The sequence below is a fragment of the Rhopalosiphum maidis genome, chromosome 2 (genome assembly GCF_003676215.2).
Source record: "Rhopalosiphum maidis isolate BTI-1 chromosome 2, ASM367621v3, whole genome shotgun sequence".
Lineage (NCBI taxonomy): Eukaryota > Metazoa > Arthropoda > Insecta > Hemiptera > Aphididae > Rhopalosiphum > Rhopalosiphum maidis.
The window spans coordinates 3,720,441-3,831,408 of record NC_040878.1 but is presented as its reverse complement, the minus strand read 5'-3'; the positions used below and the strand labels follow the sequence as shown (position 1 = coordinate 3,831,408).

Sequence of the window (110,968 nt, the reverse complement as noted above, 5' to 3'; positions counted from 1 at the left end):
TCGCAAAAACACTTCTTTGAAATATTGTGATTGCCCTGCCCTAAATAGTAAATAAAGCGATGTCCTCATAGTCGTATAATATTCCGGTAGGACTCTGCCCTTCAACGTTCCTCTGTTACGAGAAGCCTTTTTTTCTGGAAATTTAATTTTTTTCAATGTTATCCGCTTTAAACAGACCGAAATAAAAGTACATAAGTATATCTATGAACACATTTAATATTTTACGAAATTATATTGAATAAATGCATATTGTTATAAAGTACATCCGTTTTCAGCCGATTTTTATAATAGTAGGTCGTCGATATTATAACGGTATGTGATATATATTATATTTCATACTCCTTAAAAATAGTTTAAGGTAAGTGTCGAATACGAACGGCATACATATTAAAGAGCCAAAGTAAATAAAACAAACCGTGAGAGTGTTAGTTTATTTTCTTATTACTCTGTACATTTTTTTTAATTCGTATTTTCGTCCACGTCCACATAAAACTAGCTAAAGCGGTTAACATACTATTTTCATACACCATTTGTCACAATCGATCAAATTATTGCCGGTAATAATAGCGTCTAATGACCTTTATCTGTTCACTGCAACACACTCAGCACACGCTAAGAGTGCCACCACCACATTACGATGGACACTGCACTGCACTGCACTGCAGTGACGAAAACCGAAACGAAATACTGTTATGGAAGGCCATCGGAATACTGTCAATATTAGATATCATAAGTAGATAAATATAGACAATATAATTTATACCGTAACTATGTGACAGCCGACAGGAACAATAGACGTGGACGAGAATAATATAATCTGTGTACAGTTAGGCACGGATGTTCGCCAAAAGTTTTTTGACTGAGAACGATATGTTAACGTTTCGAGACGGTACTTATAACGTCGTAGAGTGAGTACAACAAAAATATTATTATTTTCACGTCAAAAATATACATCAAGTTGATATTGATGACAAAAAACTAGAAGATAAATTGCTATGTTAATGTTCAACATGAAATTGTTCTAAAACGATTCCTTAACGCTATAATTTAAGTAGGTATTTTAATACTATTATAAGTATTATTTTATTGACAAAACTCTAAAAATTAAATTAATGCTCCAGTTATTCGTTGATTATCAATTTTGATTATTAACATTATGATAACATTTTTAAAATTTGTCTGATATTAAAAAATGTAATACAGTATAGTTAATGAAAAATATGATTATTTAAGCCTAAATACAAAAAAATCTAAACACAATACACTTATGAGGAACTTTTTTACTATATTTTTAAGCTTTTTAACCTAGAAACAAACAGTTTATTAACATAGGTAATTCGAATGAAAACTTCAAGAAGTAGATCTTTTAAATGTCTATTAATAATAGCTTAAAAAGTGCAAAAATATTTCTAAAATCATATTATTATTAATAGAAATTCTAATCAAATATTTGGTAAAAATTTCAAATTTGTAATTTCATTCCCTTCTGAATTACAAAAAACAAATTTTAAAGTTAACTCAAAATCTAAAGAATAATTAATTTTGTATTTTATTTTCATGAGTGTTTGAATTCTAGTGGTTTTATACTTTCATATACTTGCATTTGACACGGTTAAAGAATAAACAAAAATTGTTTTCGGTTAAATATTAGATCATTTTTAACATAAATATTTAGTTAAATATAAAACAGTTAGAAGGCTACGTAATGACTATTTTACATTTATCTAATAGTATCAATAATATGTTATTCGGAATTCTTCAAATAAATTATACAACTTTTCTGGAAATGACTAATGAGTTTATACAAATAAAGATATATGTATAAATATTTAAACAAATTCGAAAAATATTCGAAATAATAAATCAGTCTGAATAACACATTTTCAAAGAGACATAGTCATGTTTAACTTATATCTACAACTACAATAATACTATATAAAAAATAAAGTCAATACATGTAAACAATATCTGGTGGATCTACCTCCAGATACACAATAACAATAACAATATTATGTATTATATTGTATACTCGCTTATTTATTCTAAGCTTTTAAATTTAAATAGTCTTTGATCGATCGCATCGAATATGAATTTTTTCTCCACCATCATATTACGTATTCTCAATAATAAGTATGAGTATGAGTATTGAGTACCTAACTCAATAAATAATGGTCACAGTTTATTAAATAAATAAAACTTTACCTTATTAGTTATTCAGTGAGTATAATAATTAATAATATATTTACTTTATTATAATTTTATCACAAGTCCACCATTATTGATTACGAAATAATATGTTGCACCAAAAAAAAATGGTTTAAAATCGATCGTAAATAATTTATTATTTCACATCATATTATGTTTACAAAAAATATTACGATTAAAGATGAGATTGTAATATAACCATAGGAGTGAATCTATAGATATTTATTTATAACTAACTATACGTGGTCTTTAACTTAATGACCACTTATTTATTGTAATGATTGTGTATTATATTATGTGCAATTATTTTAAAACTTGAACAAATGCGTAATTAAGTGATATTATAGGTGCATATTATAAGCGGTACAGCCAAATATAATTGGTTGACTTATTATATAAATTGTGATAATTACAAAAACAATATAAAAATAAACCATTTGGAAAACCGTTTTCCCATCATGCATGTTTATGCTAGGGATTTTAAATATGTCCGCTATAGACTCGCAAGACAAAATAATTTTTTATTACAAAAGGGAATACCTGGAAATACAATTCAGTCCTTAACTTTGAAAATTGTATATCTCGGGAAGGGATTGAACGCAAACGACGGAATTAAAAGCACAAATCTGCACAAACGAATGACAAAGTTTGGATTTAAAGGTCTGTTGTGGGTGGGCTAAGCACGTCTATTAATTATTTATCAAGACAGTTCTATTATTATAACTGTTTGCCTATCAGCTGCTGCACAACAATAGGCAGCTATGCCTTAAGCGAGGATATTATAATTAAAGAAATGGATTACTGAGGGTTAAAGTGAACTGAATAATTAAATGGATATAACATAGATGTTAATTTTTGGTAACAGTGCCCCCAATTTAATATGATATAATATATTTTAAATCATAGGTAAATATTGAGAATAAATAATAAATAATAGATATAACAATATTTATGTAATATATAATATATAAATATGTGACTATGATAAATTGATGGCTTGGCTGGTGCAATACATTGTACGTGGACATGTGGTATAGGAACCAACTCAGGACCAAGTATAAAATAGCAATAGAATAAATAATAAATGTGAAAAATATCAATTGATTGCCTGTTTGGCTAAATAATGTTATATGCGATAGGAAGTAAGTATAAATATACAAATAACGAAATATAAAGAATAAATAATAAATAATACATCTCGTCAGAGATTGGTGTCCGTTGGTAGCTTTGAACCGGAACGCTACCATTTCGGGATGTCCACACTTGTACAATAAAAAATACAGTGACATAAAATAAAATGTGCGACAATTCCGAAGAGGTGCGACCAACTAGCCACCAGCTCAGACAAACAGAACAACTCACAAAGACAAAGTGACATGTAACATAAATATGAATCACGTGGTTTTGGAAAATGCAAAAATATCAACAAAAAAACAACCCGCCGTTCCTTTTAATTGCGGTTTGATAGCCCAACACCAAACCGTTGCACCAAGATCGATACGGTATTTTCTATATACCTGACACGGTCTTCAGCCCTTGTTCCGGAGAACTCGGATAATAAGGACCTTGTCGTACGTTTTAATACAGATCTTTCCTGTGGGCGTGCAACGTATAACCAACTTTAAAAATATTAGCCTTTCTGCTAACACAGTTAATCGTAGAATAGACGATACTAGTAATAGTTTTGAATTGTCAGGTTATGTATCCGATACGTCTCAGTTACTTTTATTTATTCGTGGAGTTAATAAAAATTTCAAAATTTCAAATGAACTACTGTCTGTACATAGCATGCGTGGAACCATGACAGGAATAGACATATTTAAAGTAATCGATAAATCATTTTTAGAGTGTAATTTGAAGTGGGAAAATTTGAAATGTATCACTACTGATGGTGGAAAAAATATGTGATACAAAAAAAGGTTTAATTGGACAGATATTTGCGAGTTGTGAAAAAAAAGGTTTTAAACCAATGACTTTGCATTGTATTATTCATCAGCAGGCATTATAGTTTTAGTAAAAAAAAAAAAAAAGAACGATCGATTGTATTTTGTTCATTTGATTTGTACCTCAACATTCATTGCTTATACCAAAAACTTTAAGAAGTTACAAATGTGTTAAGTTGAGGTGCTAGAGACATTGGACCATGGATATATCTTTTGTATATTGCAAGGAATTTAGAAATGAGATATATCATATGTATTCGCCAACGAATAATGTTACTATAAATACCGATAATAATTGTGTGTAATGTAATAGACATATTACTATTCAAAACTTCAAAACAGAAAATCACATCATTACACTAAATTACTACATTTTTTTCGATCCGTTCAGTAAATGTATTACTAAATTGCCTACCCGAAGCGCCGTTTTAAATATTTGTCTTTTCGGCTTATACTGTTTTTACAATGTATATTATAAGTTTTTATTCATAATCATTATACTTAAATGATTAAGGTAAATAATTTATGATTGATACGGCTATGGTCGTTAATTTTCATTAGTGTTATTAGTTATTACATATATTAAAAATCATAAAAATCAATGGAAATCAGAGACAAATCAATACTAAAAACAAAATTTTAAAATAAGATATGATGAGTGTAAATAAGATTCAAAACTATATTGTGTAGAATTAAATATCGTGTATAAATCACGCATATATTCCTACGAATAACAATACCAAGAAATTAAATACACATATAAGTAATACCATATAATCAGGATAAAAATTACTCCCCGTGTAAGTTAAACTATTGACTTGCCTGTAGATAGACGGGCTAAATATTACACTATTCACCAATTACAATGACTGTTTAATATTAAAACAATAGTATTTCATTCGACAACTATAACATAATTTGTGTAGATAGCACATTGCTAAAATGTAAAATGTGAACATACATTTACACTTTTAAATATTTATTCAGGTACAAACTTAAAACTATTACATTACTACAAAGAAATAATATTAGGTTAACAAAATGTAAGTTCTACTTAAATATTTTTGCTGAGTTATTAAATATAATATAATAAAGCATTTCTATTCAAAGTCAGTTACGAATATTATGATTCAAGATTATGAACACGTTAATCAATAGTAACTATACATTTTATATTACAATAATATTTAACTAACAAAATGATTCGCAATGAAAATATTACGAATTATGACTGATAAAATATGAGTTCAAACTCATGAAAATATAAAGTAAATTCAATAAACTAACTACTCTAAAGTTATATGATGTATTTTTAAATTATTATTATCTTACGTGAAAATGTCAGTATGGACGTATGATGATTTACAACTTATAGTTCGATTCGATGCAAACCATAAGGGAACTGTCATTTTAATTATTAACACAAATATGTAGGCAACAAATATTACATTTACGTAAATGTATTTCTACGTACATAGTCTGAAATTATAACAACTATGACTAGAGAAACGTTTTCATACAAATTTTTTATGTTATATAAAATAAAATTTCAATTATGCTTTGAACAATTATGATGAGTTATATATAATATAAAAGTATCAATCACGTACTTATCGTAACTTAAAAAAAAAAAAAATTCATACTTATATTTTAAATGACTCAAGTATAATTGAAAAGTCTAAATTAATTATAATATATTTTTATAATTATGAAAAATCAATTCACGTCTAAAATTATTTCCACTGCTGTAGCATTTCAACAATTTAAACATCAACTACCAACGCATCGAATCAAATATATGTATATAATACATATTATCTATGTATTATTAATATTTCAATATTAAACTTGATTGCATAATATAATATAGTCACACTGTCCCCGCGTATCACATTCGTAATAATGTTTTCAGCTGTTTGAACACACACTTCTCAAGAAACACAGTTCTTATAAATCAGTATCTGGAACATTTGAAAAAATTCATAAATATGTATTTATTAAAATGTATGTAACGTGTATGCTATAATTTTTATTTGTACAAAATAAATATCAGATGTTTTTTTGCTCAAAACATATCAAATTTATAATACATATTATTATAAAATAAAACCAAATGAAATATTTTATTACAAATTTACTTAAAAAATTAAAAATATTTTGATTTATTTAGTATTATAATTGCATACAATATTATTTTATAATTATTTTTAAAATATACAAAAATAAATGGGATAAAATAAGAACAAATGTTTACTGATAATATGAATTATATTAGGACGTTCAATAGATTATCTGATGTGTGAAAACATTCATAACTATTTACTAAAATATTTGAATTGAAAAACGCAAATTTAGTAAAATAAATTTTTATAATATATTACTCACCACCATCATCAGTCTCAGAAGTCGGTACCGGATCATTCCACCACTGTATGGATGCCGAGGCCAATACCAAATATATCGAGTTTGCTACGATTACTACACCACCACTAATCCAAAACACATTACGCCATTCCAATAGGGTATTCTATAAATAAAATTTGTTAACAACAGTAAAAAATAATGAACAACAAAAAAATCTTCATCGTATATTACATTTGGTATTAAATATCCAATGAGGGGAGGAGAAACGATTCCAGCAACAGCTCCAACTCCGTTCACCATGGCCATTGCAGGACCAGCATAATTTGGACTCAAATCCATCACGTTAACTTTCATGCTCGAATAAAAGAAGCCCATAGTGGCCATACCGACGGTAAATAGAACGACTACTTTTATCTTATCGCAACCGGCATATGACGCTGCTAATGTGCCCAACATAGGTCCAATACAAGCTAAAAAATTCCAAATTGTTTAAGGTCGATTATAAATCGATTAAAGGATATTGAGAACTATTTAGATGGATTTTATCAAAGAAATAAAGTATAAATTTGAAAATTACAAATATTTCACACACTTAACAACTGTTCATCAGTCGACAAAAGTACCACGTGTAGAATTTCAAGGTATTTTTAAGTTTACCTATGAATTCATATGTTCATCATAATAACATAAATAAATATATAAAATTACTTAAATTACGAACATACCTCACTTCATCATCTACACTGAAAGTAAAAAATTAATTATTTAACATTTCTAATACAAGTTCAACTTAAACGAAGTGTGTAAAAATTATTGACTTGTATTATGTTACGTGTGAAGTCGTGTTTTATGTAAAATTAATAAATAAAAAATTAACTGAAGTATTAAAATACAATACCTACATTTACCTAAAACAATTTAGTAGTTTCAACTATATCCAGTTTGTAAAGTTCAGATTGAATTTTTTATTTTTTAAATCTCCATTTATAAAACACGATTTTCTTGTACTAAATATAATTTTAAATAGGTTATAACTAATATATGTATTCAATATGTAACATTCTATAAATTTAAACACAATTAAAAACGCATCTGTAATAAATAAAAGTATCATGATACCTATGGTCGAAAATAATCTTCTTTGTTGTAATATTCCCAATTTTCCGTTAGATATCAAATAGTCACTTAACCATCCTGTTAATATGGCAAAAACCCACATTAAGACATGCGGCATTGAACTCCATACACCGGTCTAAACAAATTAAATATATTTACATTGTTTGATCGCTGTTTTCAGAAAATATACTAAAAAAAATGTATTGTAAAATATATAGAATAATAATATCAAGTTTATTCGTAAGAAAAGTATTTAAGTATCTATAGAACCAACTATAGAATTTACAGTAATTTAAAAACTATAAGTTTTATTCTATCTTTGCAGTTGTATAAAATAAAAATACTATAAATTTAAAATTATTATAAAAGTTTAATTTAATTATTGTATATTTATTTTAAATGCTCACTTCTGCAATAGAAAATTTCATGACACTCTTCATATACTTCGGCAAATCAGCATTTATCATGAATAGAGCCCAGTCGTGTGCGATTTGACCTATCATTAAGCCCCACATGGGACCTGATGACAACATTGACAACCAAGGTGTAGATTTTAATTTATTCTGAAAAGAAGTAAATGTAAGTTTGGGACCCGTACATTCGAATACAGTTGTAATAATATTAACATTATGTGTACGAAAAATGAACGTTTACCTTATTTTTATTTACTCCTTTTAGATGACGTTCTAAATATGTAAGTTCGTAGTCGGTTATTGAAGGATGTTCGCTCGGTGAACTGTATACCAAGAAATTCCAAAAAACATACCAAATCAGCGCTACAACGCCACAAACATAAAACACCAGTGGCCAATTGTCATCGGTTACCTTAAGTAAATACCCAGCGGAACTTTGAGCTACAATCGTTCCAATCATATTTCCTGATAACAATAGTTAAACTTTTAACTTCTGATCGTTCAATAATATATAATATATTATATTCAATTAATATTTACCTGCGAATACAAACGATCCTATACGTGATCGTTCATTGATAGGCACCCACTGAGCCAACAAAGCATTCATTGCTGGAATAGTAGGGCCCTGTTAAAAACACAATCATGTATCATATATTCATATCTACAAAGCCTCATAAAGAATTATCACGTTTTATTGTTCATGATGTTAATATAAAATAAATAAATTTATTAAATATTAATCCAAATATTAATTACAAACATGAAATAATTACATAAAATCGGCGAAGTTGAGTTATTTATTTTTAAACGTACATATATTACGCTAGATAGAACTGTCCTTTTAAAGGGAACTATGAAAAATGCAATGAGTTCCAATTGCAAAGTATATGTCTATATAGATAGAAAAAACGACTGGTCACGAAAAATTAGAGTTCGGATAGCAAAGTTGGAGAGAATGTCTTTCGCATCAACATCGAAAAGATAAAAACCAGACTGTACACGACAACAGTAAGGGATACATTGACCTATGGATACAAAACATAATGTCTACGAGCACAATAAAACGAAGACATAGCACGTTTGAAAATAAAATTTGGTGGATGATCCGTGGGCCAAAGCTATAGATGTAAATACTAGTAAGTAAAATAAAAATGTCAACAAGAAACTGTTGGAGAAAACTGGTATACTCCCAGTTTAGTGTTAAGAACTACATTAGAAGTCAAAGGATCTAATGAGCCGAGCATATTATATTCCGTGAAAGTGCTAATAACATAATAAATACTGCTTTTATCCTGGAAACCGGCAGGAAAGAGGCCAAGCTAATTTTAGATGGATAAATACATAAATATAATTTTTCATAAAAAAAAAAAAAAAACGCCTATCGTATGAAATCATATATTATTGTTATTAACTTATAAATCAATACCCCATATCAAAAAACACCGAAAAAAATATGTTCCTAGAATAAATAACTTAAAATTAGTACAAGTATTTTGAAGATTTTATTGTGTATAAAAATTTATATTTGAAATAAATAGTGAATACTTAATCATGGAATATTTTAAGTTTTTAGATTAATTATTTTTTGAACTATGACGAAATTCGTTAGAAAAGAAATAATTATTATACGTTTAACTATCCGTCTACCCAATATGATCAATAAATTGTAATTATGTAATCTCGATATATTTTATTTTTGGTAAGAAAAATGTATGAGAAATTCATAATATATTTATAAATATTTTTTTTAAGTATAATGAATTAGACAAAAATAATATTAATATAAACCGAAAACTACAATGTTCTATACTATTTTAATTTCATATAAACAAATAAAATTTAATTTAAACAGTGATACGATTTCCGGTGTTTAATTCTTGTACCATAAATTAATTTATATAATGTATGATATACGACAATATTCGAATGATAATAAATAACGCCATATGTATAATGTAATTAATTGATAAAAAATTATACTCTAGAAAACAAAATAGTTATTTTTTGAAAATCACATATAGCAAAAATAATTTATGTATTACAAACACAATAATATATAGGTGCCATTTACTGCACAGATTTATAATTATTTATTTAAAGTTTAAGAATCTTGTCGAGTTGCAACATACAAAAATATACTTAATTTTCAATACCAAGTTACCTAGCTCATATACTTATACACATTTTGACCTGATTATTGTTAGAAGTTTAAAACATTGTTATAAATTTTTGAAAAAAAATACACTTTAATTTTAGGAAACAATTTATTCAAGGTTTCCCAAGTGAGTAATTGAAAAAACTGATTACTAAAACGGTTTAGAAAACAACAAATTCAAATATTTACTGAAATATTCATGGCTTAAAAATCATGTTTCGAAATTTAAATAAATTGTTGTATTTGAATAAAAAAATTAAAAAAACTAAATTTGCTCTTATAAAATATTAATTATAAGAAACCATTACGTATAAAAATCACATAGGTAAAAGCATATTTTATAATTCGCGATGTAATTAACCAATCCAAAATAATAAACTCATTAAAACAATAATTTTTTTTGACTTATCGCGTAGGTAACGAAACCATGACCTCTTAACTATAAAAACAATTATTTAATGAATCGCACCTATTAAGTATTTATCTCATACTACATATTATTGTACTGTTTCATAAACTCAATTCACTGTTTCCGGATAAAATACATAATAATAATTATTATTGTTGCTGTTTTGAATCTTTATAAGGATGTGTACAAGTACAAGTTAGTTGTTTTTAAATTAAAAACAAATGAAATCCAAATTCGTGATGACATTTTATATTTTAGTAAGAAGAAGACTACCATTCTATCCATCAATAATTTTAAATGTTTTATTTTACTATTTAGGTTGAATTTCGAATTTATCTATATTTTAGTCAAAAATACTTCTACAGTTTTGTATTCAAATTAATTTTAAACTGGGATTCATTTTATACTCAAATTCGGTGATTTATATTTTTGAATTTAATTTGAATCATTCAACGTCAAAATACTGGCATTTTGATTTTAAACACCTAAACTGTTTAATAATTTTGTCTCGGTAAAAATGATTTCTAAGTTATTTCTTCAAAAATTATTATAGATACTAGTTAAATGGTTATTTATTAAATAATATTCTGGGAAATTAAACAAATATTTTCTATTTTTTTAACTAAAATTAAAATTTAAAAAAAATTGCATAGTGACTTTTCGTCTAAGTGTAAAATGTTTTAAATATTTATAATTATTTTTTATTAGATCATAATGAGTAATACTAAGCTTAATCGAATGACTTTTCGAAATATATTCGATTGCATGATGATTTGCCGCCGGTCAACGGAATATTCACACGTATCGTATAAAAAAATTATACTATTTTGTATTTATCATCACGGTGAACACCTAGAAACGTGTTTAATAAATTATACCTAGAAGACGTGGATTTTAGATTAGTAGGTGAATTTCCATTTATATATTTTTAGAGTATGATGCAGTTCAATAGGAATAAGTAATGTCGATGATTTGTTTAACAGAGAGCCAGAGAATGCTTACAACTATAAAATTATACGATAAATTAGTAAAATATTAACCAAAGTATTTACAGTGTATAACTTATTATTAAATTATAAAGTGATCTTGATCATTTTTATTTATAATAGGTATAATATAGATTAATTAGGTTCAAAAATGTTTACATAACACACACACACACACACACACACACACACACACACACATATTAGGTGCTATAATTATCAATACTTATCGATTAATATTTTAAAACTAAACAAAAACTAAATCTTAAATAAAATTAAAATACTTAATATTAGCTTATAAATCATAATTATTATTATAAATATTATTATTCATTGCATTGTTTTAATATTACTATCAAGCAAATTAATTTTAGAATTTATTCTATATATGTGTGCAATGTTGCTATTATGACATTTCAAATCGAAGAGGTTATCATCTTTTCTGTATTTACTTAATAATAATGATGATTATACTATACCAATAATAACCCACATTTTTATTTTTATTTATTAAATAGATTACATTTCCCCCCCCCCATGTGCATTTGTATACGATTATTTTATATATTATCACTGCTCGGGACTTGCTCGGGAAAAAAAATTATAACAAACTATTTTGTTTCAAATATATTAATTTAAAAGATTGAAATGTAAGTATATTGTCTAGGAAATAATCTCATTTTATCATAAATTATACAATAATTTATGAATATATATATATATATATATAAATTTATAAAATAATAAAGTATATTTATTTACTAGAAATCATAGTAAATTTCACGCAAAAGAACAGTTTTGTTGTCACATTCGACTGCAGTCTGTCAACTCCGTAACAAAAGTCATAACCGTAACAGTATCAAGTTATAACGTACTCTCAATTATTCTTTCGAACACAAAATCGTAATTAGAACTATTCGTCTTAAATTCTTAATGACACTTACTTCGCCAATACCCTCAAGTACTCTAACACCAATCATGTACCCAGGACCAATCCTGGCGGCAAGTGGTGTCAATAGTGTAAGTACTGCGGTCAGGAAAATACCGACGCCAAACACGTGTTTTCCACCATATTTTTGTGCCAATATACCACCTGGTATCTGTGCAAATACATATCCATAGTAGAAAGCACCAAGTATATGCCCTTGAAGTGTTTCAGACCAATCAAATTCAGCGTTCTGTAAAGGAACATACAAACATAATATTAGAACAAAATACTTTTAAATTATTTAAACAAATCAAAAAAGTAACCAATTTAATCGTATTAGACGGCTTGTATGTAAAATTATATTATATCAATTTACATTTTTTTATTACATTAAGTTTATATTATGTTCTCTATTCACATTTGTCTCAAAGTACATTTAACTGCATAAACTTAACTTACGTACGATTCGTTTTATACGCGAATGTTAATTAGTGTTTGAACCCTTTTTACTGGGTATTTTTTTCATAGATTCTATTAAATAAAAGTCGGCTGAGTAACACTAGTTCATTCGCACGAACATTTAATGGTACCTACAAATTTTTTTCACATAACTTAATATACGTTAATATTGTCGAATAAATGACTTTGAATATAGTATATTCTTTTGATATTAACATTAGACATTTTAATATACTGAATTATTCATACTCATTAGGTGGCTGGTCTTTATTAAATGTCCATTATGTTTTAATTTTGGTATACATTTTTTTATGAGTCCAGTAATATTGGAAGTCGGTATATATTAATTATTTACAATCAGTTGCTTAATACGAAAATGTTCAAATGATTCAAATGTACACATGACACAACATTGACTTTCGCCGAGGTGAGAAAATCGAAGCCAAATATCATATTATAGATTTGTTTCCAGATCAGTTTTTTACATTTTGTTAGCGACTATTGTTTTATTATATTACAATTATAAAACAAATTAACATACTGGGTTCGTCGTATTTGTATTTTTTATCGGTCCTGGACACCCATTAGGGTCTATAGCTGTTTTGTGGATGTCTTCTACCATTTCGGTAATTGCTACACTCAGTACCGATCGCATGGCATATGCATTAGCAATGCCTATGAATCCCATGATGGCTATTATAAATCGCTTTGAACAAGCACCTATTAAATAAAATAGTACGGTTTGATAAAGAATAATTGTTATTGTTATTTATAGTATAATATTTTAATCGAAAACCATTTATATAATATAGTATGTAATTGGTACATTTGTATAAATAATATTTATATAACTAACTGTCTATAATCGATCTCGATTCTGAAGGCCTTCTATTTTTTGAATCCATGGTGGTGATTTTTGTTACTGAAAAATGTATATACATTTAATATAAATCTAAAAAAAAAAGTACAAAAATCGGTCTTACCCACAAACTTGCTAAAAAATATACGGGATCATACAATTGTGCTTTGTCCAGACAAAACAATAAGTAGATATAACCAATCTAAAAAAAAAAATATAAAGTAAAATAAAATTGTTGCTATCGATAGAAATGTCGTAAACCTCAAAGCAAGTAAAAGTATAGTTGAACGACGACTAATGAATTAAATATGCAGTGTGTATATATTATGCAGATAATGATGTACCTACAGCATCAGCGTGGTAATAGCAAACATAGTTAAACAGTATAAAACCCCGTCCCCGGTAACTAGAAATCTATTTGTCGACCTTATCGTTTTAAACAATGACAATCGTAGGTCATACATGACAAAATTTGCATTTAGTATTTGTGACAGTAAAATATAAAAAAAAGTGTTTATAATAATGAACATTACTATTACTATCTGAACATAAGGCTAAATCTAAATTTATTCTAAAATTCACATCATGCATAAATATGATGGTCTTTTCTTTCTCTTTATTTCACATAACATATTTGCATTGTATAATATATTGTAAAAAAATATGAAACTAAAAAAAAGTTTCGTCGATATAAATGCCTGTCAAAAATAATATCGTAATACGGCTAGACCACACGTTTTAAGCGAATGTAATCTAATGATAACTAATTATATTATATTATATATTATAAAATTATAAATTATTAAATTTTTTATAAAATATGTCTAGATATAATTAGATCGCGAAGAGTGAACATTTTATTCCTTTTAAAATGTTTATTTCATCGAAATTCAAATTTTTAATTTCCTATAAATCAAAACTTTCTTTTAGTTATAACTACAATAAAAATACTACTCTAAATGGTAAATTCGTGATTATTAACAGCTATCCATTTCTGTAATCGGGCATTACTTTGTTACTCAATAATTATTTTAGTGTATATTTTAATATGAACAATATATATTATATAAGTACGTTCACAGTTTAACGAATATTTCACAATTTTCTTAAAAAGCTAACTAATACTTACTGATAATTTTATATTTTGCAAATAAATCTGGGAGTTACTTTATTGCACAAAAATATATTTATAGAAGGTAAGTATGTTTATACTAAAATTGTATATACATTGTTTTATATTTTTACTATTCTTAGTTCTTAAAAAAAAAAATATATTGTTTTCACTGTATTACATGAAATAAAAATCTTTATAGATGAGTTGCAGATTTTATATCTATAAAAATAATACGATAATAAATTTATATTCACTCCATGGATAAGATAAAGCACAATATTATATAACTGAAAATTATAAAATTGAATTCAACCTATGGCTCGGTTAAAACAAATAGATTAACCACAGATATATATATATATATATCTGTGAGATTAACAAATTTTTTATGTGTATTTTTGATAAAAATATGAAGTGTTATATTTTAATACTTAATGTCAAACATTTTTACTCAACATTTATTATATTGTATTTTAATTATTTTTTTTTAAATCGAAACTGATAGCTCACAAATTGTTGTAGGTGTAAACGTTAGAAAAACAACTTATATTTGACATAAACTATGCTATATTTTTATATTTTTCAAAATAATTAATCATTATTTTTTTCTTTTTAAATTAGAAATAATACAACATTAAAGAGATTTGCACTGGTATGAATGTACAAGAACGAATGAGACAAATGTTCAAGAATATTTCTCATAAATACAGCCATATAGAATATAACTATGAAATTTATATAAATATCTTTTAGCTGATAACACCTCATAAAAATACTTAAGCAAACATTATTGGTATACAGAAATTTATACGCATAATTATATTTGTATTAAAATGTAAGAATTTTCATAAATAAAAATAATACAAGACATTTTAAAAGCTTAAAATGCTTTCACTGTCGTAAGTCGTAACCACTTAGATAGTAATAGCATTTTCGAAAATCATAAAATTCTACGACGTGTATATAAAAATAAAACTAAATAAGTAAACCATCGATATTTAAAATCTCAATTCAGATAAATTTACCTAGATATTTATACATTAAGTATTATTTACTCGGATTTTTCACTCTAGCTTACCTACAACAATCAGAACCTCCCCGAGTATGACTTATTATCAAGAGCTTAAATAATACTTCTGTTATAATTTATTAAAATTATACTTGGATGATAATGTGTTTAAAGTTTATTATTTACTTGATATTGTAGTGTTTGTTTATTCACATAATAATAACCCTTTTGAATTATTTTGTAAAATGAAGTCATTTCAGGGTGAATTGACAAAAATAAGTCAATATTAGTCACAGTGTCACACCTCACATGGTTCGTTCTTCAATTCACAATTTTAAAATTGTTTACGCACATGATTACACACAACATAGTATTACGGTATCGTAAGAGGTTTAACGATTTACATTGTTTAGAGCTATAAAAGCAAACTTAACTAAAAGATTACTAACTATATTAACAAGTGTAGTATAACAAAATATGTTAAGTCATAATTTACTCATAATGTTATTGATTACAATAATCGCCTATAATTTTGTTTTTTAATCATCGTAGTAGTAAATTGTTTTCATTTCTTTAAAACAGTCATCACTTTTAAAATGTACAACATCACCAATTTTGAATCAAAGCCATTTCGTGTATTATGTTTTGACTAAGAAATCAATGATCCTATTTGCCTAAATAACATAGAATATTTACAATTTTTTCGATTCAATTTTTAATTTTTATACGATTCGTCTATTTATTTCTATGATCCAAATATGTAATTCAAACTTGTACATATTGGGATTATTAATATAATATTTATCCGTCCACGTTCAAAATAACTTGTAATTTAGGCATGTTTATGATCTGATTTAAAAAATAATTTCACACTTAATTATAAATTATTCAATAATTTAATGAATACTATTATTTTAATAATAAAAATATCTGAATATGTTGACCAAATGCTTTTTTTTTTTTAAAATTAATCCATGGCTAATATAAACGTGTTTGTAATTTTTAACTTACTTCGTATTATTTATGATCTAGAAGTTGAAAATTGTATATACTTATTCGTACTGCTATGGCCTATAGCTATAAATAGTGGATTAGCATTCTGTTCGTCTTTCATTCATGATAATTTATTTCTATAATTTTGGGGTAGTGCTACCGGCTAAATATCGCCTTGACACGGTTTACCATTACATGTATACTGATGTGACTGCTTGTATTAGTCAATAACGACTATATTATAGTAGATTAAATGCAATAACTGCTCAATTATCCATTCATAAAGCGACAAATAGGTATAATAGCAGTATGGTATAATATAATATGTTACATTTAAAAGGCGTGAGAAGGCGAAGATCAAAATTAATTTGATACCACTCGTTATAAAAAGAGAAAAGAAAAAAAAATAACAGTGAACCTTATTCATGACATGATCTCTTACGATTATGGTATGACCACAGTTGCCATAATTCATATGTATAATATCTATTGACATTTCTCTTGATCGATATATTCAACAATACCATTAAAGGATTTCATATTTTTTTATGGTAAAAGTATCGTATGTTAAAACTACGAATCACATCAATAGTTATGTAAGTGAAGTGAATTATATATGAAATATAATAGTTATTAAAATATACCTAGTGGCTATTATTATTAAAAATGCAAATTGTACATTCTGTTTTAAATAATATAAGGTTTATATACGAGTACAGTGCACACATTACAATACTAATAAATAATAGTATTATATAAAGTAGTTGCAGCCAGTTCTGCATACATCAAAGTATTACTTTATAATAGTTCTTATTAAACAACATTTAACGGGTATTATAAAATAAATTATGTTTTTCAGGGCGTCATTTGCCCAAGTCAATGATAATAAACATATTTTTGCATCATAATACATAGATAGGTAGTTTAATATAATATTTCATTTAATCGTTATCCTAATTTTTAATTTTCTTTTTTTTTTTTTACATTAAACTTGAATATATATAAATAATAATTATGTAATATATTCAATACTATATATAGGTAATTTAATAGTTTACTTTTGACATATAGAATGAGTATGTAAGACTATTTTTCATCGTCTTGATAAAATTCTTCAAATTAAATTTGCAATAAATATGCACATTGATGAAAAAACAATAAGAAATTCTAACAGAAATTAATGTTGCTATTTAAAAACAAAATATAGGTACATCTATCTATAAATTAATTAAAAAACTAATATTTAAATCATAATTGAATACCAACAGAATAATAATTATAATTATTATTACTTAAGCACAACACTGTATTTATAAGTTTTGTCTGTTACGGTATTAATTAAAATATATAATATATTAATATTTAATATTATATAATAGATTCCTCCTAGTCCTAATAATGTCACTAGTTTATGTTATTTTTTATATAATACGAATAGTCATCGATAACAGCCGGAGATGAGAGATCACGACGATAATCAAGAAAATATTACAATGACAAATTGCTAATTTTAAGTCTTTCGTTATCGTGGCTCGAATATTTTTTTGACTCAAGGACATTAAAGTGATCCTGTCCTCCTTAATAAAAATTCACTTACCGCATCTATTCATAAAAACATAAGATTATATTTTATTAGTTATTACATTGATAGATGTCCAACAAAATAATAATGATTAACCTCAACCTAATTTGAATATTAAAATATTCAATAATGTTTATAAATATGTAGGTAAAATATATTATATATATATATATATATATTTACGTTCAAGATTTTGTTATATTTAGTATAACCGGTAGCTGTAAATAATAAGTTATTTAATTAAAAATACTTTTATACTATAAGATCTATAACACTATAGGTAAGTACTTATTTATTATTGTGTATAATATGAATAAAATAAAAGGAACATTAAAACCTGGTTTTTTAATACTATCTTTTATAAATTATGCAGAATTTACTGCAAGTTAGTTCAATACGTCTGAGACATCTCCTACAATTCTATATTTTGTATTCAAATTTGTTAATAGTCTTATGTATATATAAGTATATATTAATATGCATTTAAATTTGAATTTCGCCAATACATGTCTGTATTCGTCATACACGATTATAGCGAATATCAGAAAGAAAAACTACAAGTTTAAAATATTTTTTAAACCATCGTTGTTTAATTTATAATAACTAGTTTTTGAAATTAAAAACACTATCGTTTATTTAAATTTATATTATACTGAATGAACAATAATGATATAAACGTTGTATTTTTTTTTAATAGGCTTCATTTCCGATGCATAATTAAAAATAATGACATACCCAATAATAATTAATTAGTTCCTAATTTCTTATAGATCTGTAGTATAAATCTATGATAATAGTTGGTTGGTGTATGTATGTGTGAGCAAATTAGTGAATATGTACTATAATGGTATGTGGATAACTTTAAACTCCCAAGTGATAAGTAATCTAAATTTACTTGAGACTAAAATTTGAATTCTTTTAAATTGTATATAGTACTATAGGTACTAACCAAATATTTTACTTACGAAGTTACAAAATGTCAATCAACATATTATTAATGAGAAAATTCAATTGAAAATTACAGAAAATCGCATTTAATATAACTAAATAGAATAATACAAAAATATATTTTTTGAGTAACAAAGATAAATTAATATATTTTAAATACGTTTTCAAGTTATTTATCTTTAGCCCCTTTACTCTTCAGCACACAAAAAATAGCCGATAACCGTCTAAATAAAAAGTTTAAAAATTAAAACTCGTTGGGTTGACGAACTTACCAACAAATACTACGATAAATTTCATTCTAAACTAGATAAGGCTTTATCTAAATCCTCTTAACTTTCTTCTTACTTCGTGCACTCTTCCCAATAACCTTCCCATCACCTCAAACTGAACTAGATTCAAAATTCCTTAAATTAGAATCTTAATTACAAATTCTCTTCTAAAAAATTGTATCTATAACGAATGGTTTTCATCGTCATGTATATTTCATGTTTATTTATTATTGTTGTATAATATATAATGTTATAAATCTAATAATCTGTAGTCATATTTACTTATTGTATTAAAAAATACAGATATTAATTCTAACTAAACAAATACCTATGTATTTATAAATTCATGTTTTTTTAAATATGGTGCTTAATTAAAACATCTTGGTCTTGGGGTACATAAATTAAAAGTAAAATTTAAATTTCTTGATCATTGACGATTTAAAAAAGTTATTAAAAACCGCTACTATAAAAATTAGAATAATATTAACTATTTTTAAAGAACCTACACCTAAAATAATCTTTTTTGGATAAAATAAAAATATATGAATAAACAAAAACAATATATTATTATTTAGTATATTTTAATAGAATAACAAGTTTGTATAAACTTATATTTAATTTCAATAAACTGATATAAAAATATAACTTTTTTTTATCAATACCATTTAATTGAATCTAATTTTTAAACTAATTCATATAACTATCAACTATTAAATATTATCAAAATAAATACAATTATACTATTGATTGGTATAATTATAGAAATATTATCAAAATATTAATATGGTCACATGAATACATGATAATTATCTAACAAACGTTTAAATATTTAATATTTTAATTTGCTCATAAAAAAAGTCACTAATGCAAACAATTTATTACGAACAATTGTATGTTTTTAACTTTAACTATAAATATACCCTTTCATTCTATATTTTATAAAGTACAATATTTTTAAATCCAAAAATATAACATTTTGACATTTAAATTAATTAGGTAATTTTAAATAAAGCTTCATGTCGAGTTAGCATAAAGTATGTTATATTACATGATTATTAATTTATACATTCTATTCACATTAAAAGTTAATTAAATAGGTATTAATTAATAAAATAAAATAATTATAATCTTGGAAAAAATAGTAATTAATTACCCTTTATCATATTTGTATGCATTTCTAATTTTTAAATGATTGATAATAATAAACTTACCCAGCATACAAGCAAAGCGTTCAGTCTGAGCAATGGGCACGTGACGACTGTTTGTAACAAAACCACTAAATAGAACTCTGAACTTGGTTTGCTAGTTACTACACAGACATGATGGCATCGGAATATGTAAAGAAATTGTTTCCACCACTTTTTCGTTGATTACTTTTCGATTAAAAACATATTAATTAAACAACAATAATGATAACAGTTGAATTTTACTGAATAAAGTTGCATGTTATGATTATGTACGTATAATAATATTATATTATTTTATTCGGTTAACATATTTTATATAATAATTATATGTGTGTATTATTACAGTAAAAGTACAAAATATATCAATAAAATATACGATAACGCACCTATTTAAATTAGGTACATATATTTAACACTGGTGTTTCGGATGCATTATAGGAAATTATTCTATGGGAACCTCTATTATACTATTTTTAATCTTTTGGGATATTTTCAAGAATTTAAATGATTGTTTAATATTGTTGTTATCGTTTTTTTTTTTTAGACTTAATATATTATGATTTATTTAAATAGGTAATTTTATACTATCAGATGCACATTTTATGAACGAAATTAAAAGGTTTCAGAATAATAATAAATATAAAATATATTAATACCGTATTCGAATTGCACATAAATAAATTATATTACGATATAAATAAAAATATTGGGACTTTAACTATACCATAAACCATTATCAATGGCATACAGTAGGTATGATGATATAGATACTCGTAGATGGTGTCATAGGGTCATGACCCACCACACTATGTCCTGTTTAATAATAAACATTTTTAATACATTAAGACTAATCAATTATTTAACTAATTATTTTTTACTTTTATTAATATTTATAGTTTGATTATTTGTTTTAAATAATTTAAATTATATTTTAAGGTTCTGTTTATTATAATTAGTTCTCTTGATTCAAATATTTTTTTAAATGTATTTGTTTTTTTTTTTTTTTTTGTAGCTTGTGTATAACTTTTTAAGTCGTATCATTAATTATTATTATAATTATTTATAGTTAATAATAATATCAACGATATTATGCAATTTAAATTACAGTATAGAATATATTACATTTTGTAGTTTTGCACAATATGTAATATAAATGACACACCTACATAAATGATTGTCATATAGGATAGACATTTTTCTTACAAAAAAAAAAAATGAAAATTTTCAGTAACTGCAATTGATTTTGTAAATCTAGTATAAAATACCAATATCGCTTATGATAAAAATTAATGTTTCTTAAAACAAGAGAAATAATATAATTTATGAAATATTTATTGAAATAACAGTTGATACGTAGCAGAGGTCGAAACTTATCCAAGTATTCTATTGTTAAATACAAAATATTATATTTATCAATACTGAGGTAGATATTAGAAGTATAGGTAGGTACGCTATATAGTATATTATATAGATATAATAGAGAAATACCAGTGTAAAGAAGGAAATCAACAGTGGACCGTAAATTCATTATCTATAACAATTAATAGAGAAGTTTTATGAACATGACAAGGACTTGTTTGTAATCTTTGTAGACTTTAAGCAATCTTATGATAGTATTAACCAAGCTCTTTAATTATGAAACACATTGAGGAAATTTTAAATCCCAGAAGACTGATCATAAATTATTGAAATATGTAACGTAAACTATTCGAGTTGAACACCGCCTAATGTAAAGTCTGGTTTTAATGGTATAATAATTAATAGTTTCCACCCACCATAAATTGTCTTATGTATTTCAACTCCATTAAATTTTTAATCAGATTCTTTTTAATTCAAATTCTTGATTTGAAGTTTAAACGAGGTAACAAATAATACAGATAAAATAATAGTCTGGCCTCAGAATAAGTCTCGTTATCAACAAACACAAAATCAAATTCCTTCCTATTAATGACTAGGCATGTTATGAACACATTAAAACTTAGTATAAGCACCTAATAACTATGATCCTTCGAATAAGTGGATAATTTAAAGACCCAGGTGTCAACATTAACATTAAAAAGTAGGTAACTGTTCTGCTGTACAGTAGGTGTCGAGAGTACCTCATCATTGAGTATAGGTCACTATAAATAATGAACTTGTTAAATTTTAATTCAATGATAAATCATTGCATACAAAAAGCGACTATGGGTGGTGACGATCTGTCAGCCAACATTACTAAGTATATTTTATTATATATTTATATTGATATTATAGTAGTTTATATTTTACTAGTAGTTAATAGTAATACTGCGTAAATTTTATTTTAATTTTTTCCAAAATGATTGCATTTATCGTAATGTTAATTATTAAAAATTTATAATATAACAGTAGATACATTATATATGTACTTATATCATATTATATTATTGTTATTTACTCTTGAGTAATTCAAAATTGAGTCAATATTGACTTACCATAGAATAAGTGGAAATAAGTTCGTGATATAAGTATATGTATTTTTAATAAAAAATTTTTATAGGCAGTAGCTTGAAACCATTCAAAGTATTTTTTTTTAATTAATTGTATAGGTAAAGCAAAACGTATAAAAATATACGCTGAAGTTACCTTCGAATAATATTTTTAAATTACAACGAAATTACTAAAACCGTTATTCTTTGTTTGAATATTTAGTATCATCAACATTATAAGTTCAAATTTTTATCTAAACAACTATATACGTTATACCTATTAGGACATTTTTAAGTTTTATGACATTTAAAAACATCAACTAAAAAAATAAATAAAATGACTCTTTAAATCTTTAAATTAAAACTTAACATGTAGATATTGAAATATTTACTTCTATATACTTCTTATTATAACATAATAATTATATTAAAATATATTTAATTTTTATATTAATTAAACTAAATATTATATTAGATTATTTAAAAAATATAGGAATTAAAATTGATCAAATTTATTAATTGAATTAAGAACAACATTATAAAATAAGAATTGCATGTGATGACAAAATAATGACCCATTTTATAATGATAAATTCATAATAATGCAAAACCATTGATTTTATAATCATTATAAAATCAATGTCAAAACTATCAGAATTTATGATTGTTGAATCGGTTTATGCACTAGTTAAACCAGTTCAAAAATTGTAGTCTCCATACATGCAGCTAAAAGATCAAACAATTTAGATGCTAAATTTTAGAAGCTATTGCACTTGCTGAAGAGTTAATAACAAATGATAATAATAATAAATAATTAGTAAGTTCATTAATTTCGGATAATAAAATCATAATATATATATATATGTGTTATAACATAAATACTTCTTTCAGAAAACCTACACACTATTGAAAGTGGAAAAATTGTCATTAAATACAACATTAATAGGAGCAATCGATATTTATTTTATATCTAATGTTTTAAAATATTTTAGTTATTGAGGAAAAAACTAAAAAAATAATCATTGATTTTACTGTGAATTTTGAATGTAATATATTCAAATAAGTATGTATTTTTAATAAGATTTTCTAAATTTTTTTTAATTTATATATATATGTGGCATGTGTTTCAAAAAACATTTAAAATAAATAAATTCTCATTAATTTATCTTTGTTTTATTATCTAATTTCATTTTAATCTCAAATGATAAAAATACTTTTTACAAAGTAGCAATAATTATGTATGTCATTCTTTTACTGAAAAAAATGAATTACATTTATTTTATTTATATTACTATTATGTCAATTAAAATTTTACCGAAGTACCTGAGTATAGAAAGAAAGACCACTACAATTATTTATTTATTTTTAATTCTTATTTTTATTGCTTTACGAAAAGCAATTTTTAAATTTCTTTAAATGAGTATCTACCAATAATATTGTATAACATTATATTTAATATATATATTATTCTGACTGTTGAATGAAAATCATCATTTTTAATATAATCAATTTTTTATTTTTTTAAGATTTTTTATTTTTCTACTAATTCAATAATATTAATTTTGTATTATATAGTAATATCAAAGTAAGGAAAAAAACTTTAACGTGCATAACTTTATTTTTTTTAAATTATTTTTATCAATGTACAATTTTACATGGTATAACCATCATAATAGCAGTTACAAATATAACTTAAACGCCGGTTCACCGGTTGTGAACCTAACTGTGGCACTATTATAGTACAGAGTATGAAATATAACCTTGGCACGGTTTCTGAACTAACCACTGTATAGATAAAACACGGTAAATAAGAGCACCTATGCATGGTATATTATACGACCTGCAGAGAATTTGTACTGCACGGTGTCATCCATGTTAAAATTCGGTATACACTCAAAATGTGTATCTACTGCATTTTGTCTGAACTTGAATTTTTACTTGGTGCATTGTTTAAGGATGTACTTTGATTTAAAACTTGTGTATACAAACTTCGCACTGAATATTGCCAAATTACGTGTGATTTAACTTTCTTAGCATTTTTATGGACATGCAAAATACTCCTTTTACAAACACAAGGTAAAATGCAATCACCTTTGAACTCTTAACAAATTCGGTTTATGTATTCTAAAATGTAGAATCTAAATCAAGTGTCTTCAAAAATGTATATAATTATAATTTGTATACTCCTCGTTAAAATTATGATAAACACATCAGGTCATTCTTTTTACTTGTGTAGAATATACTTATTTATACAAAAAATTTAAATAAATTACTTTATTAGCTAGGCATATCAAAAAAATATATCATGAATTGATGAATTAATATATTTAATGATATAGAACATAAATTATAGACTAACAGACCGTCTCCGCTCAGAATCGTTTTACGTGTATAATTATGATATGTATCATTGAATTCAAATTTAACACACTTGACATATAATATGCACAACAGAGTGGTACTCACTTGTCAAACTATTTTTGTCTTGAGTTTAATAAGTAAATTTAAAAGTACTAGGATGATTTTTACCTCTCTGAAGTATACAAATTATAGATCCAATCTCAAAGTTAAATATAAAATCATTTTTTTAACTTCTAATCGCTACCCACACACAAAAATCTAAAATTAAAAAATATTAAATTTCTTTAAAGTATAAATACATTAAAATGTGTATAAAATATAAATGCTTAAAAATTGCATAAAATATAAAAGAAATTCAAATAATTATGGAATGTTTCAAGTTTTTACAGAAAATATTTTTTTGAATGATAACTAAATAACAAAAATATAATAAAAAATAATGCACATATTGCTAATTATATTAACAAAATGCTTAAAACAGTAAGTTACTGCCAAAACCACAAAAGAGAAACTTTACACTTGCTATTTGTCGCTACTGGTGACTGGTAGGAATGTATGACTGTGTGACATAGGTACACAGGAGTAAAGGAATTGAGGAAAAATTATTAACCTTCGAAAGAAAAGTATTTCAGAAAATAAATAGACCTACGCGAGTTGAAAACGGAGAATATGAGACTATATGCATAAAAGACGATAAAATTCTGAACTTTCTAGTTCAACATTTTACTCAGCCTTACTAGGCTGTATACCTACCTACAACAAATAAAATATTAGAATGTTCCTATTTTGAATTTTCTATAGTCAAAATTATTGGTTTTGAAACTCACAATTGGAAGCCAACAAATAAACAGACAAAAGGAAAAATTCACAAGAGAGTTGAATAAAGTAATAAAAATTAAATTATCTCGTCTCAATGGGAATAGAAACTACAACAAACACTTAGTGTCAAAAGCATATATAATATAATATAATTGGCTTGTCATTTGTCAAGCGAAAATACACTTAATTATCAAAAATCTATTTTACTGTATATAGTGTATTATACGGTTTAGTTAGGTATTTAATTTCTTTATACAATTAAAATATATTCTTTGTATATTTGTTTATTTTCATTCAATAATGATCTATTTAATAATATAATTACCTATATTTAAAGTAGAAATAAAAACTTTCAAAAATATCCATGCTAAAAATATATTTTTTAAATTAAGTTGGAAGAATTCAGGAATTGATTTACTCTATTGTTCACTTCAAATAATTAAAAACAAAAAAAAACCTTGAAATAATTTAAATCTGACTCAGTTGATTTTGGATACGCTTAGGTGATCTGCAATAAATACATCAAATGAATACCGATAACCGAATGGTTTGAATAAATAATGGATTTACTGGATCATTATAATTATTTTTTCTACAGTATAAAATAATGAATATTATATTGACATAGTTACTGAATTATATAAAAACAAGGAAATTAACGAAATTAACGTGCGGTGTACTTCTTTCTGTAAAATAAAATATACCTACCTACCTACTCACCGAATGTGACGGCTAGTTGATGGTTTGATGTCCCAGAAGGCCAGAACTATAAAAATAAAAGCTAAAAATTCAACTACATAGGTACTCATAAAGTCGAAACCCGTAAACCAAAACTTTATTAATAAGGAATATGTTTCATTACTTCAAGAATTGAGATTTTAATAATTTAATTTATAAGTGTAAGGTATCTAATAAAAGTAATTCCCAATGTCCATACTACCAAATATTCTTTTTTCTTAAAAAAAATAATAAACCCACATGTATTGTTAGGTCTTAAAACTGTTGGGACACTCAAGTAAAGTTAAGCTGTGACAAAATTCGGTGTAGTTTGTCTATTTTATATTTATGTTAGTACTTATATTTATTATTTAATATCCAGAGCCGTAGCTAGGGCTGACAAGATTCACGCAGACCAAAGAGCAGCAAATAGAGCTTTTTCAAAAGCAAAATACAAAATATAATATGCTTTTATTAGGTTAGGTTAAATTGTTTATTATTTATAATATTTTATTTAAAATACGCGCAAGTTAGTTATACTGCTTATACTATATACTATATATTAATAATATTAATATAAATCATAAATATAAGCCAAATTCAGGCTATTTAAATTAAATTACCATTCAATAATACAAAAAACATACGTATATATTTAATAAACAACTATTACAAAATGCTTACGATATAAAATATACCATATTATTATAATATTTTACCGACTACTATTTATAACAATCTTAAAAATTAATTTGCATTATTTTTATTATTAAATATATAAATATAATATACGTTAAAGTGAAAAATATAATTCAAAATTCAATTCCCGTCAATATATACATATTTATTGATAGCCGGTAGGTCTATACCTATTCATATTCTCATATTTCAATATTATTATTAAAATTATTATAAGTTCACGAAAGGAAGTTTTAGAAGAAATTCGACTGTGAGTTGTTTATTATTGTTACTGTACAAAATTTAATGAATTTACTTTTATTAATGTAAGTTGTAATCTAGATTTTAATAAAATAATAATATAAAAGAATGAAAATATAGGTACCTATTGTTATTTAAGAAGCCACTATTACCATTTGTTGGTTTTTATTTTTTATCGATTAAATTTGAATTCCAATAATTTAAAAACATTAGTTTGTTGATATATTTAAAAAAACAATAGGTATTTAAAAAAAAATTGAATTAACATAAATAAACATATATAATATCTCGTTTGTAAAAAAGTTATGTGTGGGGGGATATACAATGGCAGAAATATATTAAATTTCCAGGAGCACTTAAAGACCTCGTTACGACTCGACCAATACTTAATATGTATAATCTATACTGAGTACTGACTGACTACACTTAACCAAGTACTTACTTAGTAGTCTTGTAGTTTTTGTACCATATGTAGGTTAATAAGTTTTTTCATCAATGCAGTCACGCTGGAGTAATATCATCAATCAACTTTTATGTAATCCAGTATTAAATAATTTAGTGCTACATGAGACATGGGTATTAAAACTTGTTTGTAGAAGTAATTTTAAATTAACTATTGCGCCACTGACTTATCGTGGGTATTATAATCATTGGTTGTTGGTACGGATAAAATTGATAAGGTCTTATTGATAACACAGAACATAACAATATTATTGATAAGCGTTAATAAGGACATCTGAAAATTTAAATTTTTTAAATTGTAAAACATTTCTAATCGTTACTTATTAACGATTTCATCAATCAATATGAATAATTAAAATGTTTTTTTATGATGTTATTATTAGTTTTAAAAATATTTTGAATTCTAATATATTGTAGTCGTTATGAATTCAGATTTACCGCCATATTGTCAACCTGGACCATCCACATCAAAAGATGAAAACCATTCACGTACAAGTACTGATGAAGAACTCCAGTTCTCTCCTTACCACTTTCAACTGGATTCAGCACAACCGTCCACATCTGCTGCACAGCTTACTTATCCAGTACCTCTATCACCCTGGCCAAACAGTCAAAGTTTTCCTTCATATATACCTATAGCGGTAAACCCTACACAGCCGCCATTTTACCCATCAACCTCTAGCTTAAGACTGCCACCTGCTGAACAAGTACCACCAAATTGTTTAGATTGGACCATCAATCCTATTAAACCTCCACCGCAACAGTTTAAAACTACGTCGGAGCCATTGTTCTCACTTGGATATAATTCAACCATATCAGAAAATTGGATGGAAGGAGATAAAGGTCTACAATATAGTATCAAAAATTTTACATTTTGTACTAAAAGAATTAACAGTTCAAAAGCAACTACTAGCTCCAATCAAGTAAATGAATATGACTCTTTGCTCGTCTCCATCCCTCAGGTATTTAAATACTTTGATTTTTATACAAACAATATCTAACTAAACCTATTATTATTTTATTTTGACAACTCAATTAATTTCATTAGTTTAATATAAATTAAATTTATATTATTATAGGCTCTAGAAGGAGATTATCATTATTATGTATGGCCTGCATCACCTGTACTTGCATGGATTATATGGGAACATAGACTTGAATTGCCTGGTAAAAGAATATTAGAAGTTGGTTCTGGAACTTCTTTACCTGGTATAGTAGCTGCTAAATGTGGGGCTATTGTTACGTTAACTGATGATCCCACTATACCAGGAACTATTAAACATGTTCAGAAGTGTTGCTATATGAATGGCTTATATCCCGAACAAGTAAATGTTTTTTATATTATTTGTATAAATTATTTTTCATAATACTGATTATTTATAGATAAGAGTACTTGGATTGCAATGGGGCTACTTTTTCCGTGAAACTTTAAACATTGGACCATTTGATTTGATTATTGGATCAGATTGTTTTTACGAACCAAACATGTTTGAGGATCTAATTGCAACTATATCATTTTTATTAGAACGTAATCCATTGGCCAAGTTCATGACAACATATCATGAAAGAGATCCAGAATACGGAATTGATGAACTTGCTGCAAAATGGAAACTTAATTGTACACACAAACCACTTGAAGACTTGGGTCAAAACAATGAGCTAGATATTTATGAACTTATGAAAGGAAATGATATACATTTAATAGAAATTACCAAAAAAGTATTAAAAAAAAATGAAACCTGATATTATTTTATGTTATTCATAGTGATTAATTTTATTCCGTCCAGAATTCAAAATATTTAATTAGATAGAAATCAAACTAACAATTATCTTTTAATATTAAGAAATTATAATTTTTAAATTCATGTTACCTATTTAAATGAATATTTTTTTTTTTTTAATATTTTGTACTGATATTGTTAATATTAATTTTAATTGTATAAACAATTTTATATTTGTATATGTAGACTATTTAAAAAATTCTCATCATTTTTTGGTCAGATAAGCTACATAGCCACATAAGCATAATTAGGTCTTCACACTCTCACCATACAACCAACCAAGTTGGGCCAAAAGGTAAAATAATTTATACTACCTACCATGACTATATAATCATGATACAATGCATTTTGTTTAGGATTACTGTATTGTGTAGGATTGATTATGAATTAAATTACTGGTTTTACTAGGAAAAATATTAATAAACTAAAATAAAGTAAATAATAATGTATAAACTAAAGTTTAATTAAAGACAAAAATAACTGAACTCTATAAGTATTGCATGTTAAGTTATGGAGATATTAGTATTCATTAAAATTATTATGAGCAGTTAATTTGGCATGTTCCTGTGCTTGAGTTTGGCCAATCATAATACAACCACATTCAAGGCACTTAAGTGTAAATCGATTTACATCTGTATACTGTCTACTAGACTTTGCTTCATTAGCTAACATCTGAGCAGCATCTAACATGCGATCATCATTTGTTGGGAATAATGTTTGAATCTCTTCAGGCTGCAATTATTACAAACAAATATAATTAAATAAGTTTAAATATTGTAACGTGTTTATATAAATAAAATACTCACATTAGCTGGTGATTCCAAATACAAAGGATCATAATGTATACCATCATAAATAAGGAATACTCGATGAGGATAGTCCTTATCCTCGCCAAATTTACTAATAGAACCACTTTGAGTATCAATCACGGCAATTTCCAAGCCATAGAAGTTTGACAGTATAGATACTTCAATAGCACCACCCCATGAATTTGGATTCCGTATCCATTCACAATAGTCTTCGTTTGGTTTTCCAAGTACTGCTTCACTAAATTCTATTTGATTATCTTTTACTGCATTAGCTATTATTTCGCGCATATAGTTGCCACTACTCAAATCAAGTTTACCTAAAAAAATATTAGTTATTATGTTTAATATTTTAAAAACACTACACCAAACCTAAAATTATCTACAACTTTGTGATTATTTTTCTCTGTGGTAAAATAAAACAAAAATTAATCAAATATGAAGTAATAAAATGACTGTAAAGTGTTAAGTATAAAGAATCTTTAGTATTATTATTATTTTTTATCTTTTATCAATAACAACAGTAACAAGCTTAATTAGGAATTTAGAGTTTTAAGACTATTTCCAGTACTTATCTAAGTAAATATATAATCAAAAAGTATTATTTAATAAGGATACAAAACATTGATGACAACTGACAAATATGAAGCAATTTAATAGGAAAAGGTACCTATTATTTTTATACATTGTCTCAAATAACATTAAACTACATAGGTATTCCCAATAAAATAGAAATATTTAATAAAAAAAATTAAATTAATATTACCTCCCAATACAAATCCCAAACTGGTGAACAAACAAGAATTATCAGCAGGTACAACTTTACGCAAAATCAACGGTACTTCATTTCCAACCTCTTGTTCTGTGATATGCTTTAGAATATTACTCTCTGTTTTTACTTTGAGTTGTTGCATACCAGTACTAGTTGAGTCTACCTCAGCTATGATTGTATCACCTGACTTAAGACCAATATCTTCAATAGTACCTTCTAATTTTTGTATGGACTTAGGTGGAAAGCCAAATAATAGTTTAATACTATCCACTGGTATTTCACTCAGTACAGACACCTGCTCTTTCAAAACAGATATTGAACAATTCAAAGGAATTGTCATGGGAAATGTTCCCGAACGGCATTTCAGCCGTAACACTACTTCCGACATTGGTCAACTACGTTTGTTGTAAGACATAATTTCATAAAAATGTCTAAAAACAATTGTACTTATAAATGTAATATTATAAAAAATCACTGTAAATAATACGTGTTATAATAAAAACTAAAAATATTGAAGAAAATTTTGATCAAAAATATAGTAACAAGAGAACTTTACTATATTATAGTGAATCGGTAGAGAGGGAAATTATAAAATAAAAAACTGGATTGTATGATAGGTATTATTTTCTTTGTCTATAAACCCGATCATGGTCGGAATGATAGTAGGCACTCAACCATATTGTTATCAAATGCGCGGCGATTTATATTTGAAATCTTATAATTTGTAATTTAAGCAGATGAAGACGTGACCCGTGATAATGTGATATATCTTTTACAGTTGTATTTTTTATTTATAAAAATGTTGAAAATTAGTGAAACATCTAACCCATACGCTGCAGAACTTTTAATTAAGTTAAAGCATTACAAAAAAATCAATGTTTTATGATTTTTCAACAAGCGATTGTCATACCTACATTAAATTATGCAATTAAATAAAAAATAAAACAAAAGATTATCATGTATTAAATAATGACTTTAGATCACGATTAAAGATGTATCTTAAACCATGCTTTAGATCTATCTTATCTTGAATCGTAATTAACACGTTCTATGCCAGAATGTTACTCAGTTTCCCTAGCTATCAATTTAAAAACCTGAAATATATATTTAAGATTATATTATTTAACATTCCACAATATGCAATGAGTACACCCTAACATTGGTGCTATTAAGACAAGGTCACGTACCAGTATTACGTCATACTTAAGCTTATATTATATTAGTTTATTTATTCCATTCGGTGATTTTATAACATAAAAAAAGGGTGAGCAAGTGGGTATCGCTCTGCTGTATGGTATAGGTAGAGAAATATCAAAGATGAAAAGTCCATGTTTTGGAAATGATTTTAAGCAAATAAATGTTTCTTGAACAACTCAAAGAAACATTTATCAAATACACACTTAGTGGTAATTTGTGCTAAATATTTCCTTATAGTCCTGACACAACGTAATGGTACCTACCTACCTAACCATAGGCGTGCGCACGGGGGCAGCAGAGGCAGCATATGCTGCCCCTGGACTTTATTTGGGGCTACTGGGGCCGGCAAATATTAAATAATGGGCCTCGGTAAAATTATATTTCCACAAATGATTTTTTTTTTTTGGTCAAGTATAGATATGAATATTTTATGATATAGAATTTATCAGTATAAAACTAATAGACCTGTCTACTATAAAAAGAAATAGCCATGATTTTTAATCGTAAATATTATTATCATATTTTATGGTCAACAAATCTAAAAATAAACTGGGTTTTTAACGTTATCGTAATATCGTACACTAATATGCCATGACGATGCTGGCCCGCCACAACATTAATGATAGACGATATTAAATAGCGATTAGCAATTACGTAATTTGACTATTTGAATTTGAAGAATGGGCCGAATTAATCTCTTGCTGCCCCTGAAACCGGAGTCTGCGCACGCCTATGTACCTAACAATAGTATATTTTTTTTAAATGCATAAACTTGTATGTAATAACATACACAGCTTATCCAATCTTCGATGTAGAAATTTCATTTTCTATCAGAATTATTAGATGATGCAAACATTTCTTAAATTTTTATAATTTAGTTTTTTGCAATTTTGAATTCTGCATTCTTTATTAAAACAGAACAATCTACATTTTCAAATTCTTTTTGATAATTTTAATTTTTGAAGCTGTTTTTTTTATTATTTGTTTAATATTCTTTATATTTTTCCTTAAAAAATTGAACTGTGTTTATTAGGTATTGTTATAACTTATAATATCCATACCTATTCGTTTACATTTTCTTGTATTTGTTTCCCCTTTTTTTTATCTAATATAAAAAAACAAAAATTACATTTTGTTATTTGTGTAGGATTATTTAAAGAATTATCATGAGAACTTCAAGGAAAACTAATTAGTAAGTATTTTAAATCATGAAACTTTTTACCATTATTAATATGTCAGGCTGTATAAGTATTAGGTTCTGTTGGAATAAAAGTACCAGTAAGCATAAATAGAAGCTTTAGAAAATTTAAAAATTATACTTTCTGCTTCATAAAAATCTAGTTATATTTAATATCAGTTTAAGTTTATTGATGTTAATAATTTGGATACTGTTGAATAAAAACAGTTTAACTATGGTCTGCTCATCAATAGTAAGTAATAACTGCCTTGTCAAAGTATGGTGTTAACCTGGACTTGACTTACATGGAGGAAACTATATATCTACATAATTCTAAATACATATACTTTGAAGCATAAGGATTAGGGACACATTTTACAAATTCAATTTTGAATATGTAGGTATATAGGCACTTGAAAAAATAGCTCTCAAATAGTTTTTTTAATACATAAATTTAGCATCTCTAATATTTAATCTTTAATGTTGAAAGTGTGCAAACATTTTGAACACAATGAAATCATAAAATTATGAAAATAATTTTAGTTTAGTAAATTTTTTTTTAGAACCATACAGTTTAAAAGATAATATATTTTAAGTTCTAAGAATAAATTTCACATAATGTCATTAAATATTATCATAGGTAAAACTAGGCATTTTCATTAGAACAGGTTAAGTAAGATTCGAGTAAGATGGGTAAATATTTGAAAGAAAATGCATTGATACCAATGTCTTAATCTAGATTTTTATTTTTTCATTTATTACATGATCATACAATATAGTTTAAAATAAACAAATTAAAGTACCTACTGTTAATCATTGAATAATTTTGAAATTTATTTATTTTTTAACTTAAAAACAATTTTCTTAAGATAACCTCTAATTCTTTCTCATTTCAAACTAAAACCATCATACCTAACTAAGTTTCATTCGCCAGTCTTAGAGATGCGAGAGACAGTTTAAAAGAAATTGGTACTGTTATATAATATTTATTCATTATTTATTATTGTGATCTAGGAGACATGTTGTATTACTGTTTTAAATTGTAATAATATTTCTAATTTTTAGAAAACGTACATTCCTTTAGTTACAATTAACTATGTAGCCAGTGTTTCAGTGTTGGAATATTCTGCATTTCAACAATCAATAAATATAAATCATTTTATTTTGCATATATTGATGATTGATCATCTTTATTTTATAACTAACTTCTTAAGTTCTATCAAACTAGCCAAGTTCCAGATTTTTAAATACAAGAAAAATAATATGTAATAATAGTAATATAAATATTTCTAATCCTACCTTCCTACCAAATTACCAAATTTAATAGACAATACAATTTAAAATTAATAAATTTCCCTATTATTTTTCAATTTTTATTTTTGTTTATTCATTTAAAAAAGCCTGGCAGCCAAAGCCATTAGCTACTACAAAAGTTTCTTTTCAAACTTTAAAGTATTTGATGACGTCTATTTAAATTGCTAGTAGATACTTGGAATAACAAAAAATATTCAATTTTATAAAATCATAATCCTGAATAAAAGTTATTAAATAATATTATTTAAGTGTATATACAAGTTATAATATTCAAAACACATATTTGATGAGTTATTAATTATCTGGTTTTAAACTGCAATTTCCATTAAGTATGTGTTGTTCAGGTTCATTATGGTTGCTTTGTGTAAAATAAGCATTTAAACTTTTTTCAATACGATCCATTATAGCTTTCAAATCATTACGTGTACCTAAAATAAATAAAAAAGTCATTAAATTTCAGTACAATAAAATGAATACAGTTTTTTAAAATTAAGAAATTATTATATTTCTATATAATTGCTATGTATATTTTTATTGATATTTAAATAATAAATAAATAATGGGTAAAGTAAAATTGAAAAATGTTAATATTTAATGTTATAATAGTATCTTAAGGCATTCAATATACCTTGTTTTAAACTTTAAATATCCATATATCTGGATCCAACAAAAAAGGAAATGGTTTTGATTTATATGAATTATTTAGTTATCTAATATTCATAATAGATTGAAAAAGTATATACTGTATAATTTATTTTAACGGTAACAGTATAATACTTACAAATAATACGACTACGTATTAATCTTATTTGATATACATCAATGTCATTCCTAGGAAAGTCTTGGTCATCCACTAAAGGTTCATCCATACCAACTCTATGCTAAAATTTAAAATGTAATAAATATTTGATCCTATTACCTTATATAAAAATCTGTCTTTTTGTCTTTCAATGAACATCAGTTGAAATTTTTATTTTAAACTTAAATTTATTACCAATTAGTGATTTAAAATTTAAATTAACCATTGTTAGTAAGACTTAATTAATTAATAATGACAAAACAAAACAAAAAAAATTCAAGATAAAACTCAATGCTACTAAAAATATATGTTTACTTTAGTTATATACACTCTGTTCAGCGAGAGAATGCGCCGCAAACCAACCAAAATCAGTTGTTCTGCACATTCTCCAATGATACCCAGCTATAGGTGAACCAGTTTTGACAGCATGGTGACGCGAGGGAATGCGCAGAATCGGCATGTTCTCTCGCTGGACAGACTATAGTTAGGTTTTTTAGTATTCAATCCGTAGTTTGGTCTACAATAAATGTTCTCTCCGTGGTTCTTTGTCTTGTGCTTTGTCTTTGAGTTGTTTGTACGAATCAGCTCATGCATCTTTGATTATATAACACGTTCTTGGCCTACCTCTTCCGCGTTTCCCTTCTATCATACCTTCCAGTATCAGGCTATGGAGTTCTTCATTATATCTTAACATATGACTGATCATATGCCATTGCCTTGATTTTAAATTATTTAGCGATATTCTTTTCTCTTTGACTAAATCTAATACTTCTTCATTCGTCTTCAATTCTGTACATTTTATTTTCTCCATTTTACGCCAACACCACATTTCAAAAGCTTCTAGAGTGGTTACATATTTTTTGTTCAACGTCCATAGTTATACTATATGTTATACTAAGATAGATAGGTAGATAATAAAGTGCTATGGACATAATTCTTTTAAATTTTTAATAACATTGTTACAGATCATAAAAACATTGCTATGTAAAATTAATCAATTTAATAGGCTGATCATGTTTAAGATACTAATAATACTTGATATAATATTATTAACTTATTAAATGTTTGGTAATTATTTATGAAACCCGGGCATTGATATTAGTTAAAATATTTTAAAATTTAAATTAGTATGTTTAACTATGAACTTAAATTTATAAATATATTAAATTAATTTAGGTTAAACTAGTAACTAAGACAAAACTCAATTTCTGTTTACCGATTGTAAAACTTCTCCAAAAGTTTTCAATTGTTGTTCAAGTTTTTCCTTTTCATTCATCATATCAAGAATTTCTCTTCTAGTTATATTTTTGGTTTCTATTGCAGAAGGCATGATTAAACGATTATCAATAAATATTACTAAATATTAAAAATTTGTTATTAATTATAATATAAATCTATAAAAAAGATTATAATAAAAATATTATGTATCTGAAAAAATGATTTCAATACTTTATCACAATCAGTAGTCAGTAAAATCGAATTTATTATTTTTATTATTTAAAAGCAAAATAATAAAATATAGTTATTTTGTTTAATAAATAATAACAATTACTATCAACTTTTAAATAAATAAAAAAATCTAAAAAGTCAGTCGCAATCACGAATCTTAATTCGTAGTCACAATCAGAAATTTAGCACATGTTTGGTGATATACTATCAAAAAATCGTCTATGAGCATGGGCCATGGGGTAATCAGTTAAAGCCGTTTGAGGTTATGCCACTAATTCTTTAGATTACTTTGTAAACAACACGACAACGCTACAACACGTTTTTTATTGAATTTTCTAATATTTCTGTTATTTTTTTCCATTTCACGCTAAAATGCCCATGCAAAAGAAAAAGGTATGTACAATTATTTATAATGACGTCAAAATACATTATTATACATGTATATTTTTTAGTTTCAATCCGGCGAGGGAGCCAGATATGTCACAAGGCGAGCAGCTTTAAATAAACTTCAGCTATCGTTGAAAGATTTTCGTACACTATGTATAATCAAAGGAATCTATCCAAGAGAACCGGCTCACCGTCGGCGAGCTCAGAGAGGAAAGAGTGGTATACATATTCTGTATCTAAAAAAAGATATACTGTTTCTGTTGCACGAACCCATGATATGGAAATTACGAGATCTTCAAGTAACTTAGGTCTACAAAATATATATTTTATACATTTTTAATAATATTCATTTGTAGGTGCATTTAAATCGATTACGTCGAGCCAAAGGAATGCATCAAAAAGATATGATAAAACGATATGCTAATACTATCCCACGTGTTGCCATTGATCACGTAGTGAAAGAGCGATATCCAACATTTATTGATGCATTACGTGATATGGACGATGCTTTAACCCTTTGCTGTTTGTTTGCCACTTTTCCAAAGTTAAAAAGCATTCCTCCAAATTTAATTGCATTATGCCGCCGCTTAACTGTTGAGTTTATGCATGTATGCATTGCTGCACGTGCTTTACGCAAGGTATTCATTTCTATCAAAGGGATTTATTTTCAAGTTGAATTAAAAGGCCAAGCTATTACATGGGTTATCCCTCATAATTATCCACACGAAGTAAGATTTGGATATTTTTTCAACTACAATTTATGTAATAATAACAATGAACTTTCTTTTAGCCACAAAAAAAGCAAGAGGTTGATTTTTATACTATGGCCACTTTTGCAGATTTTTACTCAACTGCATTAGGTTTTGTAAACTTCCGTCTTTATCACAGTTTAAACCTGCACTATCCTCCACGACTTGGTTCATACAATGGTGATTATTCAAGTTCCTTTTGTGTTAAATGTTATTAAAATATAATTTTGTTTTAGCTGAAAGACTCGAAGAAGAAATTTTAGAAGAAAATGAAACAAGTGATCGCGTAGCTGCATTAAATTTACCGTTATTAAAAACTGCTGAAGACGTTGAAGACCCCGCTGATGCAGAGTTAGATTTAGATACTTTCGCAATGGTATAATATGGATTAAAATGTGCTTATTATTGAATATTAAATAACTATTAAATTTATTTTAGGATGGTGATGAATCAAAAGCTGAAGAAGCACGTAAAGAATACGAAAAAGTAAGAAAATTAAAAAAACTGTTTGAAGGACTTAAAGTATTCTTGAACAGAGAAGTTCCCAGAGAGCCTTTAGTATTTGCGCTTAGATGTTTTGGAGCTCAAGTGTCTTGGGATGAAACCACATTCCCAGAAGGTGCTACTTTTCCAGAAACTGATGAAACTATTACACATCAAATAGTGGACAGACCTGATATTGAGAAACAATATATTTCAAGGTAATTTGAATTATTTATATTTATGCAATAATTAGTTTTAGTTTAAAATTAGATTTCAAAAAATTATCCTTACCACAACCATCTTGTCCAGTATATATCAAATTATTTCTTTATCTGTTCATAATATTACTGAATGAACTAGGTTTTTTTCAATCCTATAATTCTATAATAAGCAATATCAGCATCATTTTTATTTATTGCTATTCATTTTTAATAGTAATGAGTAACTTTAATTACTTATTTTATAACATTATAATATTTCATTAATTATTTTACAGATATTATATTCAGCCACAGTGGGTGTTTGATTGCATAAATGCACGTGAACTTTTCCCAGTTGATAAATACTTTATTGGTACATCGTTACCTCCTCATTTGTCACCATTTACTGTTGAATATCGTACACAACGTTATGTTCCACCTGAAGAAAAAGCCTTAACTGACCCATCTGTAATAGTTAATAAAGGTAATATATATAATTTTATTTTATTGTTATAAAAAAACAAATACCAATTAATTTTTATTTTCTATAGATCAAGAATTATTGGATGAAATTTCTGATAATGATATCGAAGACATTGAAGATGATAAAAAAGAATCTGAGGATGAAACCATGGAAGCTGATAATGAGGATCTAGATGAATACGATGGTGAAATGACTGAAGAACAATTAGCTGAAATTAAAGTAAATAAATGTTGTATATAATTTTTTTAGAATAATATTAATTTTTTTTCTTTCAATTATTTAGCGTAAAAAAATGAAGGTAGAGTCAGGTACACCAGAAGTAATAAATAAAGGAAAACTTAGACGTGAAATGCATCAAATGAAACTCCTTAAAGAAAAAATGATTCAAAAGAAATATAGAAACCTCTATAAAAGTATGAAATCGGGTAGAATGAAGAGAGAAAAAGAAATTAAGTTACTTAAATACAAAAGACGTATTCATGAGAGGACTAGTGTTGAAAATAAACGTGCAGAAATTAGAGCAAGAAGAGCACAAGCTGCTACATTGATGTAAAATGTATAATTGATTATTATGAATAATTTTATATTTATAAAAAATAAATCTTTTAACAGTTGAAAGGTTGTGTTATTTTATTTTATGCGAATTTATAATTATAAGTATTTTTAGTATTGTTATCCATAAAATATATTAAAGTTAAAATGTATGATATAATTAATATAAAACTTATTAAGTCTTGAATAAATAACAATAAAAATAATTTATTGTTTCTTAAATTGATAAAACATTACAGTATTAAACTGGAAAAAAATAATTAAAAATTAAAATTATAAAATTTTAATTCAATAATGAATAATTAAGTGTTTGTATATTATAACTATAAAATTATGTATGCATAACTATGAAACTTTCAATTTAAAGTAATAATGACTTCCATTAGTTATTTTTTAGATTCTGAGCCTCACAATGAATTTATTACTTTTAAAATGTGTTATTTTTTTGTGCATTTGCTCATTTTAAAGTAAAAATAAAATAAAAAATGCATTGATCTTCAATTTTAAGGGTAGTTTCTAATAGCAAATTGTATCTAATTGGTTTTTTTAAGGTCAACTAAACTAACATTTTTTCACACCATTCTACTACAGTAAGTTAGTCTGTATTGCTTGCATATAAGTTAATAAAAATTAGTATTATTACCATTGATTATAAATACATAGAAAAATAAACAGCTAATACTAACACATAAAATATCAGAAATAAGACTCCCAGCAGAGGCATACCCAAGGAAAGTGGGTTTTCGGGTCTGAAACCCTTCCTTTGATTTACAGAGATGTTTAAGGTACAAACCACTGATTGTATAATACTTTTTAAAATTTTGACCCACTCTGAAAAATTCCTTGATACGCCCCTGTTTTTCTGTAGTATGCTGGACAATTGTCAGATCTAAGGCAAACTGCTATTAAACAACCAATACATATATCTTTTAATTTACATTTTTTTTTCACTTAATAGTAGTGGCACCGATCACCTAATTTATCTAAGACATATGTCATAGTAGATTTTATAGCTGGGAGGGCCCACCAAGCGTTACTAAAAATACATTTGAATATTTGTTTGGCTAAAAAATGGTTTGACACTAAATATATGAGTAGTTTGTTTCGCATTTAATTGTTAGATTGAAAAAAAAATGGGGGCCCAAGCTCCAGTAGGGCCCCTGGATGTTTGATGTCATAGTATTTTTTAAACACTTTGGCGCTACTACTTAATAGTATAATTACTATTAAAAACTTAATCATATTAAATTCATTGCCTGGTATATCTACCCATTTATTTAATTATTGAATCAATTGCCTCAAAAAAGCCTTCTTTAGCATGCCACTGCTAACTCCATAAAGTATCATTTTAAATTGTAAGCAAAAATATAACTAATTATTGACATCAAATAATCACATATTTGCTGTTATCTACCTAGTGATAAACAATAACTACTATACAACAGTGCAAATTCCACAATTTTTTTTTTTATTATATAAATTAAAATTGTATAGGTGCATATTTCAAGATATTTTGCATAAGAGCATATTATTTTGTAATATTAACTTTTAAGATTATATTATAAGATACATACTTCATGGTCTTTTGAAGCCTAAGTATATATTATTATTATTTTTCTGGTGTATACAAATCTATATTTTATTAATTATTTATAAAAAAAATATCATTTATGATAGAATTTAAGAAGTTTATTTTTGATATTTGAGACTATAATTACCTAGAATTTATTAAAAAATTAAGTCATGAAATTTTTAAATCTAGTTTTAATTATAATTAATATTACAATTATTTTCTTCAACTTTAAAATGTACATATTTAAAGTTGTACTTTACTGTTACTTACGAAAAAGTATAAGAATTGTATGCCGAATAAATTTGAAAAACATTAAATAAAATTATTTAAAATTTTACCAGTAGTTTTTAAATGTTAGCACAAGATAATAATTTTCAAAAATATATGATATATTATATTTATATTTCATTCACATATAAACAAACAATTATTAAGAAATTGAAATAACCGTTTCAAAATTAATCAATAATAAATAAAAACTAGCAATAACTTTAATAAATAATAATTCAAAAAAATTATAATAACTAGTATTTATATGGTAATGGAAATAAACGTTTTATCAACTTGGTGGTAGTGGTGTATTTTCATCAGAATAATCATCATCTTCTTCTTCTTCATCATCTTCTAACTCAGGCATGGGAAATCTAAGTATAGCCGCAACACCAGTAATTTGAGATAATTCTAGAGAAATAAAAATATTTTTAATGTGAAAATGATTAAATATAATATCAACTTACGTTCTCCAGTAACATGCATACTTGAAAAAATTTTGACATCACCCCCAGATTCTTTGACACTATCTACTAGTTTAACATAACGCTTACGCTCAGCAATATTTTGACTTCTAAATAATGACATATTTCTATTATTAATAATAGTTGGATAAAATATAGTGCACTGACCTAAATAAACTATCGGTGATAAGTAAAGTTTCAATTCCTAATACTTCATTAGCTTTTTCCACATGATTAATACCATAAAAAGCTCTGGTTGATTCGGATTGTAATGTTTTATAAAAGTTCTCCAACACTTTCAATTCACCTAATGCTTTTGTATCTTCGAGTTTGGCAGCTATTGATGGATTTGATAGAACTTCTGAAAAAATGTATAATATCAGTTGTCATTAAGCAATTTACAAATAAACAAATTTATTTTCAATTTTTAAAAAAAATTAACAGATAAATGTTAAATAATTTAAATATGTATGAATATAAAATACAATAAATTAAATATTATCTATTTGATGATTTTAATAAATACTTATAAGTATACACATATTCAATACCAATTGCCAATTTTTTATAAGCATAACTTAATTTATTATAATTTAATAAAGGTTATATAACGTATCACCTATATATTACATTCTATATATTATTTAATATAGAAATAATAATGAAAAAACAAATTATTAATAAAATAATATAAATATTTTACCTTTTAAAGAATGTTTGAACCCACTTGATGCATGGGCAGTTATAAATTTAGATTTATTTTCCAAAATTGTTTTGTTATCTGTTTTTACAGCTTCTTGCATCACATATTCAAAAAATTGATCTCTTACAAAACCAGGACTTGCAATTATTGTACACTTAACAATATCAAATCTGATATGACGCAATATTGCCTGCATCACTAAGTCGAAAAATCTTAAAATTCCCTACATTTTTTTTTTTTTTGATAATTAATCAAGTGTTCTAGAAGATATCATTATTTAAATACTTTTTCGTGTTGCTTTACATCTCCTTTTCGTTTTCGTGGTATATTTTGATCAATTTTGGCACGTACTATTGTTCGACTACCAGAAATTAAACATACATGTGCTAAACCTTCTTGCATTATGACTGCCGCTACATCTGCTGTCTAAAATAATGTTAAAAATTTACAATTATTTAAATATACTATATAGGAATAATATTATTATATACTAATTAATAAAACCTGTGCTGGATCAGTAGCCATTTCAATTCTTCCTAAATCAATTGAATCCCATTCTTCTTTCATTAAAGTAAATTTTCTGTTTAATTCTAAATCAATGGTATGATAGGCACCCATCTAAAAAATACAATTATACTATTTATGTTTGTAAGAACACACTAAGGAAGTTGCATTGCTGTGTAGTAAGTGTCGAGTGTACTTAATCATTGACTAAGTTGGTATGGTGGGTATGTAAAATTTGAATTCAATGATAAATTATTCTTAAAAAAAACTAACGGGATCTGCCAATCTATATTCCTAACTTATTATTTTTATAGTAAAACGTTATGTTGATAAAAATGTTTTCAAAAATAAAACATATATATTACAGTATTACTATTTTTATATTTATAGTCAAAACTGAAGGTTCTGAAAAGTACTAAACAATTTTGATTCTCTAAAGTACCAACTAGATCCAATTATTTATCAGAAACCTTCCTTAAAAATTAAAGCATATTTACTGCTTTTAAAAGAGACGACACAAAAGAAAAAACAACACACTATACAACCAATACATAAATTGTTATTCACAGACCTAAAATAATCACTTACTTTGACATACTCATTTTCTTCAATATTTCTTCCTTTTAATCGTAATAGGCAAGCTTGAGTGTCAAAATCTACAGTCTCAACACTAATAGTTAATGTTGTTCGTACACGATGACTAGTGGACGATCCAGTAGCTGATTCATTTTGTACTTTTCTGTAAAATTATAAAAAAAAAACATAAGCATATACTTTACATTTGTAATTAACTTAAAAAGTGAAGTATATATATACAATTTACAGTAGTTAATTAAGATAGATTACCATTTAAAAATTAAAATATATTTTATACATCTAATCCTAATGTAAAGATCAAAAAATCATTTTTTCTGGGATTTTAACTTTGCCTAGAATAAATTTGAATCATCAGCAAAAATGATTTTATATATATTATTTCTAATTATATACTTAAATTTAAACTTTATTAAGCATATAAAAATGTAATTTCTATAGATTTAATTATTAAACTATCAAATACACAACTTATTTTAACAATAGGTTTAAAACAATAATGTAATTCAATATAATTTAAAAATTGTATAACAATGTTAAGCTAATAAGCAAAATTAAATAAGCATTTATTGTTGCTAAAGTTTCAGATTGATATAAAAAAAAACTTATTTTAGAACAATTCCAAAAACAAATTAGTAAAATATTTTTAATAACTTATAGTTTTCTATCTATACCTTATAGTTGATGCACGAATTTGATCACCTTGTCTTATAATATTGTATGCCTGCCACATGTCTTCAGCTTCTTCAGGTATAAGTACAATGACTCTAAAATATTTTATAGAGATATTTAAGCCATTGATTTTATGATATATTATATATATATCGTAAATGTATAAATGCAATTAATACAAACCCTTTGCCATCTTTTTCGATGTCTTTATGAACGAGCTTCATTTTGTTATTGCTAAAAGTCGTCAGACATTCCAAGATGATCAATACACTATAATTTCAGTGTCTGTTTACGTTTAAATTTTAAAAAGATTCATATAAATTGTTGGTAGAAACACGATTGGTTTCATCATTGACTTTGAAGATGTTTCAATGAAACTTAGATAACAATTAGTAGTTATGCATTAATGTAAATACATCAATATAAAAAATTTTAAACTAAATTTAATAATATTGATATTTGATACTTAGATAGATATTGCACAGTGAACGTGGACTATGTTCAATGATATCAAGTTATCAAATATCAATATAGCACTATTTGGTATTTTGCATATTATATAGCACAAAAACGAAATGTTTTGAGTAAGTGATTTATGTAGAGAATGTTTTATGACGCGCGGAACTTGATAACAGATAAGAAATAAGAATTAAGAAACAAGTGAACATATATATAAATATAATAATATTTATTTTGAAAATGTTGTTAGAAAAAAAATTATTTAAAATTTAAACATCGCTAAGAATATAATATCATAACATCATATAATTTTCGATCATTTAATCATTTAAATACGATTTTTACGGTATTGTTTGTATTCTATTTACTCTTTAAAATTTAAAAATATTGACTTAGAATCAACAATTGTTTTGGACGCACTGTTTGTTTTTTTACTGGGCGCTTGTTTTTCAGTCTTTTATTTTTACCGCAAATTTGCAAAAGAAAATTACTGTTGTTACTTGTTAATTTGTTTTAACTCTCATTTTTATTTTTCATCAAATCGCAATACACTATTACAGTCACTTAAATAAAATCTAACGTAACTTAGTTTCCATATATTTTTATTAATTGATACCTATTTTTTATCCTAGCAATGTTAATTTCTACTGTTTGATCCCAATAAATTTCACTATGGATGTGCGCTGGCAAATATTTTTTGACAAATTTCCAGAGACAGTAACTAGTGAACAGTTACCTGTTAAATTACCTAGATTTGACTTGGATTTATGTGAATTAGCTGGAGCAGCAGCCGACTGGTGTCATCAGTATTTGAAGGACAGGTAAGATGTCTTATACGTAGAAAAAAACTGATTTAGTGAATAAATAATATGTAGATATGGAAATACTTAATACTTAATAGACAGTTTCTAGTTTGTCTTTATTTTTTATTAACAGATTATGCTTTATGTTGGACACTTGTGTTTCTTATATCCTTGATATGTCAACTTTATAACTATTAATTTATTTTTACAGAAAATGTCCTAGTGATCTCATTGTATTTTTAACTCAAAAAATTATAAACAATCTCAGAGTCCAGTGGGCAGCCGAACCGAAGTTATTTGGATACCGACCTGAAAAGGAGGGTTTGTATTTTTTTCTGAATAAAATAAATCATAACAATTTTCTTTTTATTTAATCTACTACTTATGGGTAATTATTAAATTTGAATGCTAACAAATTTGATCTTAATGATTCTTCACATTGTAAATTACATTTAATTGAGAATCAAAATGTATTCTCTCACATTTTTTCCAATATAGTCAGCCAAAAATTTAATTTGCTTCAATTCCTTAAAATCTCTTAATATTTTTTGTTATTTCCCATCTATCCTTAATACTAATTTCAAACCAGTAATAAAAATTGTAATCTCACTTATATTGCTGACTGATTTTGTTCAGATTTTGTACTGGTTTTCGATAATTTAGTTTTTATTTTATTTTATGTAATTATAATTTCTGAATAAGTACTGAAAGTTAGCAATAAAAAAATAAAAATACTTTCAGTTTTTAATGATAATAATCTTTACAATTTATAATCTATATTTTTTTTTTCTAATAATATAAATATTATAAATATTATTATTAAAAACTTTTTATCATACAAAATCCATTGCACGGTACCCTATCCACCCATTATACATATTTTTTTATATTTACAATTGCATTAGATTATCAAGCATTATGGTTAATGCAGCGAGTTATTGGAGAATTGAATGAAGTTTGTTTAAACCATGCTACTATTATTCCATATCACCAACCTATATCAACTCCAGTTTGGTGGTCATCATTTGTGTTAAAAAATACCAGAAGACAAATGGAAGATTATATATCAGTTGTTCCTTATTTGCATACATTGTTTGATGTTAAGGTATGCGTCATGGTTCAAAATACTAAATTATAAACATTATAATAGTTAATAAGTTATAACATAAATTAGTGCTTAAGTATCATAAAAAAAATACGTGTTTTCAAATAATTAATATTATAAAGGGGTTTATATCAACAAAATGTCTTAAGTTATATTTCTATTATTCATATGTTCAAAAAATTATTCAAGACTAAGTTAATAATGTTAAAATTGTGTGTCAGGATTATGGTGAAGCTTCTTTTTATGCGGTATATGATGGACATAATGGTTTAGATGTTGCTGTTTATAGTTCAATGTATTTACATCAATTTTTAGTACAATCAGTGCACTATCCAACTAATCCAGAACGCGCACTATATGAAGCATTTTTTGCTACAGATAAAGGCTTTACACAAAAAACAGAAAAATATGTAAGTTTAATTTTATTTAGTTTTAGAACACATTTAAAATTGCTATGCATTTTCTTTCAGAATTTAGTAAGTGGCACAACTGCTGTTTGTGCATTACATAGACATCAAGAGAAAAAACTTTATGTAGCATGGGTTGGTGATTCAATTGCTACATTGTGGAAAAATGGAATTCCTTTAAGTTTGGTAAACAAACATGTTCCAGAAAGATGTGTATGTTATTATTTCTTAAAAATTATAATCATATTTTTTTTTTTTTTGTATTTCCTAATACCATTTCTGAAATTTTGGGTAGTATAACAATGCCATTCGATATATCAAAAAATGTATGAAATTTTGAAACTTAATTTTTTTTTAAATTATTTATTCTTTTAATTTCAAAATGTCAACATAAATATTTATTTATTAACTGATGATAGTGTTGTGCTAAAGTAAAAAATATTTTCTGTGAAAAAATAATAAAATTAAACTATTCTACCATGTTCTCAAGAATTTATTGCTTATTTAATAGATTGGTTTTAGTGTTAACTAGTCAAAACAAAATATATAGTATTGATAATATAAGTGATTGAAACAACCACCAGGAACAGTGATTGTACTACAAATAAAAATAGTTCATTATAGTATTTGTATACATAATAAAAAAAATTATTCTATAGAAAGAATTTCTTAATGTGTTTTGCTATCTTAATGCTTTAATTTTGATGTATCGTTAATCCAAAAGCTTACTGAAATCATTTATGTACTTTGTTATTAATTATCCTTTTCTACTCAGTCTCCATGTATCCTTTGAAATCATTCCTAATTTTGAATGTATAATTCCAACAAATAAATTATTTTAGTGCACACCAAGTGTATGACGTGGATTAAATGCTATCGTAATATATTTTTGACATTATCAAACTTTGTAATAATGTAGTATGTAGGTATATTTTATAATTTTTAATGTTTCATTTTATCATTAAACTACAAAAGCTGCTAGTGTATATTTAATAGCTTAATTTATAACCATTTATTAAATAATAATAATAATAAAAATTATATTTTGATGATTGATTCCATTCAGTTCTATTTACACTTTAAATCAAAAATAAATATTTATCAAAACATTTCATTACAACGAAGTAAAAAAATATGAAATCAATAACAAAAAAAAAATAATGTCACTAGGTACATTGTTTATAAAAATGTTTGAATATGCTATATTCTTATTTAAACTACAACATTAATTTGGTAAACATACATATGTTTGGTGTGTACTTTATTATAAAACTAATAATTGTATATTACTATCATAGTCATATTAATATATAAAAAAAACAATTTTTTATTTCTTGTGTTATCGTTTATTTTAGGATGAAGCTCAAAGAATAGAGAATGAAGGTGGAATCATATCAAAATGTCAAGGTATTTGGCGTGTAGATGGTCAGTTGGCAGTATCTAGAGCTATAGGTAAATTACATATTTGTAAATCAATTTAATATAATATATATATAACGATGTTACTGTATTATATAAGTAGGTACAATAAAATACAGTAAAAATCTGTTAATACTAAATTCAAGGCTATTGAAAAACTGACATTCTAAATTAAATTATTACAAAAAAGAATTTTTTAACTATAGTATTGTCATACTAAATCTTATACTGTATATTCTGTAAATTATATTTTATTATTACTAACATTAACAATGACTATTTTGTCCTACAACACCATTTTTAGTGTATCCACCAAGTCCAATTTTTTCAATCAGTAACATTTAACTTCATAACAGGTGTATGATAGGAAATTCTTCCAATCACTATCTTTAAAATAGCATCAATCCTCTACAAATGTTATTGATATTGCTTAATTAATCATTCAAGCCCCCTTTAACACAAAAAATATGTCAGGTTAAGTAATAGTGGTGCAATTACCTTGTAATCTCAGTAACAAAACAATTATTAATTATTTTGAGTAATTATATATAGTTTTAAAAAGTGACACTGATGAGCGATTTTTTTTGTATTGTTTTCTTTAGTCAAACTATAACAATAATTAATGTCTTTGCCAATTTAAAAAAATTATATAATATATACTCTTACAATAGGTGCAGACATTAATTATTGTTATATAGAATATACAACTAAAAGTTACATTACTATCATTCTTTTATAACTTATAAAAGATATATACATTATTAACAAATTTAAAATAACTTCAAATTTTTTCATATGGAATATTATTTTGGTATTGTTTTTATTGTACCTATCCTTAATTCAATATGGTTAATTATTTTAATAAAAGTCTACAGTGTATTAGTGTTGATTAGTTTAACAAATATACAATATATATATAAAAGTATGTACAATTTGATGAATTATTGAGGTAGTCAATTATTTTCTTTAAATTCCAATACATTGATATATTTTTTGAGTTCTAAATCGTTTTAATTTAAATAGTTCTACTATGGAAATTTTCCTTGGGATGTTGAATTTTAATATTTCAAAATTGAATATTTCACTTTTCAAGAAATATTTCAGTGAAATTATGAAAAATAAATGTATATATATATATATATATTCAGTCATTCTGATATGGATAATTTACATGAGTAAGTGATTAAACATAACAAACATTAATAATTGATTTATCAACATTGATAGTTGTAGTTCAAGAATTACTTTGTTAATAATCATAAACTTGTAACAATTATCACATCAATTGGATCTCTATTAATTGTTAAGTTTTTCAAAGCCAAGTAATAATGTTGATGTTTGTGATGTGTATAAATGCATTTCAGTGTTAAGAATTTACAAGTTTTCTTTTTATATTATTAACTACTCATAATAATATTGATAAAGTGATAAACACTACACAGTAACTAATAATACTACTATACATTTATAAATATAATATAATTAGAAATAATTGTCTTATTACAATATTACCTATTTAAACAAATATTACCCATTTGGTATACACTCAAAATAATTATTACAACAAAATCTCCATTACATTAAAAAGAAAAATCTGGAAACTTTTTCTTGTGTATAGTAGGTTACGAATATATTTTTTCATATAATATAATATAAAAATTATATTTGTTATCAATTTTGTTAACATTTAAATTATTTAAATTATTCCATTTTACACTTCTATACATACCTATTATACATTAAATAATTCAAAAGTTACAAAATACTTAAAATAACATCTAAATAATAATAATAATAATAATATAATATTTATATGTATTGCTTAATGTTTTAGGTGATGTTAAATACAAACCACATATTACATGTCAACCAGAGATGAGATCATTAGTTTTAGATGGAAATGAAGAATTTCTAGTACTGAGTAGTGACGGTTTTTGGGAGTATGTTACATCTGAAGATGTAGCAGAAACTATTTACAACGAATTGCTTGAAACTGACGGTAAGTAAAATAAGTATATTATATAACATATATTATAGAGGTGAGTTTGTTTGGTTTACCATTCTTAAACTTCATTATTATGCCAGTACATAAAAATACCCCAGTAAAATGTCAGTGCTTTTATATTAAAGATAAATAGCTAACAATAAATAACTTGCACTCCATACAAAATTGCATATTGGTAATAAAAGCCAGTATCAATTATTGGGAAAAAAGGGTTCATCACTTGTATACTGTTAAAGTCAATCCATAAACATATATACATATTATAGTGAATTTATTTAACATTCTCAAATATTGACTTTTGTTGTATTTATTTTTTCATTAGTTCGATTTTTAACCAAATCACAAGATAAAATATTGTGATTTATTTTAAAAAGGCTCTTACACAGAATTTTCACTAGATAACCTTGTTATAATGTTATGTCCTTGCTTGATTATATCGGACCGCGGAGGACGGGAGCATTCAGAGTATACAATAAGTACCTATATAGTTTTGTACACCAGTCATGTTGATCGTTTTCCTTCCACATAGATATACAGAAAGTATATAAGATTTTTATTGTTGTCCCCTACCTAAGCGCAAATAATTTACCACTGATTTTTCACAGAAATCTTTGTCAATCGTCAAAATGACATTGATCAAATGCTGTCAAATAGTGTTTTAGTTTTTATATTTGTTTTCGTTATAATTAGTCTGTGTTATATTAGCGATTCTTCGTTTATTCATTGGATTTGATATATAATTGGATTAGTAATTTTTTTTAAACGTTTAGGTGACATTTACATTTTTATTTTTAACAAGAATTTCGATTTAATCTTAAAAATTCAACGGTAGTTTAAACATTCCGGTGTTTTAACTCTTGAGGACTCAGGTATACATATTTAAATTAATTATATTAAACTTATATAATAAAATTGTTTCTATTTGGCTAATGTACGAATTGAATAATTTTTTCCCGCCTATTTATCATTATCATTTAGACATATGGACTTCATGTTAAAGCTCTTAATAATTGTTTTTAAATACTAACCGTTATATTAGTTTTTAGGTTTTAATAGAATTTAGAAGTGTCTACAACTTTCTGTAATTCGAACAAATTTCTAAAGAAAAACATACTTATAACATATTTTTATCGATCCATCAAGTCGTCCACTCTTAAATGATTTTTAAGGCATCATGAGAAAACTATGTATGTTCAAGGTCTATTCATCAGATCTCTATTATAATTGGTCACGCATCATTTGTGATGTAGTTTTTCTATTATATTTTTTGAACAACCTTCTTGTTATATAAATTTTAATATACACCTTCAAAACACACTTAGATTTAATTCTTCATCTTCGGTTGCTACTATATTCTAAAGATGTAAAGTAAGAAAATAATCTTCCTGATTTTTTTTTATCAACATTTATATTTATACCTCAGTAGTAGTATAAGCACGTAAAAATCATTGGTTTGTTATTTAAATCATGCATCCATTATTATTAAGGTAATAATTATAAATAATAATTTTAATAGGTAAATTAACTAAAAAAACAGGTTAAAATAATTTAATCTGTACTTATTAGAAAAAAAAATTGTATTTATCATGAAGCATATTTCAGTGTCCATATAATATTTTATACAATTTAATATCTAAGTATGAAATGATTCTTACGTAGTTAAAATACCCCCTCCGTGTATGTGCGTCACCGATTTTGTTTATGATTTACGAAATAACGCATGGAATCAAATATAACACATAGGTGTACCATATACGTGTTTAAATTGTTTATTAAAATTTAATTATTATTATTACCACCAAATGATCAATAATCACTGTTTTTACGAGTTTAAGAGGTATAGTAATAAGGACCTAATTGACAGGATGTCCTCCAAATGCGATTGATACTATCTGTGTTTTTACCACAGGAAGTGCGCACTGTGACTACATGTGTACAATTTACACTATACAATCATATTACAGGCAGATGGGCTATAGACTATAGTGGCTAGTGGTTATTGGTTTTTTAAAAAAATATTTTTTTTTATGTTATTTTCACAAGTTCAAGTTTTTTTTCAGATTTTTGTTTAAAAAACTATTTTATAATTAATAAAAATAATATAATCAGCTATACCTACGTTATAATAGTGTGACTGGCTAGGTACCTGGCAGCTAGTTGTAATATTATTTTATTGGGGTTTATTAGGATGAAAAGTAAAACAATAAGTACCATTGTATCAGTATGTTGGCGTTCTAAAATATTACGTATTCAAATATTTTTTTATTTTTATTATAATTTGACATTCATCAGAAATGTTCGCTGTTATATCCAAGTTCTAAAATATTTATTGAACGGAAACACAGTGACACACATATATATATATATATATTGAAACGCGTTACAACGTTATAACTTTATGTAGTTTAAAGTAAAAACCATAAGACATTACTTCATAAACATAAAACATTGTTGATTAAATTTAAACTAGTACAAAAAGTACAGTAGTATTACATGATTACTCTTATTGTGTATTATTTTGTTATTTATGGTCTACAATTCTAAATGTATTATAGTGAAATTTAAAATAATTATATATTTATAAGTAATCTAACTGATATACCTCTTCTCTAAGTAAATAGATAGTAGCTAGGTAACTTAATATTATATTTCTTCCGTGTACCAATTTACAAGTTTACTCCGTTCACCAAGAAAATGTACGTATTTCTCGCATATCGATGATCATTCGGGTAGTTGCGGCGCAACCATATTATCTCAGTGAACAGAAAATAGTTAATACCTACTATTCGACCGCCAATTTTAAACAATAGTAGAGCAATGAACGTGTGTAGGTGTTGAGTGTTGTATAGTATAGTATAAATATAAGTATGTCGTTTGTGGTTACTTAGTATACAGGATGATTCTTTTAGCAGTTAACACTTTAATAATCGAAAAATGTTAACATTTCAAACCTTTTTTTAAGTATATATGTATATAGTTTTAAAAAATAAAAAAATAATTAATATTAGTATTTTTAATCGTTATAATTTTTAATTTTAACTTTTAACTTTTTTTAATAATACAGCATACATTTTTAGTTTCATAATAATATTCTTATAGTGATCATTTTTTCGTTTAGCTCATGACATTTTACATAGATAATTGAAAATATATATCTAATTAACTAATAGATTGAAATTTAATTTTTATGCATAGACATAATTAAAAAAATATTCTGCTTCAGAATAATATGATGAAATATAAAAAGTAGAAATTATTATATATTTTTTTAAATGTTAGTACTTTTCGAAATGATGAATGTTTATTTAGTTTATTATTAAAAGAATTATCCTGTATGTATATATTTTTTTTTATTTCGTTTAGCGACGAAAATTTTTACTAGACGCCACATTCCCTTGATTAACCCGGATATCACGTACTTAAAACTGTATATATTGTTTATTTCGGTAAATGACCTCATCAAAACGCCTAAGCACGTTTTGTTGGATGCAATTTTTTTTATCACATCCCTATTCTATCACTTTATTATTTAAGTAACAGTCATGTGTGATTAGAACAACAGTATTATCTGCTTACAATATATAGGGATATAGATCTTAAGCTCTAAATAAAAATGATCTTTTTGTATTTTTTTTTGGCAGACTATAGCATCTTTATTTAAGATTCATACTTTAATAAAATAGTAATAAAATTGAAAGTGAAATTTAAAATTGTGTAACTATAATGTTTTATAAATTAATGAACATGTATATAAGTTATACCTATATCTTTTTTGTTTACGTCGACAGCGCTGTGGGAACTAGTTGCTATTACTTCTCTTACACAAATATGATTCTCCTAATAAATCATCTCGGAGATTTACTCTCCAAAAAATAACCCTATAATAAAAGTTATGTTTACCAACCTAACACAAATATTCACGAGAGTTCAATACAATCTATGTTTGATTTAAAAACAGTCAGTTTTTTTAGTCATAATAAATATGTATTACAATGTCAATATAATATACCTAAAACAAAATTATATACAATACTAATATTTTATAATCGTTTTCTTAAATTGAAGTACCTATATGTTTTAAAAGAAAACCATAATACAATTGAAAATTTTATTAATACCTACCTAACACATATTGACGAAATTTCAATGTCAGCCTATGTTTATAATTTAAAAACAGTAGATTTTTTTAGTCACGTGGATATTTTTTCGCGATATCTAAATATATAGTACGTTTATTAGTTGTTACTATAATAGTATTACGAGAGTTTACTTCTATAAACTATAATACCTAACACAACACAATTTCAACAAAGATTACAAAGAGATAAATTTCTATTTTAAAAATTTATATTTAGTTAATAAATTATAATAGTCTAATTATTTTTATTATTATTATTTGAAGGGTTTTTCATTTACATTTAAACTATATTAAACGAATAATTTTCAATATTATTATTTTATTAGTATTAAAATAAATTAATCAATATTTTTGTTTCATTTGTTAAAAGTACATAATAACATATATTCTATATATTTTCGTATTTATGAGTCTTAAATGATGGCAAAAGTTATTAATTAGACGAAAACTCTATTTTTACAAATTTAATTACGTAATGTATTTTTTTTTTCAATATCCAATAACCAACCTCACCGCTACTGAAGTATAATTTTTTTCTTATATAAATATTTTATGATATTTGTAGTTAGTGGTGTATAGTCTATATTGCGTGTTGGTTCTTGTGGTTTTCATCAATAAAAATATTTAAATATATAAACAGAATTGCATAGTCTCTTTTTGGTTCATTGTTTTTCTATCATGTTTATTTCTATTATCTTTCTCTTTTGTTTAAACTTTTTCTATTGTGCAATAAACGATTATTATTTATTGTTAATGCTGTTGCGCATTGTTATGACACTTACATTTTCGCATACTTGACGTTACAAGATTTTTAATAACGTTTACAATGTTTTTACAGTTTCACCAACACCTCCACAACAGCAATAATTTAAGGCATTGACTTAGTACAATTCGCACCATGTGGTTATACATTTTTATTTTTAGGATTATTCTCTGGTTGTTTAATGTGTCATTGCAAAAAAACGATAGGATCTATATCTACATAAAAATCATGCTCTGTTCGCACGCAATATAAACAAACACCTTCATGATCCATGTTAATAGTATCCACAATTCGTGACTCATGCATTCAAAGTATGAACACCCTCTTTCTCTTTAACAATGACGTCACTTTTCCGTTCATATGGCCCCTGGGTAATTTGTTGTTACCGAGTGTCCCCACTGAATAAATAGATCGTTTGATCAATGAAAATACGTTGAAATAAAACTATTGAATCTAGGGTTATTTTGCTTGAATATTTTAATCCCGACATTATTATAATGTCACACGTAAGACGTATCGTATATGAGGGATATATGTTGTATCTAGTATGTGGATGTTAAATTTTTAATTTTAAAGTAATGCCACCTAGAATTGGTCAACATTTATTCATTCTGTATACTGTATACTTACAAAGAAAAAAGAGAGAGAGTTAAAACTAAACTAATTAGAATATCATAGTTTGCAATTTTGTTTGTTCTGTATCATAAAATGAAACGAATTGAATTTAGAATGCAAATAAGTATCAAATAAGTAATTATTATAAGTCCCTAGTCGTATAGTGAGATCATCATCAAAATAAATTATCCTTGTATCGTTACAGCTAAATGAGAAAGTATTTCATCAATTATAAAGTGTGAGTTTTTAAAATATAAGATACATTGATAATTATGATAACTTATTAATTATACTCTTATGCAGGTATTTAATTTTTTTTTAATCCAAGTAAATATTTACTCTCTTCATGACTTATTTTACATATTATTTTGTATTTATGTTATGTGTTTATGGCACTTTATCAAATATCTCATCTTGGTTTATGCAATGATGCTATCTTTATGGTCGTTTTTTTCTCCTCGAAAACTATAGTAGAATGGAATTTCTCCCTCAATCGACCAAGTCTATATTTACCTCGTCACTATTATACCATATGTTGTAATGTGGTCGGTAGTTATACAGTTATACAACATGTTAAGTTCTAACGTGCATGCGTACATATTTTAAAGTAAAAATGAAACAGTAGAAGAGTCAAAAGACTCCAGCTCGATTGTTCTATTTTAGTCCTGTCTACGTCTACCCAGTGACATTTTAAATGTTTTATTTTCTCCAAGGGATTCAATTAATTTAATATTATTACTTTCTAGTTTTTGTAGAGATTTAATATGATTTATATGTAATCAATTAAGTTTATTTTGTTAATACATATAACGACTTAATTAGTTAAAAATGATTATAAATTCTAATATAAAATGAAAATTAAATATATACATAAAATGTATACATGCTAGTAAACGTGTGAAATATTTTGATAGTCGACGCTTGTTACAGTATATTACTAATTTATAATTGAAAATAGCTTTAGTGGGGCTCAATATAACATTATTGCCTTTAAATTTGATAATATAGCCAATAAGTTGATTCACTCTAATATTAAAAATAATAGAATAAAATGGATTATTCTTACGTACAATTTAGTACGTTATATAAATATGGATAAGACGGAGATAGTACAATGTACATTGCGGGTATACGAAATTTTTCGAATTATTTGTGATATTTTTTGTTTGTACCAAAAATCTTAATAATTGAATACAACATTCATCATAAGGTTATTTTTCAAAAAATATTAATTTTATAAAGACTTGACATTTTGCAACATTACGGAAATTATTAATTTCTGTATGTACAATAAAATCTTTCAAAATATGTAATATAATTTTAAGCTATGTATGTGTAAGAAACTTTTTACACCATTCTACTTTCTGTACATTGTTAATCGTTGCCATTGAAGTAGTATATAGTAATTATATAATATGCCATAGTTTCGATCAAAATATTCAACCTACTGTACTACTAAATGATAAAAAAATAAATTATTGTAGTAATATTATAAATTATAAAATATCCTTAAAGATAGTTGCTGATAATATGTTCCGGTAAGAATCGCTTTTTGTACACAATGGTTTATTATTAAATTCAAATTTAAAACATATACTTTACTGTAATCTACTCGATTACGAGATATACCCGAAACTTACTTTAAAAATGCAGAGAGTGAATTATCTGGTTTTATCACTTTGGCTACTAGTCATCATTTTCAAATAATCAAAGCAATAAATATATTCCTTGTTCGCTCAGAATCCATAACAAACGAAATATTTAAATATTTGCAATAATTATACATCTTATATTATTAATAACAATATATATAATATATTAGCTATTACATTTATATAATAGTATCTGTTTTACTTCTAAATATCAATATAATCCTTCTTTAATTACCTAACTGTATAATTGTTTATTTTTTTATGTTTTTAAATTAAAAAGTAATTGAATGCAATAATTAAATTTTATAATTAGTGAAAGTGGTTTATTTATAAATATAGTTCTGTTGTACGATAATATATTAACATATTTTTAATTATTTTATTAAAATTTCTTGTTTTAAATGTTTATTTTACATTTACATATTATTTAGATTACATTGTATTATAATATAAACATCAATTTTAAAATTTTAATATTTCAAACTATTTTCTCGAAGTTTCTTTTGTATATAGGTATACGCACGTATAATATATATATATATATATATATATGTATTTATTATAGTGTACTTATATATATATATTAAAATAATTGCCTATAGGAAACAACTTATTTTTAAATTATATTCGTGATTTAAAATAATAAATAAAAAAAAGCATTTTAAATTCTGAGCGAAGCGATACAGTTGGTTTTATTATAATATGTTTTTTTGATGATCATCTTTTAAAACAGTAAAATATTTTCAATCTTCAACGTTGAGAATAGTTTCTTTTGGTAGAAAATTGGATCTAGTTGGTACTTAAAGGGGTCAATAATATTTTAAATATACTCAATATTTTTAAAGATAATCGAGAAAATAAAGTTAGATATGGTTAAACCGGAATATTTACGCAGTTTTTTTTTTATATATATATAAAAGGTTTTGTTATTTTGTTTTCATTTAAAAATGAATAACCGAAAGAATTTAAATTTTCATTTAATTATTATTTTAGCATATACTCGACATAATATATTAGTTTGGCTCGTTTTTGCTATTTATTTATTTTCAAAAGTGTTAATGTTTTTTATTATTATTTTTTTGTTTTTTTTTATAATAAATTTAAATCCCTCATAAAAAAAAAATATTTGAATTAAAAAAGTTAATAGTAAAATATTACTGTAAAGCTATATAAGTTGTTTATGAGTAATTGAAGTTCAAATTTTGACAACATATAGATGCAAACGTATAATAACGATTTTATATTATAATATATATTTTATATTCAAATTACAACAATACGAGTCTTCTCCTTCTTTTCGTGTCAGCATATGGTAACCTAACCTCGGTAATACGAGTATTAATAAATAGATACATGATTAATTTTAATATGCTTTTACTTTTTAGCTGACTTTAACTTATGACTTATGAGTTATGGGAAGTAATGCTCTACAATTTTGTAGACTACAAAAAAAATAATTTTTAGTTAAAAAATTAGGTAAGCCAGTTGGTTTAACTTAGGTACAAGGTACTTAAGTCGTCTAGATATTATTTTACTATGTTAGTCACTTAAATAAGATTGGATTATTTATACATTGTTATACTCTTATGTATACCGTTATTATTGCGGCCAATACTCTGTAGTTGACGTAACGGATTCTATCGCGGTTTTTTTACGTGTAGGTATTTGAATTACGTAAAAGTTTGCTATTTAATTCTATTTAACAGTCGTAACAATAATTATTTATCATAATAACAACTGATGTGATATACTAACGAGATCATGTCAACTGATCCACTCATTTCCACGCGTTGAACACTAGTTGCCATATGTCGCCATTAGCCTGTATTGTGGATGCAGTGGATATTGTTGCCTGTAGTGCCACGAAATCTTACACCGACCTGAACACGATAGAGAAACCTTATACATGTAATTTTACGGAAGGTATCTGTGGTTAAAATTTGGTTTAAGTCAGGAAAAGAACTGCATTGTTAAATTATCAGATCACCCCCTATAACATCAAACAATTAATAACTTGTATCAAAGTATGGGGTTTTACAAACAAAAGTTGGGTATAATAGCGTAGCTATACTTAAAAATTAATACATACTTACATAAACCATCTATGTTTTCTTATTAATAATAATTTTCTGTTTTAAAAAAAATGTATAATATTATTCAAACGACGATCTATATAGGCATGTTAATTGAAATTCTTTATTTTACTTATCTTATTTTTCAGTAAATTGGATAATTTTTTTTATAATTTCTTTTTTTTATTTATTTTATAAGTTATAAAAATAACTATATAACTTATTGGTATGATGGTATGACTTACGAATTGTGATATTTTATATAACTTACGAATTATCTAAAAAAAAATGTTAAAATCATGATTCAAGTATAAATATTATAAAATAAATCATAAAGAAAGTAAGTATAATTGTTTGTCGTACTAAAATATTGTATTCAACGTCTTTTCTTTACTTTAAATTGTTAGTTTAATTCTTATCTTTATAAAACTGTGTAGTACAACACTTTTGTTTTAAAAAAAAAATATATATTTTTCGTTGTTTTTCGCCTCCTTTTCTTATTTTCATGATTGTTGTGTCTTTATTTATCAATTAGAATATCTTATAGAGAAACAATATTATTTCTTAATCAAGGGAAGATATATTATAAAGATAAATATATAAATATCCTTTTGAATATATTTTATATAAGTAATATTACGGTAATACGATTAATTATGAATTTTGTGGTTTTTTTTCTTTTTGTTAAGTTCCATAAATCAAATTTATTTTAAATCTCATAAGTGCTAATTAGAAATGAATAAAAGTATTTTTTAAATTATCTCTATAAGTAGCATTTGTGGGTTGTATGTCAAAATGACAATTATAATCATATTACTGGTTCACCATATTTTGTGATCAATAAAGTTATAGCATATTACTTACTATATTTAAGTTAATAAAATTACGGATTTCTATTTCAATATAAATTGACATTAACTATATAATAATGCTCATACTTAAAAAAAAAATAAAACAATTTTTATACATACTTCACATAATAATTAATTTTCCTAACATAACTGTATATTGTATGTATTAATTTAGTTATATAATATATAATTATATAGTTCATAAACACATAAAAAAGTACCATAAAATATTCTTAAAAGTGTTATTGGGCAAACTGCTTAATGGCAGTATCTTCAGTCTACAGCAAAAATATTTTCTAAATGCACTTTGTAGTAGCTTAATAATTTAAATAGGTTAAATATTAATTGTAGGAATTCATTATTTAAGTTTCTAAAAAATTTGCCTTCAAATTGTTATCATTATCTTTTTAGTATTGAGTTGTATTGTTGAAAATTTGAAGAATGAAATTGAATATTGGTATGATGTTCTGAATAATAACTCTTTTATTTTATTTTCTGTGTTATAACGATTTTGATTATAATTTTAAAGAGATAATTATTAATATCAGAGATTATTAGTCATTGCAATGTTTAAATTTAGTTTAAAAAAGCTTTATGTTTAATTTGATTATAAACATAAAAGGATATATGATAAATAAGTTTTTAAAAAAAATTACTTTAGCTAAGTAAATTAATACAATAAAAATATATGTATGTAGTACCTAATCAATATTGTTTTGATTATATGGCACAAATTTGTTTTAGTAAAAATCTATTTTAGTCATATGACATAACACTGTTACTATTTCATTTTTATACATGGTTTGAACAAAAGGTTAGCAGAGTTGTTAAAGAATATTTTATTTATTTTAAATTTACACTTGTCCAATAATAGTTATATCCCCCTGAAAAACTATCCATATCCATTATTTATGAACCATTTTATAAATGTATTGATCCCTATTCTCTGCGTATAAAGGGCTACGGACACGTGTCTTTTGTATATTCCCTTCGGTCTACAACATTTTTGTAATATACTTTTATGTTTTATATTATATTACTATTAATTCGATTAAAATAAAAGTTAAACCTATTTCTTAACATCTTAAATTCTTGTTTAAAGGGTGGAGTTTCCAAATAACGTAATTTATATAATGTAGAATTGTAATAAGTAAAAAGTTCTTATAAATTATGAAAAACCGTGTCAATGTTGACATTTTTATGCATTTTTGGCATGTTTATTTTTCAATTTGCGTGTTAAATAGTTTGTCTACAAGACAAAAATTAAACTTATTAATTATAAACTATAATTATTAAAATATCTAATTAAAATCTAAATAGTTTGTCCATGGTAGGGTTTCCGTGACTTAATATAGTCGTATTTAGTAGTTAAATTGTAATTAACGTATATGCTATATTGGATATTAATATATGTGTTATGTGTATCTTATTAATCCCACTGTTGATTCGATGACGTTATATTTTATTTTATTTTTAGGGTAATATTTATATTGTACATTTCATGGGCATGTGCCATTTTATAATAAATAAATATATTTGGAAATATTAGAAGTAGAGAATTAAATTTCTTCTATTCTACAAATTTCCCATAATAGTCTTTAGAGTTTAGAGTTTAGACCGTCAACTTTCGATAAGTTTATCATCTAACCTTAGTATTCAACATTCATAATAATAAAACTAAAAAGTACCTAGTACTGTTATCAATTTTTAAATCAATATCACTTCTCTACTGGTTGAAAATAAATGTTGTCATTGTCAACACAGTTCATCACTTGAATGTTTAAAATCAACGACAACATTATATAAGTTAAGAACAAAATTTAATTAATAATTTGTAAAAAATAAATTTTAATACATAAATAACAATATTCTTCAGACAATAGTATACTGCATAATTATAAATTTCGAAAGAGTATTAAATTTAGAGCGTATGACGAAGCAGTAACAATTCTGTAACATATATCTGTATTTTCATTTTTGAATTTGCAATTAAATTAAGAACTGACAGTAGAATGCAAATAGTTTAGTTATATTTGCATTCGTATAGAAATATGTTTTTAAAGATTGTTGGTATTTTAATAGATAGCTTTATATATTACAAAAAATAATAACACTAGCTGAATAACCCGGCTTCGCTCTGGTGTGTTAAATATTCAATTCGTAAATAAATTGGTATTTTTTATTATAATTTAACTTAATTTATGATATTTATAACTGCAATGACAAATATAATAAAATTGAAAATAATAAGAGTGATATACTCGTAGACTCATTTGGTACAACCTTCTGAAAAAAAAAATCGTTAAATTATTTAACTAACACGCTGAAAAACCGTAACCTTTAAATACAATCCCCCCTCTGCCTCCCCTCAGACAAAAAAAATTTAAAAATAATTGTATAGAGTTGCCTATTGAGTTTTGTCTATAGTTCATATAACAGTGATTTCAATGATTATGGAAATTCAATAATTTAAAAATAATATATTTTTTGTGTGTTTACTATTTACCAAATAATCACCAGATATTCGGAGACAATCTCAACACCACCCATTCACATTTTTTTTATACTCGGTTCCTACTTAAAAATAACTTGACGTTTTCTAAATTAAATTTTATTTTGTAAATTTATGTAATATAGTTAATTACACTTTCATTAGCGATCGCGAATTTGCATTTTCGAATATTGAGTTAGATGAGGTTGTCTCCAACTGTACGAGAATGGCTGATAAAAGGTGTATCCGTATAAAGTAGTTTGAATATTTAAAAACGTGAAACTTTTTTACAGTTTTCATTTTTCAATCAATTTACGTATTTATTGGTTATTGATCGCTACCTGATACCTACTGTAAAAAGTTATATGTTTTCCTAGGTGTAACTATTATAACTACGGGCATTCGTCTGGGGAGGGCACGTTATTCGTGGTGAACACGCGCGGCGTTTCCGGTTTAAAAAAAATCTAACAACTGACCAACCAATGCCTTATCGCCTGGCAGTTGGCCGGTTGGCGTATTGATTTTCGTAATATTATGCTGCGTGTATTATGTATCTGGAGAAATACGCGGGGGACGCTTCTCGCAACCAAACCATCCGCCGTTTAAAAAATAACGATCGACACGAAAACACGACGAATGCCACGAATCCGAACCACACCTCTACTCGCCTTCGAGTCCACAGTGTCACGATCGTCACACGCGTCATTATAAACAATGTTATATGATATATTATTATTATCATTTATGGTCGGATACTCGGATATATTGATGTATCATGTATGTAAACAGCACGTCCGAGCGGGGGCGCCGCTTCGTTCGACACTCGACAGACGCAATACGTCGCCTGGTGATCAGATATCTGTAGTGGGGTAGCGGATTGACGAAGCGAACCGATAAAAATTGTTTACAATAATTATTATTATTTTAGTCATCGTCCAAGAAAGACAGCGCCGTCTGGTAATATAGGATGACTCACGGGCGGGTCTCGTATACAAGTCGAACGGAGACGGTTTTTTTTCGCCACAAAATACCATCGACTATCGACAGCGGCGTTCAAGGTTGCCGCGGAGTGCGTGATATAATGACTACACAAAAAAATAAATAAAAAAAAAACTTTTATTATACAGATGGAAGCAAATCGAAAAGCGAAACAATAAGTCACAGTGCCGCGAAACAGACGTGTCTTGCTCGGGGTTACCGTTGCCGGCACCGCGATGACACGATGATGATGATTGTCGAATGATAAATATTATTGTAATAAAATCACGGTGTATATTTTAGACAATTTTAGAAACAACGTTTTAAATCGTAATTATTGCTGTCTGCGGCGGCGGTGGTTGACGTAAATTCTCAATTCACCGTAATTCGTATCCTCAATGTTCTCTGCATTTGCCGCAACCAGACAGCCAGCACTCTGAGCACTCGGCAGTCAGGCGTCAGCTGTTAACCCCTCGACCCTCGCAAATGCTCCTCGTTGGCCGTTTATGAGCGGGCGGGTGATAGGGTGACGACGATGGTGGTATTACCGTGCCGTGGGCAGCACTGGCCCGGCGGCGGCGCGGCGAAGTGCCGGCAACGGTCTGGCCGTCACGATCGCGACGTCGGCCGCTCTCCGCAGCTGCATACTGCAGTTGGTCACCAAACGCTATTCGCGCTTGTCGGCAAAAAGCGTGCATTTATTTTAATTGTTTTTTTGTAATTTTTTTTCGTTTTTACACACTCGGCGTACAGTAAAAATCCTTCGTACATAGATTGCGATCGGTGTTTGGATTTTTTAGTGCGTGTTTAAGTCCGGGAGTGTGTTATTTGGTCTTACGTTAGAATAGTGTTAATTCGCGTTATTCGTACTTCAATCATAGATTGGCATCAAGGTGGCATCTTATAAGTTTTCCATATAATAACGTAATGTTATAATTATTTATTATTATTATAGTATTATCACTTATGTCATAATTACATTAATCCCATTTAATATTCATGAATCCACGATAGTGTATAATCGTCAAAATACCCAAATTCTAAAAATAAATTATACATAATATTAATTAATTAATCATATGCATTCAAGTAGAATACGTATTTGTTATGCTCTGTTTTGGTTTTCTTAACGAAATCTATAATGTTATTCGGTGACATGTAGTCAAGTATTTTGCGTACTTTTTAATATTTTCACGGAAATGCGTTATATTTGTATTCGGACTACATCATTACGAGATCTCTGAACGTTAACGTTAACAGGTGCTATATATTAGAATAATCTAATTTTTATTAACAAAAAAAGAAGCACATAAATAGGTATGTATACAATATATTTATATACAGTATGAAAGAACAACCAATGACACAACTCGGAATAAACCTAATGTGTCAGTAGCGTTTTTTTTTCTCCATCTGCAGAACAATGGTTCGTTCCCGGTGTGTAACGACTTCTAATAATGGTGAAAGGATTACGAAGTCTTAATATCCACCATCCGTGTACATAATATTATATAAAAGTAGTCGAATACTATCTAGTTCGTCTTACAATGCATCTTAATTTTATGGGTTTTTGACTTCCGTGCGCTTATGTATTGACTTTAATAATAATAAGAAATTATGTACGTAATCACTAATTAGTAATTCAATAGCATGCTGTTATTTTGCCCATTCGATTATTTATACGGTTATTTATAATCATAATTCATGATATTCGGATACCACAATAAATAATAATAGCTCATATTATATAAACGTGTTTAATAATCATTTCAACGTTTTGTACTATAAATAACAGTAATCAACTTAAATATTTAAATAATTAAATTGTTCTACTTTTGACTTATGTATGTATAAGCAGAAATATAAATTTACTTACAGTGTAAAAGTAGCTAAAAAAATTTTAACTGTGCGTGGACGAATCCTATAAAAACAATATACCATATACCAAATAAATTAATACTTTTAGTGACGTGTTGAAACTTAATTACAAAATTGGTCGTTTCTTTTTTTTTATGGAAACACATTTCAGTTTCAAAATACATTCATTACTTTGTTCAATTTTATTTTTTATTTATTCTATAATATCCAATATATAATATATGATATTTAAGAGTTAAATTTGTATAAAATATATTTTATTGTAGGTCATAACTTATTAATACCTATGTATTTAAATTAAATTATTATTAACTATATTTATAAAATATTGACAGTGCATTAAGCGTAATGTCTTATAACTTTTTTTTTAAGTTTTACCACGCCCATATATTATTATGTTTAAAGTTGTAATTCTACTATCTGTTTGATTTACTGTAAGTTGTGACTATGTAAATGTCCACATTTTTTATTATGTAGAAGCGATCTACATATTTTTGAAGTATAATTTTTGTTAGTTGTCAAATTTGTTCGTGAGTAATATTGAGAAAATAAGTTTCTCACATTAGATATTCAAAATAAAGTATGATCACAATCATTATAATTTAAAATTTCTCTTTCATAATTACAAAAATTTTAACACAATTTATTTTTATTAAACATTTTCATTTTTGGTATTTCACTAAAAAAGTATAACAACAAATATATCTATAGTTAGTTAGTTTTAATTTGACGTAATCATTGAACAAGTCTGTTTGTTAAATGTTAATACACGGTGTACCTATTATATTTTAGAACATAACATTAAATATTAATTATGATAGTAACATTCCTATGTTTCCACACAAATGAGTATACAACATGAACATAGATCGTAGTGTATAAGGTACAACTACCTATTATTATTTATTATTTTTTTTAATTAAGAGCTCTGCTTAATTATTATTTGTGTGTATAGTTTTAAGTCTTGAGTCACTTAAAACGAATATCTGCTTCATATTCTTCGGGTTGTTTAACAATAATTATTATATTATTATAATAATCGTTTATTTTATGCAATGAACATATTAATGATAATTAGTTGGGACAAAATGTAGGGCTCTCAAATCCTTTAGTAGGTTTTTTCTTTTCTTTATAATTTGCGGTTTTTAGAAGTTAAAATTTAATTTAAATTCTTGCTCTCTACTTATATTATATTTAAAATAAAATTTACTCTTTAAAATCCGAAAATTAATCGTAGAAGAAAATGTATATTGAGACGTGTCTTACAGATTCAGTTTCTCTTTTAATATTACGTTGGTTCAACTTGTTGCCTTTTTAGATAAAACAAATTTGAAAATACCCCCAAAATTTCCTCAATTTGTAATATAGTTACCTACAAAATTTTTACATTTACAATTGAATTATAACTCACAAAGTAATAATCTCATGTATATATTATATGTACCTATATAGTACGTATATTTTATAAAAAAAAAAAAAACAATGTAATTGTATTGGACTTTTCTGCTGGAGTTCTTAATTAGATCAATAAAATATATATATTTATATATAATCTTATTGATTTAAGTTATTACGTTGTTTAACCAAAAAATGTATTAAATGTTCATTATTACATTCAATGTATAAATTAAAAAAATATAATCTTATTTAAGAAATATAATTACAAGTAATATTATATTATGTTTTGGTGCTTTTATATTAAAAAAATGTGTTGAAAATCTAAAAACTTTACTATGAAATATTCGCTTATTTAAAGAATCTAATGTGAATTACCTTCAGCCATAATTAATTAAAATATCTTATTTTGTCATGTACCTTATTTCAGTTTATTGGTTTTAATTTTATTTATTTCATTGAATATTAATAACTTGCCTAACATTGGATATTAACAGAATTTGATCATATGAAACTTTCGTTTAAACTTTTCATTTTCAACGTGTCATTATTTTTCGTCGATCCAGACAGACGTCTACAGGGCGTAGCCCGCCACGAGTATAACGACGACTAGTACGACTACAGGATCAATATTCCCGAGCAAACGCCCTGTGTCTGTCTGCTACCAAATCGCAACAAGCTGGAACACTGCTTGCCGGTATTCCAGTCTCATGTGTTATTTTAAATTACCACTAAACATAACTATATGCTACTAAATAATAATAATATAATAATTTGTATATTTTTTATTGAAAATATAACATAAAGTTACTCATAAGTCTTGTTATTAAAATTTAAAAATATTGACAATAATAATATGTACAATTAATTTTTTTTACAAGCATTTGAAGTTAAAATTTTGACAAAATCGTAAAATTGTACTAATTATTATTCTCGTTATTATTTCGTATTTATGCATACATTTTTAATTGTATTAGCTAAGTATTCCTCATGAGTATTTCTCTTAAAAATTTAAAAATATCGTAAAATAAACAACACAAAAATTTGATACACCCGTCTGTATTGACTTCTAAGCTATAAGCAAGATTATAGGTTAATCACAATATTTTTTGAATATAAATTCAAGTTAAACCAACCGTATTAATTACGAATAGAAAAATAAGATGGGAAATAAATTACTTATAGTAATCACCTATAAATATATGATAAAATGTCCATAAAAATATAGAGGCTGATAAACCGTATTTCGCTTGAAATATTTTTTCGTATGTAATTAAATATATATTTTTGAATAATTCGAGTTTAACATATTAAACATATTAGTTAAAGTGATATCGTTTTTTTCAACTAATTTAAGATGTTCGTAAAAAAAATTTTCCGGTAAAGACAGATAATTTGACAAATTACCAATACCTATTTATTATTTTATTTCAAAAGGAAAGTTGTTATTGCTATTAAAACAAAATTAAAAACATGTAACGCGGGATTGTATAAAAAAAATTCGCAAAAAATATTAGTTATAATTTTATTTATACACATCTCACTGCTTGGCTGTATAAAAAACCCAATTTAAATTGAATGTTTATGCATAATATTATTTAGTATTGCGTTTTGGCTTTTACTGAAGTTAACTATAACCATTAAACACTAAAATACAGATATATAGTATTATAATATAACATTAAATAATATATAATACATAATGCTGTTCGTATATTGTGTCTACTTGTAAATTGTAATTAAGTTAAAAGGTTATAAAATATTTGCCTTCATCACGCATCGACTAATAACAAGATACGAATACGAAACTTTTAATTTAAAAATATTTAAAACATTTAATTAGGTATTAAACATTGTAATGTTTGTCGAAATAATTTAAATAATACTATAATCTCTAATCAGGCCACAGCAGTGTTTTATACAGTTGTATGTAAAAGTACATTATTCATCATAATTTAAAATATAGATATTCTAGCGTGTGCGTATTATTAAAAATGTATAGAGCTGTAAATTACAAACTTATAAAAATTATAAACTTATGAAAGAAGAAACGTATGTGTTAATTAGTAGTATTATAAATTTATATTGATGGCTGATGTAGTTCTGCACTTAAGTTGATGTTTTAATATTTAATTGAATTGTAGAAGGAAGTTTGAGAAATTTCCCTAGAGAAACTGAATGTTATACTTATACAGTTTTATTCAATACTAAACAGGAGTCCATAAAATATCTGCACCCTCTTTTAAAATACTGTGTATTGGAAACTCGCCTATCGTTGACCAACAAAAATAAGATAAAATATTAATAAGACTATACACGGAAGTTTGTTTAGCACACCCTTTTGACTTTTATGTGTTTTTATTATTTTGATACTATATGTTATTGTGTAATCTTAAATGTATTTTAAAAGAATATAATTATATATAGTATAATATTTATACATGTATTAGCTTATATTTTATTTGACATTTTAAATATTATTAAATTATATTATATACTTTTAATTACACTATTGACGGTTGTGATATGTATCTACTACCTACTGTTTTTATCGTCATCTTATCTTTAGGATAATATATACATATATATATATATATTAATATAAACGTAATACATTTATACATTTAATTTCTATGATATGGGTGACTCATTAGGGCAATAAAAAATATTAGAATTTTATTTATTTTAAAATATTACTACGAGAGCTCTATTTCTTTTAACTTTAAAAATCACGCCATTTATTATTTAGTATTTTTTTTATTTTTAACATAAAAAATGTAGGTATTCTTTAATAATTTTAAATTATTAATTAATCATTTTTTATTGAATTTGATTAAAACACTAATTAATTTATGAATACTTAACATAATTTCTAAAACTATTTTACCGACATTATTGAGGTTTACTCTTCTGCAAACATCGTTCTAAATGTCTTGTGTATTTAAGTGCAACTAATTTGAAAATAAACGTATAAATGTAAGCTTAAATGAAAATTATAATAATAAGTATTAATTATTAGAAAAATAAGAACGTATAATTTCTTGACATTAATTTCGATAAATTGTGTTTTTAATGATGTAAATGTTCATTAAAGTGTTAAGCATAATAAAACACGACTAATTATATATATAATTTTTAAATACACCATGGATGTAGACTAATTAATGTATTGTCAAAATTGCTTCTGGTTTACTTATCCATTGGAATATTATTTACGCATTTAAAAGTTATTTTACTATAGTTAACATAAATTATTTTTGTTTTTCAATAAATTTACTTAATTTTTTTAACAATATTATTATAATTCCTAAATACCTAACAAAATATCCATAATTTTTATTTTAATAACTGTTAATTATATACTTTTAAAATAATTATAAGTAGTTAATTGTTGCTTAATACCTCTTTGTCAAAGTGCTAAGCTTGCAACTTTTTAAGAAAAAAATAAAAATCTCAATTTTATTCTGACCAAAATTTAAGGAGGACGCTAAATTATTATTAGAAAATCATATGTATCCTTTATTTTATTTGTTTCATACCCAGATATTGTTAAAAAAAAAATTAAAAACTTTAGTACTTTATCTATATTGATACTATATAAGACATAATATGAAGTTTAATAATCATTTAAAATTACTTATACCTAGCGGTTTGTAGTTTTCTAGAAAGCTTTTAAAAAAATAATGAATATTTTGACGATGTTTAAATTTCAAAATTTCGTATGCCATTCCTATTTATATTATTTATCCGATCATATTTTGTGTTTTAGAATTATTGAAATTTCATAAATAATAATTAATCAATTCTTTCTTATTACAGGTAACGTATCCGAAGTTTGCAATAAGCTTGTTTTCAAATCTAAGGCGCAAGGATCTAAGGATAATATATCAGTGATAACGGTATTTCTACAGGATCCCAAGCAGTTAGTAGCCAAAAGAAGGGCTATTATAATGGAAACAGCAATGGAACCGAGAAACGCAACTGAAACGCTCACGTCATACGGTCAAGATACTAATGATTTTGGTCCTGAAACTGATGTAGACACACCCGACGAGCCAATCGGTTTGATCAAACCTAAAGGTATGTTAATAAAATTTACATTTTTTAATTATTTGTTAAAATGCCGATTGCAAACTAAAAAAATTACTATAGATAAATTTTCTGTTAGCAAAAAATTGTGTAGTGCTCTCAAAGTGATAACAAATGATATTAATACAAATTTAGTTTCTGTATTCAAGTTTATTAAACGCGAGAAAAAAAAAATGTTATCGAATGCATTTAAAAAAATATTAAACATTATTGCCATCTAACTATACCTTATTATATACTTAAAGTTATAAATAATTGTTTAAATTTTCTCATTTTAAAAATATTATTATCATCATTATTATTTGTTATTATAAGATTTTAAATTTTCGAATTAGGTCACTTTCATAATATAATCCGATAATCAGCTGTAATAATTTATATATATATTAGGTATATTTATTAGTTTGTGTGTTTCCATAAGTATTGATATTATTTTATTTAACTCTAATTTCTTTTTACTATATAGTAAGCTAATAAAGTATTTTTTATTTCTGTTATTTATCCTTTGTATATTTTACTAAAAATTAGTTTTTTATCGAGTTTTCTCGATTTTAGTACAACATTATTTAGTTATGAGTTATAGACAAAATTAGTATATATTTAGTTTATTTAAAAAATATAATATTATCTATTTTATCTACCAAGTTATTAATATATCATATTAAATATTATATAACGCTTTTACTTCATCTTTTGTTACACTTTATATGTGAATTAGCATTTGTATCTGGTACAAATAAATCTAACGGTACAATAAAAAAAAAAAAATAGACTAATAAGTTATAACCATGAATAAAACAAAAGTTATTTATTTAATTTGTCCTTCAAATATAAGAACGTGACAAAACGTTTTAAGTACTAATGGACGTCATGACTCGTGAATCTTTATTCTTTACAATATGCCAATGCCCAATATACATAATAATTCTATTTTCTATTTTTCTCATAATCATCAAATTGTTTAATTTATGTTATTACCTCTACTACGACAATGACACTAGTACATTTGAAAAACACAATTTCTGTTTAAAGCGACAATTGTTAATATAGGTATTTATGTAATTAAGTATAATATGTTATTCATCTATCCGATTTTTGTTTAAGTACTTAGTTATTGAGATTCTCAATTTATGGAAAGTATTTAATATTTTAAACAAAAACTTATTTATACACATTACATAATTACTAATTTGATTTCATTTGAATTTAAAAACTTTGCTCGAGACAAAGACAGAGTTAACCACTGTTTCATCTAGGCATGTATAGGACGTGGTTATCTATTTTGTAATATATTATGTAATTTTTGGCTGTATAGTTATTCAAAACTCTGAAGGAAACTATTAAAAGAATTATTAGAAAATCAAAAAATGTATTTTTTAAACCAATACACGTTTTTCACTTCTAACATTTTTTTGGATAACATTAAAATAAATTAAGTATAGTGTGTATAGGTATGTATATAATATGTTAGGATGAAGTACGAATATCGGTAACCCTGCGTTTTGATTCTTCCAATAAATTTCGGGATTCTACAATTTTTTGACGATTGATCTTGGTTAATTCTAGACTGTAACACGTAATTTTGTTAAACTCCGAATGATAATTTTAATTCAAACTTTTACTGACGAGAAATGATAAAATCTTAGTATGCACTATTTATTATAGTATAAGATTTGAAATATAACAAGTATGCCAAAAAACAAAATATCCTATTGGATTGCGAAGAAAATGAAACTTTAATAATTTAAAATTATGTTTATAATTTATGACCATTTCTCGTTTGTAAAATTCCAAACTATAATAGTCTTTATTAGTTAAACTGAATTATATTAGAATTCAACAAGATTTATCGGTAAAAACATAGATTTATGATAGGATAATTTTGCATCTAGTATAATAATTATGTTAACTGTTTTAAAACCACTACGTTTATAAATAGAACTTTAAAATTATTTAGTTATGGTAAATAACTGTCATGTTGAGTATATGTAAGTAAGAATTTTCACTAAATTCCTCTGCATCATAGAACACATTTTTCTTGAGTTAATGATGACGACCAGTAGTCCCCATTGTAGTAAACAGTAGTTGCTGTATGCGTTGATGCCAGACTTTAATAATATTCTCTCCTCGATGGTCAGTGTTTTCCGAACTCCGCTCCGGTTGAAATTCGTTTCGGTCTCATTGTTATCCTTAATGCTATCCCCCCTTAGATTGCCCCCCATTTCCCCTGTCCGGGTCGTTGAACCACCTACTCTAGTCGCGTTCATAATGATTTCACGGTCTGCACAAATACTGATTCAATCGTATACATATATATAGTAGTACTTATATTTTGTGTTGCATATAAGGATATAATTTTTTTTTTCGCTTATGTACTTTATTAATGTGTAATACGTATTTAAAATCAACCCTCATCTCTTTGCCTTATTCAACATATACTCCCCCTAACAAAAGAATCCCGGCGCCGGCGAGGCGATGTTATCGTTGGTGTAATGAGTGAAAAATTGCATTTCCCCTTTCTGTCCGCGTGGCGATTAAGGGCCGACCAGTTAACGGTTGACATCTATAGTAGTGGTGTATAATATCTTTATTGTTCTCCCTCTTTAACATCACATATTATACTTTAACAATATTTTGTTTTTCAAAGGAAAATAGTATGTAAATAACTAGTTTACTATATAATGCTACTAGTTTTTTTTTTTTAAAGTAGTGTATACTAAATATTAGATAAGTAAATATAAAACTAATAACTAAATATAAATTTGATACATATTGAATCATAGTTCTACCATTTTTAATTAGTAATGCCATTTAAATGAGATTTATAGGTTGAAATTTGCACCTGTCTGATTTTAAAAGGAGCCCCTAGGTTAGGTTAAGTCTTTATTTTATAAAAACATGACTATTTATAATTTTGTATGTACTTATAATATTTCGTACATCTATAAATATATAGATAAATATTTGTATCGTGTTGGTATTAGAAAATTATTTTCATAGTAATAATATTAAATATTTATGGTGTTTAAGTTTGAATATATAAACTACGCGTATATTTACGTATACATGTTAGTATTTTTTTTTCGGTTATATGGGTTCATCAAAACCTTTGCTTTTGTCCCCTCTATTTTGAAAGCAGAAACGATACCACTCTTTTGACTGAGATAATAAAATAATCAATAATAATGTAAAAATTACAGTATTATTTTTTGAAATAAAAATGTCATACTATATAATATAATAAATTAACAATGTAGTCTTGTTATCAGTTTATCACTATCTGTATTAAATGTTTATTTATTAACGTAAGCTATATGATTTTTGTAGTATGTTTTGTAATTAAGAATATTTTTTTCAGTTTCATAATACTGAAGTGTTCTTTTTAAATAAACGCCATCGAATTATCGAATTGGTCAATTTATTACTAAAACATCGTTTTATTTTTCTATTTATTTATTTATGATGTTGATAATTATTAGATGTCATGATAACGTGTGGGTGGGGGAATTACTCTTGTGTAGGTAAAAAAATGTCAGCTATTTTAAATATTAATGTATAAATATATTATTTTATGAAAAACTAAACTAGTGTTTAATCTAAGCTTTATGAATCAACGGCAATGCGGCATATAATATTATTTATTGCTTTTAAAGTTAAAAAAAAATACTTTTCTGTAATAATTGTTTCATACAAGAGAATGAGAGATTTATACAGTGGACTATGTGGGTTATATCACAGAATAAATTATGGTTATAATCAATATATTGATACATATATTATGTATAATATATATATATATATAATTTATACTATAACCTAACCTAGCATGCAGGTACTAGGTATATTTTGGTAATTAGTATTTATTTACTTATTAAATTTTATTTTTTTAAATATTAAGCGTTACCAACAATGAATATTAATTTTGCATAAAACCTGTAATTTGTAAACCATGTTTTAAATTTGAAATATTTTTATACTTTGGAAATCTTCATGTAACTAAACTATATCATGTTGTGTGGGCTTAAACTGTAGGTGGCATAATAACAATGATCTAGTTAATAAACATTAACTTTATGAATCGAACATTTTTTCAGTGGTTTGTAATTTTCATTTTATAAAATAAAATATGTTAACGGTATACTTCAATAATGGTAACCACTGACACATAAAATGTGAGGGAAAACGATCTCTAATTTTATTTCTGGCCCATTCGTAGTCGTGTGGTGACTGCGTTGTTGCCCTTTACCACTTACACCTCATAGTATCTGTTACTCGTTGAAAATATTTCTAGTTTTATCTTTTTGTTTTGATGTTTCGATTAGTCTATCCATAAATAATATAAATCGGTTTTTTATTGGTAATCAGCGTCTGTGTGCATGAAAAGAATTAAACACAATTCATAATACTATTTACTGGAATATATTTTATATATTATATAAGTACATACATTTATTAGCAGATAGTCAGGTATATTATTACTACATATTTATTAATTTATTTTTGTCCTTAATTAATTTTTAAGTAAATTTAATTATACCAAAAAAATATTATTAAAGTAGTATATGAATAAAAAATATTTCACCTTAGCTTTTAATGAAATGACAAATATGGTAATTCATTATTAACGAATAGTGCATTCGCAGATAGTTAATTTATTAATTATTATTATTACAAATTAGTCATTCAACAAATATTTGCCTTTTTCTTTATCTATGTATTAATCATTATTGCCTTTAATATTTGCTTTCACTATGCTTTGAAAATATTATATTTTATCAATAATAAATTGAATTCTATAAAACTAATATTGTACGTACCTATTTATTTCTTAAATGTAGCACAATTGAAGCATTCTCATTGGTAGTGATTATCGTTGTGTGATAAAGATATCGCTATATGAGCTAACACATTATACAACAATCCTAATATGACAAAATAGAGCCAACAATTTTATTGTTTAGAACATAGGTACAACCATTAATTATTATTTATGGTCTACTGACTTTGTTACTATAATATTGTACTAAAAAACTAATTTGTTGTAATATTATATTTTTTCTACCGGCCAATTTGTTGACTATTTTTCATTTACAAAGTAAGGAAAGTAATTGATATCTGCAGATTTTAAGTTAAAATCTAATAAGTATAACTTATTGATTTTTTTAAGAAAATAAAATATTTTAATTTTTAAATAAAAAACGGGTATTGTCCTTAGTTTATTCCAAATAGTATGTAATTTGTTCACGAATTGTCGCAAATAACAAAAATTGTGCTTTAAAAGTACACCGATTGTAAAAAATCAAATTGTTCGTTTGCTAGTATCACCAAAAAAAAAAAAAACACGGATACTTAATAACTACCTAATTTTAATCTTACCCTAATATATTTATTTGTATTTCTTGTTTTGTTTTGTGAATAGAATAACTATATATCATTGTTTCTATTGTGTATTCTTTTCTAAAGATCAATTAAATTTGATTTTGATTTTATACTATATTACAACTTAGTATACATATTGATCACTCTTATGCCATACACTAACCAATTTTAAATTAAAATCGTATCACTATTTTAATAGTTAATGATACGTAGATGATATGTATAAGATAATATGCAATTTTTATCAATTTCTATGTATAATACACTTTTTTAGATTTATATAGACATCTTATATAGTTTATCATTTGTAGATCATACTATTCATACTACACATAATGAGTTTTGTATGTTTTAATGTTCAAATATAATTTATACTGGTTATCAATGTAATTGCAATGTCCACGGAAAAAAAAGATAAAAAACTGATATTCATTATATCCTGTATTTATAATAAACAGTGTCTATATACCTATATATATATATCGCACAATAATTAATTATTACTCTACGATATTGATAAACGCGTATGATTGCATAAACCTATGCATTATATTTTTATAGAGCATAAATTAATTTAATGATAAAATATTTGAAAAGGAATGAAAAAACTATTGAAACTCTTCATCAATTACTATCAGTATTCAGTAACAGTATCCATATTAAAATAAAATACCCGGAAATTCATAAATAAAAAAATGTGATGACTGTATTAAACATTTTATCATCTATCTACATCTATGCTAAATATAACTCAGATTAGAGTGATTAGTATCTATCTAAATTTAATTTGTATTAACTTATTTTATAAATATTGATATTATGATTACATATAATTTATGTTTGTATTAAATCTTAAACATGAAAAAGTAATTGCAATTTTATTTTCCATCCAAGAACATTTAATTAGATGACCGATATTTTGTTGTTAAATTTATTCTCAGCTATATCGATATTATTTTTAGTCTTTAAATTAAAACTAGTGGTATTTTTAAGAAAAAGTTCTTAGTTTTTTCGGATAATAATATGTGGTCGTTAAAAAATGCTTATAATAAAGATTAGAAATCAAGTACGTAGTATTATGAATATATCGATTGTTCTCGAAGAAATCACAATCATCAATAAAATAACAGTGAAGATCCATGGACTTATGACTTTAACAAGAGTATTAATTAAATATTTTACTTAATAATCACTATTGGTCGATTCATAACACGACATTTATAAAAATATTTATAAATACTAAATAGGTATTTGGTTATAGCTAATGATATAAATATATATATAATGGTTTATATTTGTTAATATCATTTAGGATAATAATTGACAATAATATTTTAATATGTTTTTAATAATATATGACGCCGGAATGATCATTAATGTTATTAGGTATATATTGTTTTGTGGTCTTTAAGACATAACTAAAATACATTATTAATATTTATGAAAGAATTCTTGACCATATGACATATGTATATGTTACAACTTCTGTATTACCACAATACACTGTTTAATATAGTTTAGAAATTGGTAACATGTTGGAATGAACATAAGTTAGGTCATCGAAACTAATTATTTAACATAATAGAGATTTAGGTAATTTAGATATAATATTTTTAATTGGATTACCTTATTATATTTTTTTACGAGTGTGTAACATTGCATTTAAAATACCAGTGTGTGCAACTAGTAGTTTGGTGACTAAGTTATTTAGACGTATAAATAAAATAATATGTTGGCAAAGTTATATTATGATTAATTAATCATTGCATCACTCTATTTAATGTTTACAGAAGAAGGAGAAGCCAACGTAATTGACGAAAGTGGAGAAGAATCCGAAGAAGACGGTGGTGGATGGAACTACTACAAAAAACCAACTGAAGACACGGAAATAAAGACGTACCAAGAGGACGTCAACAGCACGAGCAATAATTCTGACGTAAAGAAATGTTATTTACTAAATGAGTCATACAATAGCTACATAACTATTGTGTAGTTGATTACCTACCAATATGTATAATAAATAATAACGATAATTTATAGTTGTTATCTTTATTCACATTAATTAACCTATTAACAGACAAATATAATTGAATATGTCTTTTTGGCAAAATTACTTATCGTACATTTATTTCAGGCCGAGGACATGGATTACAAACTGAATCCAGATGCCCCAGAATTTGTGCCAGTATCTTCACCTCCAGCGTCTACGATGAACCATGCTCAACGTCTCCTTAACATGGATAATGATGATTTTATTTCATCATCACCACAAAAATTTAAAGATTTAGACAATGTAGTTGTGCCTGATGAGAATGACTTCACCAATGAAATTAAAGTTCACGCAGCAGACTTGTCTAAGCTCAACAATCCTTATGGTAATAGTTATTTAATTGATTTAAAATTTATATTTATATATTGTTTATAAACAATTATTAAACTTAATATTAGATTAGTATTAAGTATACACCATATAGTGGAATATAATTTATAATGACAAATTGTAGGTTATAGTTTACAGCAATTCATTATATAAATCGTATTTTAATACATTTATCAAATGATTAGAATGTAATATAAATGTTGTTTTAGTACTATTTCTCAAACAGAAATTTATTTTAATATATTGATTACTTTTAACTACTATTAATTCAATTTCTAAAATTTGATTTAATTTTTCTGAAGCCGGTAGTAAAACACAGAGCCCCGTGCTGTTAAGATTTGGCGTTAGAGCAAAATTAAAAATATTCGCCTCCTATTTTATTTATCATTATACATTTAATGCATTTCAATTTTTTTTTGGCGCCCCTTTAAATCATACCCCCACAGCACGGCTCTGGTAAAACATAAAAATTTTGAATTGGAACCCAATAATTTTACTCTATTTATTTTATCATTGTATTTAAGATATTTTAGTGGTTAAATATCTAAGAAACTTGGGATTTAAAAATAATACTGCTCAATGAATTTTATTATAAAAATAAACATGCCTAATGAAGTACTAAAAAATATAAATGTTATATTATGGTTATAAAATCCATGTTAATCAAATTTAAATTCCATCTACTTAACAAATGAGTGTTGACATTTATGTATCCTAATTTATATTTATTTAAAAAATTATTTTAAGTTTAGACTTCTGTCACAAATAAAAAGATATTTCTTGGTGAAAATATATTGTCAAGAGAATTTTAGACCCATGTGTTGTCCCCATTTTTAAAAATGTATAACATAAATCAAATTTTTATTCAGTTGAACCAATTTTGTATGTTAAGTTTAAATATTAGAGTGAAATAACCTATTATCAAACTTAAAAGTAAGAACATTATCTGTGTTCTCTAATGGGGTTTTTAAGGCACTTTAAATTTTAAGTGAATATGAAAATTTTTAAATATTAATGTTTTTCATACTCCTAATTAGGTTGGTCATAATTAGCAAAAAAAAAAAAAATGTGAAAACTGATGAGAGGACACAGATAATGTTCTTATCTGTGTGCTTTGATAATAGGTCATTTCACTCTAATATTTAAATTAAACACACAAAATTGGTTCTACCAAACAAAAATTGGCTATATTACATGTTTGTAAGATGAGGACAACATATGTGAGTATGACGTCCTCTTAATTAATATATTATGTATTACACCTGCTATTAAATGTGTGGTTTTAAAAAAAATACTGTTATTTTTAATTTAATGGTTATAAAACTATTAGTTCAATATAATATGTGTACAATGTTTTATTAAACAACTAAAGATGTAATGATTTAAATTTCAGAGCCCAATGATGATTCTACCATGCTGAACGGCATTAAACCTTTAAATGATGAAGAAGTGACTAGTCATGGTGCAACTATTGATAATTTCATTTTTCAAAATGAACTTATTACCAATGGTAATTCAGATGAATATAAAAATCCATTCGTTTCAGATGATAAAAATGATTTAAACAAAGTTCAAGATTTGTCTGAATACCAGAATGATGATGCTCAAATTCAAAATACAGATCCATTTGTATCAGTAATGGAATCGTCCAAAAATAATGAATTTAATTTGACAAGTGATGTTAATGAATCACAAAATGAATCTGATCTTAAATTAAATAATGATTTTTCAATGGTGAAACATGAAGAGGATGTGAATTCACAAAATATTGATGACACAATCAATACTACAAATGCAACAGTTGGTTCAACTTTACAATTTGATGATGAATCTTTTAAACATAGTGATAATTTTAAAAATGACTTTTTGGATAATAGTCAAATTGATAAATTTGCCCAGTACGAAGATCGCAAATTCAATGACAGTGAAAGCACAACTGATGCTGTTTTGGGTTCAGAACCTCATACTCCAATGCTTATGGACAATCAATCAACTTTTGAGTCAGAAAATGATGATGATCAATTTTCTGAAACATTCAAACAACAAACACAGTTTAATCATTTTGATGAAAATAATGACAAGGAAAATCATGATCCTTTCTGTTTTGATCAAACTGAAGATCCTGCTGGAATAATACCTAATGTTACTCATGAAGTTGATGAAATGCATCATAATAGTGACAATGTTATTATACCTAATGAAAGTATAAATGAACATCAGGTATCCGAATCATTAAAACATGAACCTGTAGATGAACCTTTATGTATAAGGGAGGAAGCTAAACCTTTCCATTCTGTGTATGAACAACAATATTTGCCGGAATCTGATTTCTCAGCTAGCATTCATGAAGCTTTATTAAACGCAACTGAAAATGAATCAAGCAATCAAGAGGTTGATGATAATATTGATCATTTTGAATCACACAATATTGTTGATAGTCATGTAGAAGTAAAACATGAATACATAGAAAAAGTTAATGAAGATTTAGAAAAACAAAATCCAGAATCTAATGTTCCAATTCATACAGATGATAGTAAGTATGAAGTAGAAGATCTTGAAGAACAATTTCAACCTGGAAATACATTCAATTTTGAATATGAAAATAACAGTGTAAATTCTGTACAAACTGAAAATTTAGAGCCAAAACATAATTATGTAAATGATGAGCCCGAGCTTGTTAAAGATGACAAACATGAAGATCATGGCATCCAAAACCTCGACGATGATTTTGAAATTATAAATAATACTGAAAATGTTGAACATAATGATGTTGCTAAAATAATGCAAGAAAACATAGAAGTTCCAAAAGAAGATCAATATGATGTTTCAACTATTCAAGATTCTGCAGAAAGTTTTGAACAAAACTATGATAATAATGTTACTGATGTAATTACTAATAATACAGAACACTCTAAACAAGAAGAGAAATTCATTGTTGAAGCTATTAAAAACTGTGAAGAAAATATCGACAAAACTGGACAGATTCAATCAGAAGATTTTGAGCAAAAATATTTTAATAATGTTTCTGAAATACAACTTAATCAAATTGACAATTTAAAACAAGACCTACATAATGAAGAAGTTGAAAATAATCATATTGAAGATTTTAAGCAAGACTTACATAATGAAGAATTCAAAAATAATCATATTGAAGGTTTTAAACAAGACTTACATAATGTAGAAGTTGAAAATAATCATATTGAAGATTTTAAACAATACCAAGGTGTTTCAGAAGTTGAAAATATCATGTTGAAGATTTCAAACAAGAACAAGAAATTGCTGATGAATTTGTAAAGAAGCACAGTGAAGATTTACAACAAGAAAATGAATCCATTCAAAATCATACAACAGATAGTGATGAAGAAATGCAATCATCGATGATAATTCATTCTGATGTGGAAAACAATATGCCACAACCATACTGTTCGGCATCTGATACGTTAATAAATGAATCCAATATGATGTGTACTAGCATGACATTTGAAGAGAATTTCCAGAACAGAAACATGAGTGATTCATTGTACGTAATGGAAACAAGTGCAGATTATTTTGATGAGGATGTTCAATCAACCACACAACTTGACAAACCTATTGATAAGCCTGAAGTTGAAGAACAGTCAGATATTAATAACAAACTCGAAGATCAAGTACAAAATAAAAATGATATTGTAACTGAATCAAACCACGAAATAGTAAATGAACCTAAAATAGAAATCAACCCAGAATCAACTGAAAAGATTCCAACTTCCCAGGATTGTGTAGAAAAAATGATATCCAAGATAAAAGTAACAAGGTATGCTTAATTCATTTAAAATTATTTATTTTATTTTATAAAATATAATATATAACATAATACAGTATAATATAATAATAATTTATTAAATTTTAGGTTGCCGAAATTGCAGTTGCGGCAGCTGTTGGTACTGCTGCTATTGCAGCTGTCACTGGTGCCAGCTTAGCTTCTAAGAAATCTGCCCCTAAAAAGATAGAAACAACTTTATCTAAAACTAAAACAACAACAACAAAAACTGCTCCAACTAAACCATTAGCCTCAAAACCATTAGCCTCTACTCTTAAAAAAACTACTTCATCTACAACAACATCAAAACCATTATCAAGACCAACCACTGCTACTTCTTCTAAGCCAACAACTAATGTTCGACCAACCACTGCTCCAAAATCTACGTCTTTAAAAGCAACAACTGTCACTAAAGCTTCTCCAAAACCAGCTCCTAAAACCACAATTCCTGCCTCCCGGCCAATATCAGCCAAAACAACACCCACTACACCACGAACAACTATAACTAAAACAACACCAATATCATCACCCAAAACACCTACAACTCCAAAAACAACTGCAGCAGCTACAAAGTCAACAACTACAACGCCAAAAACAAATGCCACACCACGGACGTCTTTGGCTAACAAACAACCACTTACTAATGGTTCACCTAAACCTTTAAGTCGTCCAACGTCTGCTCCAATAAAGAAACCATTAACTAGCGTGACAACAAATGGTACCACAAAATTAACTAATGGCGACATATCAAAAACATCTACTACAACAAAGCCACCAGTCACTTTAGCATCAAGAATGAGTTTAGCGCCTCCAAAGTTGCCTCCAAAAGTAAAGGTTGCACCTAAAACTGTAGCACCACCAGCGATGCCAGGGCCAATCAGAAGACCCAAAGCTCCCATCACAAAAAAGACTGAGACGGCCACTTCCTAAATTTGATGTATTATCATGTTTAAAAAAAAAGAAGAAAAAAAATTACATAACTTATAGTTATTTTATAAAATTTGATTTATTATTATTATTATTATTATTTTTTATCGTGTTTAATTTTTGTGATTTTTAAAACATTGCTCTGCTAAATATTTGTAAAAAAAATTAATTTATATTAGCGGTTTAAAAATTGAAGTTATTCGCTTTTTAGCAACACTATTGAAATACAAAAAAAATGTATGTTTTATGATTTTTATGTTTAAGTGATACATTAATTATACTTATTTATCAAGAAACCTACAAACATTTTATACGTAAGTTTTTAGTTAAAAAGTATTATTTTTTATTGATAAAAATTATTTTTACCTATAGTACTGAAAAAAACATCTGTTAACTAGGTTAAATTGAGCTTTAAATGTAATCTTTATCTAGGTGCTATATTTTAATTCAAACCTAATTTAACAATTGAACATAATAATTTTTTTTTTTATGTTTACCTATTTATTTTTGTGTATGATTTTAAAAGTCTCACCTTTATTTTTTTTAAATATTTTTCTATGTATGTAAAATTTCCAATTTCACATATTATTTATTCATATTTATACTTATTTGGTCTAGATTATTATTTTCATTATAATATCCTATTCTCCCCACGCTTAGCTATTATTACCTAATTTAAAAATGTATGAATGTTATGTTAGCAAAACATATTATTTAGGCTAAATTAATAATATTAACAATATTATTATCCATACATGGCATGTTTTTATTTACCGTATTTTTTATTGAAATTGACAAAAATTATGTTTTATATCATAAATAAAAAAAATAAAAAGGTATAATATGTCTTTTAAGTTTATATGATTTTAACAATTTGTGGGCTTTGAACAAAAACATATATATATATAAATTAACTGTCACTCTTTATAAAGATTTTATGAGTGAACAAAATATATCTACTTAAAGATATCAAGTACACAGAAAAATGTTTAAATTTTTATTTTTTAGTATTTTCTATGTAGAAACTAACAAAAATTATAAATTCTCATTGTAAAATTGATTATTTATTGACATCACATAATAGAAGTCTAAATTTATATTACAGTATATTATTTTAGAAGAATTATTACTTAGAAGCACTTCTTTCTTTTTATGGCTACTAAATATTATATAAAAAAAGAACCTCCTCTAATTCTTGTTTGCACTAATCTGACATTTGTTTCCTATTCAAAGAAAATTTTCTTATCATGAATTATTAAATGATTCAACAACTTGGTTTAATGACTGACATTAGCTTACATTGACTGATTAATTAATTATGATTATTTGCTTAACTGTGTATACATGGGTATTTACAATGTTGGATTTACAGTCATGCATTTTTTTTTAATTTAAATTATTTACATCCGGTATAATTTTATTTATACATTTTGTTATTACATCGATAGACTAGTAAGTCCATCCACTACAAAACACTTAGTTATTTATATTTTATGTAACCACTAACCATCATTCTAAAAATGTCTTAAAGAAATTTATCATCCAATAAAAACATTTGAAAAGAATTTTTATGTCATCAATCATAATTTAATATGACTTAGCAAGATTGATGTGTTATGTTTCTGGACTTGCAAACCCTACTCCTATAGGTGATAATAACTAGTAATTATGTCTATGACTGTGGCTTTACTCATAAATAGGTTCTTCTGTTTTATAATCAAAAAGAGATTGTCTGCTAAACTTAATTAAGAATTCACACTGCTAGGAAGACTTTAATTGAAAAATTAATAATCAAGTCCTGACAAGAACTTGAAAAACCTAACCTGTCAAGGGTTAAATACTAACATAGTAACATCCAACTTTTAGGTAAAACAGCAATCGTATTAATCCCTCAAAAAATGGCATACATTAAAAGAAAAGAGTATACAATTGCAAGAAATAAATTCAGTACTAATATTTCAAACTTTGAGATGTCAAAATTGAAAGACAATCAATAAATATAAAAATGGAGGGAGTACATTAATAATAAATCTTATATCCTACACACATTTCTCATAAATGGAAATCAAGTAATTAAGAGTCATATATTGTTCAAATTGAATATATTTTCATTTTTATTGCATGCATAAATTTAAAAAATTAAAACACTGATATACTATTTTAATCCAGTCTTCAGTACTTACATTACATTTAAAAATAAATTTACACCTTTTTATCGATTAAATGTTTACCTAAATTTGAATACCTTATTCTTTCATAGTTTCAACTTTGACAATATTATAGATCATATTAATGCTAATACAATACTTATTTTAATGATTGTATTTTTTAATTTAATTTTCTTTTTTTAGTGGTTAAGTAAAAATTTCTTAATTACTTTAAAAAAAATGAGAAATTTTGTTACATATGTTATTGCAATTATACATTTATAAATTTAAATATACACAAATATTGCATAAATATAACTTATAAAATATACAATTTATTTTCCTCTAAACTTATTTGGGCCACCTCTCTGTTGCTGTGGTCCAGTACCACGGTTGTTACCACCGCCTCCTCTACCTCCAAAACCTAAAACATAAAATACAATTTTACTAACATTTAATATATAATCAATACTACATTAAATTGTATAAATACAATTTTAATTTTAGTAATTACAAAATATTTTAAGCATATCAAATTATAATGTAATGTAACAGATAATAACAGTGTACAGTCAACAATAAAAATAATAAAATGTTTTCTAAAAAATATATTTATTATACCTTGTCTAGCTCCTCTAGGAGCACGATTTTTCTGGTTATCTGTTCGACCACGAGCTTTGTTTACAACTATATCTTCTTTTACCATATCAAATATTTCATCTGGTATTCTTAAGTATTTAATCATACTACCTCTGATATAACATTCCGGGAGTCTCCAAAATCTATCTCCGTCCTAAAATAAAATTTAATAATTTAATAATATTTCAATATTGTAACATCTAAACAATTAAAGTAGAATAAAAACAAATACAAATAATTTTATAAGATGAGAGGTCTATCAAATTTTAAAATATTTTAAATCGAGTAAATTAATAATAATTCTGATATATCATAATGTCTCATGACCAATAAACATCTATAAATGAATAAGCAATAAACCAATTAATATCGAATAATAATGAAACTCTCAAAGAAAATTATGAACTATAATAAAAAAAATTAAAATACATGCTATATGCCTATAAAAAAAAATGAAAAAAATATTAGCTATAAGAATAATTTGAGATCATTGACGCTATTTCAAACGCTACATTACCAAATTGTAACCAGTAGATACCTATCAAGATGCAAGGATGTCTTGCCTTGCCACATCTAACAGTACACTTCTCTGATAACATTATGGGATGTCTGGATACACTAATTAAAAATAGTACTATATAGTGTTAATTTTCAGAATAATACATACTTTCGATGTGCAGATAACTTCTCGTAAATTGATATTCATCCAACTATCGCATGTAACTAAATGTCCATTGTATGTTTCACCATTTTTCAATTCAACCAGCTACAAACAAATTTTTTATTTAAAACATATAACTATAAACTAATATTCAGAAATATATACCAACTACCAACAGTCTTATTGTTAAAATATTATCATATTATTTTTAGAAAAAAAAGTTATATTCTATTACCTCAATAAGTTAATATTAAGATTTTAAATATTTTATTACCAACAATTAGAATTAGAACATTAAATCACCCTTATTTGTTTATATTATATATGCATGAGCTTACCATCGGGTGATTCTGAGCAGTTTTGAGTAATGAAAGAGGTAACTGAAACGAAAAAAATAATGAAAATTCAATCAAAAGTATACATGAATAACCCGTTAATAATAAAACAATAAAAAGAAAATATTATTACCATTTTATGTATGTACTGTATTTATTAAAGTGCACAAAAATCAAAAACAGTAATGAATATACAGAAATAATTTTAAAATATTAAAAATTAGTAATAAGTACTGTTTAATTGTTTACGCGGATATCAGGCATAAATATTCATCATTCAGTAATAACGTTTCTAAACGTGCATTGAAACAAATTAACGAACGCCGATCGTCGATGTCGAATACTCGAATATACGAAAGGCTGAAAACAAATACCGGATAATTTGATAAATTCGATGTTTAAATTGATAAGAGTTATCAACAGATAAATTTAAATTTCCAGTGTTCCATCGTAAAAGATATTAAATTATTGAAACATACACGAGGCCTTAGAATAATAACAGACATAATGCCAACTGACTTATGTCCGTTTGAACCACGAATTAAGATACTTTAGTATTTAGGTTTAGTATATGATAATTCGTGGTTTGAACAAATGTCTTGACGTTTTGTAGAACTATATTAATATATTATTATAAGACATTTGTATGGAAACAAGAGTGTTTGAATCTTTGAATAGGAAAATTGTGATATGCAGTATGAAACAAACTTTTATTTCACAAAACTTATTTTCCATAACATGTTTTTCCAAAAGTGCATACTTAAGTCCTCGTATGGGCTATTACATTATCCATGACAAATTAAATATATTTTATCATGATATTATTTGTTTCAAAAAATGTGAATCATGCACACAGCATAGTATACCCTGATGGGCATGTGGTGCACGAGCACAAATGTTTAGAACTATTTTTACTCTGTCTGGGTATTGTAGTGATTTATAGATACAATTTAAATTTGGCAGTCAACTACCAATATATTATATTGTTTTATTTTTTTTTAAATACTGTTTTAATTTTTATTAATCTTTAGTTAAAAAGCGAACAGAGCATAGGGCCTCTATTTCTTTAAATCAGGTTAGAAAATCTAAATGGTGTTACATTTGGAAAACTATAAAAAAAAAATGTTCATTGTTTTACCAAATTACAAATCTGTTATTAAAAATATTGTTAACATATTTTTAATAATTAGTACAACGGTTATTTATCTGATTCAGGAACTTTAATGATAAAATGGTTGAGAACTGTTAATATATTAGTAAGACTATTGATGTATTATAAAATCATGGTAAGACATTTTTATTATAGTACTTAACATTAACATTTCTCAGATAATTAAGTTTCCAGTTACAATTAAAGGATCTTATAAGTTTTTAGGTTCATTATATAGATAATAATAATTAAGCAGTATAATAATAGTAATATAATATTTAATACCAATGTTGGTTAAAACAATTTAAAAAAAAAAAAAGACAGTTATAAACAAATAATATTACCAACAACCACATCAAAATATCAAATTTAAAAAAATTGTTTATAATACTATTGAATCAAAATTTATTTATATAAATACCACAATTATAATTGTAATTGTGTTTAATACTAATACTAATAAGTAATAATTAGAAAATCATAGTAAAATCTTAAGTTAAATAGTCATACATAATGTAGGTATCAAAGCATTTTTTTTTCTTTAAATAATATTTCAATATAAAAACATTTATAAATTTAATTTTAAAATAAAACTATCAATATGACAAGATTATGCCTCAGAGTCAACTTTCTTAAGATCCATTTCTAGTTCATCAGCAGTTCTTAAATCAATGGCAAAGCGAGATTTAGATGTTCCAGTACTTCGTACTTTCCTGCTATACGCCTAAAAGCAAAAAAAAAAAAAAATTGATAATCCATTTATTGTTTAGACTAATTTTTGGTTTTAGTTTAAATAGATTAAATATTTAAGAAATAATATAATAAATATATTTAAAATAAATAAATAATATAGTATATATCATCTATTAATAGACAGAATAAAAAATATTTTTAAAATTTTTTTGGAGGAAAAAATGTAATGTACATGTGATTTTAATGACCACATTATTGTATTTATACGTTTTTATTTGATCAATAATAAACCATAAAAATGTACTGTTTTTAAGACTATAATGTTATTTCAAATATTATTATATATTAAATTATGACAATACTATTTGGATACTATTTTATTAGGCAGATATATAATATTGGTACCTACAACTACTGATGTATTAATAAACATATTACATTAATAGCTATTCACTAGGTACCTAAATGTTTTTAATTTATTTTATTTTAACTATTTACCATCACTCAGGACCACATAATTTAAAACACATTACATTGTGTACTTTTATTCATTTATAATATATATTTAATTTAAATAAATTACTTGAAATGCTGTAGCTAAAGTATAAGTCAAATTTCTTGCAGCTTGACGACTTTCGCAGACAAACGCCACACAATCAAATGGTTTTCTGTCCGTACTTATTTGTTCTTTAACAACTATCATGCAGAAAACTCTTGTATAAACCAAATCCTATGGACGTGACATTTATTTATTTTCACTTTTAACAAAAACAAATAAATATTGTTTTCATAAAGCTATATAATAACACAAGCACAATAGGTATATTATTATAATTAATAATCAGCGTAATGTAATACTAACTTGAACTCCGTAAGAAACTGTGTGAATAGGGAAAACTTTTCTAAATTTGTCACCAATAATTTCACATCCGTCTTCGGTAATTCGTAGTTCGACTTGTGGCTGTAAGGGCGTTGACGAGCTTTTAGCTTTCGCTACCATCAAATCAACTGGTTTCCGCGTGTGTTTGATTCCCCATAAGCCCCTGGCCTCGGAAGACCCGAGTTCTCTGACGGAGAATGATTGGGGAAGGCGTTGGTATCGTATGTCTTCGTCCATCACGAACGGTTAAAGCAGAAATAATAACAATAATAATAATAGGTATCTATTATGTATTTATTAATTGATTTTGAAAGTAGGTAATATTTATAACTTTACAACTTTACAAGACACTTAAAACGTCGTTGTACGTGGTATGAAACATTGAGTATTTGCATCGAAACTAGAAAAACACACACGGCAAATAAAATCGAAAACGTATATTATAGTTTAATATTACACATCCAACCACTCAAGAGTCAACGCACGAATGAATTCACCTGTCACCTGTAACTACAGCCTATAGGTAACACAATAGGTAGTAATTTACTGCCCAACTGCCATCTGCTATCGGATTTCCTGTTTCCTGTTTGGTAGTTTGGTACCCACCAATAGCATTTAATGTTTATATATGTAGATATGTGACACAACCGTATTTAGTATAGAATAATAATTTTTAATACAAAATATAATACTAATGCATTAAAACATTTGTTTTTATATTAATTGTTTTTAATAACCAATGTCCATAATCACCTACAGCCAAGGCCGTAATTGAAAAAAAATTCAGGGGGGTTCAACTTTTTTTTTCATATTTATACTAAAAATATATAGTCAATAAATTATACTCGCCACTAAAATGTTTCTATTTTTATAAAGTTTTGGGGGAGGGGGTCCAGACCCCTGAACTCTCCACCAGTTACGGCTATGCCTAAAGCAGCAGATTCGATAGTAAAATGTAGTAATTTTACTTATGTAATTATACACTGAACCTATATTTTTTTTTTTATTGTACACTTATTAATACATTTTTGTCATTTTGGTAATTTCTATATTATTAGAAATAATAATTTTTATTGTTATGTTAAATAACATATTAAAATTTTGTAAGGTTACTAAATTACGTATTTAAATAATACAAAAAAATTATAGCCAATGCCCAATAGTATATATTTATATTAAATATCTATATTAATGTTATTAAGATTAATTATTTCTTATCTTATAATTAAATTACTTAAATTTTTAAATCAAAAATATAGTTGAGAGGGAGATTGTAAACTTTTCCAATTTTAACAACCTATGAACTCTAACGATGGTAAACTTCTCTGGTTCTAGTGGTTCCACTTCAGTACTACCTCAACTGCCTCAAGTCCTCCAGGGTTTCTAATTATAATATGTGTTAACTCTTCCGAATCTATGATAAAAGCGTTTTGTACGTTCATAGGTCCCGACTCCACACAGGCAATCCGCCCTCATTTTAAAGGGGTATCGCTCCACTACTTAATTATAACGTGGGTAAGACATAAAAAAGTATTTCGGCATTTCGCTTTTCAGCTTATGTGTATGAAAATTGTTTAATATTTTATTTTTAGCTAATGAGTTGTTCATTAAAATTTAAAACAACTTATGATATTAATAAAGTGATAAAATACCGCGAATCATGATTATCGGATTTTATAATATGTATAATATTATACAGTATTGACTTTTACATACGTCATATAGGCTATAGTAGTATAGTCAGATAGTCCGTTCACCGAGACTCGAGTGAAGGAGACTGAAGAGAATAATATGGTCGTTTCACGCATACGCCACATACAATTATTACAATTTACAAGTATAACAGCGGTCTGCGGATTGCTCTCTAATCTTTTACCCATTCCACTCTAATTGTATATTGCCATGTGTAAGTGTAACGACCAAAGTAAAAACCAAATAGAACTTTTCTTATAAATTGTATTGATTAAACCTTGCCGAGCATACAAATGCATGCAATTATTATCAACAGAAAACATTATCAGTCGGCAGTCACTATACCAGATACCTATGCGGCTATCCACTTTTATAAACATTTAAAATGTATAGAAATACCTAATGTAAATTAGATATTTCGCGTGAAAAGTGAAAACACATAAGTCCAATTCGTTTTTTTACCTTAACATAAAATTCTTTATAAAATCAATATTGTTATCAAAATATTCTGCTGTATGTAAAAAAATTATAATTAAGATATTAATCGCCAGGAAATATCATTATATTTACGGGTCGTTAAAAAATCTTTTATTGATAACAACATTTTTTTTTACTTTATCATTTAATATTTTTACGTCCTCAGCATTAGGCGCCCAAGGCAAGTGCCTTGCTTGCCTCACCCTAGTTAAGGTTCTGAACTTTTGTATTATTAATGGTCTAAGTCTTTAAACTTAAGTTTAAGTTCAACTCTTATTTTTGAGTAGTTAAGATACAAAAAAAAAACAGTATAATATAGGTAACAATAGTCAATAATTATTATTTAGTTTTATAAATGTGTGAACTTCTTTTCAGTATACATTTTAAACACAGACATTTTAGTATTGCACAAACAAAGAAAACAGCTATTTATTTTTGATTAAAATGATTGATTTATTTATGAATAAAGAATGTATCCACTACCAACAACTTTCTTTAAAACCGTTAGGTGAAATGGTAAATTACACTTCTAGTAAACTAGTAAAGTCCATACTAATTACCAACTGTTAGTAAATATATTACAGAGTCATAGAGATAATTTTTTCAAAGTATAAAATTATAGTTGTTGCCAGATAGATTGACATGATGGTGGCGGCACTTTTTAGTAAGTGTAGACCAAACTAGTTGCGGTGTGCCGGCGTGTATTTAGATGTCATAATTATTTTATTATTATTATTTAATACAATTTATACTTTTTGTTTTAAAATGAAAGAATATTACCAAAATATTTGATTTTAAATAAATAATATAAAACCACATTTAAAATGTAATAATTGCCTCACTTGCTGTGCTACTCTTATATTTTATAATTAAGTGTATTATTTCAATTAATATTTGAATATTTAGAACAATAGTTATGTTTAACAAGGCAAACATCTATATTTTTATTTTGTTATGTTACTGCCTAAAATTTAAAAACAACATTTATTTTGTTTTAAAATACTTAAAATTAATATTACTTTTATTGATTACAGAATAAAATCTATTGTTAAAAATTTAACCAATAAATTTTAATTTTTTAAAAAAAAATAAATACAAATCATATTGAACCTTTTTAATATACATACTAAAAATTAGTAAAATAATTTAATGAAACAATTTTAAACTCGAGTGGAATTAAATTTAGAATAATATTATTTTGTAGGCTGTAACACAGTTTCAATAACTAACATTTCCATATATTTTATATTTGTGTACATTTTATTTTAAGAATATTATTATGCATGAAGTCAAACAACTTATGTAATACATATTGTTTTATAATGAAGAAAAACTAAACGTATATATTTACTAAGTTGATTATTAGCATTAACGGTATAGATGGTCAGCATGTATATTAGCAGCAATCTCTGATTCCCATTTATCACCATTATTTAATAACTTTTCTTTGTTATACAAAAGTTCTTCATGTGTTTCAGTAGAGTATTCAAAATTTGGGCCCTAAAAAATATTAACAGATATTAAGCTATAGTTTGATGAAATCATAACTGTATTTAATTTTACTTCAACAATAGCATCTACGGGACATGCTTCTTGGCAAAAACCGCAGTATATACATTTAGTCATATCAATGTCATAACGTGTGGTACGGCGACTTCCGTCAGCTCTTTCTTCAGCTTCAATAGTGATAGCCTATACAAATCATTTATTCATATATATATTTATTTATACAAAAAAACATGTAAATATATAATAATCATAACAGTAATTTTACTTGAGCTGGACAAATAGCTTCACACAATTTGCAGGCAATACATCTCTCTTCACCAGATGGGTAACGTCTAAGAGCATGTTCTCCTCGGAAACGTGGTGACAAAGGTCCTTTTTCAAATGGATAGTTGATAGTGGCTGGTTCCTTGAAGAAATGGGCCAATGATACAGCAGCACCTAAAAATAGTTTATTTTAAGATAATAATCAACAGGGTTTTTTAGTAAGTATTTAATCAACAGGGTTTTTTAGTAAGTATTAAAAACATGTTTGCTTAAATTAAAAAAAAAAAACACTTCTACAGTATGTCAGTATATTCTAATTAAGAATATAAAGCTTATAACCTAATTTTTCCTACTAAGCAGTAAAAGCTATGGACAATATATTACTATAGCAATAAGTTTACTATAAAATGTATGATGTAATTAAAAATATACAATTTATCAAAATTTTTATTATTACAGGAATTCTATACTTATTCTGTTTTCTATGCCTGACATATGCACAAGAAAATAAATAATTATTTCACAAATTTACTCCATGTTGCATGTGTCTAATGTACAGAAAACAAAATGCATAGGTTGTATTCTATTGAGGACATTGTTAACCTTTAATTTGAGAATAAAATTGTAACATATGCCCTCAGCATATATTTATACATTAAAACAACTTTTTTTAAACACAAATTTTTCACTAAATATGTGCTTATAATTTGCGTAATTTGATTAATTACCTCTACATAGTTCAGAAACAAATGCATAAGAAATAGCTTGATCTGACATAGCGCTCCAACTTAAATTTTCAAATTCATCATCTCTGTTCACATTGATATAGTTAATTTGCGATGCTGATCTAAATGGTACCCGAATAGTTGATCGCAAAACTGTATTACCTGTAAAAATAATGAACATAATAAAATACATTAACATAATTGACTATTAATAATTAAAACTATAAAAATGTAAGAAATTTATTGTAGAATAATATTTATAAATATATACTATGTATATCTGTGTAAATATTATATTAAATTTCATTGCTTTAAAAAAATATATCAACTGTAGCCTGTAGGTCAACTGGTAAATACTACAAAAAAATAACTTTAATTCTTCTTCTTCTACTAACATATTAATTACACTGACTTGTATTTTACATCAGTATTTACACCACCATCTTTCTCTATCTTGCACTACTTCTCTCAAGTTTCTAATTCATCAGGTTTTTAGATCATTTACCACATTAATTCAAATTTTTCCAAGTATTTAACTGAGTTCTTTTCTAAATCATTTTCCTTATGATTTCGATTCCAATTGTTTTGTTCTCTCCTCTTCTCATTTTGTGACTCAACCATAATATCCTTTGACCTAGTGGCAACTTTAGGGGAGGGAGTATATCCCCCTACCTCACAAATTCCAAAAAAATAGAAAACAGGTACCTACAGAATACCTACTATACAATTGAATTTAATATACGCTTTTATTATTATGGTATATAGCAGGGGTCGCCACCAAATGTGGATCAATTTTCAATGGTACAAGAAAAAAGTAAAATTATTAAAAATTATGCTAATTATAAAGTTTTGATTATAACAGTTATAAGAAATTCAAAGAAACAAATAATATACATTTTAAAAATTATAATTACAAAAAATAGATGTGTCTACTTAATAAAATAATAACATATAATAAATATGTAACTTTATTTTTATCCTTGGAAAATATAATTTCCTTTGGGCATGAGAAAAATTTTTTAAACCTTAATTAGGAAAGTTAGCACTTGACCCCAAAAAAGTTCACCATCCCTGATATATAATTTAATATTATGTTAGTATAATCAATACAATATCATCCAATTGTAAATTCTAGTTACCTAGTTGTTTGTATCTTATATTATTGTGTAGTAATAGTACGTCAGTACACCATATATAACAATGGCTTAAAACTTGATTACGTACACGAATGGTTCAAAACAAACTGAATGCTCTTGCTTGTATGCCAATATAGATAAAATAATGGATCAATTTACACAAAATAAGAATAAAAATTATATTTTGTATTGTAATTTGTACACTTATTAGTTTGTTACTTTTATAACTAAAACACTTGAGAATTTAATAAAAAATAATTTTTAGTTTCATAATTCCCAATAAATTATATTTTTTTATATACCTATGCATATATTTTTACAATTATTGTTACTATGAAATAATTAATAAATAATAAAATTAAGCTAATGAGGTTATCTATAGCACAGATTTTGAAGTATTTGATATAATTATACTTTGATACACAGGTATATAATACTTATCATAAAATATTGAAATATCAACAAAATAACAATTGTTCATGGCCTCCTTCAAAATTAAACCCTAGAGCTGTCACCAAAGAAAAAAAAATTAAAGCGGTCACTGCTTTGACCATTAATAAGGCTAGTTACTGGTTTATTTTTATAGTTTCTCATCATATTGCATACCTCTTTGTAATATCTTTTTCCCCGGTTTCCTAGGATTTTCTTCCATATCCTGTTTTCAAAGATTCTCAAACTTTTCTGTCTTTTTAGTGGTCTTCCAAGCTTTACAATCATAAATGAGGGTTTATCTTATAATAGCAAAGTACAATCTAACTCTTGTTTTTCTAGACATGATATCATCCTTAAGAATTTCATCAATACACTAAACGCTTATTGGGCTTTATTTATTTTCTCTGACTAATCTATCTTTCTTAGTACAAATTTGCTCTCAAACACCTATATTATAATTACTAACTTTTTGAAATTCTTTAAGATCCATGGTCTATGTTTTTTAGTATTGATTTCTAGTAAATTTTTCTTCAGTAAATAATTTGAATTCTATATATTTTTATATTTATTGAATAATTTAAATTATATTTATTCTGAAAAAATAGTTTTTGGTTGGTAGATAGTTTTGAGTTTGATTATTGATATACTTAATACTTATTACATTTTTATACATAAAAAAAATAAGTTCTTACCAGCCCTTGTTAATGCTGCTAAATTCATACTGAAAAATTTAAACGTATTCTACAAAAAAACAAATAATAATAACAAGTATACGTGTAAATACTTGTGAGCTTTAAGTAAAAAAATAAATAATAACTTTTGAAGGAGTTTTATAAAATTAAAAAATTGTCCTCAAGGCAAATCTATGATTGATATGCTATCAATATTATCGTTTCTAGCTTCAAGTTCATACCAGCGTTTCAGCAGTTAGTAACAGCTGATGCGGATTATCAAAGAACCGCAGATATTGATAATAATCACCGACTAAGGTTATTATTTTTATTTATTTATGTCGTAGAAGCTTAAAGGTACAACAAAGAGTGAAAAAAACTAAAAGTAGCGTCATGCCACAACTACGAACACCTGTAAGGTAATAAGATATAGAACAAAATAGATTGATAAAGTATAGAAAAAAAATTATGTAACGTAGTTAGAATCCGTCCATAGAAAACAAAGTATTCCACTAAATCTGACATAGAATGATAGTCAAAAACAAACACCTAAGAAGATAGTACAAATTTAAGCGTCAAAAATCGTAATACAAAATTATAGTCTTTGTCTCAATAAACTTTTATTTATTTTTAGTAAAAAATAATTACTATTAGAACAAAGTAAGATATACCTACAGTTCCTTAATTTTTATAACATTAAACAGATTGTCATATTTTAAATTTATATATTTTACAATTTACATCACAAATTGGAACTCAGTGGTATCTGAAAAGTTTAACATAAAATAATGTTCAACATGTTGATATTAACAATATTTTACAAGACATGTATTTGATATATTTTTAATTGTTCATAGTTGTAAAAAAAAAAGTATATAAATCAGTCATAGTTCAAGTTGACTAATTAATTGTTTTATTATATTTTAAAAATTAACATCTAATATAGGAAGATAATTTAATTATCAGTATCTGTATTGAATATATCTTTGTTCGGTGATGTACAAGCTTCTTGAATTTGTTTTAAATAATTTGTTGCCCTCACGGTAATATTTAATGCAGGATTAATAGGGTTTAGATTTTCTTCGCCGATCAAACTTAATCCGCACAAGCTTAAACAGGTGTGCATTGGATCTGGTATAGATTCCATGTTTTTACTAAATCCACCAGTTATCAAGTTAGCATTAAGTAGAACAAAAGCCCTATTTCTCTCTGGGTTTATTTTATTTAGTGATCCCATAATACTGAGTGTAGCACCCAACCAGAAGGAATAACAAGTGTCGGCTTCTTTATTAGGTCTTCCTTGAAAACCTCCTTTAGTTTGTCTATTTACTGCCCAGCGCTCTAATATTCTTGATTTATTATCATCTAAGACAAGATTAATTTTATTTAAAAGAGATAACGACGCAACTGCACAATAAGTAGAACCACCGTGCGATTCAGTTCCTGGGTTTTGTCCAAATGCTCCATCATAGTTTAGACATTTTGAAATAAATTTAATGGCATTATTTACATTAATACCCGAAGAATCATTCAAAATGTTGCATATTGCAAGTGAACAGTATACAAATCTCAAATCACTCTCACCATGTTCATAGTTGCTTTTGAAACTGCCATCTGGTTTTTGCAGAGATGCTACACCTTGAAGTACAGCTGATTTATTAACACGACTCAAATTGTCACCCATTGTAATTAGAATACACAATGCCATGTACGTCATAGCAACGTTGCTTTCGCAATACTTTTCAGAGCCTGGATGATTCTTTAAATGGATGACGGTAGTGGACCCCATGAAACCACATTTGTGCACGGAACAATTTTCGTTGGGTACCAACTGCAGCCTGTACACCCACTCGACAATGTCTTTCTTACGATCATCAGAGAGCGAATCTAAGCCGTCCAATATGTCCAAACCAATGAGCGCGAAATACAGTATGGTGAGCCGCGAATAATCGAATACGGCACTCTCGCTGGGCAACAGGTCCAACGAGCGACGAAAATATTTCTTGTGTAGCTCAAATTTCAAATCTGGCTTGTTCATCTTGAAGGAGACTCGTAGACCCAGTGGAGGTAAATCGGTATATCAGCTAGCGTCTAGCAGCCGGGGAGGATATAATTTAACAGCGGCATCGCCTTAATGGAGAAGCAAATTCGTATAAATTCCGAGCTACCCGATCGTTTCGGATGCAAACGATATTATCGGAGAGATAAAGAAAACAAAATATCAAAAAACTTGTACTACTGTTTTGTGCAAAACTTATACAACTGTTGAAAGAAGGTTGAACTAATGAACTGTCAATTTCGGTAGTCCGGCCCAATTCGTCAATCATCACTCGTCGTTGTACGCCGTGCGGTACTGCCACTGCGGTCTCGTAACCCCATCAATGTGTCATCGTTATCGCTTTTGGTACTAACAAAACAACCAAAATACCGGCAGAGCGCGACACCATCACATCGAAAACATAATATATCTTGATTTATAGATACTAGGTAGAACCACATTTGTTACAAATTGCAATATGTTTAAAATTTTAAATACATGTTGTAAAGTTGTAACCACAAAACGTCCACGAAACTTAATCTTGGGAATTGGGAAAACCATGAATTTGTGTTTCATTAAAATAGTACATATCGTTGTATAGGCCATGGGGAAAAGTTTATTATTCTACACAAATTAACTTTTTCAATTTTCTTTTTTAAAGTATTTACCTACGCGGCTACGCTTATGAATACTCAGAATACTTGATTGCAGGGCGTATTTAAAAATTTTTTTGGGAAGGAGCTGAGAATTTTCATAATATGGTATGGGCCGATAGGACATAATAAGCAGACTTAATAAATTTCCTGAATTTCGGGAAGCCCCCTCAGTACCCCCCCATAAATACGCCCCTACTTGATGGTTTTTTAAATGTAAACAATTTCTTTCATAACATTTCTTTATAGTTTAGAGTATTAAGACCTAAATGAAAATACTAACTAGTGTTGAACGGATTCGCAAGTTTCCATTTTACAAGAACTAAAAAAACCTAAATGTAACAACAATAATAAATATTTATTGTACATAATTATTATAAAAAAGTTAATATTAAAATATTTGTACAATACGAGAATTTTTTTTCATGAAAAGTTGGAAAATAATCTTATTATCTAATGCTGAAAAAAATGTTATAACAATGTATTTGGTCGATCAATCGAGAAGTTATTTGGTGTAAAAGAGATCTTATTTTTAATCTCAAGGCCCTCTAATGCTTTCGTACAACTTGCCAAGATGGCAAGATCTATAAAGAATTCATACATGCTCTTCTTTACAGATCTAGATGGCTGTCGAATACCAAGTACCAATTGTCGATTGTTGAATAATTAGCATTTGCATTCGCTTAAATTCATGCATCATATTATTGCATCATGTCGTATTTTATCATTGTATCGTTCTATCAGAACTAAATAAGTACCTACTACCTATTAACAATTAATAAATAATAATAACTGTATTATTATTTTTCTATACAAATAACACGGTGGCCTTTATCGGATTTTTATCTTACCACTATTAATAATTATTATGTTTCTTACTTTTAATCGTATCGAATTTATACGAATCAGAATCACAGATAAATCTTTGGTATGAACTATAGTCCATTGTAGTCAGTAGACATAAAATGTTCTATTATATGTTTATATAGTGAACACTCTTTAATCGTTGGTCGGGTATGAATAATGCATAGAAAAAAGATTAAAATAATGTATAGATAAATAATGATAAAAAAAAAAAAACACGGTTCAAAATATATTTATTTTATGTTTATATGTGTAGTAAAAAAATGGTTATCTAAAACGTATATCTAAATAAATAGAGCGAGCCTCGGCCAGTGCTATTACATAATATTATCCAATATCCAGGAAGAAAATGAAATTTCTAATAAAAACAAACATTCTTGTTAATTGTGCTCTTGCGCGATTGCAATGAAAAAACTAGGCGCTGAAGCTCTGTACTTTTCGGCGACCGTATGATATAATAATATTATCTATATTATTAATCTTGATACGTGACCGTTGTAGTAGTCGGTTCCTCAGAAGAGATTAAATTTATACTTTCCAGTGGTGATTCTCACTACCGCCAGCAAGCTGACGTCCAAGGAGCTTACTCGAGCCAACCACTAACGACCGTCACCGTGTAGTACCTGGGTCCACGTCGGACCGAAAATTCTCAACTACCCAGTGGTCACTGTTCTCACCATGATTCGATCCGCGCATAAATAATTTATTATCTACGGGGATCCGCGACCCTCTCAAGGACGACGAACAGTCGATAATTCGATCCATAGCCGATTACACTAATACTCGCCGCCGCCACCAGTCGCTGCACCGTTCCGTCCGCGTCCTCGTCGCGTTTATCAATCAATACTCGCGAATCCCGACTCCCGGATTCCGGACGTATTCACGTATTACACTATTACGTATTTACGCTGTGCGCTGAATGTAAACATTAGAGCACTGTTGTAGACGCTCACCGATCAGCGTTCGTTCCCACGGCACACGACCGTCCCGAGTTTACGTCATTCGGCTTATTCCACCGTCTGTCAGCCGACCGTCGCGCGTCGCCTCGCGTTCGAGTCTTCTTTTCTCGTCGTTAAATATCAAAATAAATGTCATTGTCGCCGTCCACTTATTGGAAAACAACATAAGATTATTATCCGCATCTGCACTGCTACTGTACTACCCCGTCGTCGCAGTAAGTTTACTTGATATTTTTCCTTTTGAGTCAAAAGTCTACACAATACCGCAGCATAGCTAATGCCACGGTGTTCTGGGTGTTCCCAGTGCCCAAAACACCGAACGAGCCAAACCTTTAGTTATTAGGATAGCCAGTCTGATGTTCTCAATCTGTGTACTTGCCATTTCACAAGTAGCATTTACCGCTTTCTCCTTGTGTGTCCACTGTGTAGACAAAGGTTTACGACGACCGATCGTCCGATCGCAATCCCACTGTGGACCATTGTTTTTCGATCTTTTCCTTTTCGACCGTATTTTGGTATTAGGCATTGGTTAATTAATAATTATTGTTAACACCTCGTATGTACTATGCAAATTTGCTCGTGCGTCGTAGATTTTACGAGTGTATGAAACCCGATGGGTATAATTATATATTGTGCGTCAACATAACCAGCACCAGTTGTCGATTGCTTATTAACAATACGGTGACTATTTTATAATAGGGCCTATGCTGTATTGCTGTGCTCGGCGATACAATGTATAACAATATTGCGGTGACTGTTTTAGTTTATTTATGTAGGTACCTACTACCTACCTGAAACTTTCTATTTTTTTTTTAAATTTTTTATTGAACCCGTGCTACAGACGCACATTTTTTTAAACATTAATTTATTTATTTAGACATTAACAATCCTCTGTGCCCTGAGTATACTTCACTACTCTATCATTACGACAAAAAAAAAAAATTGCCTAACATTCTATAATAATATCTTATTTTTACCAAATTGCAATTTGGTTAGATGCTTTATATTTATTTATAAAACTTTAGAAATTATTCTTATTAAATACAAAACATTTAACAAATTTGATTTAAAAATTAATTAATGTACCTAAAATATTTTTTTTCTCATTTTCGTAGGTATGCCTTGACTTTTTTCTAGGAAAAAACCTTCATACCAAAAGTAGGCACCATTTATTTTAAAGAATTTAAAGCAATCATTATCATATCAACTATAAATCGACTATACCAATGTCTACTTTATACCCAATATATATGTGTACATCGTTTACTTGTGTATTTTATTAATACACATATACATTTCTCAAATTTATACTGTATACTTCAAACTTTGAGCTGTATACTGTGTCAAAATTTACAAAAATTGAATACTTGAAAACATTTTGTGAAATAGGTGCCACTTTTGGGTAGATAGGTTTTTTGTAGTATTTTATTACAGTCACTGTTGTACTTAAAAATATTTATAAGAATTAATGAGTTATGACCCCTTTTCTTTTAATTTTGACTGCAAAAAATGTATATGCTATTCCAGTACAAAATTAAATTACTTGACAATTAAATATACAAGTCTGAAGTCTAAAATCATAATTTTTATACAATATCATTTTACATTATATAATGTATAATGTAATGTTTGAAATCTTAGAAGTAGTTAGTAAAATAGTTATTGTATAAATTATTGTTTTAGTTTAATATGTGTTATCGTGGTTAAAATGTATATTTAGCCATTTAAGTGACCATTATTTGTAGGCGGGTCAAAGTGATTGTACAGTTCTAGAACAATTATTTTATATATTTTATTTTATTATGCTTTGTGCAAATATCTCATAGTAAAATAATCTTGCCTTATCTTAATTTTAGTAGGAGTAGGTAAAATTAAAGTTATCTTTTACTTTAGATTATTTTTTACTATTATTGTTCCATATTGTGACAACTTTTAATGTCTAATAATTATATTATTAAACATTTTCTTTTTAGTCTTTATTTATTTTATAAAAATTTTGATTTAATGTTTAGTACAATTTTTAACTGTCTTATATTTTTAAATATCTAAATAGTAATCAATTTTATTGTGTTCTATACTCATCAAATTTGATTATTTCAAAAATAACTCAACATGCAATAAATCTGCTCATTATACTTTCAATAATACCAACATTTAAATAAAATAGGTAAATTATTATTAACCAAACATTATTTAATGTTTTTTTGTATTCAAGTACATTATTTAAATCTTTATGTAAATTGTGTCTAATATACGAGTGATTAAGATTAACATTTTGGTAAAATAAAGTGTTAGATATAATAGATTATTGTATTGGGCAACAATAGATGTAGGCAAAATTATAATTTAAAAAAGAATCAAAATAAACAAATGATAACAATAATAAATAGAATAAAATAAAATAATAATATTAGTAGTTATTGATAACTGATGATGTTGTTTTATTGATTTTAGTTTAGGTATAATTCAAAATAATTTGTTACCTATTTATTATCTAATTTATTTTAAATAATACTATATCATATAATTGAACACTTTCTGGAATCATCTCTTCTTATGGCTCTTACTTGACATAAAGACATTTTATACATCTTCTAAAATTTTCCAAAAAAAACCTTCCCAACAAATGTCTTATTCTTTTATTTCTAGTTAATATTTAATCCCCCATTATTCTCACATTTACCATATTTCTCATGTGTCTGGAAACACTCAAATATAATCCTTATCTCCAAACTCTTTGAACTCTAATCTTTCTATTGACCAATAAATCTTCTGCTCACTTTTTGAAGAAGATTTATAAATTTTAGATATATCAAATAAAATTTCATATCATCAATTTAGATTTTAAGTCTAAGTAGCATACTACCAATCACAATACTATCTACTTAATCTTTACAAGCATGGAAACAAATCAATACTATTTAATAATACCTCTTAATGTAGTTCATACATAAAGGGATTCTCTTTTAATTTAAATAAAAAAATACTGTTCCTTAAAAACGTCTAGTCAAATCTTACCGCAAAATCTTATTTTTTCAGATTGAATAAACCAAAGCTACTTAAAAAATTTCTCAATACTAGTTTGAGCTCCCATGGAAGTATACTCCTTACTCCCATACTCCTTTTCTTTATTTAGTTTTTACCTATGTTATTTTAAAACCTCTTTCTTCATTATTTGGTTCCAGTGATTAGTAGCCAATCCCCAGGGATTGTTGATTTAGTTAATGAGAACAGAAAGCTTGATTTAATTTTATAATTTAACTATAATTATACATATAAATAAAGAATGTAATAAACTTTTCAACCCCCTCCCCCAAACATGTTGTGAATACGCCTCAATATTGATAAAAATAATTGAATGATTAGTAATTAATAAAAATATTAATTACATAATCTTATGATTAGTTGTCGAAATAAAATTAGTTTTATATAAATAATCCAATGATTGAATGATTCATTCGAATTAATTACGATTTATAATTATCGTACTAGTTTCATAAATAATCTAATGATTATCTAGTCATATAAAATTTCTATCTGTGCTTATGTATTTACATTTTTTAATAATTCATTTTTAAGCTAAAATGAGCATTATTAACTTGTAGCTAAGTATTGTAACTCACAAAACAATGTTTTACATTATTTTATGTTAAGATAAATGATTTGTTTTTACTTATTATTTATTTATATTTTATACTTTAAAATAAAGATTATAAAGTATAAACAATTAAAAAAACACTAGATACATTATAAAATTATTTATTTATTTTCATTAAATTGTTTTATACTCGAACAATTTTTAAATAATTGAACAATTTGATTATTCCTATCACTAGTCAACTCTTGATTTTACCAACTCCTCCCTCTTCTCTGATTCAAGCTATCATTAGCTACTCGGACCTTCTAGTATGTTTGCTTTTGTCAAATTGTTTCTCTTCATTGGTTTGTCAAGAAAAATGATTCCAACTAATTCCAATGCTAACTCAATTAACTAAATCCTACTACCTTTAATATCATTAAAAATTAACCCATCATCAATACCGCTAATTTATCTATCTTTCCACACAATTCCTAATAACCCCCATAAACAGACTTGGCCTTGAGATTCTCTAATTTAATTTACAAATGGGTCTGAGTGTTCTTCCAATGCACTGCTTCACTCCTCTCGGATATGCAATAATGATATTTAAATCTTCTAAAATAATTATATTTATAGAATGCAATATATTATTATAAATATTATAATTATAATATAATTTATAAGATAAAAATCTTCTAGTACCTAATCTAAATCTAAATTACGAAAATAACCCAATAATATTATTTTATAAATTATGATTATAGGATTATCATCATCATATTTATTTTTAAAGTTAAAGTATCTTTTTTTGTGAACTTTTGCATACATACAATTATTTAGGTAGGTTAGGTGTTTCTGAGCCATAAAATGAGTTTTATGACTAATGTAAAAACAAAAATTCAGGTTATAGTTTCTATTTCTGTGAATAAATTATTTTTGCTCCCCCCTCATTTTTTCATTTAGTTATACTACTCCTTATATCTATAATTATTACTTTTAGAGTGAAAAAATTTTGATTTCAATTTAATAAATGATATAATAATATCTCATATTATCTTTAATATAGGTACAACTTTTATTGTACTTAATATAATGTAAAATTTAATTTAAGGTGCTTTGGTTTTTATATCTGAAAATAACAAATTATTCCTATTTATAGATGTCCTGGTTGAATTTGAGATATTATTTTGGACATCATTTATTGTCATCCGTACACTAATCATAAAGAATAAGTTCATTAAAAATATATTTTATTATTTTCCAATGTTTATTGTTATATACATACATGAGTACACTAGGTAAAAGTTGATATTTTTTTACAACTGTTTTAATACTTAAATAATTATAAAATTGAGTTTTATATTAATTCATTTAATACTTTCATTAACATTATGCATTTTTGTTAAGTATTCCTAATTTACAAAATAATATTAGGTATCATATAAATGTAAATGACACTAAAGTAGGTACTACTGTACTAATTACAAATTTCTAATTATGTATTCAAATTATATAATTGTTCAAATGTTTTCAGATGCAAACTCAACAACCTATTAACTCAACATTCAAATTTATTGAGCGTCGTAAAAATGAGTGGCGTTGCCTACTCTGTTGTCATGTCAGAACAGGAACAATTTTTCTTGGATTATGGCATTTGGTAAAAGAAAAAATTAAATTTTTATAATTACTTTATTATAAAAATCAATATTTATTTATTTATTTTGTAGATGTTACAATTACTGGCAATAAGTACACTTGGAGTGTTTTTACGACACCCGGAGTTATTAAAACCTGTTCATATAACAAGAACTTCAATAGAACAGAATGACTTACCTACTGCTTTAGCTGAACGTAATTTTCCGACTTTTAATAATTATGTTTCTACTGATGGTTCTTATCCATTATCAAACTATGATCAAGATGATATGGTTGAACCTACAATTGGAGGTATAAAGGGTGAAAGGTATTCATTTGGAATGTTCATGGGTCGTCCAATTAATATGGGTAAGTTACAGTTAAATTAATTCCCAGTTACAATTTAAGAATTCTATTTGCCCAAAATTAAATATTAATATGTCAATTTCATATTTCGACTGTAATGTCTCGGTATCCTGACAAAAGGTAAAAAATAACACTTGTTATTTTGAATTATCTGTCCTATATGTGTCTTAACTTAAATTTCTTCTTATCATTTTAAAATTTAAATGATCATCGATAAATGCTAATATCTAAATCAAATAATAATTATTCGATTATAATAACAATTATTATTTATTAGTTATCAAAACATGTAAATATTAAAAAAAGTAAAAATAAATTTTCTTACTTGTTTATATTTTTATTTAATTTTATTTTTTTTTGTTATAAATTTATCATATGAAAGTCATCTTTATTATGAGTACATGTATTTAAAGTTTCAAATATTGTGTTTATATTTTAGTATATTTTTTAAATTTACAATATTTTACATTATTTTGTACAGTTCTACTGAATAATATTTTAATGTTTCTTATTCTGAATATTGTATTCAATATTGATACAGTTTATTGTACTTATAACTTTATAAGACATAAGTGATTTAAATTTATGATACCCGTTGGGGACATTTATTCTTACTGTAGTGGGATTTTGTATAAATTGTATACTATAAATTTATAGTAAATGGTAAATGTTAAAACATAGACTAAGAATTATAAATTAAAATTAGTAATATTTCACTTTAAATTTTTTTTCAGATGATTTAAATTATGGAGTGTTTTTAATATTTTTCACCTTAATTATTACTATTTCCATGATTTATGGTGCCATCAAAGGAAAACCTAAAATGTTAATTCCATTCTTTTGTATGCAACTGTTTGATTTATTTGTGACTATGTAAGTGAAACAAAATATGCTTCTATAAATGTATATTGTTATTTAACTTTTTACTTAAATATATATTGTATTATATAATATTATATAGTATGTAAGTGATATGCTTAAAATAAGCCAAAATGTTTAATAATTTTTTTTAGATTATCAGCTTTTGGATATCTCTGTTATTTACCAGACTTTCAGCGTCTTATGATCCGCACCGAATCTCAATATGTGTCTAGTAGTATTACATCAGTAAACCCACGATTTATATCATTCATAGTCATTTTTTCCTTGTGTGTTACAATAATATCTAAGGTTTGTAGTTATATATAAAAATCAATTTGTAAATTGATTCTGTTTCATTTTAAAAAAATAACACATTTAGGAATAATAGTTTTTTTTTTTTTTTAATCTCTTTAAGTGTAATTATTAGAGAAATAATAAACATTTTATTTTTAAATTTGTTGAGTTTTTTTGGATATTTAAACAATGTTTTTTTTTATTCTAGGGATACTTTGTTGGTGTAGTTTGGAGTTGTTACAAGTATCTGACATTAAAAAGAAGTTCAGCTCAACCAACTATACATTATATAGAATCAAACTTTGTTGTTCAGAATCTTTTACGCCCAGACTACGATTTTAACATGAAAAAGTTTCCTCCTCCACCACCATCTTATGCTGTTGCTGTTGGTGAAGATAATGCTACCCATCCTGATGAACCCCCGCCATCATATAATACTACTCAATAGAACATAATTCAAGAAAGATGATATTATTTATAGTTTTTTAACATGTCTTTAATTTACCTAACATTTGAGTATAAAAAAATACATATATAAAATATTACTTATCAGTATAAAATTACTATAAACTAGTCCCTTTGGAAAGACTGGAAGTAATTTGTTATGGAAACCAATAGGTAAGAACTCTAAATCAAATGTTAAACTCATTTTATTCTTATATACAAATACAATCTATTGTTACTTTTATTCCTGTTGTATAAATTTATTTAAAATTTTATGTAATTTTTTTATATTATGGTGCAAGTGTTAGTTAATCTTCTTAAGTGTATTTGTCTTTTTATTTTTTAATGATCACAATTTTAATAAAATTGATTTAATAATGTCTCTTATTCATAAATAGCACAATACAACTGGTATTTGTTAAATTATTATATTATTAATTGCAATTATTTGATTTAAAGTTCCTTGTTACTTGGATTAATTAAAAAAACCTTTTATAACTGTTTGGAGAAACCTTATTTTTAAAGAAGGTATAATTTATAAATGTTTAGTAATTATGATTTCATAATATAAAAAAACAACATTTAAATTCAGTTTTAATTTAGAAATAACTGTCAAATAATATCCTATGGTAAATATATTT

At 25.9% G+C, this 110,968-nt stretch overlaps 12 protein-coding genes across 14 annotated transcripts; 4 read left to right on the top strand and 8 right to left on the bottom strand.

The window, feature by feature from the left end:
• Window positions 1-5,240: 5,240 nt before the first annotated feature.
• LOC113551623 (sialin-like) lies at window positions 5,241-21,081 on the bottom strand. Of its 3 annotated transcripts, none has more exons than XM_026953971.1 (12): window positions 20,967-21,081; window positions 13,965-14,042; window positions 13,838-13,903; window positions 13,523-13,701; window positions 12,539-12,772; window positions 8,582-8,669; window positions 8,283-8,506; window positions 8,036-8,191; window positions 7,632-7,764; window positions 6,744-6,982; window positions 6,534-6,675; window positions 5,241-6,109 (listed from the first exon to the last, which is right to left on the bottom strand). In XM_026953971.1, the coding sequence occupies exons 3-12, from the start codon at window positions 13,884-13,886 to the stop codon at window positions 6,096-6,098; spliced, it is 1,458 nt and encodes a 485-aa protein (XP_026809772.1). In that variant the 5' UTR covers window positions 13,887-13,903; window positions 13,965-14,042; window positions 20,967-21,081; the 3' UTR covers window positions 5,241-6,095. The 3 variants fall into 3 exon arrangements, with proteins under 3 accessions (XP_026809772.1, XP_026809774.1, XP_026809773.1); XM_026953973.1 differs by lacking the exon at window positions 20,967-21,081 and adding an exon at window positions 19,759-19,875; XM_026953972.1 differs by lacking the exon at window positions 20,967-21,081 and adding an exon at window positions 14,102-14,223.
• Window positions 21,082-28,955: 7,874 nt separating this feature from the next.
• Window positions 28,956-30,501, top strand: LOC113553570. Its single transcript, XM_026956957.1, has 3 exons — window positions 28,956-29,649; window positions 29,767-30,012; window positions 30,071-30,501. The coding sequence occupies exons 1-3, from the start codon at window positions 29,110-29,112 to the stop codon at window positions 30,428-30,430; spliced, it is 1,146 nt and encodes a 381-aa protein (XP_026812758.1). The 5' UTR covers window positions 28,956-29,109; the 3' UTR covers window positions 30,431-30,501.
• A 406-nt stretch (window positions 30,502-30,907) lies between these two features.
• Window positions 30,908-32,586, bottom strand: LOC113553286 (ubiquitin thioesterase OTU1). The gene is made up of 3 exons (XM_026956543.1): window positions 32,041-32,586; window positions 31,275-31,594; window positions 30,908-31,200 (listed from the first exon to the last, which is right to left on the bottom strand). The coding sequence occupies exons 1-3, from the start codon at window positions 32,432-32,434 to the stop codon at window positions 30,988-30,990; spliced, it is 927 nt and encodes a 308-aa protein (XP_026812344.1). The 5' UTR covers window positions 32,435-32,586; the 3' UTR covers window positions 30,908-30,987.
• Window positions 32,587-35,955: 3,369 nt separating this feature from the next.
• Window positions 35,956-38,029, bottom strand: LOC113553245 (26S proteasome non-ATPase regulatory subunit 9). The gene is made up of 3 exons (XM_026956469.1): window positions 37,750-38,029; window positions 36,516-36,615; window positions 35,956-36,162 (listed from the first exon to the last, which is right to left on the bottom strand). The coding sequence occupies exons 1-3, from the start codon at window positions 37,861-37,863 to the stop codon at window positions 36,029-36,031; spliced, it is 348 nt and encodes a 115-aa protein (XP_026812270.1). The 5' UTR covers window positions 37,864-38,029; the 3' UTR covers window positions 35,956-36,028.
• A 217-nt stretch (window positions 38,030-38,246) lies between these two features.
• On the top strand, window positions 38,247-40,903 carry LOC113552960 (pescadillo homolog). The gene is made up of 9 exons (XM_026956026.1): window positions 38,247-38,375; window positions 38,435-38,668; window positions 38,726-39,097; window positions 39,160-39,298; window positions 39,355-39,494; window positions 39,557-39,819; window positions 40,098-40,285; window positions 40,353-40,504; window positions 40,569-40,903. Exons 1-9 carry the CDS (start codon window positions 38,355-38,357, stop codon window positions 40,836-40,838), a joined length of 1,779 nt encoding a protein of 592 aa, XP_026811827.1. The 5' UTR covers window positions 38,247-38,354; the 3' UTR covers window positions 40,839-40,903.
• Window positions 40,904-42,883: 1,980 nt separating this feature from the next.
• LOC113552975 (protein pelota) lies at window positions 42,884-46,197 on the bottom strand. Its single transcript, XM_026956052.1, has 9 exons — window positions 45,801-46,197; window positions 45,620-45,712; window positions 44,940-45,090; window positions 44,352-44,465; window positions 44,133-44,273; window positions 43,848-44,070; window positions 43,313-43,505; window positions 43,148-43,254; window positions 42,884-43,091 (listed from the first exon to the last, which is right to left on the bottom strand). Exons 1-9 carry the CDS (start codon window positions 45,839-45,841, stop codon window positions 42,970-42,972), a joined length of 1,185 nt encoding a protein of 394 aa, XP_026811853.1. The 5' UTR covers window positions 45,842-46,197; the 3' UTR covers window positions 42,884-42,969.
• A 375-nt stretch (window positions 46,198-46,572) lies between these two features.
• LOC113551719 lies at window positions 46,573-85,255 on the top strand. Its single transcript, XM_026954135.1, is given in 14 exon segments — window positions 46,573-46,897; window positions 47,091-47,200; window positions 47,785-47,984; window positions 48,206-48,394; window positions 48,455-48,604; window positions 49,747-49,843; window positions 51,645-51,809; window positions 72,468-72,728; window positions 79,907-80,052; window positions 80,251-80,491; window positions 81,890-83,737; window positions 83,740-84,261; window positions 84,264-84,289; window positions 84,386-85,255. Coding segments are annotated over 14 exon segments (4,944 nt in total). The 5' UTR covers window positions 46,573-46,748; the 3' UTR covers window positions 85,226-85,255.
• Window positions 85,256-87,317: 2,062 nt separating this feature from the next.
• LOC113553342 (U6 snRNA-associated Sm-like protein LSm4) lies at window positions 87,318-89,376 on the bottom strand. The gene is made up of 5 exons (XM_026956639.1): window positions 89,138-89,376; window positions 89,008-89,049; window positions 88,676-88,774; window positions 87,991-88,162; window positions 87,318-87,793 (listed from the first exon to the last, which is right to left on the bottom strand). Exons 1-5 carry the CDS (start codon window positions 89,138-89,140, stop codon window positions 87,705-87,707), a joined length of 405 nt encoding a protein of 134 aa, XP_026812440.1. The 5' UTR covers window positions 89,141-89,376; the 3' UTR covers window positions 87,318-87,704.
• Window positions 89,377-90,643: 1,267 nt separating this feature from the next.
• Window positions 90,644-92,666, bottom strand: LOC113553971. The gene is made up of 3 exons (XM_026957584.1): window positions 91,710-92,666; window positions 91,431-91,577; window positions 90,644-90,878 (listed from the first exon to the last, which is right to left on the bottom strand). Exons 1-3 carry the CDS (start codon window positions 91,962-91,964, stop codon window positions 90,765-90,767), a joined length of 516 nt encoding a protein of 171 aa, XP_026813385.1. The 5' UTR covers window positions 91,965-92,666; the 3' UTR covers window positions 90,644-90,764.
• A 2,467-nt stretch (window positions 92,667-95,133) lies between these two features.
• LOC113553594 (NADH-ubiquinone oxidoreductase subunit 8) lies at window positions 95,134-98,818 on the bottom strand. The gene is made up of 5 exons (XM_026956995.1): window positions 98,655-98,818; window positions 96,398-96,556; window positions 95,671-95,843; window positions 95,460-95,588; window positions 95,134-95,396 (listed from the first exon to the last, which is right to left on the bottom strand). Exons 1-5 carry the CDS (start codon window positions 98,680-98,682, stop codon window positions 95,265-95,267), a joined length of 621 nt encoding a protein of 206 aa, XP_026812796.1. The 5' UTR covers window positions 98,683-98,818; the 3' UTR covers window positions 95,134-95,264.
• A 711-nt stretch (window positions 98,819-99,529) lies between these two features.
• Window positions 99,530-101,017, bottom strand: LOC113552991 (geranylgeranyl transferase type-1 subunit beta). The gene has a single exon (XM_026956079.1). It carries the CDS (start codon window positions 100,669-100,671, stop codon window positions 99,589-99,591), a length of 1,083 nt encoding a protein of 360 aa, XP_026811880.1. The 5' UTR covers window positions 100,672-101,017; the 3' UTR covers window positions 99,530-99,588.
• A 1,958-nt stretch (window positions 101,018-102,975) lies between these two features.
• On the top strand, window positions 102,976-110,571 carry LOC113553021 (lysosomal-associated transmembrane protein 4A). Its single transcript, XM_026956122.1, has 6 exons — window positions 102,976-103,362; window positions 108,262-108,384; window positions 108,455-108,731; window positions 109,463-109,601; window positions 109,742-109,898; window positions 110,092-110,571. The coding sequence occupies exons 2-6, from the start codon at window positions 108,262-108,264 to the stop codon at window positions 110,329-110,331; spliced, it is 936 nt and encodes a 311-aa protein (XP_026811923.1). The 5' UTR covers window positions 102,976-103,362; the 3' UTR covers window positions 110,332-110,571.
• The last annotated feature ends 397 nt before the right edge of the window (window positions 110,572-110,968 follow it).

Coding starts and splice junctions, on each gene's coding strand:
- LOC113551623 (XM_026953971.1), bottom strand. CDS start 13,886: ATGGATTCAAAAAATAGAAGGCCTTCAGAATCGAGATCGATTATAGAC. Junction 13,702..13,837: donor ATCGAGATCGATTATAGACA/GTTAGTTATATA, acceptor TTTATTTAATAG/GTGCTTGTTCAAAGCGATTT. Junction 8,670..12,538: donor TACTTGAGGGTATTGGCGAA/GTAAGTGTCATT, acceptor TGTTTTTAACAG/GGCCCTACTATTCCAGCAAT.
- LOC113553570 (XM_026956957.1), top strand. CDS start 29,110: ATGAATTCAGATTTACCGCCATATTGTCAACCTGGACCATCCACATCA. Junction 29,650..29,766: donor TGCTCGTCTCCATCCCTCAG/GTATTTAAATAC, acceptor ATATTATTATAG/GCTCTAGAAGGAGATTATCA. Junction 30,013..30,070: donor ATGGCTTATATCCCGAACAA/GTAAATGTTTTT, acceptor GATTATTTATAG/ATAAGAGTACTTGGATTGCA.
- LOC113553286 (XM_026956543.1), bottom strand. CDS start 32,434: ATGTCGGAAGTAGTGTTACGGCTGAAATGCCGTTCGGGAACATTTCCC. Junction 31,595..32,040: donor TTTGGGATTTGTATTGGGAG/GTAATATTAATT, acceptor ATATTTTTTTAG/GTAAACTTGATTTGAGTAGT. Junction 31,201..31,274: donor ATTTGGAATCACCAGCTAAT/GTGAGTATTTTA, acceptor TAATAATTGCAG/CCTGAAGAGATTCAAACATT.
- LOC113553245 (XM_026956469.1), bottom strand. CDS start 37,863: ATGCCTTCTGCAATAGAAACCAAAAATATAACTAGAAGAGAAATTCTT. Junction 36,616..37,749: donor TTGGAGAAGTTTTACAATCG/GTAAACAGAAAT, acceptor TTTAAATTTTAG/CATAGAGTTGGTATGGATGA. Junction 36,163..36,515: donor AATACGTAGTCGTATTATTT/GTAAGTATTATA, acceptor TATTTATTTTAG/GTACACGTAATGATTTGAAA.
- LOC113552960 (XM_026956026.1), top strand. CDS start 38,355: ATGCCCATGCAAAAGAAAAAG. Junction 39,495..39,556: donor ATTTAGATACTTTCGCAATG/GTATAATATGGA, acceptor AATTTATTTTAG/GATGGTGATGAATCAAAAGC. Junction 40,505..40,568: donor AACAATTAGCTGAAATTAAA/GTAAATAAATGT, acceptor TCAATTATTTAG/CGTAAAAAAATGAAGGTAGA.
- LOC113552975 (XM_026956052.1), bottom strand. CDS start 45,841: ATGAAGCTCGTTCATAAAGACATCGAAAAAGATGGCAAAGG. Junction 44,466..44,939: donor AAGAAAATGAGTATGTCAAA/GTAAGTGATTAT, acceptor TGTATTTTTTAG/ATGGGTGCCTATCATACCAT. Junction 43,255..43,312: donor ATCACCGATAGTTTATTTAG/GTCAGTGCACTA, acceptor GTCATTATTTAG/AAGTCAAAATATTGCTGAGC.
- LOC113553342 (XM_026956639.1), bottom strand. Junction 88,775..89,007: donor CTGCTCAGAATCACCCGATG/GTAAGCTCATGC, acceptor ATTTGTTTGTAG/CTGGTTGAATTGAAAAATGG. Junction 88,163..88,675: donor AAGTTATCTGCACATCGAAA/GTATGTATTATT, acceptor ATTTTATTTTAG/GACGGAGATAGATTTTGGAG.
- LOC113553971 (XM_026957584.1), bottom strand. CDS start 91,964: ATGGACGAAGACATACGATACCAACGCCTTCCCCAATCATTCTCCGTC. Junction 91,578..91,709: donor CAGTTTCTTACGGAGTTCAA/GTTAGTATTACA, acceptor TCACGTCCATAG/GATTTGGTTTATACAAGAGT. Junction 90,879..91,430: donor CTTTAGCTACAGCATTTCAA/GTAATTTATTTA, acceptor TTTTGCTTTTAG/GCGTATAGCAGGAAAGTACG.
- LOC113553594 (XM_026956995.1), bottom strand. CDS start 98,682: ATGAATTTAGCAGCATTAACAAGGGCTG. Junction 96,557..98,654: donor AGCAGCATTAACAAGGGCTG/GTAAGAACTTAT, acceptor TTATTTTTACAG/GTAATACAGTTTTGCGATCA. Junction 95,589..95,670: donor AAGCTATTTGTCCAGCTCAA/GTAAAATTACTG, acceptor TGATTTGTATAG/GCTATCACTATTGAAGCTGA.
- LOC113552991 (XM_026956079.1), bottom strand. CDS start 100,671: ATGAACAAGCCAGATTTGAAATTTGAGCTACACAAGAAATATTTTCGT.
- LOC113553021 (XM_026956122.1), top strand. CDS start 108,262: ATGCAAACTCAACAACCTATTAACTCAACATTCAAATTTATTGAGCGT. Junction 108,385..108,454: donor TTCTTGGATTATGGCATTTG/GTAAAAGAAAAA, acceptor TTTATTTTGTAG/ATGTTACAATTACTGGCAAT. Junction 109,602..109,741: donor TTTGATTTATTTGTGACTAT/GTAAGTGAAACA, acceptor AATTTTTTTTAG/ATTATCAGCTTTTGGATATC.